This window comes from Perca flavescens, chromosome 18, assembly GCF_004354835.1.
Source record: "Perca flavescens isolate YP-PL-M2 chromosome 18, PFLA_1.0, whole genome shotgun sequence".
Classification (NCBI taxonomy): domain Eukaryota; kingdom Metazoa; phylum Chordata; class Actinopteri; order Perciformes; family Percidae; genus Perca; species Perca flavescens.
In genome coordinates, this window is record NC_041348.1 from 21,050,856 (window position 1) to 21,158,591 (window position 107,736).

The window sequence follows — 107,736 nt, forward strand, 5'->3', positions numbered from 1 at the left end:
GCTGGGTGAACCGCCATTGCTTTCGATTCCATGCAAGGGGCTGGGGGGGTTTTGGTGATGATCTCCACCTGAAGGTTAAACCCCCTTTATTGAAAGAAATGTCTTGAATTAAACACATTTTATCATTACTTAAGGAGGACAAAGAAGGCTGTGGAGTCCATCCATGTTAGTCTTGTGGTCTCTGTGCAGTGTGATGAAGAGCAGAAGAGTAAGGTTGGACTGGGTGGGATGATGAGGGGTGAGCAGGAGTGTTGAGGCAGAGAAGAGGGGGGCTGTGGGGTCCAGGGCTTCAACAGTAGCGCTGCAGGAGAGAGGCTGCCATGACAACGGGGATCAGGAAGGAGACTGTGCCTGCGTGCAGTGAGACGCCTGCTCCGGCAGGGCTGGTAGTGTTGGCCGAACTGCTGTGGGTGTCTGTAGCCATGGTGGTGGTGTTGGGCTTGGAGGTGGAGTTCCTCCACGCTGTGGGGTTTGTGCTGTTCTGGGAGACCACCTGTTGGAAGAAGAAGAAGAAGAAGAAGAAGAATAACAAGAAGAAGAAGAAGAAGAAGAAGAAGAAGAAGAAGAAGAAGAAGAGGAGGAGGATGGAGGGATGGGGGAGGGTTTCAAACTTGTCAAACAAAGACCAGAACGTTGAACTTTTACAGGAAGGAAATATTAATGAAGCATACGAGATCATGGACAAAAAAATATTGCAAAACACTAGAAATCAATTCAAATGTCAATTAATCTTGACCAAGTTTTTGAATTGTTACTAGTTATTTCTGGCTACTCGTGTAGCTAATCATATATAGGCTACTTTCTAAAAACTTCTAACAAGAGACCTCGTTGCGTGCCTATCAGGTTACGTTTAGCGCGCACCGAAAAGAAACTTTAGATTCTCTCCCCACCTTTGCACAGGTAGACATAACACTGCACCTGAATCATTAATTCACTTGAGTGTACGCTAATCAAGGGGTAAATATAAATGTGGGGGAAAAAATACTATGACTAAATAAGGAATACAGTTTAATTAAACACAAACGCCAATTTAGAAATCGACTGTTCATTTCCCTAGAGAGCTTCACATCTAGTAATCCAGACCATCACACCAACCGATTATTAGCGTGTAAAACCCGTCTACGAACATCGTTAAAGTCAAAGAAACCCATCGGCACACAGTTAATTTACATCCGTAATTAAATAAAGATAGCCCCCTAATGAATAAAATCAATTTTACAGCAAAAAAACATTGAGTAAACAGATATATATGTCAGCATACCTGTGTTGATAAACATATTGCGAACACAATCACTCCAAGTTGAACGATCGTCATTTTGGACATTTTCTTTTGTCTTTTTTGATGTTTGCAGTAATTTGGCCAAGTGGAGGAGGCTGCCCGCAGACGCTGCTTCTCTCTATGTGGACGCTGCATCAGACGGAGCTTTTTATACAGCTACATGTCTGTGACGTAGCACAGCATCCTGACAGAGTCCCGGACATGGTGTAGCCTAAGTGCCATACAGAAATGTAATAAAGGAAAGTAGTTCGAAGACAGGAACTTTAATTGCGGAAACGATGACACACTTTAGGCTAATTGTATTCATAGGCTATTAAAACATTTGGGAAGTCAGCTGGGCGCGCATATGCTCAAATCCCACATTTTTCACTTTCCTACCAAATCAAATGCCTTGCTCGACGGCATGACGCCTTGCTGAGAATAATCCACTTTCACCTAATGATAAAGGAAGTTAAACTGAGTGGGCTACCACCTATTTAGGATACCTGTGCACTGCTCCTACCGTTATGTTGCCATGGTAATATGATTCGTGCTTGGTTCAGGCTACTATTGGTTTTATGATTATTGAGATGTCAATATATTTTAACAGATACAACTCTGAATCTGTTGCTTCACTTCGACTTGTACTAGCAAGAAAGTAACATAAATCAAATGAAAGATGAAGAAATAGCAAACAGAAAAGTGAATACAACCTGTTGAACAAGCTCTTGTGTCAGGCTATAGTGTGGCGGCAACAGCGACACCTAACGTTAGTGTTCAGCACTGTATTGCACAGGTATTCATAAATCCATTACTATACGTTTGAACGTAGTCCTTCCTATGTTTTTATTAACTACTAGCTAGTTTTAAACTAGTGATTTTCTAAATTGGGTCGCACTACTAAAATAGAGAAATGTCTTAGCTAAAGACTTTAGCGATAGTGATGTGTAAATCGGTTGCTTAGACGTCTATATACTGTCCAATCAAGAGCAATCAACTATGTAAACAGGAAGTGACTGTGGTGATCTTTTACATCCATCCATGGGCATCACAAGCTAGCATAGCAGCATAGCAAAGGTTTATATCTGCATAGGACTAGCTACATGAATAAAAAATTGTGTTTCAGAGTAGGTAACTTAGTATTCATACAGTTTTAGAATGAGTTTGGAATGGAAATATCCCACTTATGATTACCTAACTAACTTACCCTTATAATGTCAAATGTTAATGGCATTCATGTTAAGTTTCTTGATTTGAAGTAACGTTAGCCACGTTGTATTATTTTTGTGAAATATGGCTGATTCAAAGATTACCGTTGGATTAATTAAGTTTTAGGTCAGATATGTTGACAATATGCTATTGTACTTAAGGTATAGGTTAACTCTTCACCCAAAATGCCACGTGGGCTAACGTTACATAGTTAACGTTAGTGGATGTAAATATTTACCAACAACTTGTAACGTTATCTACGTAAGAAGTAGTTTGTGTGTTGTTGTTGTTGTTGTTTTTGTTGTGTGTGTGTAACGTTACCCTTTTTATTTAGCTACGTGTTTGTATACAGGATTATCTATGATATAGAAAAAGATACATAGGCTGATACACAGTAAACTACAGAAACAAAATTAGGGAGAGGGGTGCAACTACAGTTTAGTAGGCATATGATCAAACATAGTTCGATTATGATTCGATTATTTAGTTTCTGTATTGTAGCCTATATGCTATATGTTAGAGTAGCCAACTGTTGATTAACATGTTAAAGTTCTTAATCAAACGTTGCAGTTAAATTGTTTTATATACTGGTCAAATGTGGTCACTGAGCCAGAAACACAGATGCCCTCATCATGACTGTTTGCATGTAATTTGATGCTGGGAAAACACCAGGCAATATTCATTGGCAAAACCAATTGGTAGACATCGCCCCCTAATGGTCAAACACATTACTGTAAACCACATTGAATCACACTGTATCCCTCTGTGAAGACTACATGTTCAATCATCTTCTAAATTGACAGGGTATTTTACTGTAATCATGTATCCATGGGCAATAATGCAAACAATGATAGTCTTTAAAGTGCCCAATTTTCATGATTCGGTCCAGATGTTGGGGATTGAAACTTTAGACCTATAAATGCTGTCTCTAGTCCTCTATCATTTGTGTAAGTGGATTTCTAAGGGGAATGGTGAGACGGTCTTATCCCCGCCTTCACCCCCCCAAAGGAAGCTAAAGGGACAGCGCTCCCTGCAGAGGCACCAGATGTGCGCTGTTATGGAGAGCCGGAGAGAGGGGCCTTTTGTGAGGCATCAGATAAGCCCTGTTCCCAAAGCCGGGCCGGATCGGGTATCATCAGCGGGTGTACGAGGGGGCGAAACACTAGCCCTGTGCACTGGATCAGGTTTCTGTTTACATGAGCCGTGGACCCTGGATTCCTCCAACCAACCAGTGCAGACCAAGGGCGGCTGGAAACAGGGAGGAGAGGGGCTCTGGAACAGCCCTCACGTCCCGTCTGTCTGTCTCTCTGCATGGGGTTTATAGTGACCAAGTGAAAGTTCTGCAATGCATTTAGTATGCAATAGGCTAGAGCCCAGTTTGCCTACATATTTGGTAATGACATGACCTAAATGCATCACAATAAGTAGGAGTAGGCCTATTAACCTGATGTTGGTTAAAATCGGGACGTTCGGAATAAAAAGAACTTGCCTATAGGCTAGCAGTAGATAGTAAAATAGTGGTAAAATAAAATAAAGCTCTCAAAAAAAACGGAAATAACATTGATGTTTGTTTATGTTGCTGAATGCAACTCTATCCTCTCCATCTTTTCATATATTATATTACAATATGATCTGGCCTTTACCATCACGAATAATTAACCAATGTCACACACAGACACTGATCAAACAGATGTCATTTGAGAAAGCCACATACATTCTATCATGCTATCATTTAACTCACATCGTTCTTTTCATCTCTTTATTTTAAGACGAGTATACAGACCGTGTTTGTACTGTGTCCCCTCAGATAAAACACAGTCTTTGCATTCCTTATGAAATGTATCTGTTGAGATTTGGGAGGGGTGGGCGCCAGGTATTGGGTTACATCAAATCACAGGGCCCTCCCTTCCCAATCCGGAGAGGGCAACGTCAAGTTACACAGAAAGTGCACGAATCAGACCGGAAGCAAGGCGACTGTTTTCATAATAAAAGCGGAAAACGGATTGCGTCAAAAGACGTCACAGAGCATCAAACTTCTGGAGCGATACCCCCTTTTATTTCGAAGATGTGCAAAACGTGAAGATGTGATGCTTACAATATGAACTATAATAGGCCCATGAACTTACAGTCTAATAGCCTACTAAAAAAAATGGTGCAGCATTTATTTGTAGGCCTAGTGCGTGTTTGAACATTACAAATGCGGCAACATTCAAATAACATAAAAATCAGTGAATTCAGTTTAGTTTTCATCAGATACCTTTGGCTAGTTTTACTCTGGTTTGTGCCAACATACAGTGCTGTTAAATTCAATTGTACTTTGATTGGGATTGTTATTTAACATAAAAAAATGGCTCACATCAACACATTTTTTGTTAGGCTACTGAAGTTTTGATACATGTTGGCCATAAATACTTGAAGCATTTTAATTTAGTTTCAACTCACATCAATTCTAAAGTTCCATAATTAACATGTTGATTATAAATCTTGGTTGAACATTTGCATTTTAAAAACGTTCCTTTAATTAAGCATTTACTACGAAAGTCCAAACCGGAAGCCTTATTTTGTTTTTACCTGCAGATACTTGACAGTGTTTGAGAAGAGAGAGTTTTGTTCAGCGGCGGAGCCTCCAGCCCGGAGCGCACGCATGTTCAGTGGACTCGAATGGTGTGAAGCCCCAGATGAGGGACTCAGGCGTCCGGGAATGACAGTCGCTGTCACCGGGAGTGACAGCATTCACTCTAAGCTACTCCGCTAAAAAGCCTCCAGCTGATACCAATACTGATCCGGATCGGATCCAGCCGGACCAGGACTATGCCAGAGATGGAGAAAGGGAGACCACCGGAAAATAAACGCAGCAGGAAACCTGCGCACCCTGTGAAGAGGGAGATCAACCAGGAGATGAAGGTGAGAGTAAATTTGTGTGCCACTACTAGATTAGTTTTTATGAAACAAGACGTGTTATTGACCGAGTGATAACTTTTGTACGCGCACAACGTCTTCCTATTCAGGGCAGAGAGAGAGAGTCAACTGCGCACAGATCAGTGCTGGAAATAATCAGACGTACTGTGTTTGTTTTCAGTGAATGCGCTCATTGTGTCTTTTATTTAAACACTCATCCTTCATGAAGACACTTTAGTTTTAAATTTAGAAATAAATAACTGGGATCTTCAAAGTCTGCACTCCTGTGAGGATAAAACATTAATCACAATAAACATATCTTCTAAACATAAACTCAAAATGTCACACACAGAGAGATTCAGGACGTTTTAATTATAGATGTTTCGCAGTGAATAAGAGTACGTTGGCCGTTGCCTATAGGGACGCCATGTCAGGCCAGCTGTGGCCGGACGTGCACACCATAATGTCCAGCGGAGATCCAGATGTGCGTCACTTCTTCCCCGCTTTTGCGGTGCGCACACTTGCTGTACCACAGAGACTTGCCCTCATGCCTTCCAAAGGAGAGAGGGCATTTATAGCCTTTAAATAGCCTACCTCAGCCTTACACTGGGGAAAACACTTAAGCATTATCACACAAGTTTAAAGGATGTAAATATCACGCCAACATAAAGTTCCTATTCAGAGATAATGCTCATTAGGGCATGTCCTTAATAATCTCCCCTCTGCTGCTTGCTTTAAAGGACAGTCACAGTTAAATCACAGTAACAGACATGATTCCATCCCACCATTATAAGCCTATTACAGCATGGAGTCTAATAATCCATGGATTGTCTGCTTTGTTTGGGTTTGGACACTGGCTATTTGAGAGTGTTGACTGTGGGGGTAAGGGATATCTGAAGCTCCTTCAAGCAGGAGCTCCGAAATCTAAAAAGACAAGCAAGTTTTTTTAGGGGGGAGGAGATTCTGGCCTTTCGTGAGAGAGGAAATGTGCTCTTTTTGTGTAAGTGGTTTGGATTGTAGCGTTTGATATCCAGGGGAGGTGTAGTGTTACAACTTAACTAATTTTAATCAAAACATGTGAAATGCTATCCCCGCTTGATGTGAGCCTGCCTGGGCTGAATCTCAGGGTCGGCCCCGGTTTGTTGCCTTTGGCTGCAACTCTTTCTGTGGTTTGGGATATGGCTTGTCACTCTCACAAAGCAGATGTTTGTCTGAACTGCCAAAAAGAAACAAAAACAACATTGTGGGAAGTGGAGGGGTGGGTGAAAAAAAAAAAGTTGCCCGTCTTTCGTTAACAAGAAAACAGAGAGAGTAAATGACACTGAGCTGTATGCATACAGGAGAAAAAACATCACATAGACGTAAATTGTGAAGGCATAGAGATGTGCAGCTTTTAAAATAAGTCAGATGACAAAATGGCTGGAAAGGATGAGAAATAAAAAGACAGACAGGAAGGCAGGCAAACTGATTTCTAGCTCAGCTGAGGTCCAGTCTAGTGTTGTCTCTGTAATACATCTGTTTCAACACCACATTCGAACCTACTCCCTCCACGTCAGACCCGAGCGCAGCACCAGACACCGGATACTTAACTTTAATCATCGTTAGGCATATTTAGCTGGATATGATACCACTGCTTGCACTCACCCACACACTCTCCCAGACACACACACACAGCAGAAAGTGAGCAAGCAAGGGAGAGATCCATTTCTCTGAGGCCCTAGAGCAGAGCAGAGGTCGGAGTGAGGAAAGCAGGGGAAAGAATGTGCAGTCAGTACTACAGCACTACAACACCACCACAGCAGACTGGCTGTGCTGGAAAAGGGTGAAACCTGAGAGGCAGCGCTGTGTCGGGTGTCAGGGCTGGAAGGTGCTGGGGTGGAAGGGTGGAGGAGAGGATGGTGAAGATGGGAGGTGAGGGGGGAGGCAGAGGAGAGAAAAAGAGGTAAGGGGAGGGACAGGGAAAGCTGGAGAAAGAGAGAGAGAGAGAGAGAGAGAGAGAGAGTGGTGGACACTGGAGAGAGAAGAAGGGAGAGGAGTGGGGCATTTCCGAGAAGCGTGGGACCTCGCTGTGGTGTAGGGTGTCCTGCTCTGATTTCTGCCCGTTCCAGATCAGGTTTCTCCTCCAATCCGGTTCTCCCAAAGCCACAGAGAGAGGTGGGTGGATAAAGAGAGAGACCTTTGTGTTTTTTTTTTTTTTTTTTTTCATCTGGTCGTAATAAAAAAAATGGGACCACACATCCCATCTGTGGGGAACAGTTTTCTTTTCTCCCTCTTTTTTTCCAATTAAAAGAGATAAACAAAGGATGATTCATAGATTTCACACTGGTGTTAGGTTTTAAACCTTTCCATCTCAGATTTAGTAAGAGTAAACAACTTGAATACATCATGGAAAAAGCGTCATACTGTACTCCACTGTGCCCATATTCATTTCCCCAACTGGGCTGGAGCTGAGAAAGAATCCCTTGCATTGATTCGGAGTAGGCAGGTCTGATTATGTTTAACATAGGATAAAAAGTTCCACTAACAACCCTAAGATGTACGGTCACAATTTCCCATTTGCAGGCAGGCTACAACTCAATTACACTATCCCTTTGCATTGAACGTTAATCGGTGATTTCTTTTTCTCATACAGACGTTTGCAGAAAGCACAATGAACGAGCTTCTGGGATGGTACGGCTACGACAAGGTAGACCTCAGAGACTCAGAGGCCAACGAGATCCGAAACTACAGAGAGAGGCGTCACCATGTGTCTGTGCTAAAAGGTGAGGGCAGATGTTGACAGTGCACTGTTAGAACAGAGTCTATTTGAATTTACACTAACAGGTTGTGCAGGTTTCAGTGTAGACATTGAGTCACTGTTCAAATTTGCTAGACATACTCTCCTGTAGTTGCAACTTCTCAGGTTTCCTTCGTTCAAATACATCTATTGTTTCTCAACACGACTGAACTAAAAATCAGTGTAGGGCATTGTTATGGGCGCAAAAGTTATTACAGTATCATGTAAGCCATACTGTGGATTTATGCTATTGTATTACATGAAAAATCCCTAGTATTATAATATGTTTATGTCTTTCAGAGAACTCATTGCCAAAATCCAAGAGCCTGGACACCAAAGTCAGTCACTCAGTCCTCGCCATGAAGAGTGGAGAGAGAGTGTCCAGTGTTCCCTCCTCTTCATCATCCTCTTCCTCAACAAGTTCAACCCTGACCACCCCCAAGGAGCACACAAGTGCCCCTGTCATTGTCCCCCTGATAAAGCCATCAGCAGGTAGTCGGCTACCAGACAACACATTAAGTGATTTTATCTTGTAGCAATGCTCCAGATTCACACATGCGCAAATAATCACTGTACACTGTACACTCAATGTTGATTAAACCACCTTCAGACATAAAATAAAAGTCAACTCTTAAACATCAGTCATTGTTTCATTACAATGTGCCAAAGTACAGAGTCAAAATCAATTCAAACCTATGGACCGCACAAAGCAGTGGTGCAGATAATAAGAAATAACCTTAGACCTTAAACCTGGCCTGGACCAGCTTCAATTCTGAAATTATCGGCCTATCTCCAAACAACCTTTGCTCTCCAAAATTATGGAGAAAGTTGTTTATTTGCAACTGAGCAAATTTTTGACTGATAATTCTATAACTGAAGTTTTCCAGTCTGGGTTTAAGTCAGCCCACAGTACTGAGACAGCTCTGTTGAGGGTTTTTAATGACATTTTTATGGCTTCAGACTCTGGTGATACTATTGTTCTGCTGTTATTGGATCTCACGGCTGCTTTCGATACAGTCGATCACCATATTTTATTGTTCCGGTTGGAGAGCTGTGTGGGCATTAAGGGGTTGGCCTTAGCCTGGATTATGTCCTATTTGGAGGGCAGAAGTTTTTCAGTCCAGGTTGGTGATGATGTGTCCTCTACGGCTCCCCTGTCGTGTGGAGTTCCTCAAGGGTCTATCCTTGGGCCGCTACTTTTTTCATTGTATCTTTTGCCTCTTGGGTCAATTCTTAGAAATCACAATGTTTCGTTTCATTTTTATGCTGACGACTGCCAAATTTATGTACCACTAGGACAGTCAAAAGCTCTCTTGGAGTGTCTGACCGAAGTGAAAGCTTGGATGTTAATGAATTTTGTGTATTTCAATGAGAGCAAGACTGAGCTTGTGTTATTTGCTCCTAGTGACTCAGCAGCTATGACACCTGTTGACTTGGGTTGGTTAACTACAGATATTAGCCCTGTGGTTACAAACCTGGGAGTCAAGCTGGATGGTCGCTTAAAACTCGATGCTCAGATTGGTGCAGTGGTGAAGACAAGCTTTTTCCAGCTTAGGCAACTGGCTAAAGTGAAACCGGTTCTATCGCGACATGATTTTGAAATTTTAATTCATGCCTTTATTACTACTCGTTTAGATTATTGCAAAGCACTCTACACTGGCATTAGCAAATCTAATATGGCACGATTACAATTGGTTCAAAATGCAGCTGCTCGTCTTTTAACTGGAACTCGAAAATTTGATCATATCACACCTATCCTCCAATCTCTCCACTGGCTTCCTGTGCATTTTCGCACAGATTTTAAAATTCTTTTATTTGTTTTCAAATGTCTGCATGATTTGGCCCCCAAGTATTTGTCCGATTTGATTGTACCCTATATCCCCTCTCGTTTGCTCCGGTCAGCGGACCAGGCACTACTGGTCATCCCTAAGACCAAACGTAAATCCAGGGGTGATCGTGCGTTTGCGGTGGCAGCTCCGAGACTCTCAGATTGACCGAGTCTCTTCCCGTTTTTAAATCTCGTCTTAAAACTCATTTATTTTCTTTGGCTTTTAACTCAGTTTGAGGGATGATTTTTGAGGCTGTTTTTCTTTTTAGAATTCTTTTGTATTGCTATTTTATTGTTCTATTGTGTCACTACTACTTTGGTCAACTATTTTGTTTTTAAAGTGCTTTATAAATAAAGGTGGATTGGATTGGATTGGATAGACTTCTTAAATTAATTCATAAATTAATAATTTCCACCTGAAGTTTAGGAGGCCCTGTGTGCCAAGATCCTATGATTATCTAACCTACTGACATTATTCAAACATACATATACTTGATCAGATAATTAGCTAAAGGATCAGTTCCTGGTCAAAAAGAGCACAATTGACTCATGTCTCTTGAGTTCTGGTGAGATTAAATAGTTACACAGTACTTAGCTTTAGCTGTTCACAGATATTGAGAGGTAAACACTTGAAATATGGCTCTTGAAATCCTCTATAAGCTGACACTTCTAAACAGCCACACACACCTCTTTGAAACTGGGTAGTAAAACGTTAGCAAATTGCACTCATTAATTGACCTCAAACTTTTTTTTGCTTTTCCCCTGCAGTGGAAGATGTACAGAATGTGCAGATAGTGTGTGTTTGGTGCCAGAAAGAAGGGGTAAAACGCTACTCTCTATGTATGGGTTCAGAACTCAAGAGCTTCTGCAGTGAGAAGTGCTTTGCCGCTTGCAGACGGGCCTACTTCAAACGCAATAAGGTTAGTGGTAAACTAAAACATTTATACAATACATGTAAGCATCACTGTCGGCAGTGTGGCTAGGTGTGGCTTGTACCCTTTTTGTGAAATCACCAATCAGGATATCTATATGGGGATGATCTGTGGATTTGTCTTTATATTTTTGAATGTTGAGTTCAGTAGATTCTCACACAGAAATGCACATTCACTCACACATACAAGTACTTCATATGGACAGAGTTTGTGCCAGCTGGGTCACTCTTCATACAAAGGAGATCTAAGCATCAAATGGCAGGTAAACAGACCTTCAGACACAGATACTCCTGATCTTGTGAGGTCATAACTGATTCATTTACAGGAGTTTTAAAAGGGAGGATCGCTGAGAACACACTTTCTAGTTATTATGGAGGACCCAGTATAGGAATGGTGGCAGGGAGGTCAAAGTTTGTAGAGGACACTTAGTATCAGTTTCACGTTAATGGAGAAGGGGCCGGCCATTAAGTGGCTTTGCTCTGGAGGACAGGAAAGCTACAACTATGAAGAACCGCTCTGATGCACATTGCCGTGATTTTTCACCTACCATTATGACATGGATATACCCTTTTTAGAGGTGCGGTGTGACAAGCAGCTATATCCCCTTTCACCCTCACTGTTGTTTATACTGTGGCAGGTTTATTCACTCGACAACAGAGACAAAAAGGAGGGCTGAACAGACTCTGTGTGCAACAAGCCCTCTAGTTTTTCGGAGGCGGGGAGGAAAGTATTGCCGTTGGCTTGTCACTGCTTGTCTGAGAGGAAGGCCAGGAGGCCTGGGGTGAGGTGTCCACTTTCTGTGCATACCTTACCTTCAGCTGCCTCATGTTTCGTAACTCAACACGACTCAATGGGTTACAGAGATGGGGGAGCACTCAGATCAGCAGCGGATCAGCTTACATGAATCAAGAGGAATTTCCTATATTAAAACTGGCAAGGCCATTAATAATATGACAATACATCACCTGCCTTAGCTCCCTACTCGGTTGTCGAATTGTATCTGTTTCACAACACAGTGATTTCCCTGCGAATGCCTTGCATGAAGTTCAAACTTCTTCTAACCTTGATGACATTGCGATTTTATTCGAAGCTATTTTCTGCACTTGTTATGTAGAAGCTCAAATTTGGTTTAATGACCACAGAATTATTCCAGTGTAGCATTGTGATTTTAAGCAGCTGCAGTTACATCATCATGGATTTGAGAAATGATCAATCAAAAGTAGGTTGAACTCAAGTCTGACAAACTGCGTTAGAGTGGTTCATATCATGTGTGTCACACTGTGGTTTTACCCTGTCAGGCCAGAGATGAAGACCTCCACGGTGAGAGATCCCCTCAGCACCCCCATACAGAGGACTCGCCTAGACTGTTGTTAAAGATAAACAGCAATGTCAGAGTAAGAGGACACTATCAATGTATCTTTTGTTTTCCAGTGTAAAGTATTATTATGAATATGTTATAAAATTAGAAGAATTTACAACTTATAAACAGTTTTATACACATGTAGCTTTTGCATTCTTCTTTCTCCCATTACTCTATATTTTTACAAAGCTTGTAGGTAAGATCTGTCACTTCAATGACCCTCCACAGTCTCTCTCCCCTGTGCCACAGGTATGTGATTGGTGCAAGCATGTCCGTCACACTAAAGAATACCTGGACTTTGGGTCTGGCGAGGAACGACTCCAGTTCTGCAGCACCAAGTGTCTGAATCAGTACAAGATGGATGTTTTCTACCGAGAAGCCCGTGCAGCTCTCACCAGCTCCAGCCCAAGCAGAACCAGCCAGGAGGGGAAGACGGAGACCGTTGTGGCCGGCCAAAAGCTACTCACTCCTGAGTCTTGGAGCAGCAGCAGCAGTGCAGGAGAAGCTCGTCACAGAAACGTTTCCCCTAGAGGGCCTACGCCAATCCATGGATCAGCAGAATCCACCTCCATGTCCCCCTCAGAGGCATCCTCTTCTAATTCCAAGATCCCTGTATCTGGGATGAGGAACCTGGAGAGACCCATCCAGCCTCCTCCCCCAGCTATGTCACCCCACCCTGCTCCCCTTCACCCTCCACCTCATCCTCGTCCTCCTCTGGAACATCAGCCGGTACCTCACATCCCAATGACCTTCATCAGGCCTCCTCTTCATGCTCAGGGCCTGAAAAGCCCCCTTACCAACCCCCCCAGACACCCAGGCCCTCCTTCAAGCCCTATCCACAGACCCCCCCACTCTCCTCACCTGCAGCACCCAAACTCTTCCATGAATCCCCCTGGACTGATGCATCCCTTTCCAGGAGCCTACTTTCCTGGCTTGCACTCCCCTCCTCTGAACATGATGCCAAGAGGTCCTGTCCCAATGCCTCCCATGATGAACTATGGTATTCCGACCTTTAGCCCTCTTCTGCCCCATCCTACTATCCTGGTGCCTTATCCCATTATTGTTCCCCTACCTGTCCCCATACCCATTCCCATCCTCATTCCAGTCCCTTCTAAGGCAACCGTAGAAACTCCAAGTCACAGTGGTGTTATCCAGTCTGTGCCAGAGGGGGTAGACAGGGGTAGATCCAGGGCTACTGGGCCGCCACCTCAAGGGATCCCTGAAGGGGACAGCAGATTGGTTGCCAACAAATTGGGTGGAACCTTGACTCAAGGTCTCCCCTCACTAAGTGTCCCCAACACAGATTGGGTTAAATCAGAGAAGCCATTCCCATCCCCAACATCCACACCCCACAGTGGAGCATCCTCCCCCAGAGCACAGTACAGTGAATCCCCCTGCTCAGCCTCAGGGTCAGAGGGGCTGACAGACTATAAGCAGCAACAGTCAGAGCGACAAGTCATCCAAAGGGTTTTCCAAAGGACCCAAGTGAAACCCAGTGCCAATGGAGTGATGGACCTATCAGGGCTGGGAGAGTCAGGAACTGGGCAGGGTACCAGATCAGGGCTCCATGACATCATCAGACCCACCCCTCCTCTACTACAGTCCCCTTTACATGACACTGTCTACCATCGCCAGGACTCCCACACTCCACCTTCACACACCCCACCCAGCCCCACAGGGAGCAGCCATCCATATGATGCCACATCCCCTGCCCTGAAATCTCAGGACCACAGTCCAAATGGGATGTCCTCCTCATCCATACCTGCCAGTCCTGACTCCTCCCTACCCCAGAGAGTACCAGCACCACCCCCTGACCCTGTGCTCAGTGAGCTCGAGGCCATCAAAGAAAACAAGTGCTCTGTTGATGGCACAGTGCGGGTTGAGGGCCCAGTCGGTCAGTCAGAAGAGCCCTTAGCAGTAATCGGGGAGGTAGGAGAGGACCCCCATGTTCCTGATGAGGACCATGCCTATGCCCTGCCCACAGCGCCAAAGACAGGGGGGACCACCACCCCGCTGCTCTTGCCCAAACTCAGGGACAAGGGTAGCCTGCGGAGCCCTGCTAACATGCCCAGTGCTGGTGACATGGAGCCAGCTCTAAAGAGGCGATGCCTACGAATCCGTGATCAGAATAAGTAGAGGATGGAGGTGAGAGATTATATTACAAGGCAAAGTATAGACAGCATTGCTTTCACTAGCTGTTCTATCTGATATACCCCAAGCAGCCCATGGGTGGGATTTACTGCATTTCAGAGATATTCAGGTACATTTAATTGCATTGTTCTGTGTGGCAAATTCCACCAACATGGTATTCTGTGTAGGTTAAATTAAAAACCAGAAATTATGTTTAAATGCCATTTCATTGGAAATGGCATTTGCATGGCATGGATTGGAAAATGTCCACAAACACACACACACACACACACACACACACACACACAGGGCAAGCTTAATCACAGGTCTCTCAGTATGCGCGTGGTCACTAAACAGCATGGCGCCAAAGAGAGAGAATCCCAGTAACATGGCACTCCTCTGGGCTCTAAGGTTACAACAGGGGAAGGAGGTGGAGGGCACAGGCAGTGAGAGTCACTTTGAAAGGTAATCACTTCACCACAATCTGACAGTCACAATGCTTTGTTTGCATGGCAGCCTGTTTTGTAGGCTCAGATTTGCCAAGATATGCATAGAGTATGTGTCTGTTTAAGAGGGAGGGAGAGATTTCTACGTGTTTACCAATTAGCTGATGCTTTTATCCAGAGCAGATTGCAATGTATGAGAAGGTAGAAGTGAAGCACAGATGTCTCATGCTAAATCAAACCTTGACATTGAGGTTATGAGATGGTCTGTCCAACCTGACACCCAGATAGAGAGACAGATCAAGAGAGGTTGGTTAAGTGTGACCCCAAAGTCAAACTCTTGCTTCTTGCAGTATGAACGGTGAGGCAGTGCAGACATGTTTCTGAGGTCACTGTAGAGACAGAGGTGATTGTCAGGCAGACTATAAGGCGCTCTGAATATGAGAGCCAGCCCTCAGCTGTGATAGAGCTCTGGGGCTTCACTAGAAAACACAGGGGCAGAACCAGAGCGTTTCGATTACGCATGTCATAATGACACCCTGTTCTGGCTTCGGCTCGTCTCTCTCCCATGTATGAGTTTAGCACTCTCCTCTACTCTCCCCTTTCAATCCTTTTCCTTCTCTTCACTCACCACCGCTGTCCCCTTCCAACCAGATGTTGTTAGAGTGCTGCAGAAAATCCTCCTTACTTTGGACCAATCAAAGGGCCTCTTGATTTCACTTGCCTGATTGGTAATCCAAATGGCTGTAACACCACCCGTCGTTCTCACCCGCTGGTATCTCGCCATAGCAAGATTCATGTTACCATTTTACTGTATGTCCTGAGATGAGCTGCTGATATTACAGAGTTGGTTTAAATTTCAACTGGCCCTGCTTTTCTCTCCATTTTCCTCTCCAAAGGCCATGGGTCAGCGTCATAGTTCTGTTTAAAAATGATGACTGTTGACAGAGAATGCACAACATAAACCTTTATCTTATACCCCAGCTGTTTCAAGATTCCCTTTCACTAAATAAGTTCCCACCGTTACTCTTTTTGTGATTTGTTGTGGTTTGTCGGTCCCCTTAGTAACCATTACATATGAAATCACAGCATGCTGCTTGTGTCGTGCAGATGGATTTATGGCTCAGCGTTGTGTGTAAATGGAGCTGGCTGCTGTATGCGAATGACTTTAGCCCGCCACCTCCGTGCTGTCCTGTTCCATTGTCTCTACTGCTAAAAGTCTTTAAAAAATCTCTCACTCTGACAGAATCAGCAGCCAAGTGAAGGACTTTACCTCAGGAAACAGCCTGTTTTTTCGTCTCAGTTTTCCTTGCCTTTATTTGGGATATTTTATAGCCCCGTGTAATCCGATCCCACCACATGGGTATTTGCTGAGCGTTTGAAACTGAAACGCAATGGGACAGAGGGAGTACGGAACACTGGTTTGGCCCTTACATGAGAGTGTGTGTGTCTGTTTACGTTTAATATGTGTGTGTTTGAATGAAAGTCTGTTTCAGTGTGTGAGAGAGAAAGAGGCCAGATGTTCTTGGTTTGATTGTGCCCTGTGCGACAGTTATCTGAGTGTTGACACGACTAAAAGCCTCATTCTCAGCGTTCATGTGGAATAGGTGGATTAAGGAATGAGTAACCAGAGCAAGAGGGGTTGATATAAGATATCCTAGACATGGAAATTAGAATTAGCCTAGAATCTATAATATCTCACCACAATTTCTCACTCTCCTTTCTATTATTTTTTTTTTGCTCGCCCTCTCTCTCCACCTAATGAACAGACTCCCTGTTTAACACTGAATGGCGGTGCCAGATTCAGTGCCACGCCCTCTTGTGGATAACGCCAGTGCTAACACCCTCCAGCCTGTCAGCCCACCAGAGTGTTGCTCTGCCTGTAGACCAGCAGGGTGCCAACCCAGGAAGGAGTCCAGATGGCCATACTATCACCAGTCAATGTGTGGGAAGAACACAACACAGTCACACATTTTGTCTCGGACCAAAGAGTATGGCTGGCTAGTGTGTTATGTTGTGTTCAGTGAGCGCTTGATATGGAGCATCTCAGATCTTCTCCCTGTCTGACATTGCCCTAAAGTGTGTCTGTGTGTATGTGTTGGTGTGGCTGCCCAGATGCACTCCTCCTCCTCCTCCTCTCCTTGCTCCAAACAGCAGACAGGGCTCTGATCAGCCTTGTGTGGTCTTCTCAGATGGAGCCTGAACATGATCTCTTTCCAGGGGAAACGGTTTGTTTTCCCTGCCCGGCTTGCACAAAGAGCCACATTGTTCCTCTCCCCATATCCCACGCTGACTCCCCACTCCAGGTTTTGGGTTACCTGGCCGACGGGGGCTCAGACTTCAGGAGCTTTTTTTTTCTTTTTCTGACTGGCAGCCAGGAATATAGTATACCCTTCTCCCCTCCAGATCACCGCCCAATCTAAATATGGCACACAGTAACACAGTAGTTCTGAGGCTTGATTCCTCAGATTAAGACTTCATCATTGGGCAGTTTACACATTGTGTGGAAAGAGCCTGGCTGTGCTGTCAAGACAGATGACACCATGAGGGAAAAGGATGCTCACTCTGCTTCCTCTAAAACAAAGTAAAACTAGAAAATGTGAGTGGGCACCTACTGATATACAGTAGCTGAGATGGTTTGTGAATACTTACAGTAAGTCCTCCTGATGACGCTGGTCCCTCACCTTTCACCTGATCTGCCAAAGCTTTGATTTGAATCACTTGTAGCACCAAGTGCCCTGCATGTTTGCTTTAAAATTCATGGCACATGACAGTTTAACTGATCCTGATTCCGATTTTTTTTAATTCTGATTCTAAAAAATCAGGCTGGTAATATTACCAAATGTGGTGTTATACTCAGCCGTCCAATGCTGTAGTATGCAGCGATCAGTATTACAGTTTCCGCTGTTGGTGATACCTGATGAAATTTGATTCAGAGAGATCACTTCAAGGCTTTGTCAACACTTGTCCCATTGTAAAAATTCAGTTTTTCTTGTTGAACTCTACACAGATACTATTTGATGTTATATTAATTTATGGATTATGCATCTGTAGATTTTCACAAAAAAGTGCTTTATTTCTTCATTTTTTTTTTTTTTTTTTTTTGATGATTGTATTTTGTGTGCCGAAGCTCTTAAGTGTTTATATACTGTATCCCCACTAGAGAGCAGTGTTTGCTTTTGTAACTTTGCACCTGCCCTTAGTTGACAAGAAAGCCCCAGGAGGTCCATAGGCAGCCTGCTGAAACCCATATGAGTACACAGAACATAACACGGCACTCAGTGCCAGCTGACTGATATCCAATGCCAAGTAGATAGCTTTCCTCCACATCTTGCTGCCATTATTTTCTCTTTCCATCCTAATGTTGCCTACCATTACAGCAGTGTCAAGAAGACCCAGGGTGCCCTTCAAAGCCTCTTAATGAAGAGTTCAACACTCCCCTGGGATGAGCAGTCATCATGGCCTACTCCTAGAATAACTCTAAATGTGACCCACCCCTGCCATCATTCCAAAACTACGTGCGTGCGTGCGTGCGTGCGTGCGTGCGTGCGCACCCTAAAGCAGCGACACATTTCTCCCCACTCATTCCAGCCTACATCTTCACCACAAGTCATGCCATTATGTTAGTGTCATCCTCGGCTTGTCAGGGGACTTTGTCAGTGATGACATCACTCTAAATAGCTGTGGTGTCAACACGTGGTCCTCTACTCTGATGCCAGAGGCAAAAAGATACATTGTTAAAGACTGCCATTGTTGGTTTTATTGCACATTTTAATCATTGCCATTTCTGACCTGATACAGTATTTGTGGTAATCAAATGTTTGGACAAAAAAAATAATGTGTCACAAATGATGTTGCTGTTGTTGCCTGAAATTCATTGGTACTTTCTGACCTCCCCTGTCAATCATTTAGCCCAATGTCTGAATAGATTATTCACAGGTTGTCTGTATTTGAATATAGATTCAGTAACCGAGAGCTTTGGTGGAGGCCTCTTTGTAAAGTAAAATAAATAAAAGTTATTCTAAGAGCATACAATTGTGGTCTGTTTTAACAGTTCTTCAATTATTATGTCGTTTGTACTTATCCTTATAGTGCTTTTTAAAATATAATTCTTACCCAAGAACTGGTATTGTGTCATGCTGTAGAATCTGAATGTAGGGCTGTATTAGTTGACTTCATGTACACGCATAAAACAATCCAGAATTTGGGAAGTAAATATGGAGTGCTAACACACTGCGGTCCCTGTTAATTTCTATTTTTAGTGCCTGCGTGTCTGCAAGGCAGCGCATCAGCATTCCTAAAATACTAAAAGTTTGTCCAGGCCCTGAGCTGTGACGGTAAAACAGATGAATGAGATAAGAGAGCAGGAATTTCGGCTTGGTGAGGGCTCGCTGGGAGCAGTGATTGGGGGTAGTTAGGGGTCCATATGGTATCCCGGCGTGGGGCAACTTTCCAGGGGTAAGATAGAGCCCAAAACTGCTGGACAGAAGTTCTCAAACACTTATCAGTACACAGGAAAAGAGGGAACCGATAGGGGATTCATGTTTGTCAAGTCACCTACACTTTAGCACAAAAGCGGATGCGAGATACTGCCTTCAAAATAAAAGCATCAATCAAGCTTAGCAATGAGATTGTATAATTGGTAGTATTGTTTAATTAATTTATTAAATATAAATTATATAATTTTTTTAGCTTGAACATTTTCTCTCAAAAAAGAGAAAAAAGCTAGTAACGTTTTTTTTTTTAAATAATCTTATTATTTTTTTGTATTTACATAAGAAGACGTGTATGTGAAGCCTAACTGTAGCATATTGGCCTATATGTAAATGTGTTTACAATATTTAAAAGTATATAAAAAAAGTATTTATTTACAAAATGAACACATTTTAAATGAGTATTTCTTCATTATAAATACATAATTACATATCATACTATATCACATTCAATATTTATATTATTTATAATTATAACTATCCTTACTATCTTCCGTATTGGCTAACATTATAAGCCATAGCATTTATTTTGAGGGGTAACGATGAGAGTTTTGGTTTGCTAGCTCGAACCGGAAGTCATGCTTTCTAACTTGACAGTGTTCTGTCCTACAGGTTGGAAACCGACGCTTTGTGGTCGGATAAGATTTTGTTGTGCCTACCTGGGAGCACACGGGGCTCACCTGGAAGTGGATCGACTTCACTCGGCTCTCAAAAGTCCACTTGGTTTCCACTTTGTTGTGCGATATTAATGAAAAAAGAGTGAGGCAGCGTACTTTGGCATCGGATAAATAATTAACCCGGCAACTCAAGCGGCAGTTTACAGAAGAGCTGACATGAGGAGCTGAGCCAAGCAGTAGCGGAGTGCGCCTCTCGCCCGCGACAGAAAGACAGGCCCACAGGTGTTTTTTGTATTGTTTCTGTTTCATGTCATTTGGCCTGAATACACTGCGCTGTCATCATGCTCGGAGCGGAGAGCAGACTGGAAACCCGGTTGAAGAAGCTGGAGTCCCTGATAAGGGACCCAGAGTCGGCACTAAACTTGGAAACCCTACTGGTGAGTTCGCATTTACCGTGTGGGTCTTATACAGGTATAGGTCTCACTAGTTAGACTGAGAGCCAGGCAAATGAGTTACACACACATAGCTGTGCTCTAAGTTTTCATACTGCCATGATCACATGCATCACAGCTGGAGTAAACAAATACAAAAAAAAACAGTTGCACAATCTAAAGAAATAGCATGGACAGTACTCTTTATAAGATTACTGCTTGTGAAAACCTCAGTTTCCATTTGTTTATCATTACTTTGGCTTTTAATCAGGGATGCAGCAAAGGGAAACCCCACCTAAACTTTGTGCTGCCACCTTTTCCTGTGTTGAATACATTTTAATCTTCTTTTTTACAGTTATGATGGGAAAATATGTTAGGACATTTTGTTTATAATAATCAAATATGATAATATTTTTAGATTGGGCATTAAACTGAAACTTGCCATTCAAGGATATAGACAAAAGAACCAATTAGTGCCCTCCCTAAAATCTGAGTAGTTAATTCATTCATCTTTTCTTGCCACTCCATCACTGTCTGTCTGTGATTAGTATCTTGGTGTGGCCCCTAATTGACAAGCCCTCTCTTTGACCTCTTAAGAATGTACTCCGCCTACTTTGAGAAAGTTGATAAAACTATTGCCACTGCTAAGCTTCTCTGCCCTAACCTCTGACAACAAAAGCACTTTTTTTTTGAGCTGATATGGAGTAGCTTTTGTTCTGTTCTTGACAGTATCTCCCAACAGGCCACAGCCCAAAACCCGCCTTACTTTGTAGGTTTGCACAATGCACAGCTATTTCATTCAGCCAGCACTGTGCACTGTATATTCTAAAGTATGGTAAGGCATTTCAGACAATCCAGACATACCTAAGGAAATGTAAAGACTGGATTAACATGCTTTTCTACATGGTCACATTTTCGCTCAGCAAATTAAATAATTTGATGATAAAATGTTCAGAAAAATCCCTTTACTAAGCTGCTTCATGGAGTTTTGATATTAACAGAACACCACCAGCCGTGGTTGTTAGTCCGGTTATCCTGGTGCTATTTGAAACAAGGAAGAACCCAGATGATTATGGTACATTGGCAAGGTCAATATGTCAACCTGTTGAGTAGATGACAGCTAAAGGAGATTTGATGTTGCCTATGCAGGTTGTCTCCGCAAAAAACAACCCTTCCAACTGCAATATTTCCTTCTGGAGGAAGCCATGTCTATTCTCAGTGCTGATGAATCACAAGTCCAGTGTAAAGCCAGGGTAGACCCAATTAATGTCATGCAATGACATAATCAGACAACAAAGTGAAATGAGTCAGTTTAAACCCACGTCGACTGTCCATCCAAACCTCAGTCATTATTCTCAGTTTTATCTCTACAGTCATCTGCGTCTGGTTCCAAGCAGCTCTTTAGTGGACATAACTATGGCCACTGGTCTACGTAATACAGGGAGCTACCATGCAGGAAGCTGAAGTCACTTCCTGGAATTGAGCTGGAGTTATCCTGCCGTGACCTCACGTCACTATTTCCTGTTTGTCCACAATGATTTTTGTTGTGTTTGCGCAGCAGATGTTTTTTGAAGCATTTTTTCTTTTAATCTGCGGAAGAAGGGATTTGGGTGAAGCTTTTTAGAAGATGAGCTGTTTTTGATATATATTTCTGTATTGTGTATTTCTTTCCTTTGGATTGGTGGGGACTTGGTCTGTAAAGGCAGGACACAGTTTACATTTTGATTCTGAGAACCTCTCCATTGCTGCTGACTGTGCTCAGGTAGAATCAGCTCACTGTGGAGTAGGTGGGAGGTGTTTGTGTCTGAGGACACACAACCAAGCCTACACAGGATCCTGTTCAGATTTGTCCAGATTCCAGAAGTGATAAGCAAACCAGAACTGTCTTCAGCTGTCTTCGGCTCAATCAGGGGGCAAGAGATTTAAAAAATCTAGTATAATCCAATTTTACGTTGACGTTAACCCCTCGTTAATTGAAATAAACTGCACCATCTCTGGTCTTAGTGGCATTCACCTACTCTGGCAATTCACAGTCACCCCCTTGTCCCACCTGTGTCAAGCTGCAGATCATTCTTGTACTTGTCTATATCCACAATGTTCCACTTCCGGGGTTGCTCCGGTGCCGCCGGAAGTTCCGTCGGATGTCACCCTTTTCTGCCCGATGTCCCTCACCTTCCGCTTTCTTTGTGTTGTAATTTTAAACTCTGGTTGATGTATGAGGAAACCTGACTCCTCAGGGTACCTTTTTAACTATCTGGCAAAGTTTATGTAGATATGACTTTACTGTGTTTTGGTACTTGAAATTCATGACTGACAGATTTAATACAGGATTTAGATTTGATACTGAACTCCAACCCTAGTTAACAATGTCGTTTCTAACTCTTTGCACATTTCCAGACTGTTCTTTTATTTTCTATTCCAGGTCAACCTTTATGTTTAAAAACTAGTTTAAGAAACAAGGATGTAAGATTTTAGTCCCGCATTCCCAGAGACTACACACACATTTGAATCTGCTAAAATTAGATTATATTTGCATATGCACATAGAGTTTAACAGTTCTCGCACACTGTTGAGTTACTTCTCTACTGCAGTAACCATGGTTGTTTCAACACACACACACACACACACACACACACACACACACACACACACACACACACACACACACACACACACACACACACACACACACACACAATCACTCACACACTGTGTAAAATGATCATAGATCCTCGAGCGCTCAGCCATGAATCCAGTCCCATAAGCTGTTTGTCCCACAATAGCTTCTGAGCCTTTCGGTCTATTTCCACCCGTCTGCGGTGGGGGAGATCTCTCCGCACCGCTTCTATTTAAAGGTGCAGAATTGTTCCACCTGCCTCCTGCCCACCCACTCACATATCCCTGAACAAACAGACCGATAGACACCACTGTGGCTCAACCACCCCCCCCCCCCACACACACACACACACACACACACACACACACACAGTGCATGACTCCACTTGACCCTTGTTTCTGGGGAACAGAGGGTCCTACCACCTGCCCAACTGCCCTGCCAGCCTCATGCATTTGGCTCACAGAGAGACAGTTTGAAAACTGAAACTCAACACCGCTGATTTAAGAACTGATGACGCTACTGAGGTCCTGGCTTTCAGTCTGACTAGTGCAGTGCCCGTTGAAAATGTGCCTGTTTGGAACGGGCCGATTGCTTGGCCTGTGGTATTGCTGCTTGTAGAACTCATCAACACCAAATTGTACCTATTACCGAAGTACCCCCAAACCACTTCATATGCAACTCCCCTGTATACCCTACTACTGACTGACTTGATTTACCTGACAGAGAACGAATCCGACCTGTGACAATTTCCTGCATGTCTTCCCCCCTCTCTCCCCTTTCTCACCTAGCTGTCCTGTTGAATAAAGGTGAAAAGATGAGAGAGATGTTCATTTCCATACAGGTTTAGTGGCTTAACAATGAAGTAGGGGATTTGATTCGCGGGGGTATTTTGGCGACGGTAATGTTATTAGTTAGCAGTAGACCTAATTAACCCGGGGTGAGTCTGATGAAAAGTGCTGTGTCTACATGGTTCAACTCTGAGATTTTCTCGCATTGCACAGCGCTGTGAAGGAATAATCTGATGCGCCTTTTTTTCGCCAACCTTATTCCACACAACAGTCGTGATGAGATGTATTTCACATTTTAGCTGCCAAAGCTCAACCCTCTCTGTCTCTGGTCCTGCTCTCTGCTCAGTCAGTGTGCAGTGCGAAACGGGGAGTGGCCAGCGGCTAGGGCAAAAGCCAATGTGTGCTTCTTTTACACACACATATATATATATATATATATATATATATATATATATATATATATTGCATTTTTAATCCAAACAACGTTAAACCTGGCACCACACTTCCTCGTGCCCGTAGCAAGATACCTGTCAAGTTCGAAATCCATCGGACTAACTGTTCGAGAGATATGCGCATAACAGACAGACAGACGTTCCTGCAATTTATAGATAGCAAATAGATAGATGTTGCCACTGCCCCTCTGTGTTAAGACATTGGGAGGGTTTGTGTTTGTTTGGATGGAGCGGGTGTTGTTTGGGCCGGGGGCTGTAACAGCATCTTCGTGACTCATTATTGTTCTTTAACTTGTTATGTCTCTACGATCCAAACTCCCTTGTCCTCTGGTCATTGTTTTGTTAAGCTGCACATTAGCAGTGTCATTTTATCTTCCTGTAATGTTGCATTTAGGAGCACACAGCTCACAAGAACCTAATTCTTTCTTTCCTTCCTTCCTTCCTTCCTTTCTTCCTTCCTTCCTTCCTTCCTTCCTTCCTTCCTTCCTTCCTTCATCATTCTTTTATCAGCCAGCAGAAGGTCAGGGTTGTCAAGAATTACAAGACTTGTCCTGACAGATTAACGAGAGAATTGTAAAAAAAAAAAAAGAAAGTCTTCCTTTTTTGCCAACATACGTAGACAAAACTTTAATTCATCTTTAAAACATGACTATATTTTGATGTGTTTCTATTTGTTTGTGAATCATTCAACAAAACCCAAGCAATAATGCTCCCAATTTGTTTTTCTAGTGTAGGAGGCAAAATTGTTATTAGATACAGTTCTTAATACACCAGAGGTAAACTTACAAGTTAAATATCTTTTTTATATTTTTGATTGTGTTCCTGTCCATTCATTTGTTTTCAAAGGTTGATTGAATAATTTGTCTTTACTGTCTTTTTAGGATTCCATGAACGCGCTGGCTCATGATTTGAACTATCCTGCTCTGCGGAAAAACAAAAACATTGAGGCCTTTCTGAACCGATGTAAGAGCTACAGTGTGTTTGGTGAAGGCCAAGATTCTCGCTTAGCTTAAAAAATACCTATAACGTTGGTTAATACAAACCAGAGCAGTCTGTTGTGAGTATGATGCTCGTTTGTCATTGCACGCAAGCTATATGTACAGTGGAACGTTTGGTACCTTGTAAGAAAATCGTTATCCTTCTTCTACAGGCCACATTTTGGAGACGCTGTATACAGTCATTGTTTCAGTAAAAGGTCACAAAAGATATAATATATGATATAAATATATGAATAAGCACCTCCATAGTCTGATTTGTGCATTCAAATCAAATGCGATTTTGCCCTGATAACTTTTACAACCAGAATATCACTGAAAATTAGATATGTATCACTTTTGTATAATTTCTTTGTGAAATCTTTAGCTCTTTATATTTGTTTATACTTGAGGTCATATACAAAGATTAAAATTAATATATTGGACCAACCTGTGGCTAAAAACCCCACCGTACTAATAAACTTGTCTTCTTCTAAAACCTACAAAAGTTTGACATTCACTTTAGACTGGTCTAACTTTTAGTTAACTTTCACCGTGGCCAGTTGATGTACATTCCTGGCCCTGCACAACATTTGTACTCTCACTGACCTCTCTGATCCAGCAGTTAATTACTCACCTGTTTCTTTGAACCTAAATGGTTGAAGCTTGACCTGTGTGTGGTGTTGCTATGGTAACGTATCTGTCCATCCCACAGATGAAAAGGCAGCGAGTCAGCTGCGAGAACTGCAGGTGAAGCCTGACGACTTTGAAAAAGTGAAGTTGATCGGGAGAGGAGCCTACGGAGAAGTGAAGCTGGTGAGATGTTTCTGGCCGAGTTGATGAATGAAGTGTGTTATTTTTTCAAATTATTATTATTATTAATGCTGCAGCAGTGCAGTCAGATTAAATAGGAGAGTTTCTCCAGAAGCTGCAGAAGAATATAGCAGTTTTGGCACGAAAATACCAGAAGCATGAACCACTAGAGGGGGCAACAATCTGTGAATCTATCAAAATGTAAAATATGTAACATCTGCAACTTGTTTTTGTGGTTTCCAATGTAATTGGCACCTTTCTTCTCATCACGGCCAACTTTAAGTTTAAAAAAAGTAATTAAGGCAAGCAGTAATTCCTTCAAAACACCTGGTTTTTCCAGATGTTTGTTTCTTGTGCAGAAGCTTGAATCTGGTCTCTACTGAGCATCTTGTGGTAGAAACAAGTCTGGACAGGCTCAGTGTGTGGGTGGGGAGTGTGGATTCTGGTGTGGGGGTGTGGATGGGATGCTTGGTGCGTTTGTGCTTGAAATCTTGTGTAAGCATGTCTGTCTATGGGCGTGGGCCTACAATTATATGTCTCTCTTTTTCTCATGTTATCTTGGTCATTTTTACATTCTTACTATCTTTTACTTATTGACCTTGCGCAGTTATTGCTGTCTGCATGCCAACGTCTCCATCTTTTTCCTCTCCCTCCTCTGCTGCAGGTCCGTCACAAGGCCTCTCGGAAGGTTTACGCCATGAAGCAGCTCAGCAAGTTTGAGATGATCAAGCGGTCAGACTCTGCCTTCTTCTGGGAGGAGAGGCACATCATGGCCTTTTCCAACAGTTCTTGGGTCGTCCAGGTGTGCACATACTGTTTAATTCTATTGAAAAACACATAATATGCAACATAGTGGAAGGATTGAACATTTAAACAATAATTCCAGAAAGGCTTCTAGTTTAGCGCATCTCCAGAAAACATGGGTAGGAATGTTACAGCTTTTACAACTGTGATATACACAAGATAAACAAAAACCAATACACAAAATGCACAATACAAATGATTGCAGCTATGATATATAAATAGTGTAACCACATATGATATATACACATATAGATAGAACAATAAATAGGAAATCCAGTAGAATGAGTCTGGCTTTGTTATGTCCAATATAAACAGCAAGAAGGTATGTCATATTTTAAAGTAAAGTGTGATAAGTAATTTAGGAAACACTTTCGAAATAATTTGCTCAAATGAACATAGAAAATGCACCTAATTTAACTGAAATGCATCGTTAAACATTAAACATATATAATGATAAGCAAAGCATATAGGATAACCTAAATGATCAATTAATTATCACAATCTATTATTACAATGTATGGATTCCCCCCCATCTCTACTTATTGTGCACTGGAGTAATAACATGGCGTCATGATTTTGGCATCATGTTGGAGATAATAATCTGTCTGTTGTTGTTTGTTTTATGACACACATCATCCAGCGTTAACACAACCACACCTTGTAGTCAAATCTGTTCCAAAGTAATGGCTTAACATCCTTTGTTGGGCCTTCAATCATATGAGTTTGTCATTTCCTAGCTGTGCTGTGCTTTCCAAGACGACCGCCACCTCTACTTGGTGATGGAATTCATGCCTGGAGGCGACCTGGTCACGCTCACCATGAACTACGACATACCTGAGAAGTGGGCTCGCTTCTACACAGCTGAAGTAGTGCTGGCGTTGAACGCCATCCACTCCATGGGCTTCATCCATCGGGACGTCAAACCTGACAACATGCTGCTGGACCAACACGGACACCTCAAGCTGGCAGATTTCGGCACGTGCATGAAGATGGACTCGGTAGGTTAATTTTGTTGTGCCGTTGTTTTCAAATGCGTTGGTCCTGGATAGGGGATCAAGTTAAGGAACTATGAACCTTTTTAACTTCTGAAGCTTTTAGTCCTGTAATTTTTAAGAAAATAGTCAGTTGAATAGAGAGTGGATTGACTTTTTCTTTCTCGAGACTAGTGGCTCTTTTTTTCCGTGCCCTAGTGCACCACCAAGTGTTCAGATTGCAAAGTGAATCTCTTGCATCAGGTTGTTTTTGAAAAGGCCCCAGGAGTTATTGTGCTAAACAACCAATCTAGGGTACAACGGTCCCGCCTCTGGTGGGAGTCAGGAAGTGTTTTTCTACCTTTTTTGGTTTTTACCACAGCAATTTCTAAATAGCTGGTTCAGCAAGTGGCTCCACACATTTGAGCTCTCTGAAACTCCCAGAGACAGAAAGTATCATATGAACAATTCAGCAGAGATCGCACCATTTGTCTCAGAATATCTGGAGTATTGATAAAGTTTCAGAAGTATTTTATTCAAGAAAAGTTTTCATGAAAAATAGTATTTTTCCATTGGCACCTGCATTACATATTTCTGTGTGAATATGTCTTATTTGTTGGGCCTTATCCCCTACTGTAACTCCATTCTTGATTTCGCCATACAGTAAATCTTGTTTATTTCTGTTTGCAGACAGGCATGGTGCACTGTGAAACCGCTGTAGGCACACCAGACTACATTTCCCCCGAGGTGCTTCAGTCTCAGGATGGTGCTGGTTACTACGGCCGGGAGTGCGACTGGTGGTCTGTAGGAGTCTTTATCTATGAGTTGCTGGTCGGTAAGTGACCTACCATATAGAGTACATCATGTTCATTTTTGTGCTGTTTGGCAACCTAAACATTTTCATCCTAAAAATCAATCCTTGTACAAAACTACTTATTTTTTCGCAGGTGAAACTCCCTTCTATGCTGAATCCCTGGTTGGTACTTATGGGAAGATCATGAACCACAAGAACACACTCATCTTCCCAGATGATGTAGAGATGTCTCAGGATGCCAAAGACCTCATCTGTGCCTTTCTTACTGACAGGTTTGCACATGGAACTCTAAATCATAAACCCTTAACAATTGTGCTTTAACAAGAATTCAGAGCACTTCACAATTTCTGGCTGCCTGACATGTGCATACACACTTAGATTTTCTTTGTCTACTCTACTATTTATGTAAGTGATTATTGGACTCTTGAGCAGTTTAATGACATTGTTTGGAAAGGGGACTTTGTTTTAATTCAAGAAACAAGTTATGAAAAGACTCCTATAGCTTTGTAGCCTGACAAGCCAAACCCACTTCAAGATGTTGGGTCTGGGAACTCACCATTGGCAGGGCTCAATCCGAGAGGCGGGATAAACGGTTGTCTTTCAAATTCCCTCTGCACGCAATAGGATAACACTGCAACCAACCAGAGCAATGAAGAAGGTAGCGGAGCTAGTTGATAGATTAAACTTTTGCCGTATCCGGTCGGCAAAACTCCGAACACCTCTTCCTTTTTTAAGAATGACTTCAGTGCTGTTCTTTGTTCTTTTCTCAAAGAAAAGCTTAACTCCAAGTCTTCCAGACTTGCGGCCAAAGCCAATTCGAAAGACCGCTGTCCGCCGGCAGCAGCAGCAGCCATAAGCCCGCCCACCGACTCTATACACGATGTGACAGAGTTTGGTTTTTCCAGCTCGCAAGCCAACGGAGAGTTGCTAGACGACCCTGTCTGCAAATTACATTTGCTGCCCCTAGACGCTAGGCTAATAGCTTTGTTCTTCTTGTCAAAGAAATGTGTTAGTTTGTCTCTCTAAACTTTACAACTTCCCCAGCGTGTCTGTGGCTCTCTTACTGGTTCATACTGACAATGTTAATCTTAAAAAAAAAAAAAATATATATATATATATAGTTCTTTTTTTTTAAAGGCTAATCAATATCCTAAAATGGCTGGGCACTGTAGTGTTTAGCAAACTGTTCTAAAACAGGAGCAAAAAGTGCATTTGTTGGAGACTATTTTTACCTGTGCATTGTTGTTTGTGAGTATTTACAGCATGTGGAATTGATAGTGATCAATTCATTGTTGGTTTTGGTCTTTTTAATGGGATTTGTTGATAAAAACAAAAATATAGTATATCAACTATCACACCCTATACATATCTTTTAATAAAACTAATATTTTGTGTTAAATTAGTTTGCTAAAAACAATATCAGTGGATCCAAACCTGAGTGTGCGGTTGTGCTGATCCCAGCTACCATCTAAATACAAATAGTGCCATTTAATAACATATTATTAGTTTTAAAGGTAAAACGTTACATGACTGTGTGGGTTATGTACTTGGTTAGTGGCCCATCCCCCTGGAAGCAACCACTTCCTGTTTACATTAGTAACCCCGCCCCCGAGAGGGCTCAAACACAGGCCCTTTCTGCTTCAATACAAAGCAGCCTTTCATTTTTCCTCACTCAGTTTATTTACCTTCTCACTCACTATTCTCTCACCACAGACAGAATCTCACATGTGTAAGGCTGCCCAGCCACACACACACACACACACACACACACACACACACACACACACACACACACACACACACACACACACACACACACACACACACACACCTTAAACACTGACCAATACATTCATTCACCACTTAACCAACATGCTCTGTCACTGTCAGCCAGTGTTGCTGAATCATTTCTGTAAGCACTACCACCTCTCCTCCCTTCTTTTCCATGTGTTTTTCATCACTCCCCCTTTTCTTCTTCTACCTTTTTTTTAAGTGCCACTTTCCATTTCTCTATCCTCATCCTTTTGTGGCATAACTTTCTACTGTGCACTCCTCTCCTCTCTCCTCTGCATATTTCTGGTCCTGGCTTGGTTGCATGTCAGAATTTTTTTTTTTTGCAGGGGTTTAAAAACTCTTTCTCTCTTCCTCCCCTCCCCTACCCTCTCTTCCTTTTTGGCTGGGTCTGGAATGTCCCACACGTGGCAAGCCCAAACTGCCGCACCCCTCCAGCCCTGTACCCAGTGGTGGAGGAGGGAGGAAAGGGGGACAAGAAAGAGTTTTAGAGAGAGGAGAAGGAGGGAAGGCAGCAGCAGCTCTAGCAGTTGTATTTGAGTCGGTCGGAGTTGTTGATGTTGACTCCTGCACTCTGATGCTGCTGTCTTCACTCCCTTTCTCCTCCTGGATCTACATTATCTTGGGTTAGAGGAGGTTCCAGTGTCCACCAGTGGTCATGCGGCTCTCCATGCTGGTCAGTGTGGTCAGGGCCTAGTGGTCACTCCTCTATAGGCTGTGTGTTTGGGATGACATGGTGATGGTGGGTGTAGGGGACAAGCGGGGTGTGTTTTGTGTTCAGGCTCTGCTCACAGTCTTGATCCTGTTGCTGTATGCAGGAAGGTTCGTCTGGGCCGCACTGGAATGGATGAGATCAAGTGTCACCCTTTCTTTAAGAACGATCAGTGGACCTTTGACAACATCCGAGAGAGTAAGTGTGTGCATGTGCATGTTTCTAAGTCCCCTAATGCAGGTGCAGATTTCCTCTTTTCCATCTCTGGTAATGTGTGTCTTTTTCTACCTCACATTGCCATTCCTCTCTTTTTGCTTATATTTTTTTAATCATCCCCAGCCCATTCCTCTGCAGATCTGCTTCTTTCAGACTTCAGTTCAAAGTGTATTTCCATCCCCCTGAGCCATTAAGCCTGCAAATATGGTACACATGCTCTCCATATGCTCATATCTTACATTATATGACTGGATGCTGTACAGAGCACATGATGCACGAAACCTGCAGGATAACCAGCTGCATATGGGTGCCACTCGAAAAGAATAGATTAGAGAGAATTGAGAAGAAAAAAAACATATTTCTATAAGAGATAGTAACTGTACTAGCAATACACACACTGAGGAAACTGAAAGTCTGTTTTAATGAAAGTCTCCCCCAACAGATGTTGTCACTCACTATGAAATTTCTGTTTAGCTGAATCCAAGATGTGACAACTGCTATAATATATTTAGATTATTACATTAACTGGCCTTTGAAATTGACAATATAATAATAATAATAATAATAATGATAATGATAATAATACTAATAATAGTATTGGCTTAATACATAACTTAAAGAATAAGTCATATGTGATAGATGGAGTTACATTACATTATTACAATATCACTTGGTAAATCAGCAAAGAAATAATAATTGCTATTTGATGTAAGAATTAAATGATGGTACATTATACAAGAACAAAAACAAAGATTTCTTTAATGAATATAAATATTTTATTAGATTTTAGGAGAGAATGGTTTCATTTACATTTACAATTTGACATTGCAGACAAAGAGAAAAAAACATAAAATCCCTAATGCAAATTCAATAATCATATAAAACCATATTAATAATCTTTGGTTAAAAAGAGAATATATATATATATATATATATATATATATATATATATATATATATATATATATATATATATATATATATATATATATATATACCTTTTTGAATGAGTTTCTTATAGATGTATTAAAAAGAAAAAAAAGAGATAGGAGCAAAAAGAACATTAAAACACATAAATCACCTTAAATAGTTAAGCTTTGTAAAATATTTCTGCAGCTGTTATGAAACCCATTGGTTGTTGCGTTATTAAGCTCATACTTCTTTATAATTCTTTTAAATTAAAATGTGATCATTGCACATGGACTACCTGTAAGGAGTCCTGGTTTAATCTCCCCTTATACAGTTGTATCAGATTTAGCATCGCTTAGGAAGGAAGGAAATAAGGAAAGGAATATTTTAGTATGAGCATGAGTATGAACGGGACCTCTGTGTCTGTATATAATCACATGCAGGCTATTTCTCTTTGCCTCTTCGTCTCCCTGCTTCACCTGGCTCTGATTAAGACAACAGACAGAACTTCGGACTGAACTTCACACTGCCTGGCAGTCTGGAAACATAAAACCACTACTGTGCCACTGCTGTGCTGCTCAGCTCTCTTCATGTTTGCACTTGCATGTCCAGTGTCTCTCTCTCTCTCTCTCTCTCTCTCTCTCTCTCTCTCTCTCTCTCTCTCTCTCTCTCTCTCACACTCATACACACACACAAAAACATGACCCTGCTCCAATTCTGGCATCCCGCAGAGCTGCATGTACCTCCCAGCCCTTTGTGTCTGTTTAAGGACTGCTAAGTGTAGCCATGACTCAGGAAGGTTATTGTCCATGTTTGGACTCTACTGAAGATTCTCCCAGTTGCCTTCGTGATTATCAAGCTTATTAAGAATTGGGATGTTGATGAAAAGATGCCAGCCCTATGGATGGATGGATGGAATGGGAGGCAGCACCCCCCGTAGCGGGCGGGCGGGGCAGGCTGTGCGGCCTGTGTGGACTGCTCTAATGAGAGGGGCGCTCTAGTTTGGAGGGTTGCTCCCGCTCTCTCACTCTCACTGTGGCCACCGCTGCCTGTCATTACCAGCCCGCTATCAGAGAGCATTCTGGGAAGTCGTGCCACAAGGGCCTCCATGGAGCGGCCTGTGTCTCTTTCTGTCTGGCCACATTTTGCCTTTTTTCTGCCCCTTCTTTTTTATTTCCCCTCATTTGTTTCATTCTTCCGCTTGATCCCTCCATGTATTTTCTCCACCATCTTTGGGTCACACTTGTCACGCTGAGGGTTGTGACATGACCTAACTGTAATGAGCTCTTTGCTTGGAGCCAGAGTTGCACTGGTCTGAGGAACTCGATCCTGCTTTTTTTTTCTTAATTAGGAACTATTTATAGGTTAAAGGACTAGCTTAGTTTTATCTGATTGGCCCTCTGACACATTCTTGTCTGCCTGTTGTGTTGTGCAGACTTTTAAAGCACGCCTGGAGCAGGCATTTGGGCTTGTGAAAGGCACCGTGTGTGGGACACAAAGCGAGCACTGTACGGGAAAAGGAGTGGTGTTAGCCTCACGCCAACCTGCAGAGTGCTTACTCCTACTAGAAGCAGTGCCAAAGTTGGCATAGAATATACTCTGGAACACACCTAAAAAAAATCTTAAGAGTTTGTTGAAGATGGACTTTTAAATACCTGCAGCACCAGGTTTTAATATTTGATAGTCTTTATGTTGAGCATCATCGTTCTCTTTTCTCAACCCCTCTTAACCCCTCTTGTTTTGCACCTCCTCCTCTCCCCCTTTTGCTCCATGACTGTCTCGGTTTCCAGCTGTGGCTCCAGTTGTGCCTGAGCTGAACGGTGACATAGACACCAGTAACTTTGATGACATAGAGGATGATAAAGGAGCTGCTGAGACCTTTTCTCCACCCAAGGCCTTTGTGGGCAATCAACTACCATTCGTCGGATTCACTTACTTCAAGGAGGACCAGTAAGTGTTTTTATTTGGATGTCTTCTTTGAATATTATGCTTTGTCTCTGTTGTTGTGCATAGAAATGTTGTCTGGATTAGTGTTTGCTGGCCTTACATTTGTGTTTAATGTACTTTTGGTAATGATACTAGCAATAAAATGTAGCAGTCATGTGTGGGAACTTTCACAAGAACCTCTAGACTGTTTCTATGACAGCGCTGTGCTTAAAATGCAAGAGGTAGAAAAAGACAGCTTGACACCCATACCTTTTAATACAGCCTCACACCAGTCAGACACTGTATGCCTGTTCGCGCTCCACACTGCTGCCTTGTTCTGACAGCCCCTTTCAAATGCCCTCTTTGCTTGTGATGGAGTGTGGTTTTTAAACCCCTGGTCTCGATCGGTAGGAGAAGTAGTAAAAAACATGTTGGATTTATGATCTTATGGTGCTTTGACCAACAATGTTTTAACCTCAAGGTATGTTGCTTATACTGATGAAGCTGAAGGTTCAACTGATTGTGTCTAATCAATTTATCTTTTACATTGACAAAATATCTGACAAAATATAGTCAAGGACAAAACAATGCCATTTAAGTCAGTAAATGACTATCAATCTAGTTTACAAGTGTATACAGGTGGTAACCGAAATCCCTGATAATACATGAATATTGAGCAGGTAATAAATGGCCTTAGACCAGCTTTCCTTTGATTTCAGACTGCTTCCTTAACTGTGCATGTTAGGATACAACTTTTCTAAAATCATCTTAAATGTGTTAGCAGTATGTACTGTATGATCGCATTTCCAATTTTTTAAAATGACAAACCCCATGCGAGAACAGCAATTTAAGGGCAAGAATTGTCTTAAAAGATCATAAACTTGCTTCCAATTTCTTGGTTATTATGCAGCCATGTGGCAGAGTCATGTAATGATTCCCAGAGATAGTTGCCCACCATTACAAGTCGAGTCCACCACCATGTTGGTTAACAGTTGGTGACAGACAATGTGGCTTTGGGTTTCTCCGAATGTAAACCCATCCAGATGTAAGAAGAAGCCTGCAAGATCCTCAGGCCTTTTTCTCCCAGCACCACAGTTTTGTGCTCCATGCATGAGGTTATGGGTCTTAACTATAAGTGATTTCTGAGCGGTTCTGATAATGCAATAAATGTGACTTGTGTCTTGGTGAACATTCAGCATCCCCTTGACCACCCAGTTGGCATTATGGATCTGGTTAGGGTAGAATACGTCACTTGGTTGCAGAAAGTTGGACACATGAATAGTATTGGATGTTGTCCAGGTAAACTCACTGACAGACATTCATTGCTCTTGTCTGTCCCTTCTTTTTCTGTCAGGCTGCTGAAGGGAAATAACTGCTCTGTGGAGGATTCAGAGAGCAGTAAAGAACACTCTGAGGATAAGGATTATTGCTCGGACAGTAAGAAAGAGGTAGGCGTTTTTTGCATGTTGTCTTGCTATTATAGTAACAGAGGAGAGATATAGAGAGAATAGAAAAAGATGGAAATGACCGTTAGGTAATAGCATTTTTTTTCTTTTCTGGTCTTTTGTCTGTCTATCTGAGCAGCTGCAGAAAAAGCTTCATCAGCTGGAGGAGCAGGTCGACCATGAGATGCAGGCCAAAGATGAGCTGGAGCACAAGTGCAAGTACGTCTGGACAAATAACACAAACAGAGCTGAGCACCATTTATGTCACTTTTTTTTTCTAAAATATGTAACTATTTACTTAAAGGTCCTATGACATGCTGCTTTTTGGATGCTTTTATATAGGCCTCAGTTGTCCCCTAATATTGTATCTGAAGTCTATTCCCCAAAATTCAGCCTTGGTGCAGAATTACAGCCACTACAAGCCAGTCCCACAATGAGCTTTCCTTAGGATGTGCCATTTCTGTGTCTGTAGCTTTAAATGCTATTGAGGAGGAGAGAGGTGGGGCAAGGTTGAGGGTGGGGGGTGTGGGCTTGATCAACTGCCATGCTTCACTTGTTTGCACGCCATGATGTCTCTCTCTTTCTTATGGGCAGGCCAAATTCTCTGGGCGGGCAAAGCAGAGAAAAGGGAGGTAACCTTTCCCCTTATGACATCATATAGGGAAGATTCCAGATTGGCCCATCTGAGCTTTCATTTTCTCAGAGGCAGAGCAGGATACCCAGGGCTCGGTTTACACCTATCACCATTTCTAGCCACTGGGGGACCATAGGCAGGCTGGGGGAACTCATATTAATGTTAAAAACCCTCATAAAGTGAAATTTTCATGCCATGGGACCTTTTAAAACCTTTTTGTTAACTTTTCTTTCATGATAAAGCATTCCATTGAAGGAATAAATTGCCAACACTTTGGGTTAAAGAGTTATTAAAGAGTTTGATTTTCACCATAAGAATGTCTTGAAATGAAAACATAACCATCCAATATTTTAAAGGTTGTGAATGTAGCATTTTTACATTGATCATCACCACATTCATTTTGAGACATTGGTATTACTGGATGAGAATTCATGTTGTTTGCTGTGTATAAGGAAGGGAATTGTTTTACACAACAGGAAGTGACAACCCTGAGTCCATGCTATCCATGAGTTTCTGATAATGGTAGATGTTAAAAAGAAGGGAAAAGAAAATCACTTCCAACATGTTTCATCAGTAAAGTAGCCTAAAGGAACAAGTAGTGGATCATCTGGTGTCCAAGTTTCTCTTTATTCAATGATTTGTGCAATAAAACTGTTCTTTTCCCCTAGAGTTGCCACCAACCGCTTAGACAAGCTGGTCAAAGAATTAGACAAGGAGGTAAGGATGGATGGATGCTATTTCAACCATGTAGCTGATGTGATAAAGTAGGTAGTTCATTCCACTTACATTCTTTGTGATTTCCTCTCTGATTAGATGAGTAGCAGGCAGAAAGTCGAGGCCTCACTGAGGCAGCTGGAGAGAGAGAGAGCTCTGCTGCAGCACCAGAGCACCGAGAACCTGCGCAAGGTGGAGATTGAAACTGACAGAAAACGCAGCCTGGAGAACGAATGTGAGCACCTATATAAACATTGGGGCATGAAACTCCAGAATAAGATCCAAAAGACTTTAAATGTCATGTTATGCCGATAGTATAGTTCTTCAGTTGTTCTCATTTTCATATATTTTACTTGCAAAATTGTTCTAACATATCAGGTTGTCTGATAGAATTTAACATGTCGGGCTGTTAAACTCATTAAAACCTTGAAATGAACCATAAGGATATCCGGGAGCTCTGCTTCCCACTGTTAATATCATCACAGTATATATTCTATATGGTTGTATATATGCTGGCTATTAGTGGGTGGATCGTGGTATTTCCAGGGTCCACTGAATGTGTTATGTCACATAATGCATTGACTCTTTCATTTGTCTCTGTCTTAAGTGAACAACCTGAGGGACCAGCTAGAGGATCTTAGAAAGAAGAACCAGAATTCCCAGATCTCCAATGAGAACAACATCCAGCTGCAGAGACAAGTGAGGGGGACATTTTTAACTTTGCCTAACTTGACATTTTTTTGTATAATGCTTCACTGTAGTATTCATATTTATGTAAATCAAACATGTTAATTTAATAATCTATATTCAAGCAAGCAACTGTGACTGTCGTTTCCTCTGTTTTCCCTCATTAAACCCCCTTTTAATCTTGCTGCTGCGCTGACCCAGTTCAGCCTGCAGGGAAAAGCTTCATCCTGTCTGTTTCTCATGTGTAGCTCGAGGAGGCCAACGCCGTGCTGCAGGCTGAGCAGGAGGCGGCAGCGCGGCTGAAGAAGAGTCAGGCAGAGGCGCAGAAACAGGCTGAGAGCCTGGAGGTCAGCCTCAGGGAGATGCAGGAAAAGTGCAGCCAGCTTGAAAACAGCAAGATGGAGCTGGAGAAGCGGCTGATGGGGCTGCAGGCCGAGCTGGAGGAGGAGAGAAGACACCGCAACCTCGGGACAGAAACTATTACTGACCTGCAGGGTGAGACCTGGCTGTCTATTACACTCTGAATATGCATTGAAAGAAGTAGTTCCACATAGTTTAAAAGCGAGACTATGTAACCTTTTGAGGGAATAAATGTGTTATTTTTGGAATTTATAAGCAAGTTAATTACAGTCAGAGGTTTTGTTGCTACAGCTTTATTTGGTCTGGTATGTATGGTGGCTAATGTTTGCAAACTTTAGAGAAACTTTGCTGTATAACAGACAAAAAAAGGAGTCAGTTGGCTGACTTTATGACTTCTCTCATTGCACTGCTGTTACATTAGCTTAGCATTTAGCTAAATGCTAAACATTATTCCTTAAACTCCCACAGTAGCCGCTAGTGGAAAATGTTACTAAAAAAATACGTAAAATGTCAAAATCAAGATATAGGTCTCACTTTAATAGTCTGTTTCTACACATAGCCTACACAGTGGTTAGAAGTGAAAAATAAGCAGAAGAAAAACACTGTTGAGATTTGGTTGTTACATTTTTCTTCAATAATCAACACCTTAGCAACCAGCCAACCACCACAAGTCTTTTTATATTCCAAACTTGAATGTGTCCATTAAAATGTTATAAGGTTAGCAAAGTTGGAATGTAGCAACCAAAAAAGGTTCACTGCCATAACTGCAGGTCATCAAACTGCGATCCCATTCAGTAAACATTTCCTCAGTAGCAGGAAAAAGGCGTAACTCAAGTTGAAACTGGAGGCTGGACATGGTTATTAGATGTGAATTGTTTTTTTGGACCGGGCTTTGGGAAATTTTAGATCATAGGTGGAAACATCTGTTCAAAAGGCAGAGAGTGAAGCAAGAGGCTGTGAAAGCCAAAGCCGGACCAGAGCCAGCACCTCTTGTGAGATGCTGTTTGGAAACTGAAACGTGCTCAATCTTTGCAGAGAGGCCAGTCGCTGAGGTCAGAGGGGACGTATCCAAACAAAAGTGTTGCCTGTTTGCTGCGATGCCTCATGCTTTTTTTTCCCCTGGTAAAACTCTCCATGTAGGTGGAGTCGGTTAAAGGGGAAATAAACATTTTGTGTGTTGTTTTCAGTATATCGAACGTGTGCAGGAGCATTATGTAATGTCTCACCCAGAGTCATGTCTGTTTGAAATTGAACAGTTTCTTTTTACATTTTCTTGTAGTGTTTGCAACCATTGCACTACATGTCCTCCTATATTCCTTCTATAATTTCTTTGTTGTTATTTCCTTTTCCCTGTTACCACCACTCACACACACCTCAGGACGTATCTCTGGCCTGGAAGAAGAGGTGAAAGATGTGAAGTCATCTCTCTCCAAAGTCCAGTCTGAAAAGAAGCTGCTACATGAGAAGCTCAATGACCTCAAGAAGGTTGGCTGTTATTTCTAATGGCTAATTTCTGTTGTTAATTGAGAGTTAAGGCTAGCCCAGGAGATGTTCCCCCTGAAAACTTCAGTTTGACATTTCTTGATTACGTTGACATTGTCCTCCAGGATTTTGAAAATGTACCTTTGGCTGTTTCCATGCAATAAGTTTTATCAAGTCAAGGTGAAACACCCCTATGTAATGAATGAATGGCATTAGAAAACCTAATATCCCCTTTGATTCTATAGGAGAAGAGCAACCAAGAGATTGACTTGACGTTCAAGCTGAAGTCGCTCCAGCAGAGTCTGGAGCAGGAGGAGGCAGAACACAAGGCCACCAAAGCCAAGCTCGCAGATAAAAACAATATCCACCAGTCCATCGAGGAGAAGTCTGAGGCCTTAAAAAGTATGTGAAAGATGATTGCAGGATGGACGAAATGCATCAGCATAACACAAATATTGAAATAAAAACACAAACGAGCTCAAGTATTACCAATTCTGACAATTGCTCTGCTCATTTATCTGGTGCTCAACCAAAGGCAGAAGTTGTTTTGTCAATACTGTGGTATTGAGTGCAGGGTAAATGACCCTCCTGATGGTTTCTCTGGATTTTTTGTTTGGTCCAGAGATGGAGTGCACCCTGCAGGAGGAGCGCAGCTTGAAGCTGCAGTTGGAGGGAAAGCTGCTGCAACAACAGAAGGACCACTCCATGCTCGACTGCGACTACAAGCAGGCGCTGCACAAACTGGAGGAGCTGCAGGCACAAAAGGATAAAATTTCTGAAGAGGTGCGTCTTACATCTTCATCAGTAATTTGGCTTGATAGAGAATTATGACAATTTTTAATACTCCTCTGAATTGTTTGAAGTAATTCTTATCAAATACAAATGTAATTGTCTAATGTTATGCGTTAAAATTAATCATTACTTGCAGCCCTAATTTTTTGTTCTGCAGCTTGAATTGTTACCCATTACTATCAATTAGTGCCACCACTGAAAGTGTGTGTGTGTGTGTGTGTGTGTGTGTGTGTGTGTGTGTGTGTGTGTGTGTGTGTGTGTGTGTGTGTGTGTGTGTGTGTGTGTGTGTGTGTGTGTGTGTGTGTGTGTGTGTGTGTGTGTGTGTGTGTGTGTGTGTGTGTGTGTGTGTGTGTGTGTGTGTGTGTGTCACACAGGTAAAGAGCCTGAGCGTGCGCCTGGAGCAGGAGATCCACAAGCGGAGCATGAGCCAGAGCGATCTGAAGATGCAGAACCAGCAGGTGTCGGTGCTCCTCTCCTCAGAGAAACAGCTCAAACAGGAGCTCAACCACCTGCTGGACATGAAGCAAGTCCTGGAGAAACAGAACCAGGAGCTACGCAGGTCAAACACACATAATGGCATAATGAGCATTCAGTAATGCACATTCAACCTATAGAGTTTGTTGTAATACTGTTTGCAAATCGCTGTGGAGAATCTCATTCATCGTATCTGGTTTGAGGAAAGTGCTTTGGCTCTGGTGATTAGTTGGCCAGCAGCAGGGATTGACAGATTGTTGGTCCTGTTCCAGGGAGAAGCAGGAGGCGGGTGGCCAGCTGAAGGAACTGAAAGACCAACTGGAGGCTGAGCAGTATTTCACAGTAATTCTTACCATCCATTTTCCTTCTTTTGCACACTTGAAGCAATAGTGGCAGCCATTATTATATTCCATTCAGCATAGATGACTTAATATTGTCAGACTAGCACACAAAAATCTAAATCAACCTACAATATGGGGCTTGAATGGGAAGATATAAGCCTCCATCCCAAAGCTGTGATATGAAATTAACTGAATTTCCAACTGTTTTCCTCCCACCCAAGACTCTTTACAAGACACAGATCCGTGAGCTGAAGGACGAGCGTGATGAGAGGAACAAGCTGTACAAAGAGGTGCAGCAGCGACTGGCAGAATATCAGGAGGAGAGGTAACCAGTCTAAACACTATAAATAGAGGCACCGCAGCACTAAAATGACCTGATATTTCTGTTGTGTTTTAAACACGACACAAAAACACTTATTAACAACACCAGAAGGAAAAAAATATGTATCCAAAACAAAAAATACAGATGTAATCCAACATAAGACATGCAAAGATAAAACATATTAAATGATACAAAATAAAAGTATAAAAGCATGTAACTCAAACAAGGTGTTGTGCATAAAATGGTAGCATGAAATAAAATACTAAAAACTCATATGTTGAGGTTGTATAGTTAAATGTCAGTGGCAGTGAAGCATCCACAGGATAACCCTACGAATAGAACATTTATCTTCTTTTTTAAAGAATGTAACAGACTTTCCAGTTTAGTGTTATTTGCCCTCTGTGAATTCATCTCACAGCCAAAATGGAGGACTTGACCTTTGACTGAATGAGTGAACCAGATTAGCAGCGTCCCCAGATGCACTGCAGCCAAAGATTATTGTGGACAAAAAGCTATGAATCAGTGTAACTCTCGCTTGGACAATCGTGCCTTGACTGGCTTAATAACAACAGAGATTTTGCAGTTAACAGATGTATCCAGTTTAATAAAATGGTAATAACAGTTCCTTCCCCTCTTGCCTCCACAGGAGTTCCATGACAGCGCAGCTGGAAGCCAGTTTGACCAAGGCGGACTCTGAGCAGCTTTCTCGCTCCATCGTGGAGGAGCAGTACTCGGATCTGGAGAAGGAGAAGATCATGAAGGAGCTGGAGATTAAAGACATGATGGCGAGACACAAACAGAAGCTCAGCGACAAGGAGGCCACCATCAGCTCGGTGAGATCAAAGTTGGGATCGAGACCCTTTATAGTTGATCATGAAATAAAATTCCAATATAAGACCTCTTTAGTGATTTTAATGATGGGCTTCTTTGTTTGTTTTGAAATTCCATTTAAAATGAAAGAGTAGTATGTAAAGTAAAGAGTTCTTTCCTGTACCAAAAGTATTTAGAAAGTATTTGGAAAGTATTTAGAAAAGCTGTAATGTTTACACCCATGTTTGCTAGCTTGCATGCTTCTTTCCTGCCTTTTGTTGGCACTTTGCTACCTTCCTTGGCACGTTAGCGCCACCAACTGTTAGTGGAATAGTGGAACAGCCTGAAACTGGGGGCAGGAAAGGGAAGAAGTGGGTCTCGTTTACAAAAACAGCTCCATAGCTCTTCTAGTGCTCTACAGCAGAGATATTCAACAGGGGGTCCATGACCCCCTAGGTCAGTGGTTCCCAACCTGGGGTCCGGGCACCCCCAGGGGGGGCGGCAAAGATCTCAGGGGGGGCGCGAGTCTTTATCTGGTTTGAGGTTGAGGTAAAAAAAGAAATATTTGCACGTTAAACAAATTATGGTAATACACTAGCATATATAATGTATACAAAAGTCTGTATGAAAACTATATATTTTGTTGTATCCTCGTTTTTCTTGCTGCCACGGCATCACTATTTTATGAATGAAACATGGCGGAGAAACGTAACAGTGCTGATAACTGCTCTGTATCAAAAAGGAAAGTAAGTCTTCATCTCGAGAGTTACCTCAACTTTGGTTTAGGGGGGGGCTCAGCTATTCTTAGACATGAGTAGGGGGGGCGCCAAGGAAAAAAGGTTGGGAACCACTGCCCTAGGTGGTCCTCAGAGTTAGTGCAGGGGGGCCGCCAAATTATGTTAAAAAATCATTTTTTTTTAAAGTTTATTTTTTCAAAAATATATAGCGTATATAAATTGGTGTTAATTTTGTGATTTTCTTTTTCTTTTTTCTTTTTTTTATAAATTCACACATTGAAGAATAACTTACTTTAGGTATGGTAGCCACTATGGTAGTCATATAGTTAAGTTTAAGGAGTAACTGTGCCTTCCACATATCTGTTTAACATTAAAACATGATGTATAAATAATATGTTAATATCCATTTATTTTCCTCCATCCGGCCCGGTTCAACATGCAACTTAATTGTATACAATATAGTTACAGCATGGCAGCATGGTTAGCACTGTGGCCTCACAGCAAGAAGGTTCTGGGTTTGATTCCAGGTTGTTCCGGGCCTTTCTGTGTTTGTGTGTTCTCCCCATGTTTGCGTCGGTTTTACCCCACCATCAAAACATATATACTAGGTTCTCCAGTCAGTGCCCACTGCCTCAGATTTGGAGTTGGTCCCCAGGCACTCTAAATGGCTCCCTTGAGGGATGGGTTAAATGCAGAGAAGGAATTCTGCTACATGTATGTGTATATGACAATAAAGTACCTTTGCCTTTATAGCTGTAAAGCTGTAATCATTAGGGGGTCCTCGGCCTAAAAAAAAACGCTGAAGACCCCTGCTCTAAATGTGCTATATGCATTAAGTTATCTTGCTTGTTTGTTACTGTATGCACGGATGAGACTCTAACTCCTCTAACCTGACATCCCTTACAGCTGGAAGAGTCCAACCGCACTCTGACGGAGGACGTGGCCAACCTGGCCAGCGAGAAAGAGGAGCTCAACAACCAGCTGAAAGACATGCAGCAACGTGAGTGTCATTTTGGAACTAATAAGCACCACGTTAAGAGAAAAGATTTCTAGAGGAATGACATTTCCCTCGGTGCTGAAAAATGTGTTAAAAAACTGTCCATCCAGATGATTTATGGGGGAGTGAAAATGTCATGAAAAGTTGCCATTAATCTATTCATCAGGGAACCAAGAACTTGCGCTATAATTTATGGATTACTTCACTAAAACTTATGTTAAGTAATTGAATTAATATTCTTCTCTGCTATTTATATAGAGCTCCAGAAAGTGAAGGAGGAGGAGAAGCAGATGAACTCGCTCAAACTGTCCTTTGAAAAGCTGCTGCAGAATGAAAGAACGCTTAAAATTCAGGTGTGTGTCTGGGCGCCTACGCAGGTCTGGAAAGCCCTGAAATATTTTCTATACTTTCCTACTTTGACTGTCGGACTTTTTTTGTTATGTCACATCATTTGTTGTTAAGAATAATGTTCAGCTGCAGGCATTGTGTTGAACTCTGAGCAAAATCACTAAGATCTAAAACAAGGTTTTTTTTTTTTTTTTTTACATCTATCCTGCAGCAACAGTTGATATTCCTGCAGGTTTCACTGTGTGCTTACTGAATTCATATCAATCACAAATAAGATCTCTGTAAAAAGCTACGTGGTTGTCTATTTGCTCCCAGGCTGTCAACAAGCTGGCCGAGGTGATGAACAGGAGGGAGACGGGGCAAAGAGGCCACCGAAGCATCGACACCGAGGTGCACAGGAAGGAGAAGGAGAACAGGAAGCTGCAGCTGGAGCTGAGAGCGGAGAAGGAGAAGCTCAACAGCACCATCATCAAGTACCAGAGAGAGCTGACGGATATGCAGGCGGTCAGTATGCCAACGCTGCACACCAGCATACAGACAAATGGCATGAATATATGCACATTAAGTTGTGTACAGACTTTTTTTGTTGTTGCAAACAATAGAAAATACATTGCAACTGCAATTTTAAAAACCTGTTTGTGTCTCTTATTCAGCTGATAGCAGAAGAGAACCAGGTGCGTCTGGAGCTTCAGATGGCGTTGGACAGCAAAGACAGTGACATCGAGCAGCTTCGTTGCCAGATCACCTCCCTCAGCGTTCACTCTCTGGACTCCACCAGCATTAGCAGTGGCAACGACATGGACATGGGTGACGGATACCCAGGTAGACAAAGTAGACTTCATCTCATGCTCTTTATTCGGGTTGGGCCATCATTTTGATTTTAACAATTCTGATTCTTCCTTTTGATCGCGGTTCTTATCGATTCTCGAATTCCAATTCTTTGAGGGGTGGAGTTGAAACGGGTCACATGCTTATTTCACAGATAAGAGGAAGATTTTATTTTGATTCAATGGTGATTTACAGTTTTACCAGGCTTTTTGGACCTAAAATAAAGCCACACGTTAGAGCGGCGTTTACTGTGCACCTTGGCTGCAACACAACAAGCGCCTAGAAGTACAGTTAAATTTGGAACCGATGATCGGATTCCAAACGATTCCAATAAAAAAAACAATTCCAAGTTGGAACAGATTCTTGATGCCAAATCCTACTCATTATCCTATAATGTAGCACCAACATGTACATTCAAATGCTCAAAGCCAGTCAGCAAGTACACTTCTGCATGCACTTCCTGCATTCCTCTTCCTGCATTCCTTCTTCCTGAGTTCTCACTGTTTCCTTTGTTTTCACTTTGACTCTCTTCCAGGCCATTTGTTTTTGACCTTCTTCCTCTTTATGCTTCTTCCTTTCCCCACTCTTTTCACCTCAAATTCTCTCCACCTTGTCCGGCACAGTGCGCATTACTCACTCTCACACCTCAGAATCAATGTCCTTCACCTACCAGCGCACACACAAATCCGTCTGCATCGACACCCGGCCCAACCTTCACTCTGCTCACACTGTCTTCGACTCTGACTCTGAGGATGAAGAAGAATATGACGGGCGGGTGGAGCAGGGCCACAGTCCCCTGGCCCTCACCCACGAACAGCCCCCTGAGGCTGAACCTGCAGGTGACGCTGCATGGCGTTTTAATCTGGGATGGGGTTGCAAATGAAAACTGCAATTGACCTAACAATTATTTGTAACATTCATTTATCGAAATATTTCCTGTTTTAAAATTGTAGTTTTTTCCTGAATGGAGGAAGAAATACCCCCGACCCTGGTTCAACCCTGCAAAGTTTCCGCTAATCCCTCTACTCTGTTGACTCTGCTGTGCTTTTACCCTGTTTAATGTTCACTGGACATGTTAATGCTAACGGCTTGATGCTTGCCTGCTTTGGTCAAATTTATTTCACTGCAAAAGATGTGGGCAAACACGTGTGAAGTTGGCGTGCAAGCTTTTCCTAAGATAGAAGTAAAAAGCTTTATTTTTCTTTGCCAGACACCTGCTATATTATGTGCTGGAAATTTTTTATACTCCTTATAGCTCCCACTGAGTAGCCTGTTGTTGAAACCAAGTAGCAATGCCACTTGCCCTTTGGTTTTAGCGATTCATTATTTCCTCTCTAAGTCTGTTTGAAGAAAATGCCACTAAATGCCACCATTTCAAAAATGTCAAGGTGTTCTTTTAAGTGGTTCACATGATTAAAGGCATTTCTCCTCTTTTGTGTTAACATCTTCCTGTTTTTTTCTCTGCAAACTAGACTCTAGGCTGGAAGGCTGGATTTCACTTCCTACCAAGAACACAAAGCGATTTGGCTGGGACAAAAAAGTAATGCAGCCACAACTATATCTCATATCTATGGATTTGTTTTCTTCACCAGTACCATTAGGTCTAACCTTTTGGCCCTTGTTTCGCTTTCCTTTAAAGTTTATAGTTGTGAGCAGTAAGAAGATCCTGTTCTACAACAGCGAGCTGGACCGAGAACAGGCCAACCCTTTCATGACACTGGACATTGAGTGAGTCATTTAAAGCAGGGTTTAAACTTGTAATACCAAAAATTCATAAAAATGGTAAAATGTATGTATAGAGCACTTTTTTAAACAGTATTTATTTAAGTTGTTACTACTAAGAGTGGGCAGCCATGCTAATTAACTAAAATCAGGGTAAACTATAAGACAAAAGTATGATTTGAGAAGTCTTTTTGAAAGCAAAATCAATTAAGCATATCCTGCTGGTGCTACACATATTTTTCTATTCTTATTGATTACACATTCCTGGGTCTATTCTTAACTCTTCCATCTCTCTCGCTGCTACAGTAAGCTGTTTCATGTCCGACCTGTCACTCAAACTGACGTGTACCGTGCAGATGCCAAAGAAATTCCAAGGATTTTCCAGGTAGGACACTTCCTTCGAGGACTTTGAGCAAGGACACTTCCTGTTGCCTTGTCTTTCTTTCCCCTCTCCCTTTGTTCAGACTGTCAGTATTTTATCAGGTTTTCTCAATTCAGCTGTCTGCCTCAATAAATCTTCAATTCAATACCTTTCCTTTTCTTGTCTTTCCCCAGATCTTGTATGCCAATGAAGGCGAGATTAAACGTGAACAGGAGCTTGTAGTGGAGCCCGCCCCGTATGGTGACCGTCCCTCCTACATCAGCCACAAGGGCCACGAGTTCATCCTCACTCTGTACCACTTCCCCTCCAGCTGTGAGGCCTGCGCTCGGCCCCTGTGGCACGTTTTCAAGCCCCCGCCGGCCCTCGAGTGCCGCCGCTGCCACACCAAGTGCCACAAAGATCACCTGGACAGAAAGGAGGAAGTTATTGTGCCCTGCAAGGGTCAGTATGCTCAGTCAAGAGAGAATTAAATAACTTCACTTGTACCATGGAGCCATGCTTTAAGATGGAGTACACCACCACATTGTGCCTTGTTCAAGCAGCTGCCATTTCTGACTATAGAAACATTTTATTAGATATTAAGAGGTGCAACTAGCAATTTATCATAAATGAATTTAAATGTATCACCCAGTCAGTAATATGTCAGGAAATAGTAAAAAAGGATAGGTAGTTTCAACTCTATATACAGTATATAATTATTATATTTTATGCTCAATGTCATAGCAGCCTTTGTACATTGAACAGATGACCAATAACAGCCCATTATAAATCCTATCTTTGTGGAACTGTGTTTTATGTCCTTGTTAGTCAACTTAAGATATGGTGGGCAAAATATATTTTAGTATACTCCAACACAACACTACCACAATGGACAGCCTGGAATTGCACCATAGAATTAAGCCCACATACAAAGAAATGAATGTCAGGAGAAACTCTGTTTCTGATCCATTTTAAATCTTGTTTTGAACAGTGAACTACGACATATCCACTGCCAAAGAGCTGCTTCTGCTGACCAACTCTCAGGAGGAGCAGCAGCGCTGGGTCAGCCACCTCCTCAAACGCATCCCGAGGAAACACCCAACAATGAGTCCTCCCTCTGCGGCACAAAACAACCTTCATGAAGCAACATCGAGCTCCTCTCCACGAGGCTCCCCGCGACCTTCGCCCAGGGCTTCGCCTCGTATGTCGGCCCATCGCGGAGCCATCAAGATCCAGCCCAGCAGACAGCAGCAGCCATCAGGCAAGCCCAGGTAAGGACGGGAAAGATTCACCTGCATACAGAACATATTTTATAATTTTCCAGCCAGATTGAAGCTCATTTTGTTTCTGTTGTATTTTTTTACATGACTGCAATAACAATATGACCATCTTGTTCTTAAAAACAAACTCACTATGTGCTGATGTAGCACTTGTTATTTAAATGTTATTTAAAAATACAACTCAGGGTGAAAACCCCAAAATATGAGCTAATCTTACAAATAATGTATTTTTCAGTAAATTTTGGTTTTAAAAAACTGATTCATGATCAAAACGACTAGCCTTACTACCTACTTTGTTGTCTCTGTTGATGATTGTCAATCATGTGCAGTTGAAAGGGGCCTAAAGCTGTGGCTGATACAGGATGTCTTGCTTTAAACAGGATTCCTCAATCATTCTTTTAATGCTGTATGCAGCATTAATGCTCCAACATGGCTTCTCACACAGCGTCAGTAGCCACCTGATTGAGTAGGAAACCATTATGGGAGTCACTTAATCAATCCGGGATTGATTAAGACCCTCATTTGTCAAAGTTTGCTCTCTCAGCTACAACCTAACTGGCTCTCATCCCTCAGCACTGGCCCCATGCTCCGTATCATCCTCCACTGACCTTTGACCTCTCCATTGTAACATCTCTCATGCTGGGAGACTGTAAGTAGCAGAGCTTGTTGAGCCTGTCCTCCCTCCATAACACTGTGCTGCCATGTCCATTAACACTCCTCTCATCATAACAAGCAGCACTTAGTCACGCAATTAACAACTCACGGCTCTACACTGCCCTCTGCTGAACCTGGCATGTATTGCCCCAGCAGTTTATGAAGCACGAAAGGTGTTGACCCCCTCGATGATCCTCTACTGTTTCAGATTGCTTGAGTTTGGCCTTAAAGACTGGAATTGGCCGTTGGATGATGACGATAATGATGATGATGATGATGATTTATTCTTCTGAAGGAAGTGAAAGAGGGGGTACAGAGGGTAACTGGACCTCTGCATGTGTGTTTGCAGTTAGGAGGCCTTAAAGCAGCCAGAAGCATGTTTTTGTGTGATTTTTCTAAATTTACAGTTGAGTGGGAAAACATGAACTCTGTGTTAAAACTTCATTGTTGCTACAAGAATAGTTTGACGGTTTGGGAAGTATGCTTGCTGCTAGGGATGCACCGAAATGAAAATTCTTGGCCGAAACCGAAAACCGAAAAAGAGGAAACCAAGACCGAAAACCGAAACACCAAAACACCGAAAGAAATTATGCCAATTATTAGTACCATTGCATTTATGGCTATGACTGTGTACTAACTTTACTAAAATCAAGGCATTGCAATTGTATAACTTAATATTAAAGTTTAATTAAAAAAGAAATATGGCTACAATCTGATAGTCACATACAGTATATACAGCCCCTGACAAAAGTCTTGTCGCTTATCTAAGTTGTAGGAACAACAAATAATAACTTGACTTGTAGTTGATCAATCGGAATCAGAAATGGCATATATGAAAGGCAAAGGCTTCTGGATTATGTTTATTATACCAAAATAAAGTCTTGTATCATTCATTGAGTTTTATCATTGAATTAGGACAGAAAGGTCAGATTTGGCTTGGACAAAAGTCTTGTCGTGTCTTTAAATGATTTAACCAATCACAGATTAGAGCTTCACCTGTGACAAATACTGTAATTAACACATTCCCGGGTGTGTATAAAAAGAACTCCAGCACACCACACTTTCATGTGAAGGGCAACCTGACCAAAGTGCTCATCAAGAGCCTGAAGACCAAGTCTGCTGCTGAGGCGGCAGACATCTTCAATGTATCCAAACGTCAAGTGGAAAGGATAAGAAAAAGATTTAAAGAAACTGGTGAAGTTCATGACAAGCCCAGGTTACAGTCCAGGGCCAGCCATTTTTCTGGGCTGGCCACCAGAAACCGCTGTATCTATAAGAACGGTTTGTCGAATTCTCTCACGCGGTGGTCTCCATTGCCAAATTAGTGCTCATAAACTAGCATTAAACAGAAGACAACTAAAAAAATTGTGTTGCATTTGCAAAGGCCCACACCTTGGTGAAAGGATGGACAGTGGAAAAGTGGCAGAAGGTTGATTTTTCTGATGAATCATCCGTTGAACTGCATCCCAATTGCCGCAAATACTGCAGAAGACCTGTTGGAACCCGCATGGACCCAAGTTCACCCAGAAAACAGTCAAGTTTTGTGGAGGAAAAATCATGGTTTGGGGTTACATCCAGTATGGGGGTATGCAAGAGATCTGCAGAGTGGATGGCAACATCAACAGCCTGAAGTATCAACAAATTCTTGCTGCCCATTACATTCCAAACCACAAGAGAGGGCAAATTCTTCAGCAGGATGGCGCTCCTTGTCATACTTCAGCCTCCACATCAAAGTTCCTGAAAGCGAAGAAGGTCAAGGTGCTCCAGGATTGGCCAACCCAGTAACCAGACATGAACATTATTGAGCATGTCTGGGATAAGATGGAGGAGGAGGCTTGGAAGATTAAACCAAAGAATCTTGATGAACTCTGGGAGTCCTGCAAGACTGCTTTCTTTGCTATTCCAGATGACTTCATCAATAAGTTATTTGAGTCATTGCCGAGACGTATGGATGTAGTCCTCCAAGCTCATTTTCTTTTTCCCAAGGCACCATGACTTTACATATGCTCTGATGTTATTGTAGCATGTTTATGTATTCAAAATAAAATATAATTTCTACCGTACATTACTGTATTTTTGTAAGCGACAAGACTTTTGTCAGGCACTGTAGTAGCCTAAGAACAAAATAGCTTACCTATTGTTGCTGCGCCTGTTTATTGCACAAAAAGCAGATTTTGGTCTGCATGTTTGCAAGAAGTAAAATATTACAGCAATAATTTGTCATTTTGGGAAATACACTTACACGTTTTTCTAGATATTGTCTTAGATTTTGGATATCATAATATCGTGATATGACATAAGTGTCTTTTCCAGGTTTTAAAGGCTGCATTACAGTAAAGTGATGTCATTTTCTGAACTTATCAGACTGTTGTGACTGTTCTATTATTTGCCTTTACTCACTTAGTCATTATATCCACATTACTGATGATTATTTATCAAAAATCTAAGTGTGAAGATATTTTGTTAAAGCACCAACTGTCAACCCTAGAATTTCGCCGCAATATAGATATCAAGGTATTTGGTCAAGAATATCGTGATGTCTGATTTTCTCCATATCGCCCAGCCATACCAACGACATATATACAATATTTGCTGATGTCTTAAAGTCAACGTAGGGCTGGGTGATATATCGATATAAAAAATATATTTAAATGAGATATGGAATTAGACAATTTTTTATTTTATATATATATATATATATATCTCAATGTATCAATATAGTTCAAATTTGATCCTTGCTCCAAGCAAGCTGCTGACTCGTTTTGGATTGGCCTTTTTATTTTATAGGCTTTTTATTTAAGATATTTTTTTTATTTAAATGTGCACCTTATGGAGCTTTGATTTAAAAAAAAAAAAAAAAAAAAGGTACTCTTGTTGTTATACAGTATTTATGTTTAAAAAATATCGGGATATATATCGTACATCGATATTCAGCCAAAATATATCGGGATATGACTTTTGGTCCATATCGCCCAGCCCTACTACCAGCACCCTGTAGCTCACTCAAGCAAAGCGTTAATATCTTAAATACCTTTTGGATAGAGCCAGCTGTTTCTCTCTGTTTCCAGTCTTTATGTTAAGCTTAGCTTCGATAGTACTGTACAGTACAGATATGAGTGCTATCAATCTTCTTATCAAATTCTCGGCAAAAAGGCAAATAAGCGTATGTTCCAAAATGGGTTTTAATATTTCACTTCTTGCATAATGCAGACTAAGATAATTCCCATACCTGTCTGCTTTTTTATGCATTTTACTCATGCATTGTGTGGCTACTGGATATATAGCTTCCTGGTTTAATATGTGGGAATTTTGTGTGCGTGTGCCTTTGAAGTCCAGCCATTCTGTTGGTAACATCCCAAGTTTTCACATAATTTTCCTTCTCTCTCTCTTTTCACAGTTAACCCTGGTTGATCAAAGATGTGTATTTTCATCTTTGTGCATATATGGCCGCAGTCTGGATGCAGTGCCTACACTACATGTGTTATTTCTTCAGGGCAGTAGACTGAAAGAAAATGGACAGAAACTGGCTGTCGTCATAAGAACTGGGGCTGCCTTTGTCATTTTAACAAGAAGAAAATGAGTATGAGAGCGAGACTTCATCTATAGGAAAAGTTTTTTTAAAAAACCCGACTGAAACTGCCTTATTTTATAACCATCATGACAAAAACATGGACATTTTATTCTGTCAGATGCAGTGACTCACATGGATTTGTTTGTGAGGTGTTAGTCATGTGTGAACATTTGTATATAGGATTAAGATGTCTGTCTGTGTATTGTAACACAAAGTGTAGCTCATAGTAAATTACTGCTTTAATTTTATTGATATAAGTCAGCAGCACATTATACATTATATGCTTGTTTTGTAAATTAATACAGTTTTCATTGCACAAAGTAGATCCATTACAACATAAGACAGAATAATGTGAATTGAACGGAAACAATGTTTTCTTCTTTCCATTCATGACGAATTCAAATAAATTATGTAACCATGAAAATAAGTGTTTTTATATTTCATTTATTGTTTCAACATTCATGTTTTGAAATTCATCATGTAGGATTGGTCTCAATATATAAAAAAAGTCAAGGTCAATGAGTTGTTGTTTTTGACAGGAAGAATTGAGAAAGACTGGGGTTTGGATTTGGTTGTTTTCATGTTGCACTGTACCTGAATTATTAGTGTGGTATCAATGAACTCAGTGTTTGAGTTGAATCATTATATAAAAAAAAATAGTCCCACATGTTGGGAAATAGAAAAATGTTGTTTTCTTGGCGAGAGTTACTAGGTGAGAAGATTAATACCACTTTTATATAATAATTTTGTATGATGAAGTAGCAGCCGCTTAGCTTAGCTTAGCATAAAGACTGGAAACTGAGGGACACTGCCAGCCTGACTGCCTTCTAGCACCTCTAAAATGCACTAATAAACATGTTAAATCATGTTTAATTATTTTTGTTGACCTGTACCTCAATTATTAATGAGGTATCAGTGAGATATTAAAAATCTGAAAGGTCCCATACTGTATTGTAAAAAGTGAGATTTCTGTCTTTTTTTTAATTATAAAGCCAGTTAAGGTGCTATATAAATACTGTGAAAGTATCGTAATTCTCAATCCACAGAGAAATGCAGACAGTCTGAATTTAGAAACTGTGCCTTTAAACGAGTCGTCAGGATTTCCATATAGTTTAGATGTCACAAAACTAGAAAGTGCCGCTAAAGTGTCATCCTACTCAGTTACAGGCTGCAAAAGGACTGTGCAGACTCCCAGAGCTTAGATGCAGAAGATCCAGAAACGCTGACCAATCAGAGCAGACTGGGCTTTCTGGGGGGTGGGCCTTAAAGAGAGCTAAAAGAGGGTGAATACAGGTATATTCAGACAGAGACAGTATGAAAAAAAAAATGTTTTTATTGAAAATTAAAGCATGTAAACATGTTCTAGTAGAAATCTAAAATACAAGTATTAACCTTAAAAGTATCATTATACAGTATGGGGCCTTGGGGGGGGGCACCCAGATAGCTCAGTTGGTAGAGCATACGCCCATATATAGAGGTTTACTTCTCAACGCAGCAGGCACGCGTTCAACTCCGACCTGCGGCCCTTTGCTGCATTCACCCTCTCTCTCCCCTTTCATGTCTTCAGCTGTCCTATCAAAATGGAGGCCAAAAATGGCCAAAAAATAATCTTAGAAAATGATAAGTGTACACTGTATATAATGATACGTGAGTGCTGTCACAAGATAATGAGATCAATATAGAGCCCTTGACATTATAAAAAGAAATGCCATAGGAATATTGTAACGATCCTTCGGAGATGTTATATCTGACTACAGTGTATTTGAGGAGACTATTTGAACTATACCAGAATAGGTCTGTCTCTATCTTGCAAGTGCATGTGGAGTGAGTGGGCTTGACTGAAATAAATCTTTCAGAACAGCCTAAAGCCAACTGGCACTCATCATACATAATGTAATGGTTCATCAAGTTGCCCATCTGCTAAATTCGTACTTCATACTGCAGGTCTGATCCATTCTATTTATCAGCTGTGTGACTGTATGTTCTGGTTGAATAACCATGAAATCTGCTGTATTGACAGCTGCAACATCAGGTGGCACGCAGCCTTGTCCTCATCGAGAATCAACATTATTACTTTATCTCTAGTCTTTTTATTTACATTTCTAAAAGGATGTCTTTCTTGCAGTAGTGTTAATTACTACTGTATATTTAAATATACATTTGAGGAACTTGTAGTTTACTTGAGTATTTCTGTTTTATGCTACTTTATACTTCTACTCCACTACATTTCAATGTGATATATAGTACTACAACAGTAAATTGCTACTTAAATTGATTTTACTTTTAATGCTACCTGGAATACCTGGTAATACTTATTTTGGATGCAGCTACTTGTAATGGAGTATATATATATATATATATATATATATATATATAATTGGATGGCAACTTTTACATAGGTAGAGTATATGAAGATATCTTCCACCACTGCTTGTGTCAATATATTATATTATTGCTTTAGTTACATACTAACAACAAATGGAGACCCATTTTACTCTTCGAATGTGTTGGTAAAATAAATTAAGTAGTGTAAATTCAAGGTATAAGATAAATCCTTCATTGAACTCTTGTTCACTGCTTACTGTTATGTAACTTAAAACTATGCAACTTTAAACATTTTACATTTGTGTGAATCATTTCTATGTAAACATTATGTGGCATGAACTAGTTAGCTTTTCTGAAGATGGGTTTAATTTCCAGCATGCTCTCTCTCCCCCCCTCCCTTTCCCCTCCTCCTCCCACATATCTAAAAAATCCAAAGTACAAAATATTGTAAACATTGATATTAGTTTTTCACTCAGTGACAAACCATCAAAATCCTAAACTGCGTATGGTCACATTAACACAGACTTGAACGTCATATTTCACATTCAAGAGTTTTTCGCAGAGCTATAAAATGTTTTCCAATAAACCCACATTAACTAAATTTCCAGGTTTTGTACTTTCCGTGCAGCTTAGTAGAGTCACACAGTCTGTTGCAACTGTCTGTCCTTGACGAATGACTGTGTAGTGACTGGGTCCTTGTTTACCCAAAGAGAAATGATTAGATTGGAGCTTTCTGCTCGCCAAATGTGCGTGACCACTGCTGAATCTGATATAAGGAGCGATCTGGCTGCTACTCATCCATCTAGAAAACAACAGTAAGTTTCATTTTGTTACTCATGGTAATGAACATCATGTCTAGGAACATAAGATTTATTTTCTTACTCATTGTATTGAACATGTTTTGCATTAACTGAAAAGGATTTGTGATGTTTTGCAGTGGTGTCTTGTGTATGTTCCTCCTCATCTTAAACTATCTGTGTCCTCTTCTTCTAGTAATGAAGTCCTGGTGTGTTCTTCCTTTCTTCTGGTTGGCATATTTTTGCCATGGCACTCTGTCCTGCCCACCACTTTGCCAATGCTACCACAGAAAAGCTGAGGTGGTCTGCAATGAGGTTCCCCTGACAGAGTACCCCTCCGAGGGTCTCCCGATTAACACCTCCCTACTGACCATCCAGTTCACGAACATCACCTCCATCTCCGAAGAGCACCTGAACGCCACGCCTCTGCTGAAAGGACTCCACATGTACAGCAACCACCTGCAGAGCCTTTCCTCTCATCTTCTCAGAGGCGTTCCTCACCTCAACACTTTGGATTTCACAGGAAACAAACTGTCTGACCTGCCTGCAGATGTCTTCATCAACGCGCCACTGCGCAACTTGGTGCTGAAGAATAATCTGATTGCAAACGCCGATGCTGAGTGGCTCCCTGATAACAGCAACATCACCTGGTTTGACTTATCTGGGAACAGTTTAACCAAGATCCCGGCTGCTCTGCTTCAGAAGCTGCCCCGCCTGGAGAATCTGGACCTTGCCAACAACCGCCTGCAGAAGATCTCTGCAAATTCCCTGGACCCGCTGACCAAACTTGAGAGGCTAAACCTGCAAAACAACAAGCTCGACACCCTGGACGAATCTATACTTCAGAGAAATCGTAACCTCACCCATCTGTTCCTCTCTCGGAATAAGCTCAACAAACTCCCCCAAAACCTTTTTCAGGAGCTCGCTCAGCTCAAACACCTGAGTCTGGATGACAACCAGCTGAGCCACATCCCTGCAGGTCTGCTGGACCCTCTGAGCTCCCTGGACGAGGAGGGGCTGGACCTGGCCGCCAACCCCTGGCTGTGTGATGGGAAGGTGGAGTACCTCTGGAGGTGGCTTCAAAGGAACAAGAAGAAAGTCTTCCTGCCAGAGACCATCATATGTGCCACACCGCAGTCTCTGGTGGGGCGCTCAGTAATGTCACTGACAGAAAGTGAACTAAACTTTCAATCTTAACATTTTCCATCCTCATACTGGTTATTATCTGATCAGCCTGTCTTACTCTTCAATCACTGAAACATTCTCTTTTGTCAGTGTAATTTGAATGTACAATAAAATATGATAAGAGTAAAGAGAACATTCAAGAATTTCTGTCTTTTCTGTCTTAGTTGTAGATAAAATTTACAAAGAAATGGCTAGCCTGATTGTGTCCAAAGGAAATAAATCCACCTACCAGCACTACATAAGACCTTGTAAAACCAAAGCTTGTATTTCTGTTTGAATTAAACAAACTCCATAGAACGTGTTAATTGATGAGCTTTAGCTGCTTTCCAGTCTTTTTGCTATGCTAATGTGCTGCTGGCTGTAGCTTCATATTGAATCAACAGACATGAGAGTGATATCAATCTTTTCATCTAACTCTGAGCAAGAAAGCGAATAAGCTTACTTCAATAAATGTTAAACTATTCCTTCAATAATCCAAACACCAAGAATATGTGATTATGAAAATGGATTAAATGATGAAATTCAATGAAATACCTAATTCATTCAATTTTATAAAATGATGTTTTGCACACATCCAATATTTACAAATCACTTCAAAATAACTTATTAAACCATTGCATAAAGATTTTCTTACAGGAATGGAAAAATAAAATATTGATCTGTGTTTGGTAACATCTGTACTTTTGGAAAGAACAGGAATAAAGCACTCACCGGTTGATGTGCTGTATTGTTTGCTTGGTTTTGTTTGCCTCTTGCAACATTTTGTCCTGACTCATTGCTGGGGATAAATACACTCAAACCAAGTCCAGGATCAAAAACAGTAAAGAATTCTGCGGTGCCTTTCAGGTAAGATTATGTATTTATGATCAGATTTTCACAATGCAGTGATAATACCTGATCATTTGGACTTGGATTATTACATTTCTTGATATCCTGTATAAATCTGTCTCTTGTAATGTGTATGTTTCCTTTGTGCAGTGCTTTAAAGATGTACTTGTGGATGCTCCTGACTTTCACTGCGCTGGCTGAATGCGCCCACTCTTGCCCAGATCTGTGCTCCTGTTCCTTTCCACCTTCAGGTGCAGAGGTGGTGTGCAGCCAAAGCTCCCTCACACATTTCCCTGTAGATGGTTTACCCTCCAACACCACTCGGCTATCCGTCCAATCCACCAAACTTAGCAGTATCACAGCCAGTCATTTGAGTGCTGTGCCTCTTTTAAACAACCTCCAGCTGTATCACAACAACCTGACAAGCCTTCCTTCAGATCTACTGAAGGAAGTTCCTCACTTGAACATGTTGGATGTGACAGGAAATCAGCTGGTTCATCTTCCTCCAAATGTCTTCAGCCATGCCTCACTTCGTAGTCTTGTGCTGAAGAATAATCTGATTGAAAAAGCTGATGCTGAGTGGTTTCCTGGCAACAGTAGCGTGATCTGGCTGGACGTTTAACTGGTGTATCTGCCGCTCTGCTTCAGAAGCTGCCCTATCTGGAGAATCTAGACTTGAGTGACAACAATCTGCAAGATCTACAACCTGACGCACTGAAGAACCTGCACCGCCTGGAGACACTGAATGTTGCTGGAAACAAATTAAGCTCCCTGAAACCTACAATGTTCATCCACAACCCAAAACTGTCCCAACTGTTTTTGCATGAGAATCAGCTCCAAGAGCTGCCGGCGACCCTCCTCCAGGGTCTCCAGCATCTTGATCTTCTGATGCTCAATCAAAATCAGCTGCAGCATTTCCCCTCGGAGCTGCTGGATGAGAGAAAATCCTCTTTCCAGATGATCTTAACAGGAAACCCCTGGGTGTGCGATGAGAGGATGGAGTATCTGTGGAAGTGGCTAGCTGTCCATCCTCAAAATGTCATATTTTTGGAGGATGTGACATGTGCAGGGCCTGAAGCTCTTAAACACCGACAATTGGTCTCTTTAACTGACAGTGAGCTTGGACTTCACAAGGTTAAAAATTAGTGATTAGGAGGCGGTAAAAAAATTGCATTTATTGTTTACATTTCACTAAACTCGTATGTAAAATGATACATTATTCACCGTGTCAAAGGCTGAAATAAAACGTTATAATTCAGTCTTCTATCTGCACTACTTTCTTATGATGTCTCCGTGACATGGAGACATTGTTTGTATATTGTCCAGCCCACAGGGTAGTGTAAGACACACACTCAAAGCTGAACAGATGCTGGTCATTAAAGAACCAATTTACTTAATAGATCCCAGCCTGTCAAAGCAAACCATGATGTTAATATATTCTGGTTGTATTAATTTTGATCTGTGAGGCACATGATCTCAAGGCAAATGAGTATAAGAAACTTAGTGATGAGCTTAGTCCAAAAAAGCCTGTGATTAAGACAAGAAATGTTGCAGAATCGCAAGAAATTAAAGCGTGTGTTGAAAGAGTGTTTTGAGATTGTTGCGGTGAATTCTTACTCGGACGGATCTGTTTCAACTGGTGTTGGTTTGCAGCACAGATTGCAGCATTGTTTCACTTGTGCCCTTTTGTTTTTAATGATGTTGAGCATGTGGGAGTGTGTGGGCAGTGCAATGGCTAAGTCTTCCAGCTGACCTCCTCTGGTGTGTTTAAATATCTCTCTCTGTCTTTCTTTAGGCCTCTCTCTCTCTCTCTTTCTCTCTCTCACATAGTGTGTGTTTATATCTTCTGTATGCCCGCACACCCATGTCTTTAAGCCTTGATCACAGTGAGTGCACCCCAAATGTAATTTACTGTTATAAAATATAACACATTGCCCCCTCTAGAGGCTGTTACTTATGAAAATTAAACCCTGTTTGTAAATGCTCCCCATTAAGAGCGTAAGGAAAACGTCAGAGGTTTGATGTATGTCTTTAATTCTACCTCTGAATTGTATCCTGGAGGTTAAAGGTTGAGGAAGTGCTGGTATGATAATTCCCTCTGGATGGAAACATCTGTTAGGGGGAAAGTGAACACAGGCACTCTCCTCTTCCAAAATAACTACTGCTGCTTGTTGGGGCGAGACATTTAATCTCCGTCTGCTCCTGTGAATCCCCTCGGCTCTGAAGTTTGTAAGAGTGTAATGGTGGGCAGGCCGTTCCTTGGATAAATGAGGGTGAGGCGTCCCTCCCCTGATCAGTATGGAGGAATGGAGCCTGCTCTCTGGCTCGCTGCCGTACTGTCTGCTAATGATGACTGACTGACACTGAAGTCTAAAAGGTCACAGGCACACACTTGAAAATGGCCTTTCTCACTTAGTGTTGTAATAATGGAGACATGATTGTCTTTGAGTGCTGCTCATTAGCACATAATAGTGCACTAATTACTGACATTTTTCAATAATCACCAAAAATGGGATTTTGTTTATATATATAGTATATATTTTCTTTGCTTTTGATGTTTTTAGTTTTTATATTATTGATTTCCATTCATTTTGTTCCCTTACTTTCTTACTTTAGCTCTACTGTACACCAAACAATTGTTCATGCACTCATCAATGAACTGTAAAACAACTTATTCATAGTGGTAAAAAATCCCATTCAGTACATTCACTCAAATATGTACAATTGTGTACTATTGTAAGTTTTACTCCGCTACTTTTATAAAACAGCTGTAGTCACTTTGCACACAAAGAAATTACATATTGAAAACCTCTGAGGAGCTCCTAAAACATAATGAATTGTTTTAGAATGATAACCAACAGTAAATAAAAAGTTGCCTCCACTTCATTCGGCTACAACATTAACATTTAGTTTGCTTGTTAATACACCTGTATAATATAACACTCACAAAAGGGCCATTGTGCAATTTTGCTGATAAAACTTTAACATAAAATTGAAAGCAATATGCTTATTTTCTTTCTAACAAAGAGTTAGATCATAAGATCAATTGTAATATTATACAATTAATTAGAAAGAAAGAAAATCCCAAGACAAAGTGTCGCCTCTAACAAGACACACATGCATTAATACACATCTGTTCCCTGCAGCGATGCACCGTTGTTCTTCAACCTTGATATTTCACAGGTCACCTTCTTAAGTTATGTGTGTTTGAGCTCAGGCTGAAGTAAGAAAAGAGGTTGTCTGACTCATTAAAGCTTACCTGAAGGTAGGTAAGAGGAGTCACGCTGTGGCTGCCATCAGAAGCTTGAGGCCATTACCATACAAGCACTTAACAGCAGTAAAACACTCCCACTGAGCACTTTATCAACGCTCCCTCGCTTTTTACCAATGATTGACATTTAATGCCTCAAACCTGTGCTTGTTCAAGACCAGCATGCGTTGCAGCTTACAGCCCTCATCTAGCATGTTCAATCAATTTTAAGCAGATGAAGGTGGGTGAGTGTGGAAAAATAGCACAATCTCATGCATTAGCCGGCATCTTCATTTATTATAATCCTACATACATTGTATCTATACTGTTCTGCTCATGAATCATTGCTCTACAACATAAACATGGGGAAAGGATTGTGCTGTTGCCTTTGTGCATTATCTTATTATTGGCGAGGACAGCTGAGGCCATTCCCCGACTGTATTATTGGTGGTTGTAAATGGCCTCCCCGTGCTCTCCAGGGAAATGGGCTATTATGAGGCTCTTCCTAGATGGACGCTGTATTTAACACTCTTCCACAAATCGAGCCTAGTTTATAGCGGGAATAAAGGTTTTGATGGAGGCTCCCTCAATATCCCCACACAGACCACAACCACATATGTCAACCCTTGAAGAAATATATCAAAATCAGATGAAAATACAGGCAGGGGTGGGAAAAGGTGTTAAGTATCAACCAAAATTGTCAAGATGACAACAAAACAACATTAATGGAGGACACATGAGAGATAAAGCATCAGTTTATGGATGTTTTCCCAGCCAGATACAGCTTGTTTTTTGGCTTAAAGGTGCTGTAGGTAGGATTGCAAAGATCCAGGACTTGTGAAAATATTGTACTTTTTACTCCACTACATTTATTTGATAACTTTACTAGTTACTTGCAGATTCAGATTAATAATACAAAATATAATCACAAAATAATAATTATGATGTATTATTATAGATTAAGATAAGATCCCTGGGGGGAAATCCCAAGCTACCCAGCAGTATGTAACGTAATTGAAATAAGCTCAATGTTTACCAGCTGCAACATTATTATATTATTATGATGCTAATACTTTTGTACTTTTACTTTTAATTGATTTTTTGGATGCAGGACCCTTGTCACAGAGTTTTTCTACACGAGCATAAGAAAGTCAAAGTCAGGGAATTGACCCAGTGATCTTTGTGATACAGCAATATCACTGGTCATACCAGACCATATTAGGCTTTAGGAGGAGCTTTTATCTTGCATTAAAATGCTCATAGCCTCTATAAAAAATCCACAGAGATTGTTTTATTCCTCCCCCAACTTCAGATGTACACACACATGCACTCTCTTTAATTACTATGTAAATATTCAACTGCAGCTATGCACTGTGTAAGATCCCTGCAGCTTTGATCTGAGGCTGCTGTTAAAGGGAAAAATCTTTCTTGTAGATACTCCAGTGACCAGTATTCCTTTTGTGTCTTACTCTGTAATTTTTCTTTTCAGCGATAGCAGATTGATCTCCACTCTGCCATCCGTCTGTAATCACCCACAGTGACCCACGCGGTGAAAAACAGGGCCGAGGGGTTAATTACCTCCAGACAAGGACACAACATTTCATCACTGTTTGACGTCTAAATTGCCTCGATAACTCCTTTGCAATACATTTTTCTTGGACTCACTGACATCCTTTCACACTGAGCTCACATGGATTATCATCTGGCTCTATGTGTCCTGAGGGGCTTTATGCAGTGCCTATAACAGACCTTTCACCTGTTGTTAGGGTGGTCGGCTTGGAGCCACGCAGAGTTGCCTGCAGTCATCGAAATTTGCGTGAGATCATGTGTCACTGATGAGGATAGAGAGGGGGTAAGGCCAACTGTTTGTGAGGTTCAAGTATTCATTTAACAATTTATCGACTCGTGCAAGCCAGCAGCCAATTAGCATAGCTTAGCATAATGCAGGGGGAAACTGCTAGTCTGGCTGTTTCTAGTGTTCAAACATATGCCTACCAGCAACTCTAGAGCTCACTAAGTAACATGTTATACATAATTTCAATCAGGAAATACAAGTGAATGAAGTAAAGATTAATGTTTATTATAACAGATGATATTTGATAACTGATAACTGAGGGGAGTCTGCCCCAAGCAGCAGCAAGATAAATCCCCCCCAAGGAGGCCAGCCACTGGTGGTGGTGGTGGCTGGTTCTGATGATTCTGATGATTCTGATGAATCTACGAAGACTGGCAGTCATGGGGACCTTGAGGGACGCATTGCCATATGCGACAATTTGCACTGAAATGACAGAGAGGAGAACAGATGTAAGTAGCGTAACAGCCGTGAATGTACCGCATGCATTACAGCAGCATGAATGTACTAAAGGCAGAGAGATAATCCTATTTGAATCTAGGCACCAGCAGGATGATAGGCTAACAATTTAGGTGTGTCGCTGTGCTAGTGGATAGATTAGATGACCTGGTAACATTATTGACAGCCCTAGACAGGACAACAAGGAATAATAAGTGAGCATGTGTGAGAGGATTGAAAGCAGATGCATGAGAAATAAAACTACAGACCTAAGCATGCAAAAGTATAGTCTTCCTGTCTGAACGTATGCTATAGCTTCATTTGTTTAATCCATACACAAACAGAAATGTAAAAATGAATATGTGTGGTTCTAAGGTGAGTTATGTGCTGTAGGTATTTCTTGGCAAACTATTTATGCTACGCTAGGCTAACTGCCTCTTGCTCCATACATACAGGAATAGTTTGACCTTTTGGAGAATAAACCTTTATTTTCTAATGGAGAGTTAGATGAGAAGATTGATACCACTGAAGCTCCAGCCAGCAAACGGTTAGCTTAGTTTAGCATAAAGACTGGAAAGAAGGGGAAAAGCTAGCCTGTCCTTAATTTCATTTCAAAATGCTCTATGATGTTTCTAGCACGTAATTTACAGCGGACATAATCATATCTCTAAAGCAACAATCTTGATATAGAGCCCATGACTCAAATATGAGATTTACTTTCATGGCTGCAATCAATCTTCTGCGTGTGGCTGTTACGTTTTCCATATGATGGATGTTGCATTTTTGAATGAAACTTCAGTGGGAGTGTCATGGCATAGACCCAAGGCTGCAACTACAATAATGCAAAGCTGTCACAATTTGACTTAAGGAAAAGACATTCAGTCGTTCTGTGACAGGGATGAATCTTACATCCAGGAGGAGGTATAAGTCTGATGGGACTCTCACTAAATATTGTTTTTACGACCCGCAGCCCTACATTAATTGTAATCATTGTAGCAAGCTAATGCTGGACATGGGTATCGGCAAGCTGGTCAGATATATCACTATGGCTTTGGTCTCTCAAGGCCAATTTCCTTAATGAAATGTCCATACATTTATCAGCAGAAGTGACAAAGGGCCAGTACAACATGGCTGATACTGTGAAATTTGCCCTTTGTAAGCCATTTTTGAAGTGGGGACCATCAGTGAAGGGCATGAACTAAGTGACTGAGAGGAAAGAAATAACTTGCAGCAGACAGTAAGCTGGCCCAGTTGTTGCTCTTTATTATGCAGGCAGTGGTGTCAAGAGAGCCATTTTTTCTTTTATGTGCTGTTGTTTATAACCTTCTTATCAAATTAATTTGCTAAAAAAAATGCAACAAATGGATGGATTTTTAAATAAACTGAGGCAGCTTAAACAAGCTTTGGCTTTGGACAATTTTTTTGAAGCCATCAGTGAACACAGCTTCCATAGCCCAGATTCATCTGGAGACTGGCAGAAATGCAAAGGGTGTTATTTCAAACTGCCGAGGCCTGATCAAAGCAGTCAGCACAGCAGTAATGTGTGAAACAGTGCAACACAAAACACACCGCCATTAAATGACAATTCAAACAACACAACATGAATAAATACATCTGGATTCTGACTTTTAATTTACATATTCATGTTTGCCAAAAGGATTCACTTTACACTGGGGGACTTGGCCTTTCACAGACATTATTTTCCTGCCCTCAGCGAAGTTGTATCAAACTGTCAAAGCCAGAGGAAAATAATGCTGCCTCACTTGTGACCTTCACAACTAGCTGAATCAATATTTCTTCTTATTAATATTTTGAATTTACCTTTCACTTTCAAAGGAATATTTCAAAAGGTTGAGTTAATTCGGAAGATCAATGAAACTCTTAGATCTTCATATTAATAGTGCATTCACATGCTTCTCGGATGCTTCTATTTCCCAAGTTGGGAAAGTCGATGTGTGCATGGACTTTAAGTCGTAATGTGGAAACAACATGGATGCTACAAAGAAGATGTGTTGTCTTGTATTGCTCAAAGCATTTTAACAACACACTTATAGCCGTTTCCAGTATTTAACCTGACTTGTCATCAGGGTAAATGCTGATAAATAATTGTTCTCACTAATTTAGGTCACTCAATGTGGACAGCAGCTAACTGTTACAACCAAATACCATATTGCAAATTACATGTGAGCAAAAACCGATATGCAATACGTAAATTAATAAAAGGTGTGTCTGTAATTTCTTAAACCACAACTGTATTCTACTCTAAAGACTTAATTACCAACTACAGAGTTCATCTCCTTTGATCCATGCTGTAAGAAAGGGGTCTTCAACGTTTTTTTTTTAAGGACCCCTTAACTGAAAGAGAGATGGAGCAGGGACCCCCTACTACATATATTGTATGAAATTAACTGGGCCTACAATAATGTGTAGGGCAGCCTAAAGCCTTTATATTGTACAAACATTTTTTGCATAGAATACTAAGCTATTAACCTAGCCTAATAATTAACTTGGCATGATTTTCTAAATCATGTTTTATTGTTAAGCATACATGTGGCACAGTGAATCCTTAGGATTGACTGTGTATGTGGATGGCCTTAGTGACTACCTTACCTATAAGCCAGTAAGCAGTGGGGGGTTATATTTGCTAATAATATGTTGGATTTATGTTAAGACTTTTTAAGTTTTGAAAAAAACTTTCAAAAATTAACAATAATTTGGTGGCCCCTCTGCATTGACTCAGAGGACCCCTATGGGTCCCGGACCCCATGTTGAAGATCTCTGCTGTAGGATAACAAAACAGGAAGACAATGCCTGGAACAGAACAAACATATTCTCAAGCAATACGCTATAATGGACCTTTTCCACAGCAGACATTTTGACTTTTCATAGTAGGAAAAGCACAGCTGAAATTGATGGCTCAATTCCATCAAGTGTCCCAGTAAGCTCTTTCAGTGAGTCAGCATGCACAATACCAGGGCCTCTCCTGAGTGGAATGCAGCCATCATTAATGGTTTTGAATACACCTGTGATTTTCCTACTATGACATGTCAACATGTCTTCTGTGAAAAAGGTCTATATAGGGAGCATTTGAATGGCTTGTTGCACTAAGGTCCACTGTGCAGGCTAATCATTACCTAATTGTTCCATATTAGGCTCCTGAAACAATAACCCACAAAACCAATAAAACATAATGAGAGAATATAACTGTTTAAAGTAATATAATGAGTTCATAAACATTTTGTTGCTCTCCTTGGTTTACTGTATAACATAAATATAATCAGACTTTCAGTCTGTATTTTTCAGTCTGTAATCAGTATTTTCCAGAAGAGAGGATCTGATGTGGGCTAACTTTCCCCCAAGCCTTTAGCACAGATACTTGGCTTGTTCTTAGAGCAGGATCCACCACACATGTTTTTAGTAGGCCACATCACCTCCTTGAGACTTAACATTAAACTGCGATGGCCCAGAGCATCCTGGTCTCTATTTCACATAAAAGGCACCGTTAACCCTCCTCAGATAACAAACTTGAAAAAAAATGAGGCTATAACTTAACAGCTAAATTTCAAGAAACTGAGCTCACACTGAGACTAAAGGCAGTGTTTAACTTTATTTTTCTTGTATATTCTTTTCAGGTGAACAATTTTCTGTAAAGGATTATTATGTCTACCGACAATTTTGCACATATTTCTTTATTTTCATCCAAAGAAAAAGGTAATAAATGGTAAAAGCTGATGACCAGTGAGAACTGTTTTATAGCCAAATCCCTTTTTCTCATATTGTATTTGCAGATATATATTTCCTTTCCATTTATGAAGTCCAGGGTAATGTTACAGCAAACAGCAGAAGGCTGCACTTCATCCTCACTGGTCGGGGTGTTTAGGTTGCAGAGGCACAACTGTATTGATTTCCTTGTTTACTGTAACACTTCACATTGACATCTTGAAAGGTTTTGTCATAGTCAGCAGCAAGGCATTGCATTTGAAACAATACACTGTCTGGGCACAAGCTATTTGATTTTTCAAATTAAATTGTTTTATATTCTGCAGATTTTATGAATTTAACATATAAACCCACAAGTGCAGACGTTATGCTTTTGCAAGAGAACACTTTACCAGATAAAAATAAGTGATAAGGTTAGTAGAAAAAGAAGATATGGAAATCATTTTTGCAGGCGGGTTGCGTGGGTTCTATCATCATTCTTTGCTATTTTGTTGAAGGTCATATGTAATTATTGTCATGCAATTTTATGTTGCTTCCTGCTTCAATCAAAGGGCTCCAGGGTGCACCTCAGCAGCGTTTTAAACATTCCTGTTGAAAGAAAAAAAGAAACAAATTTGCTCCTGAAACATCATTTTCCTCTTCATCTGAATCTGACATCAGGGAAATTACCCTCTCCTGCAGCTGAAAATATCTTTCAAACAGACACATTGCTCGGAGGGTTGGGCTGTCAAGCCATAACATTATGCACACACATTCTTATTCAAATTAATATGTTTGACCATCTTCTGCAGAATACAAATCCATTAAAATGATCCCATTTGTACCATTTGAGGGGAGACATCTGCTTTTAGTTTGGTCGTGAGACCAATATCGTATCCATGATGTGTTTTAATGCCTCACGTTTTTGGTTTAAATGTCAGTCTACAACTTTGCTTAATAGGAATACCAAATGTTGTGATTAAAACTCCCAGATGCTGTGGAAATTTGAATTTTCCTATTACAGCCACTTTTTAACAGTTGTAACGTCTGTTTAAGGTCATGCATGCATAACAGCTTGAGTTTGTATTGAACTTCCATTTGTCTGTACCATTTGTTACCTACAGGAATTTCCCTATTTTTAGACATGAGTAGAAGAAGATCCCTGTCCTAAAGGTCAATGGAGAGGGGAGCAGAGCGAGGCAAGCAGGGTCTCTATGTGTTGGTGCTCTCATCTAAATGGTTGCGTGCAACTTAATACCAATACAACAGTACATCACCAGAAAACAATCTGCACTGGGAGTCAGCTGGATGGGACACGTGAGTTTCAGGAATCTACCTACTAAAACACTTCTAATGGCACCCATATTTCTAAGTAGAGCTACAGTGATACTGCTGGTTAATTTACTGTACGGTGTTGTACAAAGTGTCTGAGGGTTTCAGGCAGAATGTTATACCGTGTTTATTTATAGCATCCTTCAAGCACGATCCATGATTCAACACTTAATGAAATATTAAAGTGTGAGATTGAAACAAACATAGTGTGCTATACATTGCCTTTTTAATTATTATTCTCCACCCTCACTGCATCTTGGCTTAGTTGTGGAATAAAAGATTTAAAAAAAAAAAAACACCATTAGAAAGTAATTTAACCGCCAGTTGGACAATTTATAGAACTTTTCTCAAACACACACCTACGCAGATTGTGACCCTTTTAGTCTGTTTAGATGATTTAGAGAAATCTGTGTTGCACATACACATGCATCAGACATCTTTTTATTTAAAGGCGGATGAGTCAAGTAAACATTTTGCCCATCATATTTTCAGAATTGTTAAAAAAAGAATACACCCATATTCATTGAAAACCCTGTGTAAGGTTATAACGACTGTAAGCATGAAAAATGTTTTACTATTTTTGCCAAAAGGGATAATGAGCACAATTTGGAGTAAATGCTCACCCCTCTTCTTAAATACCCACTTAATACCACAAATGACCAACATGTGGGTGTAAAAATTAGTGATTAGACAGCAGATCACAGCAGGTCACTCCAGAGTAAATCACACATGGCTGAGGGTATATGGGTAAAGAAGTGTGTGTGTGTGTGTGTGTGTGTGTGTGTGTGTGTGTGTGTGTCTGTGTGTGTGTTTGTGTGTGTGTGTGTGTGTGTGTGAATTATTAGTGTGCACTTGTAGGTGGTGGAGAGGAGGGGGGATGTTTGTATTTATGCCAGTGCTTGAAAAATCTAAATTTGAACCTGAAGTCGCATGTGTATTTGCACGCGCATGTCTGCTGGAGGAACATTGTTCCGTTACACAATGCACGTCTTTGACATTCTAGCTCCACCTGTCAGCGTGTATAAAGGCCTTTCTCCCAGGCTTTGACATGTTTGAATCTGCTGCTGGCCAGGAGAGATAGCAGAGTCCTGTATAGGGCTTGTGTAGGTGGACAGCCTGCAGAGTCCTGCCTGACCTCCTTCATGATCTTTCTCTCAGGCTGTACAACTTAGACTGGAGCTCAGTGGAAAACATCACTGAAGAGGTAGCTCATACTGAATCAGTGCCCTGTTACTAATCAAACAGACTGGCATCTTGTCCCAATGATTGATGCAGGCATTTTATCAGTAAGGCAGCAGTAAGATGTATCACTCTCCTTCATTCCATTAAAATGTGACTGGTGATGTAATCACAGTGCTTCAAGTTTGACCTTTTTGACTTTTACTTTCAGATCCCCAATCAAGCCTAACAGTGACATTTTTTTAACATACCTAAACCAACATAACATCTGCATTTTCATATCCAACATAAAATATTTTGAACCAGGTTGAACTTTGAGCGCTTTGCTCGACAAAGCTAAACGCTGTCGTGGCGAGGCGCAGACCATTAGAAAAATGGGTTTCAGAGCGCAGTGGTGCCGTCGGTCTGAAAGGCCCTTAACTGTCTTTCCAAAAAAGACTTTAGTTAAAAGTATTACTTTTAACTATTTCAGCCTTTTATCCATTATTACTTTTCACTAACTATTGCAACCATTTCTAAATATTTAGCTAAAAGTAATGGATAGATGGTTGAAATAATTAGCTAAAAGTAATGAAAAAACAAATAGTTATATAGCTAGAAGTAGCCTAATGGATAAATTGTTAACATAATTTGCTTAAAGTAACAGGAAAACAAATAATTAGCTAAAAGTAATGGATAGACAGTTGAAATGTCCAGCTGCTGCCACTCCAAGTGGTAGGGCAGTAGCACGAATGCAAACTTGACCAAACCGATGAAAACAGAAACCGAACCACTTCCAGGCTACCTGCCGTTATTAGTGTCTCTTCTTCTTCTTCTTCTTCTTCTTCTTCTTCTTAATATGCTCTGTTTTTGGTGGGGAAACCACATGCACAAGGCGCCATGTATTTACATTCAAGATATTCTGCTCATTTCATAAAGTGTAACAAATTAAGACTGGGCCAAGGAACACAATCTTGACATAAATCATCCCTGCAGGTGGCAGCAGAATTAACACACTGACATCCTATGACATGACGTTTGAATTAAATATGTCACACTTATGTATTTTCTAAGGATTGTTCTATTTGTGCAGCAAGTTTTATGTCACTTTGACTAATGGTGGTGGTGGTGTAGGAGTTGAGACCTTTCAAACTATGAAACTTTAACCTTTAAATATAGTGCCCATTAAGCCAATTTAAGTGCATTTTGACAAACAGTAAGACAATGCATCATCCTTTCAAGTTTCATCAGCAATAATGCATTTAGACACATTTTACAGGCAGACACTCCCTATTGATACTCTTATACCTTCTATTTATGTTGATAACCTGCAGCCTGGATGCCATTTTGATGAATTAATGAAAAGAATTCCTCCACATATTCATATGTTTTATTTATATTCTCATCAGAAATCCTTCTTTTCCACTCAGATTTTCAGGTTAGCCTGCACTCAAAAAAAAAAAAAAACAATTTCAGAGTTTAATAATTCAGCCATTGGGATTATTTTTGTTTAACCTCCAGTCTGTTGCTCCTTCCCCTCGCCCATAACTTGGTGATCAAGTTATTCCATTGGACCTCCAGGGAGGAACAGAATGGTGACATCTGCTGCAAAATTCAAACCCATTAAACAGTAGGAGAAAGTCCTGCAACCAAGGAAACTTCTGAGGTCCTGGTGTTGATTACATGATCCTATCTGGAGCTGCGGCCTACTGACACAGTCACTGCTTTTACCATTCCCGCACAGTAGTTTTACTGTAGATCTGATATATTACCTCACAATCATACGGTGTCAGTTACAGAAATTACTGAAGCTCACCAGCAGAAACAGCTGCTTTTATATTCATATACCTATCACCTCTCTAGTGTATTAAGTGTCTTTATAGTGACCTTGTTGAAATGTATGGCATTATAAGTTTCCATCACTATTAAATACCAACAGGTTTACCTCAGTTTTGTTGTCATGCCTGTACATCCTTCATAAACCTACCATGGGATGATTTCTCTTTTGTTTGCTGGAGGAGCTGCCAATCTATATTATTAAAAAACATTCATTGTGATATATAGGCCTTTATCTGTACAGAGGAATAAGCTACAGTGCAGTCTACAGTATGAGTGTAAGGATTGGGGATAGCGGGGTTATATAAGAAGCCTACATGGGGGAATCGGTGTAGTACAGGCTGTTCAAACAGAAGCCCTCAGCCCTACAGGGAGTCATTGCGCAAAGGCACAGCTCATCAAGTCAATATCTTACACATATGTCACTTAATAGGCGCGATTCCTCAAATGCATAAACGGTCCTTGGAGAGCATTACTGCGGTCCTGTTATTTCTACGAGGCTTTTATGTCTCCAGTCATCGTGGTATCGTTAAACCCTAAATTGTTCGGGTTATGTTTAAATGAGTCAAACATTAGTAATTAATTTGATGTGTTATTTGTCTTTTTGTTGCAGTCTTCTCAGATGAAGCAGAGTCTTTTGGGGGTTTAAGAGATTAAATATTCAGTGGTCTCGGCTGTGCTTTCAAAGCTTGTGTCCATGCTGGGGGTATGGATGCCTGCCCCTCCACTGGGATCCTTCAGTAAGGGTATGTATGTGTCGCTGTGACAGGAGCGCATGGCGGTGTCCCAGACCCCTGCACCGCAAACATGTTTATGGGCGCCGGGTGGAGCCTCCTGCTCGCCATCGCCGGAGCGCAGCGCCATCAGTTCAATCTCATGCTTGGCAGCAGTCTCCAGCACCTGTTGCTTGTTGTAGAACAAGACAAAATTGTTGATGATGGGGTGTATAGGCAGCGCTATGGCGATCACCCCGCACAGAAAGCTGATGGCAGCGTTACACCGACCTAACGTGGTCTTGGGGTAGACGTCTCCATAGCCCACTGTGGTCATGGTGATCACAGCCCACCAGAAAGACTGTGGGATGCTGGTGAACAAGGTTTCCGGGTGGTTCTGTTCCATGGTGTAGCCCAATGCGGAGAAAAGGAAGACCCCCACACCCATATACATGAGGAGCAGCCCGAGCTCTTTGAAGCTGCTCTTCAGGGCAGATGTGAGGGTCTGGAGTCCAGAGGAATGTCGTGCCAGCTTGAAAATGCGTGCAATGCGCATGATGCGTAAAGCCTGCACCGCCTGCTGCACGTTAGCCAGCTCCAACACTCCTGTGCCGAAGGAGGTCAGAATCAGCACCACGAAGAAGGGCATGATCGCCATGAAGTCGATGATGTTCATGAAAGCCAGGGCAAATTTTGTTTTATTTGGGGAGGAGATTAGACGCAGGATGTATTCAATAGTGAACCAGCCGATGCACACCGTCTCGATGATCTCCAGAGTTGGGTTCTCTGTGAGGTTACCCTCCGAGTCCTCCACCTGCAGGTCGGGGATGGTCCCGACACACATCACCACGGAGGAGACCAGGATGAAGATGAAAGAAACTATAGCAATTATGTGCGCAGGCAGCGAGGACTCCGGCTTCTCCATCAGCCTCCAGAGGCACATCTGGAAGCGTTGCCATCCTGCTGCAGACGGATCTCCATCTCGGTCCACCAGGATAGTTTTCACTTTCTCTGCGATCTCTGCAAGTTCATCTTCTACCTCCTGCAGGTGGCATTTACAACACTCGTCCAGAAAATCAGAGTCGATCTTCCAGAACTCCATCTCCTTCATAAAACAAATCGGACAGATGCCTCGTTTCATGTGAATCTCTCCATAACAATACAGCTCAATTATACACTTAAATGCTTCGGAGTCTCTGTCAAAATAAAATTCTCCTGTGTCAGGGTCGTAGTCGTCACATAGTAAAGATATTTCTTCAGAAGACTTAAGTGAACAGTCCACCAGTTCTGCTAGTCGGGTGTCCGGGTAGCGATTCAACACGTCCCCATACAACACCTGTTTCACCCCGCCGATGTTAACAACAATCTCGGTCTCTTCACTGGCTTCAGAGCCGTTGCAGTCTGCATACCGCGTCCTTTGGATCCCCCACATTATGTTGGCAACAAGTCCGCCACAAAACAGCCCAAGTGATCGAGATTTTCACACAACTCTACTGTCAGACTAAACACAAGTCTGGCGCTGTGCGTAAAACCTCCAAAATCGTCTAATCTCTGTATTTAAATTGGGGGGGAAAAATATGTTTGCTCAGAGGTGACTGCAGCGTGATGTCTTCTCAGCTCAACACAGCCGTGTTTGGCAGTAACCAGTACGACTATGTGCTCTGAGAAAGTTAGCATTGAAGTGCGCGTATTGTCAAGTGAGCCACAATCAAACCACAAGACTTCCGGTAACAACTTTCAAACAAAATCCTTACTGACCAAGTATTTTTTTTGCTGCACCACCAAACAGGCTTTAATGCATTTTAAGACAATTACTAAAAAAGGAACGTGTAGCTCCAGATGATCCAGCAGTTAATAATCAGTCAATGTGTAATACTTAACAGATGTGCTCTTACAACGCTGCCCAATGCCAACCTTTCTTATAACTTTTATTCTAGTAGTTGTCATTATCTCTCTCTTTGTGTCACCAACATGGTGATTCATTACCTTACATAAAAAAACGTAAGAACATAATATCACAAGTCGCTGTATGTGTGTAATTATTTAAAAAATAACAATATGTAGCCTTAACAAACCAAAAAAAAAAGATTTAAATATTATAATAAATAAATATAATAAATTATATCAAAGGGGAAAATCTATATGGGTTAGGGCTAGTTATATTGGCAACATTATCAATATATTGTCTAAAGATCAAGATATAGCACTTGAAATAACTAAAGGAGGAGTTTAAACAAATGGAGGAAATCTAATTAAATATATTGTAGGCCCTGCAAATCAGATGTTTTAACAATATAATGTAGCACAGTCTATGCTTTTATTTTTAAGGCTATCTCCGTGTTTTCCGGTCGCGCTCTCTCTCTCTGTGTGGTTGTGTTGACGCAGCGCAGTGCAGCCAGGCGCAGCGCATCATAAATCTCCGCTGCATGTAATGAATTGTGAAGTAGCAAACAGGGAAATCAAGGACACGCACTTCGTTGGCTGTCCGTGGCAGCTCGAAGAACAACAGTTAGTTAAAGGTAATCGAATAACAGCCAATAGGCCTACACTAGAATCCTAAATCATCCTCTCTGTTTTTCTTTTTACAACAATAGCCTTCACAATCTTTGTGAAAGACGCATTATCCATCATCCATTTTGAATGTATTATAGGCTGTCACCAAATTATCCAGACGAAATAGATTTAGGCTAAGTAATAATCACTTAATCTGGGAGAAAAAATAGGCCTGATATTAAACTATTGTAAACCTACGTTATATGGCTCTTCAGTGTTGTCAAGTGATTGTGATGGTTGAGGATTAAAAGTATGCTACTGCCATCAGTGAGAGCATGAACGGATTTTGGGGGGGTTTCTAAGGCTACTTTCAAACATTAATCTGCAGAATAAAATTTCTAACAACTTGTAATCTGAGGTCAATTGATCAGTTCTGCAGTAGCGTAAACTGAATTATTGATTGAGAGACCATACAGCATCTCAGTACTTTTCCTTGTAGTTTTTCTCCACCTAGTGACACAACCTTCACAATACAGGAGCCTAAATGCTTTTATTTTTCTGCTTGCAAACAATGGTGCAAACCATTGAGGATAGGAATCCATTAACATGTGATTGAAAAAGACAAGGTAGCCTACAGTACAATAAAGTCCAGTGTTTGTGTTATAGACTACTGTAAATGCTTAAAGCCAAAGACAACTAAAGTAAAACCTGCAATGCAGTGGAGTCAAGTCAAACTTTGTTTTTGTTTTAATTGTCTTACAATTTTATAATAGAAGAACATCAAGTTACTGTAGGTCATCATTATTGGATTTATAAATAAGTATTTCCATATTACAAAGACTTTGTTGACTTAGATAATCTTTTTTTTTATCAAAAAACTTGAGACAAGGAAACTATAAATGCAGAGAAATAACAAAACTTTTACTTGGAAGATGAAGTATTCTTCCAAGGACATATATTGTACATGTTGCTCTACTTTACATGTACAAGTTATTAGTAGTGGCTTGTGATTAAGTCATTTTCAAGTACAAGTAGCCTACAAGTTTAAGGTACCTGTACTTAACATGAGTGTTTCCATTCTATACTACTTTATACTTCTACTTCACTACATTTCAGAGGGACAAATTACATATTTTACTCCACTGCAATTATTTAACTGATGAAGTTACTTTGCAGACTAAGATGAGTTTATAAAATATGATTCATTGTTAAAGATTTAACTACCCCAAAGTATAAAAGTGTTAATTATCTCCTCTGGCTAAAACAATAATATAATGGTTACACATTATTGCATCAGCAATCCAGTCCATACTGACAAGGGCCATTCTCCTGCATGACTACTTTTACTTTTGATACTTTACATAAATTTTATTGATAATACTTCCTGCTTGCTCTTCATTTGTGTTTCCTACTTTTAGCTTGTAGCCTAAATAATCTTAGGTTTCATTTTGTTCTATTTATTCTACATTGTTCTACTTTTTTGTATGTTGGTTCTTATCTATCTCACTTGTTCTTGTTGTTGTTGTTGTTGTTGATGTATGTTACGTTCATTTTAAATTGTGGAATTTCTGCTTTTAAAGGGTCTTAATACTTTTGAGAAAACTGCAAATGAAAATTTTGATAACACAAAAAGTAGCTTCTAGTAGCCTACTTTATGTTTTATTTAATTAGAAAGAAATGTCTCACTCTGTTTGATACTAGGTTTAATACATTCGAACTTTACCGTCTATTGTATAATAGACACATCCTTGTTACACTTTGTTGCATATCCTCTTGATGCCGTTACATGGTGCCTCCCTTTCTCCTCCACTTGTCTTCAGTGTACCCGTTCTCTAAACTACACGGCGCACACTGATTGGCTGAGGTCTAGCGTCGCCACCAGCGGACCAATCAGCATGGGCCACGGTGAGATTTTTTTTCGAGCTACTTTCTCTGGGAGACGCAGCGGCAGCAGTCAGCGTGTTGCTAACAGAGGAGTCCGTTCAGAGAGCAGCTAAAACCATGAGACCGCTTTTACTTGGTGAGTGACAACAGTAACAGTTTTTCTAATTTCATAAAAATTTCACTTTTGTTTGTGTGTGAATGGTAGGTGTATTTGACAGCGTTTCCTCTACTGTGGTTAGCTTGAATAACGTTAGCTAAGTAAGGTGCACAGAACAGTGCCAGGCCTCTGTTATCGTTAATAAACGTCAATTTCACTTGCTGTTACATACTTATGCATAGAAACTGTATTAAAATAGGCTTACGATGTCCTTTCAATGCTTACTTTAGCTGCTCTGACTATTTCATTGAACGCATTTGAGCATGTCCCTATTGAGAGTAACGTTAAACCTTTTGTATCTTCATCTCCTTCAGGAGTGCTGGGCTGCTCTTTGGTCCTGTCTGTCCAAGCCTTTTACTCAGCTAGTGATGATGTTGTTGAGCTCACCCCCTCCAACTTCAACAAGGAGGTGATCCAGAGTGACAGTCTGTGGCTGGTTGAGTTTTACGCTCCCTGGTGAGTCCATATAACTTTGGCTGCCATTATTCATTGGCAACAAGTACCCTCAGATCCACCAAGTAGTGACCATAGTTTCAATACAAGCATGTTACATCGAGTGAGTGATGTTTGAGTCATCCGTTTCTAATCGCTCCTCCTCACAGAAACATTAACCGTATGATCTGACACGAATGCGGAGACTTGTATGCAAAGTAGTTCCTCCCAGATTTGCAAATGCATAAAGAAGTAATTCAAAGTGAAGGATACAAGAATAGGGAACACTATTAAATATGTTTTCGCATAGTTACAGGTAGACCACATGCATAGACACACTCAACACAACAAATTAACAGCCACATTAAATACAAATATTTTAGTTTCTACTTAAAAGTTTAAGAATAAACTTAAGAATTTGGAGTGACTTGAGGAAGGCCAGACCATTAAGTGCTTTAGATACCAAGAGTAAAGTTCATTCTATAGTAAACAAGTAGCCAGGAAATGGACATGGGAAGTCTAAGCCTAAAGGCTATGTACATTAACTAAAGGTGTTAAATATTCACAGGATGTTAATATTGAGTAATTTGGTACTGTGATTAATTTAAGTGACAAATACATGTATTTTTTTGAATGTTTGAACTATAGGAATATCTCTTGATGATGAAATTAAAATGTTTCTGCACTTGAATACTGTTTGTTTACTTTCTTTCTAATTTGCAATGCACATATTTAAAACTTTTGTCACTAAACATCAACATGAATTTGATCAAGTATTCCCCTCCCTGTCCCTGCCCTCTCTTCATCGCAGGTGTGGCCACTGTCAACATCTAACTCCTGATTGGAAGAAGGCAGCCACTGCCCTCAAGGTAAACAAAACGTCTCTCCTCATCTTGCCAGTATTAGTCCTATCAGGGCAACGATGACAAAATCAAATATCAGAATATTTTAGTGAGTACTGCTATTTCAAATATGACAATTGGATTATGATGATTTGCTTGCACTAGATATTTGCAGACATAAGAAACAATTAACTTATTAATCAGGCAGATATAATAGGCTTGCTCGAGATGAGCCAGGTCTGCGCAGAATCGATCACCGGTGATCGGCACCCGTTGCATGACGGTTAGATTTGTGTCCGACCTGTTCCCGACTTGCTCTGACGTCATGCACACGTGTGCAACGATAATCTCACAAGATCAAGGTGGACGCAGATTTGAGACGCAGGCAGTGCAGTTGCTTTTCACCAACTGCAAGACCCAGGCAGACCCAGAGCATGCTGGGAAACGCCTGCCTCTCAGCTGATTTAGCAGCTGATTGGTTCAGAATCGACTCCAAATGATGACGTTTTGTATAAACTTTTTTATTGTTTTTGAATTGGAGGGATTTGAATTGCCAGTTATCTGATTTAAAGGCTTATTCTGTACAGAACACACTGATTTCAATTTTATTTATAGTATCAAATCATAACAGTTATCTCGAGACACTTTACAGATAGAGTGGGTCTAGACCACACTCTATAATTTACAAAGCCCCAACAATTACAGTAATTCCCTCAAGAGCAAGCATTAGCAGTAGCTATTGCAACAGTGGCGAGGAAAAACTCCCTTTAGGAAGAAACCTCGGCAGACCCAGACTCTTGGTAGGCGGTGTCTGACGGGGTCGGTTGGGGGCGTGATGAACAGTGGTGATAAGTCACATTATAGTGATAGTGACGTTAAGAAATTGGAGACTTAATCTGTTCAGATCACGGATCATCTACGGTCTGTTGTTCATTAACATCAGCAACCGATCGCATGTAGAGAATTTTGACAGCTACTCTGTCTTAATAAAAACAACTGGAGACTGTGTACAAGCTGATAGATGTGTCTGATAACATTTTATTAAATCGGAATCGGACCTAACAGGATGCGAGTGTTCCTTTTGACTTCCTGTTCAGCATGAAGGCTGCTGGAATCGGCTGGAAACTGTCCGACTTTACCGCAGCTTTTTGTCACCGCCCCCTGCTGCTGTGCCTTCTCTCAGCTTTGTCCCACCTACAAGTGTTTAGAAGTTTGTAACTCAACAGTGAGAATAACGCAAACGGAGGCATGAGACGTGGGCAGATATGGGACTGTAGTCAAGTTTTTATCTGGAACAAATTCAATATTCATTGTTTATTTCATGGAATGTGCTTTTCTTAACAGTTATCACCTCTAATATTATTTATGTAAACAACATTGTGTTTGTGGACAAATCCTGCATACATAAGCAACTGTTGCACTTGTTCATTGACATGCTGGCGCCCAGAATTGTAAAACGGCACACAAATGTTCCGTGAAGAAAATGAAAGTTTTTTTGCACACTCCACCCCCCTCTGAAACCTTTCAGGGTATTGTCAAGGTTGGTGCCGTAGATGCAGACCAGCACAAGTCACTGGGTGGCCAGTATGGCGTCAGAGGTTTCCCCACCATCAAGATCTTTGGAGCTAATAAGAACAAGCCAGAGGATTACCAAGGTACAGACAAAACCACTGCAGAAAAAAAACCAAATAGTCTGTTGCTGAATACGCAGCTTTGTGAATTTGAAATCTTGCTCTACAGTGACCATATCAAGCTCAGCAGGGAAAGCTGTCTTATCAGTTCAGAGAAAAGGGGATGTAGGTGTCAGAGAGGCTACACACTTACTCCGATTCTCCACTGGGCGCGTCTCTGCTGTATTCCGGTTTTGTTCCGTCCTCGCTACGCGCCATTCCACACCCGGAGCGTCTCCGAAGCGGTGCGTCTTGCTGCCCGACTCACAGATTTGATTGTCTCTACAAGTACTTTACAGAACAATCGTGTGTTTATTGACCTTCCACTCTAAGCACTCTTTCAATTAAACTCCATGCCTTCTCTTTTTTGGTGTTGTCCTTGAAGGAGAAAAAAAAAAAAAGATGTGTGACGTCGTACTATGTTTTATAACCTCCGAGGTGAATCTCTTGTTGTCCGTGGTGTTATAAAGGAGACGTATACGTTATAGGAGGGGTGTCTTTTGGTAAATTGGCTGGATAGTCTTGCTATTTCACTTCCTGCCCGGCTGTGCGAACGGCCCGCGCCTCGTGTGAAAATGGCCCTTCTGCGTATCTTTAGCGGATCGCAGAGCCGCTTCACCCAGGTTTGACTTGAACGGCTGTGATTGCTCGCGGGGGTCGCGGCGCCTCCGGAACGCAGCGTAGACGTGCCCAGTGGAAAATGGGGGTTACACTCCACCCTTTCTCACTGAATCACTGATGACACTTTTATTACTGTTGAGCTAGTTAGTTATTGTAAGGAAGACTTTGAGGTTCTATAATGAGTTCTTGGCTGCAGTGACTGACCTCTGCATCCCCTTCACCCTTCAGGTGGACGCAGTAGCCAAGCCATTGTGGATGGAGCCATGAACTCTCTGCGCACTCTGGTCAAAGAGAGGCTGAGCGGCAAGTCTGGCGGCTCTGGCTACAGCAAACAGGTAGACCCCCGTGCATTGGCTCTCTGTTACGGTTGTTCAAAATGGTGAAAAATCAAACACGTCAGTGAACTTCAAGTAACCCTCCACTGCCCTCCAGCAGAGCGGTGGCGGCGGCGCTGGCAATAAGGCGGATGTGGTCGAGCTCACTGATGACAACTTTGACAAGATGGTGCTGGAGGGTGATGAGGTGTGGATGGTGGAGTTCTTCGCCCCCTGGTGTGGACACTGCAAAAAGTGAGTTTGGTACCTGACACAGTCCATCCGCTGCTGTGGAAAACCATGAAACCCCCCCCACCCCCTCAGTCGTGCAAGAAAACCAAAATATCTGTCTGCGATTTCTGCCACCCCAAAACAACAGAGGTTGTTGGAATTTGTTTGTGCTGCTCAAAGCACTGGAAGGTGTTATGACTAAACAGTATTTCTTTCTGAATACAATGTCCCAGTAAATCTGGATAATCCACAGACAGGCCTGAGAACCCTTTTTATTGAGACTATTATTCAGTTGACCGTAATCCCTACTCCAAACTGTTTTGTGTTTAGTTTATTTTCCTAAACCATGTGCAACATTTTCTACATTTGAAGTCAGTATTTCAGAAGCAGAGATTTGTTTGGTAAACAATACATACACATCTAATTTTGACTCGTGAATTCTCTACTGTGGAATTTAATTCCTATATCATACTCTACTTTTTTTTTTTTTTTTTTTTAAACCATCACTCTCTTTGTCAACAGCCTGGAGCCTGAGTGGACAGCTGCAGCCTCAACTGTCAAGGAGCAGACCAAGGGCAAAGTTCGCCTCGGAGCTGTTGATGCTACCGTACACCAGGCTGTGTCCAGCCGCTATGGGGTGAGTAAGAAGCCATACTAACCTCCACTGTTCACTGCACACACCACTGCATGAAATTTGGCCACAGCTGCTAAGCTTATCTATTGCACATTTTAACCATTGCTCTATAGTAGTCCAGCCTTTACTTCCGTGACGAACCTGTGTTACTTTGTAACACAACGTTATAATGCTCGCCTAGCTGCTAGCATGGCACACCCTCATACTCTGCTTCTGATTAGCTAGTAGACCGTACCGAGGTACTGCGCATGCACGACTCCCAACGAAGATTGAACAGAAGTGTGATGCCTCCCTCTGTAGCTAAAACAGAGAGCTCAACACACCGGGTGAAAAGAGGAGCTGCAGCAATGTGCAGTACAACAAATGTATGGTGTTTTTTGAAAATTAAACCGTGTAAACCTATTCCGGTACAACCTCTAAATACAATTATGAACCTGAAAATGAGCATAATATGAGCAAGTTCCCACTACAAGACTTTCCAATTCACCAGTTTGCCGTACTATTCACACTACACAACTTGCTGTCTTGTTTTCACACTACCTGATGCGGGAAGTGACACACGACATGATGTAATCTCAAATGCCGGACAGGATTTTTGGATGTCCGCTAGAAACAAGCGCTTCAAGTTGTTGGTGGCTGATTCGCAGCAAGAAAAAAAAAAAAAAAAAGAAATAGACCGAGCACTCTTAAGGGATGTTGTCTTTGTCACACATGTTCACAAAATAGCCTGTTTCCACACATCTGTTCTATTTATAGTCCGTTTTCTTTACAACAACTTCGGTCCGTGTTGCAAATGCAACACCTACAGTAAAGTACAAGCGACCCCTCCCCCTGGTTTCCCCTCAGCCATTGTCTTGCGCTCTAATTGGCTGTAGCTCCATGGCAGAGTCCCTGACAGCTCCAGATCTTTAGCCTGCTTGATATCTGGAATGTTTGTGCGAGGCAACAGCGCGTCTCTTGTCTCACGTTTTTTGAAAGGTTTTCAAATCACGCTCGAGCGTGTGCTCGCAAGCACTGAGCCAATGCCGATTTGCCTTAGATATGGGACTTTGGTCGGAGAGCTCCAAAAACCTTCCCAGAGCAGAACATTAGGGCTAACGCTAAGGAACAATATATGTTGTTTGTGTAGATCCGTGGCTTTCCAACCATCAAGGTATTCCGCAAAGGTGAGGAGCCCGAAGACTACCAAGGAGGCCGCTCCCGTGGAGACATCATTGAGAGGGCTTTGGATCTGTTCTCTGACCACGCTGCTGCTCCTGAACTGCTGGAGGTCAGTACACTGCGTATTTGCATCATACGTTCATGTATGAAAGTTAATGGTGCTGGTATTAGACTAATTTCACAAAATTGGGCCAGAAGGGCTTCCAGTAAGCACCTGTTGATGATGCTTTTTGTAATCTTAGTCATAAACCACTATTTTATTAAATGTGTATTTTGCAACTGTGTTGCTGAACACAATACTGATTAAACTTATCAGTTTAAAGGTCCAATGTGTAGGAATTTCTCCCATCTAGCGTTGAGATCATATATCGCAATCAACTCTCTCGCACCACAGCAGTTACGGTAGCCTTCACGCTTTTTTCTGATGACGCCGGTCTCTTGCTCTTTTCATTATCTTATTTTCTGGGTGAAGAAGAAGACTCCTGTTCCTGAAATTTTGGATATTGAATACGTGCCGTCCTCCATATTTCCTTCAAACTTGCCGGGGCCGGGAAGCAACAATACCCTTTAGCAGCATTAGCAGCACCTGTGATATTATCACGTGACAGCGAAAGGCGGAGCAGTATGTCCTGTATGTCCCATGCAAACGCAATGTAAAATTTCAAGCCAAAAGGAATACTTGAAATTTATGGTGGTGGTAAATATTCATGAAAAAGGACAAGTTTGTGAACTGGCAACACAGATTTTGATAATGAACAACTAAAAACGTTACACACTGGACCTTTTTAAATATTTGCTGTTTTGATCATGAGCAGTGACCGCAAACAAAAAGAAATTCAGACTAAATCAACACAAAATTCAAAGAGCTCTCTGATCGACAACACACTTAAACCAAAATTAGAAAAAAAGAGAAATATCTAAAATATAAATAAGGATCACAGTTAAACCCTTGTTGACCCTTAACAATATTTGTTTCTATATGAAATGATGTGAATGTACATAAAACGTGTGTATTGTAAATGTTTGTCTCTCAGATCCTCAGTGAAGACCTCTTCAAAAAGACCTGTGAGGACAGTCAACTGTGTGTGATAGGCGTCCTGCCACACATCCTGGACACAGGTGAGACCAGACACACCTGACTCTGAACATGTTCAGTAATTAAATCTGGTATGTAGTGGTAGTAGTAGTTAATTTGGAATTTGAAAACTAGTGTAGTGTTGGGACATTTCACACACCAAATATGGATGCATTTGCTTTTTAATTCTTGAATCACTCAGCACCCACTGTCTATCTGTATCTCCGCAGGCGCAGCAGGTAGAAATGGCTACCTGGAGGTGATGAAGAAGATGTCTGAGAAGTACAAGAAGAAGATGTGGGGGTAAAGATGAGAGACCAGTCATGATTATTATACAAATGACAAATTACGACTGGGACTAATAGCCTGCCCTCCCTCTGTTTCCACAGCTGGCTGTGGACTGAGGCTGGAGCTCAGATGGAGCTGGAGGCCTCTCTGGGTATCGGTGGCTTTGGTTACCCTGCCATGGCCGCCATCAACACACGCAAGATGAAATTTGCTCTGCTCAGGGGTTCCTTCAGTGAGACTGGCATTCACGAGTTCCTCAGGTAGGGTTTTTTTCCTCACCATTACAAGAATCAATGTAAAAATATGCTGAATGATGGCACTCACATGGTTCGTCTTCCTATTTAGGGAGCTTTCTGTGGGCCGTGGCTCAACTGCTACATTGGGAGGTGGCAACATGCCCAAGATTCACACTGTTGAACCCTGGGACGGCAATGATGGACAGGTGAGTGGGAGCCTCCATAGTGGTCTCATAATCAGAGATTTTACTCCTATATGTACAGATGACCGGGTCGAGGCCTTTAACCAAACTGTGTTCAACTGGACAGACGCTGTACGTTTTTAATCATTTTTATACATTACGTTAAATCACACTGCACGTTTTACAATACAAAAACCCAGCTCGCGTTGTACAGATCAGTCGATTAGGTCTTGAGAACGCCAACGTCTATTCAAACAAGACAACCTCATCCTCAACATTGTTGACAAAAAGAAAAAGGCAGCAGTTGTTAAAAGTGTACAAAGATTGTATATAGATCTGCTGATTTGTCGGGAAGACGTTATTGTCTGCCTGTTCTGCAGCAAAGTTTAATTTCTATCACCAAAATTTCTACCATGCCAGAAATATATTCGATCATGCGACGGACAGATCGTTAGGGCTGCTCACTTTTAGTCGATTAGTCGACTAATCGGTCGTTTTCGTCTTAGTCAACTTAGATTTCTTTAGTTGATTAGTCATGTTTTATGCTTTTTTTCATGCTGAATGACTTATTTCCAAGAAACGTATGAGCACATCTCTGGTAAACACACAAGAATTAAGGGTTGACATTTTACCTAATAGATATCACCGTGAAACCTACTTTGATTACTTTCATTAAGGCAATTTGTTGTTGTATTACATGTTTTCTGAAATGTGTTTAAATATGCAAAGGAGGCATTATCTTATTCAATATATGCATCCTTTTGCATGACTCTTTGAGGAGAAACTCAATTAATCAGGCGTCCTGACCCGTCTCAAACATGCAACAGCAACAGATCTGGCAGAAATTTGGCCCGGTTGTAAAATTTGTCTGGGGTGACCAATTTGGAGTTAAAATGGGGTTTAATGTGTGGTGTGTCTGCCCAGCTATTCAACTGATAACGCTACTCTACGCTAACTCTCTCAATGTTCTATCCAGCTGAAAAAAGCTTCTGGGGGGGGTGGTGTGTTGTGAAATTACTCCAATCATGCACACAGATGGGTATATCATAAACACTTCTATTATGTAATATGGCAGTTGGAGTTCTTCCAAAAATCCAGCTGTTTCTTTTCTCGGAGTGAAAATTTCATCTGTAGATATTGGTCTTGGTATTTTTTTAAAAGCTCCACAAATTTGACATTTATCTATAAATGAGTTGGAGTGATCATGATTAACTCCCTCTTGGCTAACAGTTTGTCTTATTTTATACTCCTTGTCAACCGCAGCTTCCTGTGGAGGAGGACTACGACCTCAGTGATGTAGACCTGGATGATGACTTTGATAAAGATGAGTTATGATCCCACACAGGGTGGGATCTGATCCAGACTGGCTTGGTTGGATCTGGTCTGGTCCTGTGCGACTCGCCTCCCCTCTCCTGTGGACGAATGGGAGGCCCGGTTGCCCAGTTACTGAAATATTCCAGAAAAGACACATAAGAGACACCTGCAGTTTCTCAAATCTACGTCAGTCACACAGGACAGGAGGGAGGGAGGGAGGGAGGGAGGGAGGGAGGCAGGCGTGTGTTGTGTCCCTGGAGTGAACTCTGCCTCACATACCTGCTTAACGTTAGAAGCTGCATATTTATACGGCCGCTGTCAGCTGAGCGGAGGGAGGGGGGGGGTTCTGAATGTGGCATCTTTAGTTGATCATTTACATTATTTTAAACATTGTTCCCCTCTCCCTTCTACAACATCTCAAGCACCTATTTTAAAATGTGGATTGTCAAAGTAACACAATGTCCAACTTAATGTGACTCATTACTTTTTTTTTTTTTTTTTTTTTTTTTTTTTTTTTTTTTTTAACCAGTAAGTGAGAATCTTGGTGAGTCTGTCCAGGACAAGGGGGTACTGTGGGACTTGTGTAGATTTTTCTTACACAACTTTATTTCAATTGTGTGAAAACAAATTTTTTTTGTTACAAAAATAAAAAGGAATAAAAACAACCACAGCCTTGTTATTTACGTAAACTGTTACAATATCGGAAAACGTATATCGCCAAATGCATGCAATACCAAAGGCGTATAGAAGTTGTCCAGAAGAGCCAACTTGTTTAGCTACAATTGATATCCAGAACAACAATAAGTCACTTTTCAACATAGTTAAATTTAATCAAATTATGAGAAGTGATGTAATTAGTTTCCTCTTAGTGTAACATAATGGGATTTATAATACTTGTGAGCATATAATCCAGTCAGTATAAATATATGATATGGCACTTTACTAATGGAGAACAGGTAAACCCCATTTCAAAGCAAGAGAGCTTTGGAAAAGCATATACACAAAACCTCAAAGCACATCATAGTCCACAGAAAAGGAGCCACATTGACGAAAGAGAAGTATCCATTAATGTAAACAAGACGAGTGTTTTTCTTTTTCTTTTGTATATATTTCTTTTTTAAATGAAAGGATTGTCTGGTCAGTGTGTTGTGATGATGACTGTCCGGTGGATGTGGGTTTGTGATTGTGTTTTGGGAGAGTGTGTGTCTGTTATTGTCTCTGTCCTCAGAACTGACGAGAGGCTCCCTGATCTGACTGCAGCAGTCTTACAATGGACGGGTCGCTCTTGGCACCTTTAATGAACTCCTCCAGAGACAATCTACCTGTGAAGCAGAGACCAAAAAAGAAAAGATTTACAGACGCCAGTAGTCGAGCCTGTAATGAGGTGAGAGGTGAAAACATGCAGCAACCACCCACTAAAATCAACAGAAAAGCTTCTGATGTTGCTTATGTGCTTACAATATAATCACTGCCACCCCCAAATAACCGTGCATGCAAAGTACACATCTTTTAAATAAATTACAATGAACTTGAATTAACATTCTATGACTGAATGATTGAGTTATTCATAGCTGTCAAATTAACCAGCAGGTGACGCTGTTGTACTATTGTTATGTAATTCAGAAGGCATTGATTACCAGCATTGATTTGACAAAAAGGGCCAACACTACAATTTTTGTTTTGTATTAAGTATTTCAATATTACTGATGGCAACACATTATGGTTTGTAAGATTATGAAAATGATGGTACTTCCTTTTAGTAAGTACATTCTAAGTAATTCATTTAGAACTTCCTTTTAAATCATTTTTATTAATTGGTACTGTGAACATAATGCCTCAATAAATAATATTGAAATTACATTAAAAAGAATCCAAAAATTAAACTATTTTAAAATCAAATATCAAAATATTTCAGATTCATATTCATTTTTATAAATATTTTATTATGTTTTTTTTGGGGATTCTTGTCTAAACGGAGGAAACTAAATATTCAATGGCAGCAACATATTTAAATGCTGAATGAATGAAATTACAGTATCTCACAAAAGTGAGTACACCCATCACATTTTAGTAAATATTTCATTATATCTTTTAATGGTACAACACTGAAGAAATAACACTTTGCTACAATGTAAAGTATTAAGTTTACAGCTTGTATAACAGTGTAAATGTGCAGTCCCCTCAAAATAACTCAACACACAGCCATTAATGTCAGTACACCCCTATGTTAAATTCCCATAGAGGCAGGCAGATGGTTATTTTTAAAGGCCAGTTACTTCATGGATCAAGGATACTATGCATCCTGATAAAGTTCCCTTGTCCTTTGGAATTAAAATTGCCCCACATCATCACATACCCTTCACCATACCTAGAGATTGGCATGGTTTTATGTCGGTTAGCCTAAAAGCTGGTTTGATTTGCACTGAGAGATGATTTTATGGAAAGTACCATAAACAGCACATTTACACTGTTATACAAGCTGTACACCTAATACTTTACATTGTAGCAAAGTGTCATTTCTTCAGTGTTGTCCCATTAAAAGATATAATGAAATATTTACTAAAATGTGAGGGGTGTACTCACTTTTGTGAGATACTGTACATTATATGTCTGCAAAACCCTGCAAAAGTATTCAAAAAGATGAAATGTAATATTAAAAATGGCTAATGAAATAAAAGTAAACTGCTCTTGAGTAATAGCATTTTAATTACAATATTTAGCCATCACAACAGAATGCATACTTGCACTATTTGCAAAAATGTTACATCTCACTTGAGAGTTTTAACCAGTGTGTCTTACCAACCAATAGTAAGCATTTTAAAATACAATGTGACAATGCTGGCAGCAAATGGTAGATGGTGGTAAACATTCCTTTAAATGTTGACTAATCTACCACAAAGATAAAATGCAACAGTACACCATGACTTGTTTCAAATAACTACCACTTCCTGTCACACAGCGTCTGTATAAATTGCATTAGAAAGGAGCTGCAGCCGTAGCCGTAGGCCTGGTCTGTGGTACCACGTGATGTTATCAAATTTGAGACACACAGTTTGACCTCCAGACTTTCTGAACATTCTGCTTCAAAACAAACTGAGCTGCCCACTCCCATATGAATATCTCGAAACATCTTACTGAAATGTGACGTGTCAGAACAGTATGCTTAAGTACATATCACATGGCGTCACCTTTTCGCACTAAAAGTCAAGCCACTGACATCGAGGTCGCTGAGCAGGATGAGATTCAAAAGGCTAAGAGGCTGTAAATGATCTTGTGTTCATATTATGTTGTTCTATGACATCCTATTTCTCTCTGTCGTCAATCTTCTATATTTCCTGTTACTTTCCAAACTGCTCTGTGAAAGGGTAAGTGTATAATGTCATAATTGCATAACTGATATTTCATGATATGTCTATATTTGGGAAAGCTTCCCTATTTAACATTTATAAGCAGTATACAAACATTTAATAAATGGTGTACAGAATTTGTCAGCACTTATAACTTCTCCTATGAAGACATATTTTATATTATTACAACTGTTTTACTGAATTGTCTTTCACTATCTGTTTATACACCAGGCTCCACTTGGAATGGGTGCCAACAGGAGGAGTAATAGTTGTTTCTGCTTACAACTACAATTACAACTACAATTATTAAAACCATTCATTACATTTATTATATAGTGCTTAGGGGTGGGAAAAATAATCGATTCTTAGATGCATCACGATTCTCTCTAGAACGATTCGATTCTCAATTCAGATAAGTTAATAATCGATTTAATCTCCAGACAAGTACAAACAAGAAAACCGAATGACTGAAAGAGGATGGGATAATGGACAACAACTTAGAGTTTAGGCAAGAGTGCAGAAATAAAACACACAAAAATGCCAAAAGGAAAAAAAAATGTTTGTATATGTACACATGATTTAATAAGACATACAAAAAATAATTAGGCAAAACATATAGGCTGTTCATCTACTTCCCATCTACTTCACTATCACATTACATCTGACACCTTCATGTTCTGAGAAGCCAATTCTCCACCTTTAAACAGGACTGAGCCTCTGACATGGAAGATTACTGGGAGAGAAGGTGACTTTCACAAGCATGTTTAAGGCTTCAGCATGGAATGACTACAAAATAAAAACCTCAGTAGACAAAACATTTCATTAAAACTTGTGTGCGACAAATATATGTCCAAATCTAAGCTTTGTCTAGCTGCTTTGTCTAGGAAGTGATTAACAAACTCTGAGTAGCAAACTCAGATTTATAAGTATATTTTTAAAAATCACGCATGGAAATGTACGTAAAAAAATTGTTGCATCGATAATCGGTTTACAATGAAATCGTTAGCCTCTGAATCGGCAAGAGATTCCCACCCCTAATAGTACTTATATTCCTGTTAATGTCCTGTGAGAAGAAGTAAGAAGCCAGTTTTATTTAGGACTACCACTTGCTTTCACTACTGATAGTGACAGTTGGTTATGACATCTCCTTACAAAAGGCATAAGCACATAAAAATAAATCACCAGTCTTACCATCATTGTCAATGTCCATCTGTCTGAAGATCTTATCTGTCCTTTTCTCTGGTGTTGATTCATCCTCAGGCATCTTCATCACTGATGATACCATCTTGTAAATTGCCTACAAAGGAGGGTGAGAACAATTGTTGTTGTGTGCATATTAATAGTGTCGGTTATCCATAGGAAGCTTTTGGGCAGTAAAGATGAAAAATAATGAATGATAATGAATAACTGTTCCCACCTGACATATTTCTTACATCTTTTGTCTGAATGCTTTGACCTGTTTTCTGTTGCTACCTGGTAATGATGGTGCTCTGGCAACTGAAGCTCACCCTGCTGTTACACTCACAGTAAGTCACTCAGAACATGTGTCAGATGTGTCTATTTGTATCTTCTACAACTATACACATTTCAGATCATGTAAAGGTCTGTGATGACAGAACGAGTTTTGCAGAAAGCATTCACCAATAACAAAAGCACTGATGCACATATTTTTTTTTCACATTCATTTGTATCCACAAACACAGCGGACTAAGCCAATATTGATATGGCCCTGCAGGCTGCTCAGCTCACCATATTGGAAGAGTAAATATAGCCACAGTGATAAGAAAAACAAAAAAGGGCAGCCTCCATCCTTGATGTGAGGTGAAAAAGTATCTTATGAATTCAGAACCGTAAATGACTACTGGGCCTAAAAACAGTCACTAGTCAGAAACCTTAAATACATACAACACACGGAATTAGGGCTAAAACTTTAGTCCTAGTTAGTTAAGTGAGTGGAGGGTTAATCAATATTTGGTAAGTCCCGCGTTGCAGTTGCTAAAATGTGAGGATTAGGATTTGCATTTGAATAATCATTGTATAATAACAGCTACATTTTAAGGTCTGAAAAAAAAAAAAAAAACAGATGCAGTGCTAGAACCTCATTAGGTCACATTTACTGTATATCTCAGAAGATGTAGAATAAGGCTGATCCTGATCCAAACTAGGCAAAAGACTGATGTATACATCAATAAAGAAACCCTATTTTGTCATACAGTATGTCCTCACCTGAACTATCTCCAGCATCTCTGCCCGGCTGATGTAGCCATTCCCGTCCAAGTCGTACATGCTGAAGGCCCAGCGCAGCTTCTGCTCCAACCCGCCGCGAGATGTCACGCTCAGGGCGATGATGAACTCCCTGAAGTCGATGGTGGCATCACCGTTGGTGTCAAACGTGCGGAACACATGCTCGGCAAACTTTGACGCGTCTCCGTATGGGAAAAAGTTGGCATAGATCTTCTTGAACTCCTCCACAGTCAGGTGGCCGGTGGGACAGTCCTTGAGGAAGCCACGGTACCACTCCTGGAGCTCATTGTCACTGAACTCTGTATTTTCTCTCAGGTCGTTCAAGACCTCGGGCCGCAGCTTGCTGTTCTGTTTCCCCATGACACCGCACTCTCAGGCAGGCAGATAGCTGGGCTGGTTTTTCTACCTTCTCCTTCTTTCACTTCTCCACTCGCCCTGTGCTTTTACTCTCCACGTCGCCGGCTGCTCGGCTTACTCTGCTCCTGCGGGAGACCGACAACGCTCATTAATATCCTTGTGTGAATATCATAAATCGTGCTGATGATGCTTCTTAGGCAACCAAGTTGAGGGATACATCTAGACAGCTGAGGTCCAATCACAGGAGAAGAATAGAGACAGGATTACAACTCAGATGTCATGACAATATGTGTGTGTGTGTGTGTGTGTGTGTGTGTGTGTGTGTGTGTGTGTGTGTGTGTGTGTGTGTGTGTGTGTGTGTGTGTGTGTGTGTGTGTGTGTGTGTGTGTGTGTGTGTGTGTGTGTGTGGTGGGGGCTTGGCTGTGTCTCTGTGAATACACTATTAATCCTCTGGCGTGGTGATAATTGATCAACCCTTAACTGCAGGGGGAGGGACAAGTGTCCTTAGGCATTGTAACTCTCAACAAATCCACTTTCCAAAAGGTCAGGCTGATACTGACTGTTGTTCCTGAGAAGGCCAGAGTGACATTTAATCTCAACAATAATCCTCACATTTATGTGAAAATTAATATCCTAATTGATTTTAAGCAGTTGGACACTGATTAAAGAGAGAAACACAAATGATGGATAAACAAATACCAACGCAAACAAGGACGCTGATGCATTTGACCACCTGGGCCTATTCACCTCTGGTTTCTGTGGTTTGTCTAAATTGGGTTTCCATGGTTATATTCTGCAAAATCTGTTTATTCATGTATGCAGGGGTATTCATGATTGAGGATATGAGGAGGCATAAAAATAACATATCCAGGATAAAGCCAAAACCACATTAAATGGGACACTGTGTTCATGCAACCCACCGATGAAGCAGAGGGAAACATGGGTGTGTTAGTCGGCAACACAGTTACGACGCCTGCACACTGATTTAAAAAAAATTAAAAAAATAACAACAGGGAGGAGGGGGCTGAGGGTTTTTTCTCACATAAAAAGGAGAAAATATTTGTTTCGTACATTTTGTCAGCATGTAAAATATTTATAAAGACATAATGTCATGATCCTGGGTTTTGTTTAGTACCCTGTTTTATTTTGTAGGGTTATTTCCTATGTCTCGTTTTTTTTTTGTTTCTTTTTTTTTTTTATTAACAGTTTTTCAAATGTGCACTTGTCAAATGCATTCAATTTGTCAAAATGTTGGCACAAGAAACAACAGTATTCACAAACAAAGGAAAGAAAGAAAAAAGTACAGGACATTAGTGCAATAACACAGTGTCATGTCTTGTGTGTTTTCCCGCCTTTGTGATTGTCTGCCCCGCCCTGATTTCTTTCACCTCGTGGCTCCTGTCTCTCGCTACAACCCTCGTTGCCTCGTATATTTAGTCTGTGCGCTCCCTTTGTCTGGTGTCAGTTTGTTGTCATACTTGGTGTCAAGAAGTTCTGATTGTTTTCTAGTGCTCTATTTCCTACTGTTCTTGTTTTTATTTTTTTTTCCAGGTTTCCTGGATTTAATGCCTGCTAACTTGGACTGTAAGTTTATTTTTTTGTCATTAAATTGTTGAAAATCGCCTTGGTACCTCCTTGTCTCTTCTGCGTTTGGGTCCTAACCTGCAATTCTTGTAACTGTGACACACAAACGTATGCCAATTTACATAAGGCAATACAATCCTCATTTTCAGTATCAACCATCTAAATTTTGTATTTCATAAGAGAGCAGCCTCTGTATTAAAGAAAGAAAAAGACAAATATCAATGTGGTCAGAATGAAAAAAACAAAAACAAAAAAAACATATATATAATTAGTTAAAAGTAAAAAACTATTAAAAAGTAAAAACATATGACAGCTTCTTCTTTTTTGGAAATCAAAAGAAGAAATGTGCCAAAACCTGAGCAAATCTTTTACAACACCAATCTGGTAACGTGTGCGTGGGAGGGACAGAAAAAGAGATGTGCGAGGGCAGGGAGGAAGAAAGAATGGAAAAAGTATGACACATAGAAAGAAAAACTATATCCAGCTAATACCAGCGGTTCAATTACATAATAATCTTTCTGAATAACACCTCCACTCTCCTGTGTTACGTATAATTATTTTATGGGAGAGAAAGATGTATTATCCCCATGTTCTCTCTCTTTCAATCATTGAATCCCATCGCTCCTGTGTTATTGGCACCAGAACAATTTTATCTGGCGTAGAACAAATGAGCGTAGTGTGAATTTGGATGAGGTCTTTTCTAGACGCAGACGCCCTCATTTCTCATAATTGTCACATGGGTGTAATTTCCTGCAATTTTATGAATAGAAGTCGCAGAGTAACATGAGAGGCAGGCAGGTTTGAGGAAAAGCCAGTGACATAAACTCTTAACAATGTCACTCGGGCTTATGGATGGAAAAGAAATCAATGAAACCAGATGCACTACACATTGTCTCTTACCCCAGTGTTCTTATTTAAGCACATTAAATCATAAAATCAGCAATTCAGCAAAGGGCACAGCAATAAAAGGCATAAAGGTTCGATCTGCTTAAGATGTAAGCGTCTACGGGCTGTGTGAGGCTGTACTTAGACAGATAGTGGGGATTTGAGCTCAATTCTAACATGTTTGTAAACTAAAGTCAGTACACTTGATAAGTGAAAAGCTTTGACCTGCTGGAGGTGCTAGGGGAAAAGAAAGGGAATCCCCAAAGTCATTAGCATGGCTATGCAAATGGAATTATCTTAAAACGGCACAAAAGCCTTCTGTTGCATTGTGTGGTGCCTTAACCTACTGTGTAGCAAGCTTGTGAACGGTACGGTGCAGGAGCGACCGACTACAATAAAAGTGACGCTCACTTTGAAAATATAATGTCATTGTCTGCTGACAACAGGGCTATGGTAAAAATGACACACTGCCCTGCAGGCTGGTACGTAGTCCTTCCGCTCTAACATACAACAGCATGAGGAAGCAGCAGCATCTCCTTAGCTCTGGGTCACATGGACTTTTCCAGGACAGCTCAGTGAGCAGGCTGAGCTGGAGCAGACAATAATATGGGCGTTGCTATTTATTCGCTCAAACACACAAAACCACATGAAACCCAGAGGATTCCAGGCTGGAAGACTTAAAAGTGCCATGATGTTTCAAGAACGTCGGCTGCTAAATTAAGAGCTTGCTTTTAAAAAAGGAGATAGTTGTAATTTAGGGCTAAAACAGCAAAACAGTGTGTACTCTGGTCAAGAGAAAGAAAATACAAACACTCGTAAACATTTTTTACAGACTCTCCTGGCCTCTGAAATATGCTCCCACAAATAAAGTATGGGTTGCAATCAAGGCGTATTCCATATTTTTTTTAACTTCTTACATTTTTTTTTTTTTTAAATAGCACAAATGCCATTACACTGATCAAGCACATTTCTGTGCTTAAGCAAAATTAGAATAATTTATAAATGCTGCAACAAGAAAACTATATAAGTTATGGTTAGCGTTGTTACCTGCTGCAGGGACTGTTGCTTGCCCCTACGATGGGCAGTTAGCTGTTGTTCCATTTGTGCCTATAAAATGTAAGTGATTCCTAAATGCATACAGGTCTTCTATTTGAGACGTCACAAGATGATTTAGATGTTTTCACAGCTGGGAACTGGTCAAGTCATTTTCTAAAGTTGCTTCTTGGTGCAGTGGAAAATGTTTTAACTGTGGTCAGAAATAACTGCTAGATATTGCTCTGACATCTACATGACCTTCTTTGCAGAGAGAGTCACGCTCTTACTGCCTTGATTGCTAAAGATACAAAATAAGTTTGCAACACTGAACACTGTCTGTGACCGTTGTTTGATACACAGCAGCCCCTCGAGATGGCCATTCCAGATTCAATGTTTGCAATTCCCCTTGATTACACAGCAACGGTCTCTCTTCTTGTCCCCAACCCCCATAGCTGTTTCTGCTGTGTATGGTCCACTTTTTCCAGTGGGTTCCCTGCCATATGAGACTGGTTCACACAGGCTACAGTGCAGCAAGTATCCCCCACCCCGAAGCTCCGGTGGAGATCTTGTAAACCTCTGACCACTGCTGTTTGCCATTCTTAGACCCACTACATTTCCTGGGCCTGTCACTAACAACAAAGAAAGCCTCCATTCTTTTCCCAGATGCTCATTACTTCTTGTCTAAGCGTACAAAAAATTTCAAAGATGGTTAGAAACAGAGAGATGAAGGGTGTGCGTTTAAATAAATACTAGTAGCAGTCCATCCATCCATCCATCCATCCATCCATTAAGCATGACACATATCCGATACAGCTCATTACGCTTCTGATAGTACATCAGTTGGTGAGTGTACGAAACAAAATCAGCTGGTGACAATATTTACAACCAAATGTTAAAACAAAATAATGTTTGGAATTTGTAGTTAATACATAATTTGTAGTTGGAGATATCCCTGGTTCCAGCTTCTAAATTGTGAATATTCACTGGTCGTCTATGATCAAAAATATATATATATTTGGAGTTTGGACTGTTGGTTGGTCAAAACAAGACATTTGAAGACGTCACCGTGTACTTTGGGAAAGACAGAGTATTTCCCATCCTCAACTCTACATAAACACGACGGAGAAAATATTTTTCATGCTGTCTGTGTTGTGCCTCTTTTGAATGGAATGTAAATCAAACAAACTGATATGGCTCGGTGCACAGAAAGAAAGCAGAGTTACCATTTTAGTGGTGCGTGTAGCCTGCTGTGCAGTGGATGAGCAGAGCAGCACTGCAGCCTGAAGTTCTGTGTACTACTGGTAACTATAAGATTGCATCAGGTGGGTGAAGAATTAGTCCAGTGTAAGAGGAAGAAAAAGAGAAAATTAGCTCTCAAGTTATTCTTGCTTTCAGCGCTGCTTCGTGGCAGTCTCTCTGAACTAGTGTCAGAGAAAATCATGCAGTAGATCAGGATGAAGTCCCCTGACACACCAGTAGTCAAGGCAACAGGATATTAGTGCTAAGGCTTATGAGAGGGAGGCGGTGTAACTATCAATCTGGAGCAAGATATATCGAGACTCAAGAGATACAAGACTTTTTTTTCTGTTGCATTTCAAATTTCCAATATTTGCTGTTGGTTTCCAAAACAGTTTAATCAATACAGCATTTCTTTCTTATTCAGTTAGGGCCCTCCACAATGATTTTACCATCATATTAATTGCTCAAAGGTTCACTACTGCAAAACCATTATGTTAATTTTTTTATATTAGCAGCAAGGTTGTAAGATTGTTATATATATAATTTTTTGACTGGTGAGTGGGCTCATTTATTTTCCAATAAACTCTCACATTTTGACTTTGGTCTTGTTATTAAAAAGTGTGAGATAAAATAGAATCAGCAACAGTATAGTTGTTGAAATTAGAGGGCTGGCAAGCACAATTATGGCAAGACAAAGTTATTAGGGATTGGGTAGTGCCTGAGTGGGCTTGACACGTCTTTTTCATCAATATTATTACCTTTTTACCTAGTCTTCACACCATATAGTTTTCTTAGTGCTAGGCAATAACTCAATATTATCATTTATATACTTTCAGAATAATCCTGTAGTGATTTTATGAACTTATTATATCATCGTTCTACACATATCTGTTGTCCAAACAAAACGTTCAAGCTAGATGTGATCAAAAATGAAAATAATTTAGTTAGTTGAAAATCTCATTGAGCTCAAGATATCTTTTGCAGGAGAACAAATACACATATACACATCATATCACAACAAGACAAATGAATTAACAAGAAACAATTATAGCACACACACAGCTACACTATTAGTTATTATTATATTAACAAGTTATTAAAGTAGTTGTTTTACACACAAGATTTCCTCCAACAGTGGGACACAGATCATTGCTATGTGTTTATGTTATGTGGTTGTGTATACATTTGCCATATTGTGATATATAGTCTTATTGATAGAGGAACATGTCATCATAAATATTGTGGTAATGATTTCAAACATATTGCTCAGCCCTACTTTGTCTTCAACTAAATATAGCCTATACTGTACATGGATAGGCTATTTGTTTACAATGAAGCAACTTGCAAAACTTGCATTGATTAAAAATTTAATTTTGAGTCTGGATAATACTTTTATACATTAATATATTCTGAAATGTAGGTGAGATGTAGGCTAGTCTTGTATGGGTGTAGCCCATAGACTGTGTAGCCCTTTTTTTTACGCCCTCGCCTCTTCTGTATTGGAGCAATTGTAAAGCAGACCAGGATAGACACTGGAGCAGACTGGACATTACAGTAGCTTTAACCAATATTTTTTTTTGTTTTTTAATAAAGACATACCAACTTACCTATTTTAGGAGTAATAACGGTTTATGAGTCTTGCGGTTGAAGAGCCCACTCCAGTTAAGCCCACTTTCCCACTTCACGTCACCAACAGACCAACTTAACCGTTAAGTTGCAGTAGCTGAACCTAACACCTCCTCCTACTGATAAAAACTCAGCAAAATCCAACACGAGAACAATTTAAGATGTTCGCGTGAATTTTACGACCCTCTGACACTTTCAGAGAGAAAAAAGACATTAAGTTTGACAGGAATAGTCTTAATGTTGTTGTTTTTTTACAGATAGGTTCTTATTCAGTCGGTCCTTCCTCTAGAGTCTAGTTCCTGGTGTAGCGGCTTTATCATTTAGTGGAAGATGTGGCACAGAGCTCGGTTTTCATCAGAATTGCCCAATTTACAACTAAAGGGTTTTCTTTTCTCTTTGAAGGCGATTCAATTAACTTGGTCTGAATGATAGAGGAGTGAACACAGTTTATACTTATAAAGGTTGAAAATAAAGGTCAAAAGTAAATGTACTCGTTATTCAAAATATATTTTATAACGATTTGCCGACTTGTTGTACTTAAAACCCCCTCTGCACACTGAATGGATCCGTCCACACTCACTGCTTCCATCGCAAAAACAGTCGCAGCAGCAGCGTCCTGTGGAAAATTATCACTGGAGACTATTATTAGCACAATATCTAAAATAAACGATTCCCATTTGAGGGAAAATCTTGTTATAAGGAGAAAAACTCTGGCACCAAACATACATATAACCAGAACGCCATTAAAAAACTGTAATTCTATAATACAATTTAGTTAAAGCATTCAACAAGCTACAGTAGGCTATATGACGTCCTATAGGCTAATCAAGGATTTTACTACTATTATTAAGTAGCCTAACCCTCCAAAGAAATATACAGAAAGTGTAGCATAAGTGTTCATCTCATCCCTACTTGATGGACATTTGTTTTTCAATTACAACCTACAAACCCCAGCATAATCATGTGCTCTGACAAATACAAAATTAATGTATTTAATCAATCAATCAATCAATCGATTGTTTTTGTCACATGAAGTCGTACGAGTAAAAAGGAACTCCTATCAGCTCCTTCAACTTGTGCAAGATTCATCATAAAATAAATCATAAATTGTTCAAGGGACTGACAGGAAGGCAGCTGGACAGATCCACACCTCCTTCAGGTCCCTCTAATGTTGTAATACAAGCTGCACTAGAAAGTAGTGGTATTACATAATGTCTATATTACATAATATTAAAATTATAACCGAATTGTATCTTTCCCCAGTATGACTTCTCTCTCAGCTTCTCAGAAGATGTACACTCATTCATCAGTATGACTGCAACCTCTCTTGTGAAGGCTAAAGTGACATTGCAGTCAAGGCGGTGTGTATGTCAGCATTTCAGTAAGGGGTTATAAATAATTAACTGTGTATGTGTGTGTGTGTGTGTGTGTGTGTGTGTGTGTGTGTGTGTGTGTGTGTGTGTGTGTGTGTGTGTGTGTGTGTGTGTGTGTGTGTGTGTGTGTGTGTGTGTGTGTGTGTGTGTGTGTGTGTGTGGGTGTGTGGCTTCCTGAAGCCTGACACCTGTTTCTATAAGCACATGGAGTGTTTATCTCTACCTAAGAGTGAGTACAATACAGACTAGGTGGGGGGTTTGAGGCAGTGATAAAGTAGTCTGAGGTTGCTTTTGTTGTTGTTGCCAATTTGTAACTTAATACTGTCACAACATTGTTGGAGTAATGCAGCTGAAAAACATTGTTATGACTTCCTTAAAAAAGAAGGACGTCTTTAAGTCATGTTTGAGGGACAATTTACCATATAAGAAATAGCCTATCATGCTGTCATCATCAAATTTTTTTTTTATAAAATGTCATGTTAATGCAAATATAAGGTAAAGTATAAATAATTTGTTCGTTGTAATTAGGGTATCACAAGCAAACCCCTAACAAAATTAAACAGACACAACAGAACCTTCATTTTGTGATTGGAAACATTAGTTTGACCCCCCAAGACGCCCCTGCCCCCCCTCAACTCCAAGGCCGTAAAATGCTGTTGAAATCTCCGGAAAAAAGCTAATGGACCTTGATTATTTAACATGTAAGGTAAAATAATACATTCTTACAGTATGAAAAATTGTATATGTTAAGATATTAAATACTGACACAAAACCATCTCCAGCTGAACACTGTGAGATGTTGCTGTAAACTAAAAAGTGGTAAAAGAATTTCTTTTTTTGTTTTTTAACCTTAAAGTTTAGACAGATACCTATTTCTTCCAAAAGAGGCACTGTTGTACAATCTATTTAGTCTGTTCCTAAATTAAAAGGTAGACAGGAAAGTGCAGAAATAATGGTATTGTGGCAACTTGTTAAAAACCTTCCTTGCCACTGATTGCAGGATGTAAAGTGTTCTGACTCATGTAGCTCACCATGTCCAACTAAAACATGCACAGCTATCCAAAGAACGAGGCTCTTAGAAGGGTAAAAATGGTTTTATTCCACGGATGTGATAAAAAAAAGATGATAAAGAAAAAGGGTATCCATATACAGTGCTGGAATATCCAAAAACTGACAGTGTGCTGAAATTGACTTTCCTAAATGCAAAAGTACAGCCTAAAATCAGTTTTCTACAATCAGTGGTCCGAAATTGTGTTGCTCCACATCCTGCTCTGTTAACCTACACTGACTTCACATAGAGAAAACCAACTCAAAACTGTCCAATAGCAGGACAGACTAGTGGAGCGTGAGTTTTTATAGGGCAAAGCCCATTCTACAGCATTACCTAGATTCTAATGTATATTGGACTACATATTTTAAAGGTCATAAAACGATAAATGAATAAAATACCAAAAACTATCAACAATACAACATGGCTCTTACAAATGGATAGTCGACCAATTACATTAAATGAACGGTAATATGTTAAATAAAATATTGTTTCATTTTATAAATTAGCTGAATATGCTGTAACATTTTGCATCTTATACATTTGCAGTTTAGGCATCAAGTTGACGCCCTGATCCAGGAAAGAAGTTTAAATTGAGTGAGCAAGGATTCAATTTACTTACTCAAGGACACTACAACAAGACATAATGAGTGCCGCTGGGATTGAACATGTGACATTGTAGCTATTAAAAAATGAAGAGGCACAATTGCTGTGTTGTTCTGCAGAAACATAACTGATCCACTAGAGGCCACCGACAGCCCTCCACTCAGCTGATACTGTAGTGCTGTTGGTTGTTAAGGTTCTCAGTCATCCAGGTCATATAGGAGATGGTTGCAATCAAGGGCAACTGCACTTGGTTAAAGGTGCTCCTTTAACCAAGATATAATATATTGGTGCTCCTTTAACCAAGTCCAGTTGCCCTTGATTTTAACCCTTTCTTGGTTGTTAAGGACTGTAGGCAGGTCTGTCCTAAAGCTTGAGCTCAGCTGATGGGTGGGATTTATTGGACCAGACAGGTCTGTTACTTTGCTGTAGGGGTGTTTACAGGCACAGTCCCCTTCTAGCCAATTACTAAAGAGTATTCTGTATTTGGATGTAGTGGTGCCATGTTATGTCATGTCTCTTTACTGTTTGTTTTGTCTTGGACAATGCAATATGTTGCCACACAAACGTCCATCGCTTTTTTATCCACACAGATATGTTAATGCATGCACGTACACATTTAGAACCACATGCACACAAATGCAGGTCTCATAATGTATCTAAAATGTGTTTTTTTTGCTCTCAAACTAAAAGATGATGCATGTTAGGAATGGGTTTGTTTCATTAGCCTATGAACATGACATAAATCAGTTTGATACTGCTTATTTAATGGCCAACAAGATTGGTTACTGTGAAATAAACATCAAACAAACTCAGAACAGGTCACTATTTTTCATTATGAAGAAAGAACTCCACCCATTAAGTGATTTTGTGACGTCTTAATATATAATATTTGTCTGTATGAAACAAAAAAGGAAGTCTCTAATGCTGTATTGATCTGAAGATATTAAATATGACATAAAATGTGTATTGATGTTGTATATGACATAATAAAAAAAATGAACTGTAAAATGAACCCTTTAATGAGTACAGGAATTTAATATCAACCCAAGAATTTATTAACGTGTAACACTTGAGAAAAACATTTAGATCATGGGACACTGCACTTTTAGGTGAATTAGTCTGTCTGCAAAGTTTGTGCCCGCAAGAAAAATTACAATAATTTCACAGACAGTTACTTCTTGTACTATTTCATTGTTCCTTGACAACACACTTCCTACTGTGCTGTAATGGATGACCCAGTATGGTTTCATACATTCTTGATGTGAAAAGATTAGCTTAACTAATGTTTAAGTCTACACAGGTTGTGTGTAATGTCTTCATAAAACTTGTTGACCCTCTGTCCTTCTTCCATGGCACACATGTACACTTAATCTTTAGCTTGATTGGTGACGAACAGCCATTGCAGCTGTAAAAGCAGCACACGCTCCTCAAATATTGATCTGGCTGTCCTTACATTAAACAGAGTGTGGGCCAATGCTCCTGTCTATGGTACTCTGTCAATATTTATGGAACGTGTTGTACTGAAATTAGTTGTGACCAACAGTCACAACTAATTACTAGTGGCATATCTAGTGGCATAAATAGATCAAATTTAGCTTTGATTTACGTTCTGATTATTGTCATTCACAGGTTTTGTATAATCAAAGCAATTTCCATCTATGCTTTTAGCTACCTCTCGAAATTATGACCATGTCAGCTGTGCCAGTTGTCCTTTTTGGGGCCTGAGGCTATCCACTTTCCCCCCACAGATTCAGTCCCTCTGTGCATTGTATACATTTCAGTTAGAAACTAGTAGATCAGTCGTCGTGGTAATAACCTTTGTTTATGAAACTTACAGCAACATCTCAAAATCATTGATTTGAAAGTTCTATACATTTGCAGTTTTTTGGGACGTGCTGTAATTGAAAGGACATAATAAAGCTGCAGACAGTAGTCATGTGGACATGCTGATATACTGATAAGCTACACGCACTGTAAAACCTGCAGCTTGCTTATAATAATTGCTCTACTTCACTTTTTATTAAGCTGTGTTGATAGTCTCAATGCTGAGTAGACCTTCCTAGAAGTTTCTAGATGTAGATTATAAGTGAATGAGTGCATGCATTGAACACATTGACACTGTAATGGGATATTTTGGGGTATTGAAATTACTATATAACATATAAAACCACTTTAAAAAGCATTAGAAATTCAAAATAGAGACACTGCCTTTTTTGCATGTAGATGTCTGTGACTTAAGGCTTAATGTCATACCACTGGTCAGCCTGATTGCTGCCCTGGTTCCCTACTTGTTATCTCAAGCTCTGTTGTGCTTGCACCCTTGGCCTTTACAAAAGTCTGAACACGCTGCTGCTTTTTTTATCTGCAGTAAATGTATTCTTTTGAGAATGCTGTGTTTGTCTAAGCTTATTCAATTGATCATTTTTATTTAAATGCTCCAGTGACCTCAATACAAAAGTATTTTAAATGTGACATAATACATATTAATTATTACTACAGGTATAATTATACATTTTAAAATATAATATAATATCATTATTGGATTTAAGTATTACAGTAAATGTTACTATAAATATTTAAAGTGTGATTAAAAACGTATTGGCCAAAACGATACTTAATTTGTAAGAACTAAATGCCCAAAAAATACCATTTGCACTTCAGCACTTCTTCACTTGTCATTGTGCTTTGATAATAGTGGCAATAATAAGTAGCCCTTACTAAAAATTGCTAAAGACAAAACAAGTTATTTGAACCTTGGGCCCTGAGAATTTAAGGTGGCCATTTTTTCACTCTTGTGACATTTTGATAGACTAAATGATTAAGCCTAAAATCAAATAGATTCATCAAAATCAAAACGATTGCGACTTGAAGCCATATTATGATTTTGTTTCAGGGGTTTAAACCAAGAGCAGTAAACCCCTTTCAGTTGGTCTGAACATTGCATGTTTAATTTTTAAAGAGATAAAATAAGCTGAGCAGTGAGGCCATAACAATAATAATTTTTAGCCATGCTAGCGTAATGGCTCTAGAGATGGCAATGTCGGTCAGTTGTTTGATCCACCTCTTTGGTCCGGACTGAAATAGCTCAGCAATCCTCTGACTTTTTCTCTAGTGGCACCATGAGGTTGACATTTCTAGTTCAGAGAAATTGCCATAAAACAGACATTGTATACTTGTATATTGACATGTAACCTACTGACTTTGGTGATCTTATAACTCTAGTCTTCCTGACGGATTGGCACCAAATTGTATAAAAAGATTCATGGTCCTCAGATGATGTATCCTATACTGACTTTAATGATCCTCTGAATGTTCCTCTAGAGTAGAGCTTCCCAAACATTGGAGACTTGAGGCCCCATACACATCAGGTAAACCTCCAAGGTCCAACCCACATCTAATTTCGTCATGGACATATACATAAATAAACAGTGACAAGTAGCACAAAATAACATTATTTATTTAACGTGCAGTGCCCGTTTGGAACGCGTGCCCTGTTCACAATGGACCAATTGCTTGGTTCCCAGTATTTTTTTGCCCAACTTTATCTAACTATAAGCGCAGTTCAATCAGGCTCGGCTTTTTTCGTCTAGCAGTCACATCTCCAGGCAGTGATGTGGCCTGAGCGGAGAAAGCAGGAAGCTGAGTCTTGCTCAGCCTGCTGGGGAAGTAGCTACAGCACACAGAACAGCCGGAGAAATGTGCTCAACTACCAGCAACAAAACAACGTGCTGGAGAGCCCAAGAGCAATCCGTTTTTGGCTAATGATCACTTTTTGGCACAACACCGCGGTAGCAGGTCGAAATTTCGGATTGTTTAATACTTTGGCTTATGACCAACTACATGCTAAACTTTCTCATTTGTGTTTAATGCTAATTAGCAAGTGTTAGCATGCTAAGACAAACTGAGATGTTGCACATGATGAACATTATACCTGCTAAATTATACCTGCATATTAGCATTGTTATTGTGAGCATGTTAGCATGCTGACTGATCTAAGCATTTAGTGGTGAGAGGAAGTATGAAACTATGTGTCTGTTTGTAACCATTATTATCATTTAAACTTCACACCAAAACAATTGCACCCATAAATTTGTCTGATGTATTCCGCTCATTCACTCACATATCAGCAATGCTTTTATACTTTCATACCTTCATAGTTACTGTGGTAGCATACTGTCTGGTCTTTAGATGTTGAGCAAAGGTTAAATCCAACACATTTTGCCAGTCAAAGTTCAATGGCAGTGTGTGTGTGTGTGTGTGTGTGTGTGTGTGTGTGTGTGTGTGTGTGTGTGTGTGTGTGTGTGTGTGTGTGTGTGTGTGTGTGTGTGTGTGTGTAAATATGGCTATTGGAAGGAAGCCAAATGTGTAGTGTATATGATGTACTGAACAGGCACAGTACATTGCATGTTCTGTACTGTCTCCTGCAGTCGATAGGAAAGGGACTTTCAACTAGGAGTGTGTGTGTGTGTGTGTGTGTGTGTGTGTGTGTGTGTGTGTGTGTGTGTGTGTGTGTGTGTGTGTGTGTGTGTGTGTGTGTGCGTGCGTGCGTGTGCGTGTGCGTGTGCGTGTGTGTGTGAGACTCTTAACATTTGAGCATAGGGATATTACTGCAAATTATGCAAAGATTTAGGATTCCTGCACATATGAATCTTTTATGTATCTATATGTGCATGCATGCTATTTGTGATGCTCTGCAAAACATGATAAACTTTGATCTGTCTTCCTAGAATAGTTCTATCAGTAAAGTTATCTGTGCTATCTGTCAGTTCCAGATTCAGCTGAAGAACAATATAACTATTAGCGAACATGGTTCATGACACGGCGATACACGGTGCATGACTTCATTGTGTCTGGACTTTCAGCCACTGTTTGCTCAATCAGATGTCCAATATACTGTAGGTCAGTGAACTGTAGGGGAATATATTGCAAACTATATTGTGTGTTGCAGGTAAATTGTGCAAAAAAAAAAATATTTTCTGAGTATAAAATACAGGATTGCATGTTATAGTCCAGGTAAAGCAAATTTAGTGATTTCTTTCTAAACACATTTTACATGTTAGAAAATACTTTAAAACATGTGGATAGACTGTAAACGGTGTAGTACTTAATTGTGGAGTTAGACCGTTAAACAGTTTTTCACCAAATTATGATGTGGAAGTGCCTTAAACCTGCATCCAACTATATATCAAGGTATTTCTGTTTGTGTGTCTCCTGCATGTACAGCAGCAGGGGCGCGGAGTTGCTAAATCTCTAGAGTAGAGATCTTCAACAGGGGGTCTGGGGCCCGTGGGTCCTCAGGGGGGGGATAAAGTTCCCTTGGTCTTTGTAATTAAAATAGCCCCGCATTATCACATACCCTTCACCATACCTAGAGATTGGCATGGTTTTATTTCAGTTAACCTAATAGCTGGTTTGATTTGCATTCAGAGATGATTTTATGGAAAGTACCCCATGCCAATCTCCAGGTATGGTGAAGGGTATGTGATGATGTGGGGCCATTTTAATTCCAAAGGCCAAAGCAGCTTCATCAGGATGCATAGTATTCTGGATTCATGAAATAACTGGCCATTAAAAATAAAAATCCACCTGCCTATGGGAATTTAACATAGGGGTGTACTTACTTATGCCCCCTGTATTATAAGGAAGAACATTTATTTATTTACAATTCATTCACAAAGAAAATTGGTGTCCTAAAAGGTTGGATTTTTCCTCATTTTTTTAATTAAGGCATTAAGATAAATATCCAAAAGATGATTTCTCTTTTTAGTCAACTTTAGCATGGGCTCTTAAACTTAGGAGTGCTACTGTATAAAGCCTTTAGGCAGTCTACACGTCATTGTAGGCTCAATTTAATATGCAACTTAACATGTAGTAGAGGGTCTACAGATATCAGATATAACTATCAGATAGTAATCGGACAAGTTGTTCACGACAACGCTACAAGCAGCAGTACTGGGAACCAAGCATTTTATAGTCTATATCCTATGTGTTCCACTTCCGGGATTGTTCTGGTGCTGCAGGAAATTCTGCTGGATGCATGTATGTTTCTTTCCGCTTTCTTTGTGTTGGAATTTTAAATTCGGTGGATTAATGAGGACTATTGTTGACTGCTCCTCAGAGCTCTGCATGGTACATTGAGATATCTAGCTAGATTATCTGTCCATCTGAGTTTTCTCTCGCACGACTATTTTGCAGCGGCTCTGTGCGGAGTTTAGCACCTCCCATGACAATTCTGATTGGTTTAAATAAATGCCACTAAACCAGAGCACGTTTTCCTCCCATCCCCGAATTCTATGTGGAGTAGTCAGAGCCTCCTTAAGCGCGCTTTGGAGGAGGGTCTGGCACAGCGAGACTAAGCATTTTATAACTGCATTTTGTGTCACATGTTGTTTGTGACAAATTAAACAATAAAGTTGTGGAAAAAAATACTGGGAACCAAGCAATTGGCCCGTTCCGAACAAACACCTGCTCCAAACGGGCACTGGACTAATTCTACCTTATTTCCAGAAGGGGGCGACTCCATTGGTTGCAAAAAGGGAAAATGACCTTATTGCTCAATTTATTTATTACCTCAATAAATATTTTCATAAGTTTATGGCCTCAATCGCTACTTTCAAATCTTTTTCAACACAGCATGGAGTTAATTTTTTTAAATTATAGTCCCATTTATTTTAAAAAGACAATAAAGCAGGGGTAGTGTTGCCAACTTGGCACTTAGTACTAG

The 107,736-nt window shown here is 40.6% G+C and overlaps 6 protein-coding genes across 12 annotated transcripts; 4 read left to right on the top strand and 2 right to left on the bottom strand.

Moving 5' to 3' along the window:
- The first annotated feature begins 5,077 nt into the window (after positions 1–5,077).
- LOC114573393 (sine oculis-binding protein homolog) lies at positions 5,078–18,866 on the top strand. Of its 2 annotated transcripts, none has more exons than XM_028605575.1 (7): positions 5,078–5,371; positions 7,998–8,127; positions 8,442–8,633; positions 10,738–10,889; positions 12,200–12,295; positions 12,490–14,406; positions 16,604–18,866. In XM_028605575.1, exons 1-6 carry the CDS (start codon positions 5,279–5,281, stop codon positions 14,395–14,397), a joined length of 2,571 nt encoding a protein of 856 aa, XP_028461376.1. In that variant the 5' UTR covers positions 5,078–5,278; the 3' UTR covers positions 14,398–14,406; positions 16,604–18,866. The 2 variants fall into 2 exon arrangements, with proteins under 2 accessions (XP_028461376.1, XP_028461377.1); XM_028605576.1 differs by having other exon boundaries at positions 12,511–14,406.
- A 1,015-nt stretch (positions 18,867–19,881) lies between these two features.
- On the top strand, positions 19,882–53,145 carry LOC114572998 (rho-associated protein kinase 2). Of its 5 annotated transcripts, none has more exons than XM_028604852.1 (34): positions 19,882–20,381; positions 25,114–25,195; positions 25,922–26,022; positions 26,684–26,821; positions 27,561–27,821; positions 28,485–28,629; positions 28,742–28,880; positions 31,218–31,309; positions 34,027–34,186; positions 35,517–35,610; positions 35,747–35,826; positions 36,910–36,958; positions 37,055–37,190; positions 37,563–37,654; positions 37,891–38,137; positions 39,381–39,487; positions 39,730–39,886; positions 40,107–40,267; positions 40,651–40,835; positions 41,023–41,092; positions 41,313–41,416; positions 42,060–42,246; positions 43,867–43,960; positions 44,216–44,310; positions 44,621–44,809; positions 44,959–45,127; positions 45,757–45,972; positions 46,606–46,673; positions 46,773–46,861; positions 47,162–47,240; positions 47,411–47,678; positions 48,208–48,487; positions 49,070–49,145; positions 52,548–53,145. In XM_028604852.1, the coding sequence occupies exons 1-33, from the start codon at positions 20,286–20,288 to the stop codon at positions 49,101–49,103; spliced, it is 4,464 nt and encodes a 1,487-aa protein (XP_028460653.1). In that variant the 5' UTR covers positions 19,882–20,285; the 3' UTR covers positions 49,104–49,145; positions 52,548–53,145. The 5 variants fall into 5 exon arrangements, with proteins under 5 accessions (XP_028460653.1, XP_028460652.1, XP_028460655.1 ...); XM_028604851.1 differs by lacking the exon at positions 49,070–49,145 and adding an exon at positions 49,359–49,469; XM_028604854.1 differs by lacking the exon at positions 52,548–53,145 and adding an exon at positions 49,359–49,440.
- A 2,896-nt stretch (positions 53,146–56,041) lies between these two features.
- On the top strand, positions 56,042–57,062 carry LOC114572851 (leucine-rich alpha-2-glycoprotein). Its single transcript, XM_028604633.1, has one exon. It carries the CDS (start codon positions 56,042–56,044, stop codon positions 57,038–57,040), a length of 999 nt encoding a protein of 332 aa, XP_028460434.1. The 3' UTR covers positions 57,041–57,062.
- Positions 57,063–70,961: 13,899 nt separating this feature from the next.
- On the bottom strand, positions 70,962–73,775 carry LOC114573479 (potassium voltage-gated channel subfamily F member 1). The gene has a single exon (XM_028605700.1). The coding sequence runs from the start codon at positions 73,564–73,566 to the stop codon at positions 72,067–72,069; it is 1,500 nt and encodes a 499-aa protein (XP_028461501.1). The 5' UTR covers positions 73,567–73,775; the 3' UTR covers positions 70,962–72,066.
- Positions 73,776–74,572: 797 nt separating this feature from the next.
- On the top strand, positions 74,573–85,872 carry pdia6 (protein disulfide isomerase family A, member 6). Of its 2 annotated transcripts, none has more exons than XM_028605310.1 (14): positions 74,573–74,653; positions 76,448–76,647; positions 76,983–77,124; positions 77,912–77,969; positions 79,471–79,597; positions 80,462–80,568; positions 80,666–80,802; positions 81,301–81,415; positions 82,542–82,682; positions 83,608–83,692; positions 83,879–83,951; positions 84,038–84,196; positions 84,282–84,378; positions 85,618–85,872. In XM_028605310.1, exons 2-14 carry the CDS (start codon positions 76,629–76,631, stop codon positions 85,687–85,689), a joined length of 1,332 nt encoding a protein of 443 aa, XP_028461111.1. In that variant the 5' UTR covers positions 74,573–74,653; positions 76,448–76,628; the 3' UTR covers positions 85,690–85,872. The 2 variants fall into 2 exon arrangements, with proteins under 2 accessions (XP_028461111.1, XP_028461112.1); XM_028605311.1 differs by having other exon boundaries at positions 80,669–80,802.
- Positions 85,873–86,244: 372 nt separating this feature from the next.
- Positions 86,245–98,297, bottom strand: hpcal1 (hippocalcin-like 1). The gene is made up of 4 exons (XM_028605061.1): positions 97,967–98,297; positions 91,242–91,741; positions 90,207–90,312; positions 86,245–86,990 (listed from the first exon to the last, which is right to left on the bottom strand). Exons 2-4 carry the CDS (start codon positions 91,617–91,619, stop codon positions 86,893–86,895), a joined length of 582 nt encoding a protein of 193 aa, XP_028460862.1. The 5' UTR covers positions 91,620–91,741; positions 97,967–98,297; the 3' UTR covers positions 86,245–86,892.
- Between the last annotated feature and the right edge of the window lie 9,439 nt (positions 98,298–107,736).

Bases quoted from the DNA above. Each gene is read 5' to 3' on its own strand.
- LOC114573393 (XM_028605575.1), top strand. From the start codon at position 5,279: ATGCCAGAGATGGAGAAAGGGAGACCACCGGAAAATAAACGCAGCAGG. The intron at 8,128-8,441 runs GTGAGGGCAGAT...TATGTCTTTCAG, and splicing joins CCATGTGTCTGTGCTAAAAG to AGAACTCATTGCCAAAATCC. The intron at 12,296-12,489 runs GTAAGAGGACAC...GACCCTCCACAG, and splicing joins AGATAAACAGCAATGTCAGA to TCTCTCTCCCCTGTGCCACA.
- LOC114572998 (XM_028604851.1), top strand. From the start codon at position 20,286: ATGCTCGGAGCGGAGAGCAGACTGGAAACCCGGTTGAAGAAGCTGGAG. The intron at 39,887-40,106 runs GTATGTGAAAGA...TGTTTGGTCCAG, and splicing joins GAAGTCTGAGGCCTTAAAAA to AGATGGAGTGCACCCTGCAG. The intron at 40,268-40,650 runs GTGCGTCTTACA...TGTGTCACACAG, and splicing joins AGGATAAAATTTCTGAAGAG to GTAAAGAGCCTGAGCGTGCG.
- LOC114572851 (XM_028604633.1), top strand. From the start codon at position 56,042: ATGAAGTCCTGGTGTGTTCTTCCTTTCTTCTGGTTGGCATATTTTTGC.
- LOC114573479 (XM_028605700.1), bottom strand. From the start codon at position 73,566: ATGTGGGGGATCCAAAGGACGCGGTATGCAGACTGCAACGGCTCTGAA.
- pdia6 (XM_028605310.1), top strand. The intron at 77,125-77,911 runs GTGAGTCCATAT...TCTTCATCGCAG, and splicing joins GTTGAGTTTTACGCTCCCTG to GTGTGGCCACTGTCAACATC. The intron at 77,970-79,470 runs GTAAACAAAACG...GAAACCTTTCAG, and splicing joins AGGCAGCCACTGCCCTCAAG to GGTATTGTCAAGGTTGGTGC.
- hpcal1 (XM_028605061.1), bottom strand. From the start codon at position 91,619: ATGGGGAAACAGAACAGCAAGCTGCGGCCCGAGGTCTTGAACGACCTG. The intron at 90,313-91,241 runs GTGAGGACATAC...CCTCCTTTGTAG, and splicing joins AGATGCTGGAGATAGTTCAG to GCAATTTACAAGATGGTATC. The intron at 86,991-90,206 runs GTAAGACTGGTG...TCTGCTTCACAG, and splicing joins GATGGACATTGACAATGATG to GTAGATTGTCTCTGGAGGAG.